The sequence below is a fragment of the Cololabis saira genome, chromosome 3 (genome assembly GCF_033807715.1).
Source record: "Cololabis saira isolate AMF1-May2022 chromosome 3, fColSai1.1, whole genome shotgun sequence".
In the NCBI taxonomy this organism is placed as follows: domain Eukaryota; kingdom Metazoa; phylum Chordata; class Actinopteri; order Beloniformes; family Belonidae; genus Cololabis; species Cololabis saira.
In genome coordinates, this window is record NC_084589.1 from 25,166,205 (window position 1) to 25,310,383 (window position 144,179).

Consider the following 144,179-nt stretch of genomic DNA (forward strand, 5'->3'; position numbering starts at 1 on the left):
CTTATCCTGTGAAGGACAGAGGCCTATTGATAAATTCAGAAAACTGTTTTTTATTGTTGTGTTTTTAAGTATTTGATGTAAACCCAGTGGATATTTAAAGCTTACAGAAGGCTGCATTTAACTGCTGCTATGTCATTCCTGCAGTATTTATGCAGGTGTTTTGGTCACTGCTATTATTTGTAATCAAACAAACAAATTATCTGTCCCCTTATGATAAAATTCACCATCCCCCCTGATTTTTTTTTTTACAACTCGAGTACTGGTTGTATGTATAATTTTATGGTACTATGGACCTCTTCTCGAGATGTGTCTCTAATAAAAGTGTGAATTGAATTGAATCTGAGCAGCAACAACGTCCAGTGGCCACTAGGTGGCAGCAATGTACCAAACGTCTGTCTTGACTGCTCGGAAAAATGAAAGTGGCAGAAAGAGGGGAAATGTAGATTGGGAGGGGCGTATTTTTATAACGCTATCATCACGACTTTATAGAGACATGACGCTCACAGAACAGACTTTGTAACTCGCACCTGTTGTCTCTTTAGTCTGGTGAGTTCACGCGTGTCGACCACAAAGCGTGCTTCTCTTTCTCTTCCCGCGTGTTTCCTCTCGCCTCAGACTGTCCCGCGTGGCGCACGCTAGTAAACCCGCATGTTTGTAACAAAGTCTCTCTGAAATTCCAGACACCGTCGGGGGCTGCGTGGTAACATGGCTCAGATCCTGCGAATGCAAGGCCTGGACGCGAAGGCGGGCACTGAAGACATCCGGACTTTCTTCGGGGGAGAGCGCATCCCCGACGGAGGGGTGTTCGTGGTCGGGGGGAGTCTCCGGGAGGCTTTCGTCGCCTTCAGCAGCGACGGAGATGCACAACTCGCCATGCGGAGAACCGGCTGTTCCCTCAAAGGGTCTAAAGTGAGCCTGCACACAAGCAGCATGGACGAGCTGGAGGACAGACTGCAGCCACTGTTAAAGGGGAAGAAGTCCTCTCGACTGAGTGTTAGGAAACCTCAGCCACATTCCCATGACAACGTCGCAGGGTTAAATGCAAGGCCTCGTGATGACAATCCTGCAAACCTCTCATCTTCTCCGGCGTGGCCACAAGATCCGGACACGGCGAATCTCCCTCAGTCTAACCCGCAGCACGGTTCCCCCCCTGATACTGGGAACTTGCAACATCTGGATTCCAGTTCTGCGTTCCTGCTGGGCATCTGCACCGTCCTGCAGGGTCTCAGCTCAACCAAAGCTGATGTTCCCAAGGCCGAGAGTGCAGCTGCCTTATCTGAGGTGATAACAGAACAAACCACAGAGTCAAGGCCAGGATATGCCAGGCTCTTTGGTCTGCCAGCCTCAACTACGAAAGAAGACATCAGCCGCCTTTTCAAAGGGCTGTCAGTGCAGGAAGTTATTGTAAATGTCAAGTTAGGAGTTAATTATGGCTGCCTTGTGAAGTTTTCAAAAAAGGAAGATGCACTCAATGCTCTTAGCTTCAATCAGCAGCCCCTGGGCTCAGGCCGCGTAGAGGTGCGTGCAGCTGATGAGAAAATGTGGATCGGTAGTCTCCAGGAATGTGAAGATGCATTCGATGTTGGAGTGAGACTGAAAGATAAGCAGCATGCTCTAAAGGAAGTTGCAAACCACAGAAGCGAGTTCAAGAGGCGACCCGTCAATCAGTTTTCATCCAAACCACCCAAAAGTCTAAAAACCAGTGATGACTCAAATACCTTGTTACCACCCACTACGGAGTATGTTGTCGCAGTCAGCAATCTACCAAAATCTATAACCAAGACTGAAATAAAAGAATTGTTTGGGTGTCCAAAAGTTCCACATACAAATGTACTCCATCTGCTCGACAGACACGGCAAAACGACAGACACGTCTTTTCTGATTTTCAATTGCACCGAGGACTTTGAGTATGCAATGAACCTTTCTGGCTGCCACGTGGGGTCTGGGGCCATTGTAGTCTCATCAATCACCAGGGAGATCATGAGAGAAATGATGGACAAAACAAATCCCAAACAGCCAAGGACTAGTCTGAGAGACCCAAGAAAACAACGCGAGAGACAAGCTGGGCCAGGAGAGACGTCACAGATACTACCAAGTAGGAACATGGACCAGGAAACTCAGACGTGCTTGTTTGTAAGAAACATTCCTGCAGATGTTAAGAAAAGTCAAATTAGGGGCTTGTTCTCTAATTACAAGGTGGAGATGGGTGATATTATTTTACTAAAGAACAGTGACGGGAATGGCACCGGCGAGGCTGTGGTCAAGTTTGAATCAGAAAAGCTTGCTGCTCTGGCCCATAGGATGCATGGTAAATACTTCCTGGGAGCAAAAGTGATTCTTACTCCCATTAACATGAAGCAGATGGATGATATTTTGGCAAATGTCTGAGGAAGGTTAACCCCAATTTGTAAGAACAGATAACTCCCTCTTTTAAATTTTACTTTTTGGTTGTAGTAATGGTTCAGAATCAGAGTTTAAGATGAGCATACGAGTCCGTTACATTGTTGGAGAAGGATGTTCTTGACTGTCAATGGTTTACATGCTGCATAAACTTAGGGCCAGCAAATCAGCCTCAACTATTGAATAGAGATGTTTCATAGCGCCAGTCCTAATTTTTTTTTTTTGACAGCTCAAACTGACTGGACAAAAGAAGGTAATGTGCTGTACATCTGAATTATGTGGGAGCAATCTTGTTCATGTATTACACGACCTGAAGGACACGTTTTAAAAAGAAAACACTTTTATTGCTGTTGACTTCAAAATTGAATGGATTTCACTGTTCACATGTTTTTCACAAGTTTTATTTGGCCTGGGAAATAAAAAACAAAGAAACAAAAAACAAAACAAAATCAACAATAACCTGTTAAACATGTCTGGACACAAAAAACTACCTGGTAGCAACACAGGAGAACTATGCATTAACATCCCCTCCACCAGACACCTGGACAAATATGAATGCTCTGTATGTGGGACACAGATGGTGCGATAAGGAGAAAGTTGATCTTGATCATCATTTGTAAAACCTCTGTGGACCGTCAGAGTACCTGGGTGGACCTGCGGATGAAGAAAAATGTATATATGTATGTGAAAGCAGACAAAAAAAACACAACCTAACTCCATACTACTTATATTTACAATAAATTTTTTCCTTCCTGAATTACAAAAAAAAAAGTTTTTTTTAAATTACACTTTATGCATTAAATTGATTTTTTTTCTAATTTGCCTTCCTTTTTTTTTTAAAAATATATTTTTATCCCCCGATTTTTCCCCTTTTTTTTTTTTTTCTTCTTCATCACCCAGTGCTCCTAAGTAACAGTCCTGGGCATTGCTCCCCTCTACAAACCCCGGGAGGGCCCTGCACAGAGCTCAGGTCTCCTCCTTAACCTGAGGAATGAGCAGGAGGGAGGAGGGAGCTTTTCACCAGACAGGGTGAGGATTCTCTGGCCGGACGTAGCGCGTGGAAGGATCACGTTATTCCGGCCGGATCCTCCCCATCTGGCGCCCCGGTTGGCCAGAGGGGGCATGTATAGCCCAGGACTGCTGCATGTTTTTGTGAGAGTAGCTCACATTAGCTACCCAAGGGAACACGGGGAGAACATGCAAACTCCACACAGAAAGATCCTTTCGCCAACCCCACCCAGGGTGTGGGTGCTGAAGTCATGGGGGGACTAATACGCACTTCAGCGCCCACAGCGTCCCCCTGGCGGGAATCGAACCCAGTACCTTCTTGCTGTGAGACGGCTGCACTACCAGCTGCGACACCGTGCCCCCCAAATTTGCCTTCCTTTGATTCACATATTCATTATTCCCAACATTGAATTTCACTTCTTTTTTACCTTTTTGTGAAAGACTGTTTAGAAAAGTTCATAAAGTTTATTATAGACTGTCATAAATAAATACAATTTTAAGTTTGACAAGAGTGCTTTTATACCTGAGAGACTCTGGAATCTGTCACTGCTGTTTCCCAGTCTTAGGTCTGGAGAAGGAAAATTTGGGGAACTCATTGGCAAACTGTTGAGACTTGGTCCCTTTGGATGAAAAGTAAATAAATATTAGACATGATAATCTGAACTCGCTCAAAATGTTGTTATCTGACAAATCAGATAGCCATGTTTTTTCTTTTAAAAATATTTCTTAACATTTCATTTTCCAAACATCTAATGATTTTGTCTCAAGCAAGATTTACTTGTAGTAGAATAAATTGAACAAGCTCCGTACCTTTGACACGCTCCTCAGTCTGTACTCCATCAACACATCTGTTAGTTTCTGTGTCACCTTCAGCACTAGTTGTGCATCATTCTCATTCTCAATCCGGAATGAATCCTAAAAAACATTTTCACAAAGTTTCAGTCTGTTGTCTTGATCAATTGACAAAAAGAAAAACACTAGATTTTGTTGATTTTTTAAGGAACTTGCTGCTAGAAACATACCAGGTATGTCAACAGTGTATTCGGCAATCTATTGGTGTCTGGAGCTTTTCCCATTAAGCCTGGTCTGTCCTGGGGTTTGTCTATGAAGCCGTCACCCATCTGGTTACTCCGGAACCCGTCAGGAAACATTTTTCTTGGGTCATCATTCATTGGTCCACTCCTTCCATAGCCAGCTCTACCACCAGCAAGTGGGCGACGACCCCTACCATCTGGGAAACGTCCTCTATTCATACCACGGTTAGGAAAATTGTCCCTTGCCTGGTATCCTCCAAAGTCAGGCGCTCCATATTCTCCTGGTGAAAAGTCAGGTGGACCTCTGTGAGGGGGAAACTCTCCTGGAAATCCTGGGCCAGGGAACCTGGGACCTGTGACATAAATGTGCATTACAATTAATAATGATAAGACACATTATTTATAGAAGCTTTAGAAAAAAAAAATCAATAGGTTTATTGAAGTATATGAGAGCAACAATAGGTTATGGAAGGTTAGGAGCAGGATTCTAAATCAATGCATACACGGACAACATGAGTTTAAGGATATGGGTTATTTATTGTGTGTGATATTCTGGGCCCTCATCTGTGTTCCTGTTGAAAGGAATACCACATGTCCTCAAGAAATTGCACAGAGGGATAAGGTAATGATTAAAAAGGGAAGGCCCCAAGACAAAGCCCTGGGGAACACCACAGTTGACAGGAGAAAATTACAATTGGAAATTCTTCAATTAAACAATCAGAGGGATATTAAGTAAATCAATACACAGAACTGTATTAACCAAAAGACGCAAGATGGTTGTGGGAGATGGATATAAAGCCAAAAGCTGTGATTAGTCAAAAGGGGATGAGTGTGGTCCAAGTCTGCTTTCATAAGAAGGCTGATTTTTAAATGGAGCTGTTGCTTTTCTGGAAAGTAAAAAAATAAATAAATAAAAATAAACTGTCTAAAACTGTTCGGGGGTTCTTGCTAGTACCATGATTGAGGACCAGGAAGCTACTAAATTCTAAATAGATACTGGAAGTTTACAATAGGCTTGAAGTTTTTAAAAGTTATGTGAACAATCTCCCGCCAGTATTGTAGATTGTGTCTACATGGTACAAGACACCTCACCAAAAGGAGGTCCTGGTGGTCCCATTGCTATATTCATTGGAGGCCCATGTCTGGGAGTAGCAGAACCTGTGGAAAGAGGAAGAGAAGTGAGCTAATATCAAATACTTAACTACTGTTTCCAATCATTAAGTTTGAAATTTTACAAATACAAAAAAAGTACATAAACTGATTAAAAACTACCCATTATACTACCAGTATGGCAGATGATAAAAGAAATGCAACATGACAGAAAATATATATTTGCCACAGTACTACAGACATGGATACATTTGTTTATAATTTTCCATGAAAAATAACTCATTTGTGAAAAAACAGTGAATTCATAATTGTGGTTGACATCTGTTCAGAAGGTAGTAATTTACATCCCTAGTTTGATTGACTGGACCATGTGCAAGAAGAACTTACGGAATCCCTTGAAAGCGGGCGCGTCAAAGGGCTCCTTCAGGATCACCTACAGGAGACAACAGGAATGCAAAAATGTTAAAACCACCATCATGAAGTGTCAAATAATAAACCCACTGCTAAATACATACACATACATACATACATACATACATACATACATATATATATATATATGTTTTTTTTCCATTTGTATTACCTTTGTACAGATAACTTTATTTATAATAGCTTTTCAAACAGTGACGAGGGAAAAAAAGATAAAAAAGTAAAACAGCAGAAAAAAAGGAGACACCTAAGCCCGTGGTAAGGACAGACAAGAGGTGAAGCGAGGAGTCAAAGCTGAAGTTCCATTCCTGTTTTGACAAAACCCAGACTGTCTGCACATTCAACAATATCAAACCTCAGCAAATGGGCCACAGAGGAGGCCCATAAAAGTGGGGACATGGCCCTGTACAAGCAGGCCAGAAACAGCCTAACAAAGGAGATCAAGGTAGCCAAGACGAGCTACAGCGAGAAAATGAAAAACAGTCACCAGGTCAGTGACCCCACATCAATCTGGAAAGGCCTGCCACACATCACCAACTTCCCCCCACTCCATAGAAAACCTTCTCCTCAGGTTTAAAGAGCTCCTTCACATCTCTCACCTACACAATAGGATGCATGCACCCCCGACTTGCTCCACTCCCCTTCCATCAGACCTCCTGCCTGCACTAAAGATAAGCAATGAGGATGTGTCTCCCATGTCTACCCGAGAGGCTCTGTTTAACTAAACCTTGAGACAAATTGCATTTTTTAGATAAGACACCGTTATTTTCCCTGGATGATGAACTTGTTTTTAGTGTGCAATGGGAAATGTAAATGCAAGGCATGTTATTACCTCCCAAGTGCCTAAAGCCGAGTTGAAGGGAAAGAAGACGACCCAGGAGGCATTATTGAGTGGTACTACGTAACATGACGGCCCACTGTCTGTTTAGTTTGGCCTTGCTGGCTTTACCGACATCAGAAAAACTGTCTGGATGCAGGAGATGGAGTGGTTGGTGGATAGATCCATGCTGGATTTGTGTAGCGACTTTCTAAAAATCACATTGCACAGATATGACCAGCAGTCTCCCTCTGCCCCTCCTGCTCTTGTGTTCATTGACGTCAAAAAAAAAAAAAAGTAAAATCTAATCACCTCTTTTTTACGCCTCCCAAGGTACACCAAAAGGCATAAAAAAGGAGTAACCGGTCGCGTGTGTGAGAATTAAACAATTTTCTGACCACAGTCTCTGTGGGTTTAGGTCCGAGTCCATGACTACACCCAGATTTCTTTATCATTCAGTCCCTGTCCTTTAAGTCAAATTCAAATCAGGCAAGTACTGTGTTTTTTCACTTTTTACTGGAATAGAATAGGGTATGATCAGTGTCCCAATCCTTAAGAACACTGACATTTGTAAATAAATAATAGAGAAGATTAATATCCCATGGTATTTTGTGTGAAGCATGGACATACTGTGGGTGAAATTTGTGATGCCTGTGATCATGTAGGCTAACTGTGACAAAAACTAAAACCCAACGCTCTTAAAGGGGTATGTTGAACTAAACTTGCTCTTAACCAGGTTTAGTTTAGATAGACAATTACCAAGGCAACAGACTGAGTATGAGTTACCTTGGTTTCTGAAACTGGCGCAGCTGAACCCTTTTGCTAAGGGTCAAGCAACCTCACACCTAAAACGGAAAACTCAGTTTCCCTGAGATCAGGTTCCAAATACTCAGAGGTCCCGCTTTCTGAAATGTACCTCTACTAAGAACCAGGCATTGTCTTTTTTCCATCATATTTTTCTATGTAAATCACTGGAATTTATAAGGAAACTTTTCTTTTTTCATGTCTCTTCTTGGTAATAATGAATACATCTCAACATAACTGCATTTTGATAAAAAGCTACTGGTGAGCTCTAGACGTCCAAATCTTTTTTTTATTCTGCTCTATGTTAATTCTAGCAATGAGTTTGTCATTCTCCTTTACGTTTAAACAAGGCTCTGTGTTTTTGCTTAGTTTATTTACCTTAATTTGTCCCCTTCCCTCCGTGCTCTCCACCTCAGCAGCAGCTGCTTTGACTGCCCTTCTGACAGCAGAGTCCTTGATTGCATCTTCTTCTTCACAGGTAACCTTGTCAGGGTGGACTTTTTTCTGTGTGACAGTTTGATATAAATATACAGTCATTTGTAATATTGTACTTTTTGCATTTGCATTGCAGACCTCAAAGCTGGCAGTACTCACCATGTATCTGAAGCCATGTTTCCAGCCTTTCACGTGATCAACCATGTCATGCTGCAAACGGGCCAGGGAACAGAGTTTGCACTGGTAGTGGGGCTGGACTGATTTACTGGGGCTGCGGTACTCCCACACATACTGAAGGCCTGAAAACATGTAATCCTTATTGATTATTTAGTTTACCATTTAATAGCTCAAGGGGAGACAGCTAAGAAGGTTTATTTGAGGAAAATGGCTCATCAGCTTACCAATTATACATTCTGTGATCCCCTTCAACAGTTTGGTGAGAGATGGCATGGTATGGATCGTAGTCCCTTTTGCAAATACTGGAAAAACACAACAGTTGTCAACGCAAAATAAAGGCTTTCCAGTCTGAGACTAATAAAATACAACTCCAGCAAACTTGGGGAAACTGGAGAAAAATCTGCAATCACAAATCGCATGAAAGAGGAAACTGTTGTTGAGGACATATGTACTGTTCGTGAGTAATAAATTAAAAAAAAAAAAAAAAATCTATATTAATATTGCCAGATCGTCCAACTCTTTATATACTCTTAAAGCCTGGGGGAAAGAACGGGAACAGCAGTTCTCAGTCCCTCATTTACGTGGGAATCAAGCTGTGGGACACAGCCTTGTGTGATGCACTGCCTCTCACCATGCCCAACCACAGAATAAACACTGTTGTTTTGCACCAATGAAGCAGTCCATGCACATACTCAGATGAACTGGTAATGCTTATATTGATTAAAAGGGGGCCCCACAATACAATTCCAGCCACGGAAACTTGGGCAACTCATTAAAAGGCAGAATAGACATAGAGTAGCATGCTGCAATTTTAAAACTATTCAGTTGTTCGGCACATGAAGAGCATTACAACGTCATGATGATGCCCTTGTTGATGTGCTACAATTGGAGAACTGATCAAGCTGTTTTATAAAAGTTCTCAAATAAATAAAATCTAAATAGGAAACTTGGCAGCAAAATGGAAAGTTTTTGCCAACCCATTTCCAGCATGATCTGACGGCACCACTACAGCACCCTGATCTCAGTTAGATCACTGGGTGGTGAACACGTCACCATATACGACATGAAGCAGGGAAGTGAAGGTCTCGAGCTTCAACTCTTAGTACTGGAAGTGGCACCATGTGTAAGAGGACTTACCTATTTCACCAGATTGCTGCGCCTGCTTTTTCTGTCATCAGAGGGGATAAACCCACAAGAAGGAGAGAGACACATACATAAATTAGTGACAGAATGACACTTAAGTAGAGGACTGAACTTCTTGTCCATGTCCACCCCACCATGCATGCCTAGAGCCGCTGTTATCATTCTCCATGACCCCGCATCAAGCAGTGACAGTCACAGGAATAAGTATACATGGGCTCTAAACCGTGTCATCTGGAAGTGGGTCTAAATTCTCAGAAAAAGGAAACAGTAGCACTTTCTGCAGCTGTTTTAGCAGCAATTTTAATAAGGGGGGGTGGGAATACATTTGTTACACCTTAAGGAATAACAAAGTTAAGTATGAATAATTGTATACTTTCACAACTTTAAAGAGCGCCAAGGTCAAAACCTCAATGCTCCTTAACCACTGTGGCTCAAGTTTTGTGTTTGGGGGCCATTTATCAAAGTTTCACAAATGAAACCGGAGAACCTCAATATGCATCATGTCAAACATGGATGGATATTAAGGGTATGTGTCCCCTAAGAAACTTCATGAGCCTTTTCTCTGGTTACATTCATAACACAGATAGGGACACTGAAGTGACGCAACAGTTACTTGGTGACTGGCAAGACCAGTCAACATGACATAATTCTTCCATCATATGAAAAACATTTTTCACATACTTTGCCTATGGTTTATTCCTTTTGAACTTGAAACAAAAAAGTAATGAAAGACGTCGGACAGTACTTTTGCTGTTTAATATTAGTTTGAATAAAATTATAAGTTTACAAAAGGAGTTTTGGTATGCCAACACTGATAATCAAGTAAAAGATTAAAAGTAAAGCAACAATGTGTGCGATGATATTTCCCAAATGATAAAATCCACAGTTCGAGGACAGAATTTTAAGTTCTCAAATTTATATATTTTGACCATTTCAGACTGAATGTATAAGTGTTAAAGTGTAAAGGCCCAGTTATGCTCGATGCAGAAGACGGATACGCAGACACACGGACCCTTTTGTCCGTCTCCTCTGTCATTTATGAGTGTAATTTGGTCTGTTTTGAGGGGCCTTGCAGATCCGTTGCTTGATGCAGCAAATGGAGCAGTACCACCAGAAACCACAGGGGCAGTGTTGAGCATATTGCTAACATGCAACCAGCAAAAGGAACAAACTAGAAAAGAAAAGGAAATTGCCATCCAAATCCTGCGATGTATTTAAAAGGTCCAACAGACCACTGCCATCCACTGCACTCCCTCTTATGTCCTTTACTAAGAGTGAACATTATCATGACACTGTCGTCATGTTAGCTGAAACTACTTCTTTGTCCTTTTCTTCTGGCATTTCAGGGTGGTTGCAAACTACTTTGTAGGGGTTCATCAACTGGTGTCTAAAACTGATGTCAAAATGCGGAAGTCTCTAAACTCAGCACTGCCCATCAGTGGATGAATTGACTTAATCAGGGCAACATAAAAGATGCATGGACGTATGAGTGCGGGGACGTACGACAAAAGTTGAAACGGACATGCTCATTTACGTGGAGCATAAATGGGCCTTCAGGGTTAGACCCAGTTATTATTCATGGATGAAGAATGCATGTTTAATACGCACTGGGCCGTGTAATAGCAAGCGTGTTATTGCCCCCCCCCCCCCCGTTAACTGAAGCCGAGTTGAGGAAAGAATAAGCCCACACTTAAAATACTATCACTTCATGTTTGGGTTCTGCTAGTATTCATAACATACCTGGCGCAACAGGAAATTAACTCTAAAATGAGCAGTTTTCCAACAGTACATGATGTACATTTACTGAAAGTGTTGACAGCTTACATGCCAAAAACTTGTAGAGAACAACGGTAATGCACTTGTTAATGTAGAGTACCAGATCTCTGTGCATGTGCTGCACAAACCTGCAGTTGCTATAACTGGCATAGAGAGCTGCTGGGTTGTACACAATGACTGAAAGAGATATTTCCTCTTGGTCAAGAGTAACAAAAATACATCACATATTGATATTTTTAAAAATTAAGAAAAAAATAAATATATTTACTTTGTTTCAACTTTTCAGTGCTGAAAGCCACTTCATTAACATCTAAGCTCACTGATGCTTGTTGTCATCAAAAGTGTAACCTAAAGACCCATTTAACAGGGCAAAAAATAAAAGACAAACATACAAAGTCCTCGTTACCAACCTGCCATAATTCTATGATGAAAACATTGCCAGTTTGAGCCCTGAGCTGTAATTCCTGTTCTTAAAAGCCTAGAAAAACTACTGGGGTTAGCCAATTGTAAGTCCCTATTGGAAGAACATGTACTCCAGTAAAGCAGACAACTGTTGAAAACACAAAAATAAATAAATAAATGTCAAATGTAACCCATATTAGTAAAACATCTGAACAAAATGTGAAATTGCCTCATGTACAGTATGTTTTTTAAAGCATATTTAAATTTGGAGATTAACATCTGTATTCACGTCATCAGCAATAATGCTAATCCACATTGCACTCCTGCATCATTACAAGTCTGTAACGATGTAAAGAACTGCTTTAATTCAAAACAAACTTCCACCAAGAGCCCTGCTAAGCATCAGGCCTATTCAGCTTTGAGGGTTGAGTTCATCATAAACAAGTCTTTATCAACAAATGTTCCAAAAGAGCTGACTGAATTTGCTGTCTCTTGAAGTACTGAGATTGCTTATACACTTATTCTCTACAATTACTGGGGACTTATGTCGATGCAGGAACACCAATGATCTGATGTCTCTGTAGGAAATAACAGACTACTTACATCATGTACAGTATGTGTATGGCAAGTTATGACCAAACACAAAACAGCTGCATTTAACAGACTAAACTGGATGTTTACTCCGTCAAAGCAACATTAAAGTTTATCTGTTCACTCAAAGCTGCATCTACTGGGTTGTGTTTGAACAGATATGGGACCACTATGATTAGGAAGAAAAATAGAGAACTAATGAGACTACTATTATATATACACAATTAATGTGATCTAAAGCAACCTTAAGGCACAGATACAGACAGCTAGTCTACTAATAAAAGACTTCTGCTACCTAGCTCACGAGCATTTCAGAGACCAACGAATGGTGGTATAAACTTTAAAACCTAAAATATCCAGCGGAAAATCATATTTCCTTCTTGAGAAGCTAACATTACACATGTATGGCAAGTGATAATTCACCCGTTCTGAGAAAAAAATTGTCAAGTGGTTGCAACACATCCAGCAGGAGATACTGACCTTTGATTTTTTCTTTTGTTTACCGGTAGTTGCATTCAAATTTGGTGTATTACAGATTGGTGGATCATCCTTTGGTGGGTTATCAGCTGATGGATCATCAACTGGTGGATCATCAACTGGTGGATCAACTTGAGGATCATCAACTGTTGGATCAACTTGCGGATCATCAACTGGTGGATCAACAACTTGCAGAGCATCAGCTGGTGGATCATACATTTGTGGACCATCAGCTGGTGGATCATCAACTGGTGGATAGTCAAGGGTCGGATCAAAATCCAGTTGATTATAATTTGCTTGATCACCAGTCACTGGTTCATCGGGTAGCGGGTCATTAAATGGTAGATCTTGAGTGTCTGAAGCCTGTGGCTCCATGTTCTCAGCTTCTCCGCTGTGAAAAAAAAGGCCGGGGGTTATAAGGAAAATACATAATACATAAACAATAATTACAATTAGTTATATGCGATGATTAACACCTTCTTGGTTCACTTGCGCTGCATTCCCCCCCCCCCATCTGGCCTGTGATTAGCTCAGGTTCGTAAGAATATTTACCAGCATTAAAAAAACAAAAACAAGGATAATATTGCAACGTAAACGTCACTTTCAGTAGGTTGGATTATTGCAATGGCATCTTTACAATCCTTAACAAGAAATCAATCAGTCAGCTGCAGCTGATCCAGAACGCTGCCACCAGAGTCCTTACAAACACCAGGAAACTGGACCGGTCATGAAATCACTACACTGGCTTCCAGTGAGTCAAAGGATAGGGTTTAAAATCTTACTGCTGGTCTACAAAGACCTGAATGGTCTTGGACCAAAATACATGGCTGATCTGTTAGTTCCTATGAAGACCCCTGAGGTTCATCTGGATCTGGTTTGTTGTGGTTCCCAAGAACCAGAACCAAGCAAGGTGAGGCAGCGTTCAGTTATTCTGCTCCTCACCGGTGGAACAAACTTCCTGTAGACCTGAGGTCTGCTCCAACTGTAGATCCTTTAAATCAGGCCTAAAAACATTACTGTTTACTGAAGCATACTCTTACATTAAATACTTACCTGCTGGACTCTACTGCCCTTACTTTTAAAAAACTTGTGCTTTTTATTATTTTACCACTTTTCTTATCATTTTATTTGTTATTTAAGCGTACTCTTAAATGAAATACTTTTTGAAAACCGTGTGAAGTAATGGATAAACTCTGAATGCAGGCATTGTGGCGTAGAATTGTCAAATTGGTTTGATTCACCACACGAATCGGCACAGATTACTTTGTAATACTGTATTTGACCCGGTCTTTGTACGTTTTGACTGTATAGAAATGTAATTATTGCCATTTTAAGAATGAGATGTGTACCTGCTGTACTCTACTGCCCTTACTTTTTAACAACTTGTGCTTTTTATTATTTTACCTCTTTCCTTATCATTGTATTTGTTATATATGTTTTAATTGTGTGTTGCCGCTTTTAATGTTGATGTAAAGCACTTTGAATTACCTTGTGTTGAATTGTGCTCTACAAATAAACTTGCCTTGCCTAATCAGCTGGTTAACACCTGGTTTTCTCCAGGACAGACCGGTGTTCTGCAAATCTTTGCTATCTGCCGAGAAATGCTACTTTGTGGTTCTGCGCATGCGCACAGTCGATTTTCAAAGTTTGCATAATTTCTTGCAGGATGTAAAATTGATAATATGGGATGTTGAGTATTTGATCCTTCAAAATACACTTACCCATGACATGAATGCATTACACTTTGTGAACATTATACAATAAAGAGAGTAAAACATAGTAAAATTGTAGCTCTACAAAAGGTAGAAACCCATTAGGGAGCATTTTTTTGGCTAAGTAGCAGAAATTGTCAGAACACCGGTGCGTGTTTCCGTCGGTTTCCGTCCACGCTGCTGGCGGGATGCTAACCACTCAAGTTTTAATTAATATTTACAAATATGTCCTTTTATAATTCAGATGATGGCGTAATTACTTTCATAACAATATTTAAAGGCTGTTTAGACGTTTATACGCTACATATACAGTACATCACACACAACACGGACGCGTTTATTCTCTCCAGCTGCAGGAACAGGGACAGGCCCGGATAAGCCTTTAACAGCACCGCTTCAAACGCGAGCAAGCTCACCAAACACGGATTTACATCATCTAAGAATGCATTTTAGTGTTTAAATCTTACCTCATGTGTGAATGAAAGGTGTTTCTTGGAGCAGAGTTAGCGGTGGTTGATGTTTCTCGGAAAGCGAAACAACCGACCGACAATATAAGCGGTGGTAGTAGCGCAATGATTTCGCCAGTTAAAAAAAAGACGATTTTATTTTAAATATATAGCTATTTTATCTCCAAAATAGACTGTATATCTATTTTTTTTTAATAACCATGTTTGAAATATTACATTTAATCACAGTTCTTTAATGGAAAATAATTAATATTTATAGGGCAATTGTATGGTCAACTATAAGGTGCGTTTATTTTGTATCAGCGCTTACACATGCGGAGAAGGAATTTAGAAATACCGTCTCATTTCTCTTCACTGTAGATTTTTATTATTCTTTTTTTGTCTTTCCAAGTCAGTTAATAAAGCATGTATAAATATGTAGTAAAACTACGCGGCCACTCAGTCATAGAGGTTGTTTTAATGTAAGCCCCGCAGCTGTGGAGCTGCACACACCAAACGAACAGCCTTCCTCAACATGTACACACTAAAGACTGAATTATGGTTCTGCGTTACATCGACGGCGTAGGTTGCGCGTCTCCGCGTACCCTACGCCCAGTACTCTAGTTGTAAAAAAATATCAGGGGGGATGGGGGATTTTATCATATGGGGACAGATAATTTGTGCTGATTACAAATAATATAATATATTACAAATAATAGCACTGACCAAAACACCTGCAGAAATACTGCAGGAATGACATAGCAGCAGTTAAATGCAGCCTTCTGTAAGCTTTAACTATCCACTAGGCTTACATCAAATACATCAAAACACAACAATTAAAAAACAGTTTTATGAACTTATCAATATGCCTCTGTCCTTCACAGGATAAGTAAAATGGATCACTGCAAAAACCCAAAATCTTAACAAGAATATTTGTCTTATTTCTAGTTAAAATGTCTCTTTTTAGTAAAAAAAAAAAAATCTCATTACACTTAAAACAAGACTCATCACTGGAAAAAACAACAATTTTCACCTGTTTCAAGTAGATTTTCACTTTAAATAAGTAGAAAAATCTGCATGTGGAACAAGATTTTATTGCTTGTAATGAGAAGATAAATCTTGTCCCATTGGCAGATTTTCCTACTTATTTCAAGTGAAAATTTACTTGAAACAGGTGAAAATTGTCAAATTTTTCTGGTGTTATTTTTCTGGTGATGACTCTAAATGTTGAAATAGCAGTAAAACCACATTCATTGATGAAATGACATAAGGGATGGAAAGGGGGGATGATTTTGACCGTTTTTATTTCAGGGGGGAGGATGCCATCTCCTCTCATCCCCCTCAACTCCAGTACTGGTTACGCCGTAGGCTCTGCGTTGGTTTAACGCGGAACCATAAATCAGCCTTAAGGACCCAATCTGCACAACCGAGACCAGCATTGGATCATATTTTTTTGTATGAACTGATAATAGTTATTCCGTTGAAAGTACAGAGTAGATGTTTGATGCAGTGTAAATCTCTGACGGGAGAAGTCGGACCTTTGTGGTAAGTGGATTTCACCAATTTCCCCTGGTAAATGAAAGAAACATCATTTCCATGCTTGATGTTGCGCATGGAGGAGGCGTTAGCCACATGCTAGCTATGGGGTGTAAACGTGCAGCTACTTTGATGCACTTCAACATGCCAAACATGAGTATTCAGAGCCGTACTTCAGCAGGATGCACAGCTCTGCAAAACTCTGGCTGTAATTAACTACTTGTTTTCTTTTTTAAAGCGTATTAACTAATCCAAACTCCTTATGTTTATGTCTGGGAACACAGACAACAGGCAAGTCTGCAAAGATGAAGAGCAAAAAGAAGAAGAGGCAGGATGATTTTCAAAAAGTCAAGCTAAAAGTTGGAAAGAAGAAACCCAAAGCTGATAACGCCACCAACACTAACTTTCGCTCAAGAGGGATTCATCTGCCAGAACAATTAAAAAAAGACTCAAGTGGCCCCACAACTCACAGACAGCTTGGTGTTAATGTAGGTTTAGTTAAGTCAAAGTCAAGTCCAGTCAAACAGTTTGAATTAAATGTATGAATATCTCATTTGGTTTCCATTCTCCCTTTTCTCGTCCCATAGGAGCTGCTGTCTCAGCTACACCATTACAACGCCAATGTGAAACACAGTGCCTTGTTGGGTTTGAAAGAGTTGCTGACCAGTAATCCCTCCCTGTTAGAGCAGCATCTTTCACGCTTGGTATCTGAAGTGGCTGCTGTTCTGACAGACAAGGATGGAAATGTTCGTGTTGCAGCTACACGTGCACTCAGGTTGTAGAAGCGGCTTAGACACTAAGGTAAAGCATACTAAATGTGGTTATGTTGGTGTTTCTAATGCATAATCTGAAACTATTCACAGGTTCATTGCACAGTCCGTGCCTGCAGAACGTGTGGCTCCGTTTTTTCCTCTCCTCAGCGCTCACTTGTCTTGTGCCATGACTCACATCGAAGCAAGCATCCAGGAGGATGCAATGAACGTCCTTGATGTGTTCCTGGAGCACTACCCATCTTTGCTAGCAGCACGGCCTGCAATACTCCTCACAAACTTTTTAGAGCTGATCTCTCACAGACAGAGTAAAACAGCAGCCAAAAAGACTCAGGATGCCAAGGGAAGAAGCTGGACACTGTCAATCAATCCTGACAGGACTGTGACGAGCCAGCAGTGGCGCCTCTCTGTTCTCCTAAGGTATAGATGGGAGGGAACGGGTCAAGTGTACAAAATCGAAATAATCATAATTTTGAAGGCTAACTTTGTTGTATGTTCCACATTTGTTTCAGGCTCGGGCGATTTCTGCAGGCGGTAGTTGAGGAAAGGCCAGTGGGGGAAAGTGATGTGTCTGTCCGAACTGAAGGAGTATTTGTTTCAAGTGGAGAAGGCCGTTTTACACCTCTGAGTGTCAGTTGGGAAGAGCTTGTTTCCAACAAAGTTGGGGTTAAAGTGTTTGAACACTCTGGAACCAAACCATCACCTCACTCCACATTTAGACTCAGGTGTGATACTGCAAATGTTTTAGAAAATTATAAGTAATGATGCTTTTACATGAGCACACTATGCTTTTTTTTTCCCAATATGTGTGTTTAATAATATTTATTTTATTCTTTCACCGAGTAGACCTGAGATGGACTCGGGGGCTAGTATGAGTGAGGGTCTGGACTCAGCTGAGACGGTTCAGAGCTTTGCAGCTACACTTGTACCTCTCCTGCTGGAAGTGTGGGTTGAAGCCAGTGCCAATGACTGCACGTGGAATAGCACAGAGGGTGCTCATCTGCTCACTCCAGAAACGATGTCAGTAATGTTCCAGGTTTTGTCTATACTGCAGCTGCTCAGAAAACTGGCCCCGCAGCAGGAGAACCAGGATGCACTGGTGAGATGAAGCATACACAAATGAAACACAGTTGCTTTCTTTTTCCCACTTTATTTAATAACGGAATTAAATAATTAAAAAGGAAAAAAGAATGATAACATTGTCATTGTTTAGGATGCATGGTTCCGTAAAGAATACCTTGGAAATTTTAAGCAGCACTTCATGAAAAACTTCCCCTATGGTTCCCGGGACACCGCCAAACATAAAAAGAAAGTTGATCTCAAAAGGTAAAAATATAACAAAATGAGTAATCTAACACTCTACCTTCAGTTTTAGTTTTTTGTCTCACTTTTTGACCCTGGTTTGTTTATGTCACATGTTAATTTAACATTTCTGCAGTCTGTTTCATTGCATAATGGTAACTGCTGAGAATTGATAGTATCAGTTAGACATGTTGTTTAATCGGGCTGGAAAAGACTGAAGATGGCGACACTAAGCATTTAAGATTTTAAAAGGTTTAAAAAGAAGAAGCCAGATTAAAAAGAAAATTAAATTTTAGTAATTTAGCTACAGCCCTACTTCAGAAGTCTTCATGTCTAGTAATCTGTTTCAGCTATGTCCCTTCCTTGATGGAGGTGCAAGACCGCACACAGTTTTGGCATATGTTTCACTTCCTTCATTGTTTTTATTTGACCAATTTTTTTTATTGAAAAATGCATACAAAATTACTCATCCATACATTTACATAATTTTCTCCCTTTTGCTTCCTTCCTGCAAAATGAGTACATAGGGACATACATTCACAAATGCAGTTGCTGGGAGGTAACAAAAGTAAAACCTTTGTATCCCTTCCCAATCTCCTCGCAGTGATTTCCTATGAACCTCCGCACCCAGATCTCGCCCCCACATGACAGATAAGATGAAAGAGCCAAGGTCGGCCATGGGGCACCTTTCCTTTTATTTAACTCGTGCTGCCTCCCCATACCAATAAACATGCATGAACGACCCTTGGACATTATTAAGTGAGCATGGATTCCAATCGGGAGATGTAGTGATCTTCATAGAGTAGCGCCCTCTGGGGGTGAGGTGCATCATATGACTATAAGCATGAAAATGTTTGGTCAAATTTTTGTATCACCATGGGCGCCTCCACGTTTAGATACTTATCTGATTGGTCAATGGTGGTCAGTATTTTGTAACATCCCAAATGCTTGATAATACTTTTTGAACCAGCTAATCTCTGTTCATGTTTGGAGGATTTTCACCCATTCTTCTGTGTCGCGGCTTTAGTCATATGAGATTCTCGGTACACCTGGCATAACCTGTTCTATCCACAGATAGAACAGACCTTTGGGTCAGCAGATAGTCAGAGCCATGGCCAGACTCTCAGCTTGTGCCTGTTGAGGTAGTTCTTTGTGGATTTTGCAGTTTCTTTAGAAAGACTTTGCACAATATTTTTACACACTGTATGCTGTTTGATATCAGAATTTGCATATATATATATTTATATATATAGAGAGAGATATTTTATTTTCCCCTGGCAATGAAATCTTTCTGCACTTTTTGTGACAATCATCAATCCACCTGCAAAAGTAACAGTTGTGGAGTTTTTAGGAATCCTGCACCCCTTTTTTCTAAACGTGCTTCTGTTTATTGCAACTAGAAAGATTAATTTAGTCTTAAGTCCACAGGGGTCATTTTCAAGATTTGAGGAAGAAGGTTTTGTAATATCCATCATCACGTTTTTTCTTTCCATTGATTGAGCGCCAACCATAGTCCCTAATAAACTGTTCAAGGTCTTAGTTTGTAAAAGTTACCTTCTAGTTCAAATCTGCTCGCACCCCCAGAACTTTGCTTTGTTATTCTTTCCCCCTTTTTTCATTCTGAGAGAAAGTGAAATAAAAATGTATGCAGTAATTCTTCTTGTAGACATGATTTTATCATCCTCTCATGTTAACTGCTGATAGTCAGGAATTAAGATCTGGTTACTTTTTCATGTAACTTTATATAAGAAAAAATACATCTGAAAATTGATTTTAAGTTAATTTACAGAGGCTGAAATTGAGTTGAGTCATAGAGATGCTGCTGGAAGTGGCTCTTTTTTATTATTATTTATTGTGACGTTTTGCACTTCAGGTTTCTTATTTCAATCTTTTACAAATTTAATCAATTTTTGTTTCACTTGGCTGAATGTTTAAGTTCTACTGACAAATACCTTAGGCCATCAAATACAACGAGATCCTCTGATTATTTCTGTTTCAGACTTTAGTAGCTACATTTTATTTATTTATTTTGTATTGCATTAGTCTTTATTCATCCAACAAGGGGAAAATATTCTCTGCTTTTAACCCATCTCTAGTTGGACTAGGAGCAGTGGGTTGCTATTATTACAGCCCCCGGGGAGGGTTAAGGGCAATCCGTTGACTTGAACCTACACAGGTTAATTGTAATGCACTTGAAGTTTAGAGAAAACCCAAAGCAACTCATTCATTCTTTATGCTTATGCAAATTTTCTGTGACAGGTGGCTGTTTGTATATGTGTCATGATATGAGGAATCTGAAATGAAAACATTTTCACATGCAAAGAATACCAGCTGAGTTTACTTTTATCTCTTTGTCCTCTCCTCAGGAGCAAGCAGAATGCTGCCATTCAAATTCTGACTGTCGAGCCTCTGGCCTTAAATATCACGCTTTGCCAGGTTATGGTGTCCCTGAGCGAGAAGCAGGGTCTCGGTCGAGAGGTGGATGGGGACTGGCTGACGCCACTGAGGACTTTTGTCCGTGACACCTTGAGCAGCGGGGTGAAGCTGAGCTATAGGCAGCTGCACATGCTGCTGGGTACGGTGTGGAAGATGGTGCTCACGCAGAGAAGCAAAGGTAAGAGGCATGAAATTGATGGTATTAGAATAGTTACTTGTTAATGTGTTGGGGCCCATCAATCTCACCTAAATTGTGTTGTTTTTCCCACACCAAAGCAGTTTCTATGTGTTTAAGAATATGTAATGCATATTATTCCACCTTTTTGACCTTAATGTGTAAGTAATGTGCAGCTCTGGGATAATCTTTACCCACTGCAACACTTCTAAAAAGAAACAAGTAAGAAAAAGTTCTGTTCTCAAAATAGATGAATTGGAGAGGCAGTATGTAAAGGTGGAGCACTTTTCCCCTCAAATATTGGCCCACCTGGATATAAGCAAACAAACAAGCACCTTATTGTCACAGGGGTTAGAGTTGAAGATGTCATCATCCACTTTAGTGTGCCCACTCTCATCTGAACACAGCAGGTCACACTGTGAGATTAATGTCCGTTGATTTTTGTAGAGCACCTAATAGGATTCAGCCTGCACTGCTGTGTGACAATCGTACAAAAAAAAAAACGGCAGGTGAATGCTTTCACAATACCTGGATTATTGACTCATTCACAACTAGACCATAGTTTGTGAGGCAGAAGGGAAGTTTCTTGGAACAAGTGCTCACTATATGCACCTCAGCCTGTGCAACTCAGTCCTGTCATCTGCAGAAATACTCCAATGACAGTAATTGTGGTACTTGGTGCCATTGGTGGACAGGAGACAGAATACAGAAAACTGCTTGACACCTTTTACCTTATTTTGTATGTGAATAAGACAAAAAAGAGGATTGTGGATTCTAGGAGTAGCAGGATTAAGCTCAACATGATTTCTATCCTGAGAGAAGTGGTGGAAGGGGTCAGAGGACTACAGATAGCTGGATGTTCACTTGGAAAGAGACCAGATTAGAGGTGCAACACTGATGCTGTCTACAAGAAAGGATGGGGTATGTTATATGGTTTGACAGGGATTAGGTCTATCAGTGTTTCTATCAAGTTGCGTGTTCTATAATCCTTTGGTGGAAAGTGTAGTTTTATTTGCATCTATCTCTAGTGATGGCAGCACGTGACTCAAAGAAACCAGACTACAATGAACAAGGCTGACTTGGTGCTTGGTAAGGGGGGCTATTAGAGCTGATTGTGCAATAAAGAAGGTTGTGTTAGTTGCAAAATGCAGTTGACAATGCTGCCCATCTCACAAACGGACTGTTTTTAGTCTTCAGGTTTGCTGCAGTCCAGTTCAGTAAAGAACATCGTTCCCAACCACAGCCAGAGCCTGAACATTTGTGTCCCCTCAAGGAAATTTAAAGGGAAAAAAAAAAATCCCATAAAGAAATCCTCTAAAAAATGATTTTGTGTAATTGTTGGGCCACAAACTGGTGTGTAGTCGCCATATGGTACTACAGTGATCATTTGAATCTTAAAAATGATTTCAAGGGGAATTTTTCAGTGTGCATTATCTTATATGTTATATCTGTATGTGTTTGTGCAGCAGTGACAGAAGAACTTTTGGCAGCGGTGTATATCTACTATAAGCAAAGGAACCTCCCTCTACAGACAAGATCTATGCTGCTTTCTTTCTACAGCAAACTCTACCTGCAGGAGCAAGGTCATGCACACATTGCCAGGTAACCTGAAGGTTATTCACGACATGCATTGTAGGTTCTTTAACCTCAGCATTTACAGTTATTGTGTGCAGTTAAATAGTTCAGTCATAACCATTGTGTAAAAAAACATGCACACCACTCTGTCACTTAGTTTGGGGTAGCCTGGGTTTGAATACATGTTATGCAGTTGTTAAGATTTGTAGATCATCAACTGTAAATCATGCTGCATTCACTGTACCTCACAAGTGTGAAGAATCTGATTTTTGCTTCACTATTAACTGCAAAGTTTCATAAGGATTTAAATGCTCTATTTGACTTAGATACGATAATCATGCTCTCCCAGTATTTTATTTTCATATCCATTGTAGAAAATCCAGTCCAACCTCTAACTGGCATTTTTCTCCACCATTTGGAAGTTGGAGATTCTGCTTTTCTGTATTTCATTAAATAGATTATACAACATTTCACACTAGTCACCTTTAAAAATAGAGTCACGTAAAAAAGAGAAATGACACTGCAACACGAATCCAACATGTAAATAAGGGAATATTCCTCTTGTGAGACGGGCTCAGTACTGTAATAATATTCAACAGGTGTTTGAATGCCTGGTACGTATAAGGACTGTTTGTGTATCATTCCCCCTGTCTGAAGGAGCAAGGTGCTGTGTCGCTGGCTGGCATCTCTTCCTGTACAGTTGTCCCAGCTGGGCCACCGAAACCCCACGCTTTCTGCACAGCTTATCATTTCCATCCAGGCTGCAGCTTCTCGAGGAAACAAAGACCTTCTCAACAGTCTGGAGACACATGCCTGCAGGCTCTATGGTGAGCACACACTTTTACACGAAAAAATTAGTGGTCATACAGGTTGGAGCTCTGTGTCTAAATGTTCTTCACTATCTAAACTTAACCAACGCATGCATACACGAGAATGTAAGTGAAAATAAATATAACATGTCCACTAGGAGGCAGTATAACTCAAGTTTTCTCCCTAATCTAAGACAAGTTGTAAAACAGCTACAACCAATGCTAGAAGTCTGTCCACATGCACAGCCCAGTGATGGTCAGATATTGAGGCTGGTGTGTGACACAGAGGGCCAGGAGGAGGGGTATTCTGACAGAAACTCCAGCAGAGCCAACAATTCACCATCACAAGACTCCTTTTGTCTGAGGGCTTCTGACATCAGCATGTGCGTCAGAGGCCGACAGAACACCACACACACACACTCACATTATCTACACCCTTCATGTAGTAGTTATATCTTTCTGGCCTCTTTTTAGTCTGTAGCTACAAAAATAGTCTGGTGATCTTGGTTTTATTCTAGTTTTTTCATGTTATAACCCCCCAGAGGGGTGTACTGCATTTCTTTCACTGTTCAATTACAGTGTGCATCTTTGTTTTGTGTGTGAAGATCCACAGGAAGGAGTTGTGGTGCTCTTACCAGCGGAGTCCCAGCAGCGAATGGTGCAGCTACTCTACTTCCTCCCTCAGATATCCCAGTCTCTTCTCTCTAATCTGAGCAGTTGCTGCACGGCTGGACGGATCTCTGCCAGCCTTGCTACCTCTCTGATCCGTATCATACGTTTTAGGTGAGCTTGAAAACTGTCTTTGCATAAGAGACCCCCCAACCACCCCCGTCCAACATGTTGGATGCCTTTGCTTTGGCACTCACGGTCTTGTCAAGCATTTGTGTCAGATACATGAAAAGCACTTTCACAGACCACCATGAGATGGCAGTATTGCACTTTCACAGATTGATATTGTTTAAACTGATCTCTTAACTTCTTGTTGATAGATACTGATGTGACTGCATGTTTGTTATTTATTTATTCATATATGTATGCAACTTACTGTTGGTAATAACAACAGGTTCTTGTCCCTAAGCACCTTTCCCTGTTGTAAAGTCCGACCTTTTTCCCATGTCAGTGGGCCAGTGTTATACAAATTTTGAGTGGAGGGAGTACTAGGTTCATATGGGATAGGATGTGTGCGTAATGGATTTGACACAAAGAGCTCTTTGGGAGGCTGGAATGCAGCATCGTCATGGAGTATTGAGGAGACGGTCTGCATGTGCCTCCCAGGCTTCATAAAACACCCTCTTATTCACACACATTTCCTGCTGTTACAGATCTATCTCCCTCAGGACAAGGAATCATTTTCATAACTGAATTTACGTGCGTTTTTGTTCCGAATATTGTGCTCTTACAAAACGGATCAGAAATAGTCCTACGAGATGTGATAATGCTCACTAAACTGTGAGACAGTGCAAATATGTCATATACAGAAAGATGTGGCTTTCCATGACAGAGTTTGGGTTAATTATTGTATAAAGCATTTGTCGTTGATGCTCTGCAGGTCTTCTCTGAGTGGCTGGTCGGGTGGGAGCCAGGAAGCAGCTCTGCAGGACGTGGACTACATCAGCTTCCTTTTCTCCACTCTCACAGGCTTCTCGTCTGAAAATCTGTCCATCCTGCAGGAGGACGAGAGTGTCCTTCCTCCCACTTCACTTTCACCCCTTTGCCTCTACCCCACCCTGCTGGACCAGTTCACTCACCACTGGGATGTTGTTGAGGTGCACACTGCATTTTACTGTCACCCCAACAGTTATAATCATGTAGCTGTCGTGATCGCCGCCACTCAAAAGTCAATTAGTTGAATTTAAAGTTTTCAGGTGAAAAGGGAAGAAGAGAAGATTTCATTTTGGAAATTGCAGAGTTGATATTCTGGACACAACCGTGATCTTTTAGTCCCCCCTGGTGTCTGTCTGTCCCTCATATAGAGCTCAGAGGGTGGAAGCTTTATCATGGCTCTCCTGCTGAGAGGGGAACCTTTATCGCGTTGCGCAGGTTGGAGATCCATGGTTATCGGGCATAGTGGATATGCACAAATGCTAATGAGAGCCTATGGCATGATGAGAGAGTGACATTTCTGGACAGAAATTACCGTTAACGTAACTATGACCTGGGGCAAATGTGTGTGAGCTAGTGGGGGCTTATAATCACAAATTCCGACCCTCAATTAAGGCCTCAGATCCTGCTTCTCTCATCTCCCTGTCCAAATCAATCACAGGCAAGTGGCGGGATGCAGGTGGGAGGGGGTCGCGTGGAGGTGGGGGGCGGTGGGCAGCATTAAGGAACGGACTGTGTCAGCTCCTGTTCGACTAATGAGACGGGATTGTTTTTAATGACTGAGAGAATGCCAACAGGTGCACCGCTCAGACACACCTCAATTTGATAAAAGGTAATGAGAAATTTGATTTGGATTTCAAGTTAATGAGGAAAAGCGGAGCCTTATTTTTCACCTTTTAAAAGTTGGTGGCATTGCAGCTTTTTAGTCCTGAACTGGGTCTCGCCTCCGTTGCAGCGAGAAGAAAATCATTCATTCAGACAGGAGGCAATAAAACATGGAGGATAAAAGCAGTCTAGACAATGATTTGTTTTTTAATTGTCTCTGAAATATCATCCCTAGAGTTTCATTTCCCCATTGCAATTCTTATTTTAAACATTGTTTAGGAGAGTTGAAGTTTTCTCTCTATCAGAAGTTATTACTCAACATTACACATCAGAAATAAAAAGCGTTGGAACGTGTGAACAAAAGACTTTCATTGTATTTGTTACTCCAGAAAAACTGTCATAGGAAAATTAAACACTGTAATGATTTGTGTGCCTTTTTTTCTTCTTTTCTTTACATATTTCCATGCATAGTTAATAATTCTTTTGTATGTGGTATTTGGAAATGTAATAATATAACTGTTTTATTCATTTATTTTTTTGCTTTAGGAGGTTTGCCACTGTCTGGAAACGGTGGGATCAAAGTCTCAGTGCTTTGATATCTTGCAAAATGGCATTTTCAAATACTTGGTAAGAATGTGTTTTCATTCTTCTCCTGAGCATGTTTTACATTGTCCATCTTAGGGTTGCATTCCTTCAACAGTTGTTGTTTATGCTTCTTTTTTTTTTCCCTCTTCTTCTATACCGGTGATATAATTGTGTTTGTCTCAGATCAAGTTGGAGGTGATTCCTGACAGCTTGGCAGCCGGCTTGCTGAGAGCGGTGTCCAGATTACTGGATCTGTCCGTCCTGCCCATTGAGCCTGTGCTGCGCTTCTTGTCTCAGTGCTGCCTCAGCCTGCTGGCGTTGTTCGTCACTCTGCAACAGGAGGCACCTGCTGAAACCAACCACAAAAGGTGCGTTTTACATGGTCATAGAGGGAATTTGTTGTTCACCACTTTCAAGACCTTTAACGGGTCTTGTCGTGATTACAGGGAGGCCATTTGGGGGGCTTGTGTCACAGCGCTGAGCAGCGTTCCTCGCCTGCTACGGATTGTTCTGCAGTCGATGCGTGTCGGAGATCTGAACGAGGAAGAGCTGCCGCAGCTTGGGCAGATCCTATCGATGCTCTTGCAACACACACCTATCCATAACCAGCTGGTGGCCAATGCTCCTCTGCTGCAGGAGATCATACAGTACCTCACGGTAATCACTGCATACACATTTCAGTGCTTCTGCAGAATATGGACAGAGATTAATATAGTCCCTCTTTTGATGCTCGTTACCTGACTGCCCTTTGCATGTGTGTTTCAGCGGTACCCCCGGGGTGCAGCCAGGGAGCAGTGGCTGACAGACTTGCTTTACTGTTACAGCGTCACCATGGCTCACAGCTCCTCTGCACATCGAGGAAGTATGGGCCTTCGAGACATGTACTAACAGACGCAACCAATAGACGAGTACAGGGTGTGTTGCTCAGTTCATCTTTCAGACATTTAGAATAACAAAAACACAAAAGGTCAGTAGGAACAAGTACATGCAGCAAAACTTTTATCATTATTATAAGTAACCACGAATACTCCTTGTTTATTTTTTTTCTGTCTCAAACTGCCTCTTTTTGGCAATTCTTCTTAGTCTATTTGTTCCGTCTTTGCCTTTTATTTGTGAATTGTTTTTGCTGAAAGTTGGCTCAGAGTTTACAGCGATATGAGTTAACTTTGGATCAAAGAAAAAAAAAAACGGAATAAAGACAAAATAAAGTAAAATCAGAGTGCACTTTGCTTTTTTTAAAGTTATTTTATTATTCTTTAATATGCAATTGACAAGAAACAATGAGGTATGTGTTTATAAAATTAGACTTTTTTTTTTTTTGCCAAATAAGATTGAAAAAGAGCTTAGTTCAGAAATACATATTTCTCTTGAGAGGGAACACACTCAAAGACTGATGTGTAGCAGGAATGTGTGTGTGCGTGTGTTGGTGGCTGCAGGTGGGCTATCTGTATGACCGGCTGTTGATAGACCGCCTCATTCTACACAACAGGAGGAAAGGTTATCTCAGTGTGTGTGCAAGAGCAATGGAGAACGCGGGACAAGGAGTGTGTATGCGTTCCTTCCACAATGGATGAAAGGTTATCTTTTACACATGCCATTTCTGTAGACTTAACCCCACCCTGTGAGGTCATGGTTCTGATGTCATACGACTTAATTTTAGAAAGCTTGGCACATCGAGCGAACATTGTGTGGAGTAATTCTATAGAGCTAACCTGCCAGCCAGCTGAGAAAACACCAAAGAACATGGTGTGTGTTTGTGTGTGTGTTCAATGTTTCCCTCGTCCCCGCATCCCCTGTCCTGCGCTGTGTGGTCTCAGGTGGTAGGAGAACTGCTTCGCCTGATTCGCTGCATCAGTCAGCTGCACGTAGTCTAGTCCACTCACTGGAAAACAAGATGATAAAATGAGCTTTAGGAGACTACAATTCATTAAATAAGTGTTTATGTGTGTGCGTATACTTACACTGGCTCTGGGTGCGTAGAGGGACGTCCAAAAACAGCTGGGATTGAGAGCCCTGAAATGATCGCCCTCGTCTGGCCATAGAGTTGCCTGATGGACAAAATATTTAAAATGTTTGAATTACACTTGAAATGAGATTCTCGGTCACATAACGTTCACAGCTTCGGAGCTGAGTTTGCTTTTATTGCGTAATGGTTTACTGCCAGTATAACAGGTTACTCTAACAAAGCACCACACCCATGTACACAGGTGTGTTCAAAATTGAGATGGAGGACAGGTGTCTCTGTCAAGGGCCCTATAGCTCAGTGGTTAGAGCACTGGTCTTGTAAACCAGGGGTCGCGAGTTCAAACCTCGCTGGGGCCTAATTATTGCTTTTATAATTTAATTTTCTCCAATAATTAGTTGTCACAAACTTCACAGAACAAAAAAAATTAACTGCTTATCATGGAATAAAAAAATAGATTAAAAACATTGAAGCAAAAGGCAGTTTGACAGATTTTAAGGTGTAAGCTTTATTATTCTTCTCCAAGACAATTGAACAAAGCTTGTGAGTTAAAGTTACACATCTTAATGCCTTCTTGGCAACCAGTGTCAGGTCTGGTTTTACAGAGTACGGTACTTTGTACCGTACTCTGTACGGCACTGCAGGGTCTAAACTGCAGAGCACAGCTATGCATTACTTTCAATCAAGTCAAAACCACAGTCCCTTCCATGTTTGATAATACAGATCAACGAGAAAGATGGCTTGAAAGGAGAAGTTTTTAGAAAGAAAAAAAGTAATAATAATGAGGAGAGCATTGTGACCTGCTCCACATTTGTGTGTCAAACGGCCCTCGACTATGTCGAAGAAACAAAAAGTAAAGACAGAGTGAGACAATAAGTCTCATGAACGTTGTAAGGCATGGCGTGGGGGTTTGTGTGTTCAGCTGATAGCCCGACGCAGTCGTCTGACATTCCCCTGACAGCTCTGAACTTTTCACAGTACCAGGACTGTCAGAGAGAAGGAGAGAGAGGAGGGCGAGGTGAGAAGGGGGAGGGAAAACTCCACGTCAGAAGGTAGGGTTTGACCAAGGAGTCATCTCAGTCCATCTGTGAGAGGAAGAGGCCACGTGCGCTCACATGTTTTGGTGCAGCGAGGGTTCTGCCTGTCCTCCCGTCATCACCTGGTGATGTGCTACTAAGGTCAAGGCTGTCTGTGCTGTTAAACCATGGCAGCGGTTCCACACAAAACCAAGTTGATACCGTCCTCATGTAAGACACTTTCACAGCTTCTTTTCCCACAGGATTAAGTAACTGATTATCCAGGTCTCTTGGCTTCTTCCTTAAGTCCTCAAATTCCAGACTCCCACAATTAAAATATCTGCTTCCAATGTTGGTTTGTTTATTCAACTCCTCAGCCATGCTTATTGTTTACTTAATACTTTCAGAATGAGGTTTTATGATTCCCCACAGAAACGGATCCTGTCTTGGATTACCAACAGAGTCACGTTTACTGCCGTTCACTTCTTCAGAGGTCAATTTAATTGAAGTTTTCTGTTTTTCCTCCTTTGGTGTGGGCTCAGGGAAGTCGTAATGTACACATAAGACTACTTTATCTGCAGCAGTCACAGTTTAGGTCTGAGAATTAAAATGAATGGAAGTCGAAAAGTAAACCCTGATTAATAACAGATTACATTATGATGGTTATTAACTATAGTGTTACTCTGAACCCTGCAATAACTCTTCTGGAAATAAATGAAAATCCACAATTTTTCACCATTCTATAATCAATAACAATAGCTATGTTGGCTATTGCATTTTTATGTTGCTTTTTTAAGTACGTTAAACAATTGTAGCCTCCATAAACAGCAGCAGTGTTAATACTGCAACCACACTTTTAAAGGGCTCGAACCAAACGCCTCTAGCAAAAGGAGGGTAACTTAACCTATGTCTATTAAATGGCAGCATAATTTGCTCCTTTAAGATCTCCGATAATGTCATTCTTATTTAGCTTTGCTGTAAACACAACACCTGAATCCTCCCGACCAGTAAACTGCCAAAACATCTGCTCTTAGGGGCCCTGAATAGCTCAGTGGGTTGAGCAGGCGCCATTTGTAGAGGCTGTAGTTCTCATGCTGGCAGCGCAGGTTCAAGTCCCAGCCTGTCGCATCTGCAATGTACTCTACACGTTTCTTGTCTACCTACTTTCTCAATAAAGGCCACTAGTACCACAAACACCTTTTAAAAAGATCTGACCTGCTGATGATCAATAATCAAGTGCATTTGATAAGCAGCACCAAGCTGATGTTTTTCACACTGCTGCTGCATTTTGACTTCCTTTGTTCGTATTCAATACATAAGGACACTGTAATATGCCATGAGTTGCATTTCCCTCATTAAGATTTTTTAAAAATTAAGCGTTTTAAAAATAAATACAGTGAGCTTTCAGACTTATTCACAGATTATTACAGTTTGGTCTGTCTTTCTATTCAGCAACAAATTGTTTTCATTTTTTCTTTTTGTGCTGATGCTGTTTTTGGAGGAATTGCCTGAAGGGCATCAGTCTATTTGTGTAAACTGGTAATCATTTCAAATCTCTGCCATTTGTTAAAAGTTTTCCTCACAGTAAAGAGATTTATTGAAGATAATCTGGATGTGCTTTTAAAAATCTAACCAGACTCACAAGAATCCGAAACCCGTCTTCTGAAGGCTTTGGGAAGTTTTTTAAAGCATTGCACGATGATGCCGAAATGACTTCAATGACAGAAATCTTATGATCCCAGATTTCAGAGGTTTAGCAAAGACAGACTCAGTGCGTCTCTCAATAAGAAGGTCTGAATAATAAGCATCCTAATCATAAACCTGCCACCTCATTTGGAGTCTCTGGTTTTACTGATTTGAAGGAGTCATGAATTTAGAGGTACAGTACACTTCTATGTGACCCACTAAACAAAAACCAGTCTGACCCGTGTTTTAATACTCTTACCATAGATGACTTTTAGCACCGAGCTTTTACTCTGTGCTAGTTTGGAGAGCTGAGATCTGTTTTCCATTTTCCTGTTCCTGTTATGAGCATAGGTTGATTCACTTGACTCCACCTTTTTGCGGTCCTTCATCTCGCTCCCTCTGCGTGCACAGAACCTGCAGACACGCATCCAAACACACACATAAAGTCTCCGCTCAATAAAAAAAAATCTCAGACAGTGTTCAAAGGCCTAAAAGCTGGCAAATTCTAACTTTAATGCTCACTAAGCGTAAACAAAGTAAAACAGTTTATTTACGGCATTTAATAGGCAGCATGTACATATAATTGTGAAGCTGCACAGGAACAGAGAGCCTCCTGCAGTGGACTGGCAGCCTCTAAGAGAAAACGCAGTGTGCGTAAGGGGGGGCAGAGAAGCGAAGTGAAGCTGCTGGTAGCTATTAGAGCAGCCTCGCTGAACTTTTAGCCTCTTGTTAAGTTAATATGAAAGTTCTAGATTATAGCTTTTGTGTCCCCTGCCTCCCTGTCTTGCCCCTCTCCCACGCTCTCCCCCCCACTGCTCCAGTGTTGATGGCATCCAGAATGAAAATGAGGGGTGTTACAGCAGGGATTGCATGTATGTGGGCGAGGACACATGTGGACTTGCGCCTGGGACCGCCAGTTTCCCACAGTAAAATAATCTTCAGCCACTGAGCTCCCTTCCAGGTCCACATTTATACAGTACATGCATATATTTTCCAAAACTCTTTACAGACTCACCTCTGCCAGGCTCGCTGGATGATGCGTGCAGCCTCATTTCTCCTCCTGACCTGCTCTTTGTCATGGTCCCTCTGCATGGATGTTGGCATTTTGGCATGTGGGCCAGACTGACTTTTCCTCGAGAGCCTTTTGTGATCTGATGATGAACTGGTTCTTAACGAAGCACGTGTTTGATCTTTGACAGTGGCCCTCTCTGAAGTCTGCTCCTTGTGGTGTCTGTGCTTTTGGGGATGAGCATGGGCATCAGTCTTGCCAGAGGTGGCGTGTACTCTCATGTGAAAGTCTCTCTTTTTCAGGGGGGTGCATGCTTTGGTATATGGTTCAGTGTGGTCCGTAATGGACACGGGTGTGGAAGGAGTCAATGTGTTTGAGGGGCATCTGTCCTTGACTTTGGGCGCTGTAGGAGGTGTGGGTTTTAGGCCGAGTGGCTCACTGTGGCCAGCAGGAGACAGAAGTTCCTTCAACCTGGTGGTCTGAGACACATCAGACATTGTGTAACTATCCGCATGAGAGTTGCAGGTCAGAACTTCAGGAACCTCATGATGTTCATCTGCAATCATCTTTCTCGAGGACTTGTTCTTCTGGGCTGGTGAGATGGAGATAAAAGTCCTTTCAATGTCTGCCTCATTTGATACAAATACTGTAATATTACATAATACATGATATATAAAATAGATCTGAATCAAGCATTTCTGCACTCGTACCTCTGTGTCTTTCCTCTTTTCTCTTTGCACGTTCAGCTTTGGATAATTTCTTTTTTTCCACCAACGCATCATTGATTGTAAGATCCTCTATAATGTTGTCTAAGGGGAGCTTTTCCTGCTCAGCTCTCACCAGTGAGATCTTTCGCTTCTCTGTGGTGGTCACAGAAACTTGCTGCACAGCTCCTCTCCTACGCTGTTCTTCTTCTCGCTTCCTAAACACAGACAAACAACATATGATGTGAAATGTATTGCCAGGAACACATGTCAGAAAAACGTGTGGGGATTAAAAGTGGACATTTTTCTGAATAGCACTGATTGTGACCAGTTCTATGCTTTGAAACATAATGGTAGGACCTGACATAATCAATGATAATATTCAACTTTTCATATATTTTAGTTGTACTCCTTCACTATAAGGAAGAAAACTTTAAAAGGAAAGTCCCAACTTTCTTTTTTTTTCTTAGATAATTAAAAAACTGACTGATTTGGTTACAACTCAGGTAAACAGTTCTGGTTGGATGTAGGGTCTCTGTACTATTCTCCCTGTGCATGAGTACTTCTTGTACGTTATCACAGTGTAACAGTCAGCCAAACTCAGGTATGACACTACACTTGAGCCAGGATTAGAGCGTCTTGCTCCCGTTATTTCCTTCCTTATATAGTGAAATACCACGAGTGAAACTGTAACAGAAAATAACACAAAACTCAGTTTCCTTTACAGTATATAAACAGTGTTGAATATACCTTTTAAAATATAAGACAAGAAGTGCGCACCAAAAATATCTATTAACATTAAGAATAGGCTAATAAACTATCATCGTTAGCATACGATGCGGTTACACGCTCGCATTCGCCCGTTACATTAACTTCTTGCATGACTTAAGAGTCAATAAACATATGTTCGTTGTCACACTAAACTTAATGTCATATATTCCTTAGTCATTCATATACTTATACACTTGATGAACTTACAGCCATTGATTTCTTGAGCATGAGAAGAGACGACAACAGTGTGACAGTCTTTTTAAATTGGCTGCTCCCGTTGCTACGGTAACGTAAAAACAACGGAGCCTCCGATCACACTTTAAAATAAAAGTGGTTGGGCTTCAAATAAAAGTCTAGTTCTCTTTAGAACTATGAGTGTGTGTCTTTTCTCTACCACAATATTACTGTAACACAAACAATTCAAACATGTCAAATATCATAAAACTATGAAAACAATTCTGAGGGCAGAACAGTCTCCATGGAAATTAATGGAATGGCAAAATTAGGCTTCGATTGTTTGAAGTGAGTAAAATATACAACTATCAAGACAGGATGGAGTTGGCAGAGTTCAAATAAAATTCATCGATGTTTGTGAGTTAGACTTTGAAGCACATTCAGCATTTGTTTAATAGATCTAAAGCTGGGCTATAATGTGCCTCCCAATCAAATGAAATGACTTTCCTGGAAGGTCCTTCCAAAAGCTTTCTTTTAAAATGCTTTAATTTCACATATACTTTGATGACTTTTCAGCGTCACTGTTGGAGCACGTACTTGTGTCCAAATTTGTGTCATCCTGGAGAAATCTGAGGTAGTTCCTCTTCATTAGCCCAACCACTTACTGCAATCTAGCAGAAAAACCCCCCATAGCATGATCCTACCACCACCATGCTTGTGTGGAGCCTGTTCTTGGGGTTAAATGTATCCCCCTTTTTGCATCACTTTTTTCCACAAGTGTGTTTCCCTCATTGTCTGCAAACCTAAGCAGAACGTAAAGGTATCAGTTCTGAAGCAAGGCCTTCTTTCTTGGATGGAAGCTTTTTGCTCCTTTTTTTTTTTTTTTAATTTTAAATGTGCTTGACTGTAAACCGTGTAAACCGTGAGTCGCTTCCTGTTCACAGCAGACATGAGTCTTAGCGGTTTGTGAGTTCAAACCAGTTCCCTTTCACACAAGGGTGACAGTTTTCTTCTTCTTTCTTGGTCAAACCAACAAACCTCTCATTCTCTAATCTCTCATTTAATGTTTCTCACTCTACAAATGTTTGAACTGATGATCTTAGAATGTTTTTTTCTCAAATATGCACTGATCTCCCTGAACTTTATCATCATTCCGTGTATTGATTAGTTCAATGACGGACATGGTATCACAGGGAAATCTCCAACTGCAGCCAGTTGGGATCACAAACAGGAAGTCAAAACATCTTGTCAAGCTGGGAAAAATGATATTTGAAAACAATTAGATATGTAGGAAAATACATGAGAATATACTACTTGAGGAATAAAAATTAGATCTTTTACTTTGATTAAAGCACTTATTTGCCACATATAGATTTGAATTAGCTTTGGTAATGTGACAAGATTTATTTCTAGTCAGGGTTGCAAAGTTTTGACCAAAATCCTAATTTGAAGACTGAAGAGTGAACTGCTGCATGAAGTCTTTTCCATTATATCGTAGCAATTCTTAATAGTGTTAAGGTGTGGACTCTGTGTTGCCTATCCATGTGTGGCGATGATGCTGCATGTTGCTGTAACCGCTTCACAATGATATAGTAAATCCTTGAATCGTCATCTTGAAATATGCCTGTACCATTAGACATGAACATTTATTATATATACCAGTAATTCGGTAAATTAAATTTTCAGATGGCCAAATTTTTTGGACACATAATAGGTCTGCTGAACCCAGACCTATAATACTGCCTTACAAAAGTGTGCACTGTACACAGTTGGAATGATTATGCATCACTCTGATTAGATTTCAGCAAAGAAGCTGTATAAGTGAACTACAATCACAATCATTCAAGATTTTTTCAAGACATTTTTCTTGGAAAATGGTGGTCCATCAATGTCCCTCCATTAATAATGTGTTTAATAGTTCTTAGCCCTGCTTCTTTTCTTCTCTCTTTTTGCTGAGAAACACTAATAATTTGACCCATCTGAAAATGAGTTACATCTTTTCCATGACCACAGGATATGTCACTAGACCTGGTTGTTTGAAAAATGAGAAGCTAGTTAGTGCACCAGTTACATTTAAATAACTTGTTGCCAAATTAAATATATTAATCACTGCAGTACTTTTCCAACGGAAGAATCCTGAGTATTTGTTAAATCCAATTGCCGTATTTTTCTTCAGGGGCCAGGCGGTTCCTCAACTCCACAAGAACGTTAAATACTAATATTTGCATAAAACGTCCTGCTTAAAATAGAAAAAAAGTCACATGGTCCTCACATGGCAAATTTACTTAACAAAGAAAAATACGGTGGGACTGATGAGTAAATGACAAATAAAGGACAAGCCAGAAGAAATGGACAGATGGAAGATGCATGTGTGTATAGATGACAGGAAATAAGACGGATATGGAGAGAGTGTGACTGTTTTCACATGGATGAGAAGAAGAAGACAAAGACTGATGGTGAAGAAAAAAAAGTGAACTGTTTCCTCACTGTGCTTACAAAAGGAATTACTGTTGATGTTGCAGGTGCAAAGACCGACTGGAATTCAGCTCTTGCAAAGCCTGATAACTGAAAAACTAAATATTGTAGTTTTAAAGTATTTTTAATGATGGTGTACTATTTATATTTGTGAGTTATACTTTCTTGATGTGCAGAATTTGTGAAGTGAGTGTATTACTTCAAGGTATCAATTGACTGCAGCGGCGATTTGGCATTTTGGGATGCCGGACTTTCATTTGGGATTTGGGTGAACCACATTCAGAAACATGTCATGCTAGTGTATGTAGCTGCAGACTCATCTCTTACTTGGCTGCATCCTTGCGCAGCTGCTCGTGCCGCATGAGGAGCTGCTTCCTCTCCCTGAAGGCCTTGCGGACGGTGTAGCCTTTGTAGACAGCCTGGATGGAGGCGGCAGCAATGTCTTGAATGGCAGCTATAGACAGAGCGCCATTCTCCAGCATGAACTGAGTGACCTCACTGTGTCCCCCCAGCAGAGCATAGTCCAGAGGGGTGTACCTGCAGAATACAAAGTGTGGTTGATAAATCTATTTTTCCTCTCTTCTGCTGCTTTCATGACCATTGCTCACCTCTCCTCTGTGTGCTCCATTTGATTAGGAAATGCATTGTAGCCCAGCAGTAGTTTCACAGCGTCCAGGTAGCCGTTGTTACAAGACCAGTGGAGAGCGGTCCGGCCCTGCGCTCCCATAAACAAAGACCACCATTCAAATCTTATTTGCCTCCAAAGACAACATGGACAAAGGAATATGTAATTCCAACCAAAGGCAAGCAGTTTTGTTAACCTCTTTGTCCTGTATATTCGGATCTGCGTTGTTTTCCATGAGAACAGCCATGCAGGTGATGTAACCCCCATACGCAGCACACTGGAGTGGAGTTCGTCCTGCATGATCCTGTCGACAGAACGATCAGTCATTAGTTTAGAGCAGTGGTTCCCAACCTTTTTTCCTTGGAGCCCGCCCTACTTGTGTCTAAGACCAGCCGGGCCCCCTGACCCGTACGTACTAGCACCAAAATAGTCTTTAATTGAAAAAATGAACATTAATTATGTTTTTTTGATACTTTTCTCTTTGGTTTACTATGTATACATGTGACTTTGTTTTTCTCCAATGTCCCCAATGTATAAAATACTCACAAAAGGACATAAAAGGACATAAAAATATTTCTGAAAAATGTCTCTTAATATGAGACCAACATTTTTTAACATTTTTCCTTTAACAACCTGTCGGAGTAGATTAAATGTTGAGTAATGATATAATAATAAGGAATGAAATCATTTCCTGTGTTTGTCAGTGTATAAAAAACACAAAAAATATTCAAGACATTCATAAATTATTCCTAACAATGTCTTTTGAATGACTCATTTGCAAATATAATTTTTACAACTACATAATTTCAAAGCAGACAAAGTTTCGCGCCCCCCCAGGGGGGGCCCGGACCCCAGGTTGGGAGACACTGGTTTAGAATACACTGTATCAATTGCTGCACTAATTGCTTTTTATTTTAGTTCTGGCAGTGACGTAAATCTTTTAACATTTGTTTGATATACTGTGAATGATGTAGGTCCAGGACAACCAAATATCATAAAGTTTTCACATTTCCTGCTACACTGCTGCTTTTTCTTCACTCAACAGTCCAAGACAACACCAACACAAAAATCTGAACCACTCTCTCACCGTTCTCCCACCATGAAATGCTCTAATGTTTACCTGAACATTTGGACTAATGGCATTCTCCATCAGTATCTGGCAGACCTCAGCGTTCCCTCCTAGAGCAGCCCAGTGTAAAGCAGTGTGACCATCCACATCCACCAGGTCAACATGAGCAGAACCTGCATTGAAATATTTCAGTTGATGGACACAACAAAACAATATTGAAAAAGAAAATATGGAAAATTAGTGTTTTTCTCATCAGTCGCTGAACATACACAGTGTAAATAATGCTTTCACTTATAGTGTGAGATAATCACACCCAACCTTTGATGAGGGTAAGTATGACATCTCTGTAACCCATCTCACAGGCGCGGAACAGCGGCGTATGCTTCATAACGTCCAGAGAGTCGACCATTGCTCCTTTCTCCAACAGCAACCTCACTGTGCTCACGTGCCCTGACAGGGAGGCCGCATGGAGCGCTGTTTAAACACACAACAGACAAGTACATGAGGTCCTGAATCAAACTGGATACACCCTCAGGACAATTTCTTGTCTCTTTCCTACCCTTTCTTTGTTCCTTTATACCCTTGACTGCAGCCCCTTTGAGAGCCGCGGTTAAAGCCTGGTCAATGGAGGGTTAAACAGGCAGATGTATTTAATGAGGAGCCATGCACTTAATCCTACTTACAGATACCCCACCTCCCCTTCTCGGTCCCCCTGACAGCACAGACGAGAGTCAAGTGCATGGAAGTGATCTGAGCACCAGTCAGTTCAACTGCCCCTCACACCATCTCATTAGCATGGCTCAATCCTTCCATGTTATTCATGTATAAACAATGAACGCCTGGTTGAGCAGAGACGATATCACCATGGAGATAATGTGTATAAACTGCCCTGAGGGTCAGAGTGTGGCAGTAAGTCATGAATGTTTGCGTGTATGAGAGTGAGCGCGTCAAAGGACAGTGGTCTGTTCAGCAGGCCGGGAACGATTCTGCTCACAACATCTCTTTCCTCTTTCCCCTCGGTCTCAGCAACTCCTTTGCAAGTTAAGAGGAAGTTCCCTGTGACAACATAATCTATATTCTGAAACAAGGGACAAGCTGCACATAAATAATAATGTTCACGGTGTGTGTGTGTGTGTTTAGGCACAAACCCAGAAAACAGGGTCACCATCCCATGAAAACACAAAGGGGTGAAGTGCAGTTTAGAGAAGCTTCAGTTTCGTCGTTCTCACCGGTGCCGCCATACTTGTCGGCCATGTTGATGTCAATGTGCGGGTTGAGGGCGAGCATGGTGCGGATTACGTCATCACTGCCCTTCCCAGACGCCCACATGAACGCCGTTCGGCCCTCCAGATCGGGTTCATCTTTCACAGATGGATGGGACAGAAACACACCGACTGTTTCCTTCACATGAAAAGACAAACAACTGTATTTTATTTACTACCGTAGGTTAAATTTGACATGATGAGCAAAGATACTTCCAAATGCTTCTGACAAAAAATTTAAAGTGGGACTTTACATTTACCCTGCCAGATCTACCATAAGATCTGGAAGATCTGCTTGATCTACCCACAGAAATAACCTTCTACAATGAATATTTAAAGAGTCTTAAGTCATGACTACTGCAACAATTCATTTCTCTTTTTATACTGAACCTATACAATCGTATAATGTTTTTATCTCTAAATTCTCCAACTAAACCCTTTCTTCAGTGATTGATAATAGTGTATTTGAATAAAGTACCACAAAAACCACTCACTGACTGTGTGTATAACTCACAGCGTTGTTGCTCTGAGCCCCGTAGTGCAGTGGTGTTGCTCCCTGGCTGTCTGAGGGAATCGTACCTGATGTGTTTCTCTCCAGCAGCAGGTGGACGATCTTGGCATGGCCTGGAAAATATTTACAGTAGGAGGACGTGCAGAGTGGCAGTCACTGTCAAAGCTTTAGGAGGCTAAGGCAGTTTATCAACCATACTGTTCTCAAAAGAAATTCCTCTAGTATTTTGTTTGTTTACTGTACTTCGTATGTGTGAAAAAAGTCTACAGACAGATATTGCATACATACAGTATAACTGAGTCAACCACAAAGTTACAGCACATTGTATTTGAATATTAGCGATATTACTACTAAAAACAGGATCTAGTTGTGGCAGATGGTAACCTCACTTGCCTGTGGCACTAGAGGATCACCACATTAGTAGGATTTATCCTCATGAATCATGGCTGTCTGCAGAGATTATCACAGTAATTCATCTGACAGTTGAGATATTTTGGTAGTGGATCAACTGACAGGCAGAGTCGGAGTGCCATGCTGCTGGCATGACGAAAAATAAAACAGAGCCGTGTTTTACAACTAACATCTGACTCAGAATAAAAAGACCTAAAGAGAAGGTTGCTGTTGGGGTAATGTCTGTAAGTCACATACAGCAGCTTGTGCGTGACTTACTGTCTACTGTAAGTCACTCGCTGGACGTGTCTTCACTCACCCAGCAGAGCTGCCCAGTGCAGCGGCGTTCTGAAGAGGTTATCATAGGCTGTCACGTTACAGCCCTCATACGATGTAAGCACCTCCACTACTGCCTCGTTACCATCGGCAACAGCAAAGTGCAGGGGCGTCCGACCCTCATAGTCCTGCCAGTTCAGAAGGGACTCAGTGGGTGCTGCTTCCTTCACACACGCACACGCACACACACACAGAAAAGAGATGAGGAATAAATGGTGAGGATGGCAGATGAGGACAAATGAACGTGAACGTGTGTGCGTGCACTTCAGCGTGTACCAGTATGCAGCGCACGGTCTGCGTGGCGCTGGCCTCCTGGCTGTGCGCTGCCCAGTGCAGAGGAATCTTTCCTTCGCTGTCTGGTATGCCTATGTTGGAATCATGCTTGATCAGGAGGCGTACGTGCTCTGGACGGTTATAAAATGCTGACCAGTGAAGAGCGGTTTGCTGTTGATAAAAAGATGAAAAGTCAGAGACAAATATAAATGAATGGAGCTAAGAAAAAAAAAAGAAACACAAAAATAAAGGGAGTTGTTGTATCCTCAGGGCTGAGGTTTCCACTTACGTTCAAAAAATTACTCCACTATGACATGTCCAGGAAATATAGAGGAACGTGCTGCACAAAGCTCATATTGATGATTCAATAGCAGGCGAAGATTTTAACCCAGATACTGACTCCATGACGGCTACTGAGCTATTCTAAGATTTGCTGAAACCACTGTCATCTGACCTGATGATGCATATTGGATTATTACAAAACTAACTACTGATGTCAGATACACATCAGCTCCAACAGACAAAGAGGACTGTGTATTTGTGGTTTTATCATTAGAACACAGGACAAAGCCATAGATTGTTACATCGCTTGCTGCTGTATGCGTGGGCCTCTGAGTTTATGTGTGTATGACTTAAAATTCCAGTTGCTTCCAGCAAACTATCTTAAGTCAGTCAGTTATCTCTTTGCAGGTTATTGGTTTGACGCCAAGACTGGCTGCATTCTGACTGACTCAAATTAAAAGCATTTGTGAAAATAAACAACTTTTGCGTGCGCGTCTGCGCTCCCAGCACCTTGTTCTTGTCTTGTGTGTCGACTTCTCCAGGTCCGATGTATTTGAGCAGCAGGGCGAGGGCTTTGGGAGAGGGGTGACGGGTGGCCAGGTGGAGTGGAGTCATTCCTTCTAAATCTTTCTGCAGCCAGTTGGCACCTTTGGACAGCAGCAGCTTGAGGAAACGTACATTCCCCTGTAACGCACAAGGAGGACAAACTGTGCCAATGAGTCTCAGATACATCAAAGTCTCCTTTACATTAGTCATGAACCAGAGGCAGTGTCACACACACTCCCACGTGCGTGGATCCACCAAGCTTTTAGTGGCGTCTGCTTCAATCCACTGGTCATTCATCTTCGTTCGCTCCACCTGCCTCACTCCTCCGTCCTTGTGATGAGCTGCTAAACAGTGAACAGCGGCCGTCTTCCTGCCTATCATCCCCTTCACATCATCATCATCCTCACTTCTGGCCTCTTTAACCAGAGGGCCCCTGGGTTATCTATTGTAAAAAAAAAAAGAGCTGACCCCCCCTCCAAAAAAAAAAAAAACTAACAAAAAATGGCAGTGTGTCCAAACAGGTAGGACGTGTGTTTTCTATATTTGCCATTCTGAGACCACAAAGCCAAAGTCTGACAGATCTATCGCGTGTGTGAGCATGCATCTCGAGGTTGAGAGGGAAAGTGTGTGTGTGTATGTGTTTGTGTCTGTGTGTGTTCTTGTCCTCTCTATTCTCAGTCCAATTAGATCAGTAATCCCTAGCCTCTCTTGCTGTCTCAGCCACTTATTGATCAGATGTCAGAGAGACAGGGCTTCCCATCACTGCACCTCTCAACACACACACACACACACTCACGCACACACTCTTACACACACCAAATAACCTATTACCACACATCTCTCCTCAATGATATTGTGATCCTTTATCAGGGCACTCCCCCAAAATAAGAAACAAATAAACAAGTGAGATGTTAACAGATATTATTAGTGCCACATCCCTCTGTCTTTCTGCTTGCATCCCTGTGGAGGTGGTGACATTTATGCCTCGTAAGAAGTAACGTCATGCCCCTGTTCTTCTGCTTTAGGAGTGGTAAGAAACACAACATACTCCTTGAAAAACAGGTTTTTTTTTTTATGTATTCGATTGTGTATAAAGGAAAATGATAGCCTGAAAACAAGTTTATAATGACTTAATGAATTGATATTTCCTCCCATAAGCCCTGGGGCCGTGACTACTGCCACTAGGGGGCACTGGCTTCCCACTGGAGCTTATGGATTGAACAGATCTGTCATTTGACCTTAATGAAATCAATCACAGGCTTCATGTTTAGAATTATTAATTCTTACAAATTAATTTTTCAAACATTATTACATAAAAAGGCTCACACATGATAGCCTTTTCTTTCATTTTTTTTAATTTGAAAATAATAGTAGTACCGGTAGTAGTTTTCTCAGTCTTGTACAGGTGTTGCTGATATGCAGTTTACCCGACCGGAGAAAAAAAACCCCAACAAATGTATATTTTCTGTGTGTCCTCCTGTAGATATAGCAGATTTGACAATAAAGTTCACTTTGACTTTTGTCAGCTTTACGTTTGTGTCTACGAGTGTATTCCTGCCTTTGCAAACGTACCTTCTGTGAGGCCAGGTGCAGAGCGGTTCTTTGGCTGTGGTCCGCCTTGTTGACCGAAGCACCGGCCTTTAACAGAATCTCTGCACAGTCCTGGCGATCGGCCAGCACGCAGTACATCAAAGGGGTGCGTCCAAACTGGTCCTCATGGTCCCTCAGCGAGGGCTCCGCTGCACATACATGTGGACATGCACACAAATCAAGCGCTGTCAGAAGGTTTGGATTAAACAATAATGGGGTCAATACTTCCTGGAGTTCTAGTTGAACACATCAGCAGATATCAGTATGTTATAAAATGTTTTGCACTTACCTAACTAAAGACATTTATTTGGAGAAGCTGGGAGTCTGAAGAAAATACAGTGCCTTATCTAGATCTCGTGTTTAATATCAGCAAGATACAGCATTTTAGTGTGCACTTAACCACTTTCCTCACTCTCAGCTCTTCCAAAATGTTATGTAGCTAAAACTTTTAATGAGGATATAATATAACATAGACGCTGACTGCTAGTGTGCAACTGACCTGTGATTAGTTTGCTGAGGGCACTTTTATCCCCGTTGACAGCTGCTGCATGAACCTGGGAGCCCAAAGAGACGGGAGCTTGGCTGGACGTTGCCGACGCCTCCAAAAATATAGAAATGAATAAAAGATAAAAGTTATCGTCTGGACCTAAAGCAACATACACATACTTGGCAAGTGGGTAATCTAATATTTCCTGTTCATTCAGTTTGCTTTAAGCTGAGCACACGACAAGCAATGAGTTTAGTAACAGTACTGAATTTTATGTTGGAAAAGAACAATATGAGTACAAATAGAAGTAGGAGTAGTAGTTTTAAATGCTCTCATCAAGAACAATTTGTTTAGCCTCAAGCTGACATGGTTGATAGATAACAGGCACAGAAGAGCACATAGTGATCAATTTTAAGCATGGATCCTGCAAACTGAGAAATAAAGGCACCAATAAAGATTCATATGCTTTGTTGCTCAACCTGCAGAGAACCTGTACCTTCAATTGTTTTAACCTTCTTTCCTGTACCTTTGAAATAAAAGATCTGCAGCCCTTGTGACTTAATGTGCCTGTATGCTCTGGTAAAATAAAGTAAAATAAAAAAAGATAATAAATTCCCAGACCAAAAAAAACAATATTTATTATATATAAATATGTATTTATTATATATAAAAAACATATATATAAATGCAGTAAAATGATGAGTTGTGCTGTCACAAGGTGAGAGTCACCAGTCACCAGTCCATCACTGGGCCGACACACAGGACAAGTTAACCACTAACTTCTCTAAACAGCCATGCTCACTCTCACTGTGAAAGGAAGCTGACGTCCCAGGAGAAAACCCATGTGGGCACAGGAAGAACATGAAGATGGGAATCAAACCAGGAACCTCGTTGCCTTTACGCTACAGTGTTAACCACCATAGCGGTGTGCAGGTCGTGCCAAATAATCATTAAAAAACATGTTAATGTAAGGGCACCAAAAATGCCAAACAACAAAACTGTTGAAATGCCAATTAAGAAAAATGGAGAGTAAGCATTTTACACTGATTAAATAAACAAACTCTTGCTATAATAATAAATACCCTGCCAGTTGAGTTGAATGGTTCAAGAAAATTTCAGAATAAGCTAAGAAGAAGTCATCTTCATCACATCTTAAATGTATTAAAGTTACATTTATATACCTTTAGTTGTAAGAGATGATTTTGTAAAGTAGCTTTAAAAAAAAAGACTGTAATTTTTTTCACAAGTAAAACTTTTTCAAATAATTTCTGGTGCTGTGGCCCAAATATCAAAAAGATACATTACAACAACTCCCTTTTCCACATGTTTTTACAGAATTTATAGCAGCTCATTTTAAGGGGTGCAGTTGGACCCTCCGTTTGACTCCTCCCCTTCTCTGTGGGGGGTGAAATTGCTCTTTCCAACAAGTTGTGTAGAGGGAAAAACTGATCATTCCTCTTTGCTCTGTGATGTCACGACGTCCTGGAAATCTGCATTGAGTTACATAGTTTAATACTTCACGTAGCCCCAACCAAAGGGACAGGGTTGTGTTATTTTTGAGTTTTCAGAAATATGTGCATTCAAGCACAAAGTAGAATACAAAAATTGGGATAACATAAAAAATAGAATAAAAGATAAAGAAAGAAAGCGCCTTGTTCTAAAATGTACCTTGATGCCTTTGTACACAGCAGGAACGCAGTTTTACACAGAATACAAAATGCAAGCTGCAACAAAATATGCAGTATGTGAGAAATACCTGCAGTGGTGTGTTATTTCCAGAAAAATGTATGGTGTACAATTAACCAGTTTACCCAGAATACTATATACCATAATGCAATGTGGCACTATCTGAAAGGCCAGTCACGATGGTCACATGGTGGACCTCTGGTTGAGCTGTAGCTTAGTCACTTTTATGGAGATATAATGTATACAAATGACAACTACCTGATGAGTATTCAGTACAGTTAACTGCACTGTTTGACAGTATGCAGTATACAGTTTCAAAAATGACCTGAGTCTCCAAAGTGCAAAGATTTGTAGAGGATCTTTACTGTTACACAAATGTCTGAGAGAAATCATTAAGATGTTTAAGACATGTTCATCAAAGAAAGATTAGATTAGAATTTGCATTTTCTTCTGCTACAGGGCATACCATCCTTAAACAAATGTGGAAGAATTTCAGTGCATAAAGCTCAAAAGCATAAGCTGGATATTCTCATGGCACTGCATCAATTAGATTAACGTATCAATATCTGGTATAACCACACGGGCAAGGGATTGCTGTGAGAAACATTTTTCAAGTAACTACACATGGCACTGTACTGAACTAAGGCTTCTGTTGTACTGTGCAGAACAGAAGCCTCATGTTGAACTTGTCCAGGGGTTCCACCACCATCCCTGAACTTAGAGGGATATGCCATGGACCATCATTGGAAATGTAAATTGTAGCCAGAGGAATCAGTATTCCACATCTTTTTTCTTTGAAAGAAAGGGATGCTTTGTGTTCCAGACCAAATATTTAAAAAGGACCGACCAGACTGTGGCACGGCTGAGGAAGAAGAGGGTACTGTTACTGGACTGGCTGTTGTCTGACTTGTCCCGTTGTTGCATTTTTTTCAAACCAAATATGCAACAATGACTCTCTAGTGTTGTACACATTGTGACATGTTCACAGGATGAATGGGGCAAAATAACATCTGACCATTGCCTTTCAGTGTTATGAGAATAAATAGCTAAACTAAAAACGTTTCAAGTTTATGTTGCAGAAATGGAAAAAAGGGCGTAAATTAATAAATTAAATAAAGCTGATGGAAACACATGAAAAAGATAATACCCAAAGTTTCTTTCTGTCTGCAAACAAATGGAATTGAGAATCACTGTTTCTTTCTTTTTTTAAATTATTTTCCATATCACCTAGATTTTTTCTAGTGTGGGATTCTATTTTTTTCATAATATGTCCCCTTTAAAATCAAGCAAATGTCCACAGTAACTATCTTAAGGACCGTTTCTGTGTCTTAAAACTTCCTATTTTTTGAAAACTGTACCTTTAGGGTTAATAAAAGTTAGTACAAAATAACCTTTACATATGCACAGAAAAATGAGACCCTGATTTATCTGTGTATTCAAAGTAGATAATAAACACCCAAAGCCCTGTAAGCAGTCAATCACGCAATAAAATAAATGTTTGGATGATATAATAAAGCAACTAATGTATGCTGACTGTAGGAAGAGTGCGCGTGTGTACGTGTACACACTTGTGTGTGTATGCTGTGTGTCTTCTCCTGCTGAGGGGGTTAAAGCTCTTCCTGGCCCCACTTAACCAGACCCCAGTGAAAGCTGGGTAATCTGCTGACAGGAAGCAGCTGGGGAAGGGGGTGGGACACTGTGTGCATATGTAAGAGGGGGGTCTCTCTTCATGTCTTATTCATGTCTCATTAATATTGCAGCGAGCCTTACTGTGTTAGTGTGTGTTTGTGCTGGTGTGTGTTGGGTTCGGCGATGTGGGACGAGCCCTGCGGGGCACAACACAGAAATCAATTATTGCCCATGAACACATAAACACTGGAGGCACAAACTCATGGCACAATCAGAGATTTCTCAGAAACATTTTTATCACCTGTCTCAGGGACAGATTCAGCTAAACACTCATGAAATTACCAAGTTATTATTGTATTTTCATATAATACAGGTGATTGAAAGTATTATTAAATTACATGAAGGTTGATTACTTAATTTACTGTTGCAAAAACTTTTAAAATTTTGGTCGTAGCAGTTGAGGCTTCCCATGTCACCTCATAAAAACTGGATCTGTACCCACTGTGTTCAGTGGGGCAATTGCCCATCATGCTAAGCTCTTTCTCACGCTCTGCCAAGCAGTGGCAGAAACTTTATATAGCTTAGTTATTGCTCCTGTTCCAAAATATGTGTTTAAAAGATGAACGGTGGGAGAGATGGTAGCCGCTGCACCTTAAAGGTGTGTGTGAGTGTGTCTGTCTCTTTACTTGGCACATCTGCCACTTCATGGGAAGTGGTTTTCCGTGAGAGGGAGAGTTTTTAAAGGCACTTTTCCAAAATTAACCACAAACTTCTCTAAACATCTCTAATTAACAATGATTACTCAGTCAGTAGTGCATATTGGCATGCAGGCACACATACACTCATGCAGTCTGGAAATACTAATATCAAACACGTGCAGAAATAGCGGGCGGCTGCATTTCAGAAAGAGCAAAATCGTGTTAGACAGAAAAACAAAGACAAGAGACAATCTGACATGGTGTCTCCTCTCATTCTGAACTTTTCTCTACTTTTGTTGAATTATTTCGATCCTTTTCTACATTTTTCAAGTCAACTTGAAAGCCCCAGCTGCGTCAACAATAAAACAAATTGATTATGAATAATCTTAGATGCAGGAAAGAAATTATAATTGGGCTACACCGGCATGAGAGGAACAAGTCAATATTTCAGTCTGTGACTGGGACATTCATAACGCAATGAGAAGGCAGTTATAGTTTCATGAGGACCTGAGTGTTTTGGAAACACCCACGGCGCATTCAAATTTAGCTAAAAAGGCTTTTGCGATACAGTGTCTGAACTCAAACAAAGGAGGATGTAAAAACAACAAGTTCCTGGTGAGAGGTTTGGAGTGGTCTCATTTAGCCATTCATATGTGTTCCTCAGGGAGCTCTCCACTTGTTAATATGAAGACAATAACTCAGAGTAAACCATTGATCACAGGCTGAGGTCCAGACCAAGTGATTGTGCATCTGTATGAGTATTGATTCATGCTGATGCTGACATTATTTAGTCTTTATTCATATTCTGCATCATATAACTGTAGCTATTTTAACAAAGAATCTTGACAATCCCATTAAACCTTTCAGCATCTCTACAGGAGTGCAGCACACACACACACACACACACACACACACACACACACACACACACACACACACACACACTCACACACTCTGCATCTGTGTATTTGTGTAGATGTGTGTGTACATGTTTGTGCAAAACACAAATGGCTCAACAGTTCTCTGGCTGACACTAAGGTGTCTGTATTTGTTGGCAACACAGGTATGACATGCTGGCTAATAGGAATGGGCGATATTTTACCGTTCACGATATACCGTCAAAAAAATTCCCCACGGTAAGAATTTGTCATCTCGCGATAAAAACGATAAATTCCCGTTGATGACGTTTTTGTGTAAAGCTGATTTATGGAAGGAAGGAAGGAAGGAAGGAAGGAAGGAAGGAAGGAAGGAAGGAAGGAAGGAAGGAAGGAAGGAAGGAAGGAAGGAAGGAAGGAAGGAAGGAAGGAAGGAAGAAATGAGCCTAAAAGAAAGAAAGAAATGAGCCTGAAAGAAAGAAAGAAAGAAAGAAAGAAAGAAAGAAAGAAAGAAAGAAAGAAAGAAAGAAAGAAAGAAAGAAAGAAAGAAAGAAAGAAAAAGAAATGAGCCTGAAAGAAAGAAAGAAAGAAATAAAGAAAGAAAGAAAGAAATGAGCCAGAAAGAAAGAAAGAAAAAGAAATGAGCCTGAAAGAAAGAAAGAAAGAAAGAAAGAAAGAAAGAAAGAAAGAAAGAAAGAAAGAAAGAAAGAAAGAAAGAAAGAAAGAAAGAAAGAAAGAAAGAAAGAAAGAAAGAAAGAAAGAAAGAAAGAAAGAAAGAAAGAAAGAAGTTTTGCAGTACAGGTGTACTAATTTAATAGTTTTTTTATTAATTCAATTTAATTGGTGTAGTTTGGTTAGTTTAGGTTTTTTTATCATCATTTTTATCGTTATCGGGATAAATGCCAGAAATGATCGTGATACATTTTTTAGTCCATACCGCCCATCCCTACTGGGTAAGCAGAGGGCAACCACGTCTGAGCTTGTGGCCTTTATGTCACTCATAGACACACAGTTATATATTTTATATAGTTCATACCATTACAAAAGAGTCTGATTAAAGTCTTGGCCAACATGGGGAAATGTTTCAAGTATAGAGCATGTTTCAGGTGTCTATACCACCTACATATGCCTCTGTGTGTCCAAGCATGAGCGTCTTTATACCTCAGATAAAAGATAGGGGCAGCAGGGATCACTTCCTGGGTTTTGATTGACAGGTAAAGAGGTAGGAAGAAAGATATCAGTCCTTGGGGATGCCCAATCTGCAAAGCCCTATTTTCTGGGGGACTACCCGGTTCCCCAAAGGCCAATGAACTGGCTCCCTCATTGGGGGCCGAGCCCCGGGGCGCAGGGGGGCCAATCAGCAGGAGGGGAGAAAGCTGAGTGACATATAGATCTGCTAATTTACATCATTACCACAATGCATCCTGACAAATGAGCCCCCAGGGCGCGAGCCAATCACCTGGGAGAGTAATGCAATTAGGCGGGACCACAGCTGTCAATCTCACAGTCATGGGGGTCAGGTAGTGATGCCTGTGGCTAAAACACCCCTGCCTGCTGCCTGTCTTTCACACACACCATCTATACCTACACATCTTAGCGGGGAGTGCACCGGTTAGCCATGCAGATTTGAAGTTCATGGATGAAAATGTGCGTGCACAAGCACATTAGGGGTCGGATCTCTATCTTCATCCTGAGGGTGACGGGTGGGTAGGAGTCAGAAAGGGAGATGGTGGGTGTGACTGCTTCAGGGACGCAAAGATTGGCTTGTGTCCTCAGAGAACTTACACCTGACTGCAAATGTGCACATATCTGCATACACCTGGGTGGGATTGTGTGTGTTTACTATTTCCCTAGCGTTGCAGCCCACTGAGGCCTAGTGTTGTTAAGCACAGACAATGAGCTCTGTGCAAAGACTGTGATTATATCAAGTAGTAGGTGAATTAACTATTGGGAACCAAAACTGGTATAAAATAGCTCTAACTGATATGTAAGCAGGGTTTAATCTCATTAGCTGTTGTGACATCATATTGGACCCCTGTGTTGAAATTGTTCTAGTCTGTAATTTTAATATCTTGAGTTTTTCTTGTGTGTGAATACGTGGGATCAATGCTGTTGTGACTGGCAGACTGTTGGTGGTTTTACTCTGAAAATCTGACCACACAAGTTCTGCAACATTGTGCAGATCGAGGCTCTGTCAGCTTGTCTGTGCAGCTCAGCCTCTTCTCCAGACACTTTTACAGTTTCAGAAGCTGTGTGGTTTGTGTCATCACATTATTTCACTAATGAGCTACCCTCAGGAGGGAGAGAGAAAGAGAGAGAAACACAGCAAGACAGGCAGACAAATAGAAATGAAGAAAAAGAGGAACGAAAAAGTGAAGAGAGCACCAGACGGGGGAAGGGAGACTGAGAGACCAGCTCGGGGACGTTTTCCTCTTCTCACCTCCATCCCCTCTTCTCCTACACCTCTAAGTCTAATTGGACTAAAACTGTGATCTAATTAAATGGCCAATTAAAGTGCAGAGAGCAATGTGCCCACCGGCGAATCAGAGTACAGGGACATAATCATCTGGAAAAACAAACAAAAAAATCAATGGGAGCAATGCAAAGTGGAAAAAGATGGATAAAACAGAGAAGGGAGGACAGGATGGACAGATTAAATCAGAATGCTGGCAGAGGTGTGGGCGTGTGCTGCATTTAGCTGCACTGTGATGACACCACGCATGATACGTTTCGACAAATCCACAAGGAGAAAAAAAACAAGATCTGATTTGAAATGCAAATCTGAATAAAGTTACCAAATTTCAAACCAGAAATGTTTGAAACCAGGAATTTTGAAAGAATGTAAGAAGTTGTTATATCTTTTGGTGGTCCTTATTAAGAAATACGTTTGGATTGTCAGTTCATTGAGTGTTGCGTGATTAGTGTTGCACTAGTTATAACCTACTCAAAAGGGGAGGTATCTTACACCAACACATTAAACAGGACATACTATGAAATCAAAATCATTTTTTTCTGTAAGAGCAAATATTTGGCACACCACAAGAAAGAAACAGGTGGACTGGAGTTGAGCTGTTCGTTCGATCCCTTAAAACCAGCTGCTATGAACAGAGCTGTAGTTGAAAATTAAGGTTTTTGACCCAAATATTAGAACCTAAAGACACTGGGTCAGCTTGTGAGAAAGAAAATACATGTACACAATATATACAAAAGAAAATTTGTATAAAGCACAATACAATCTGCGTCTTTTAACATTTAGTCAAATGCAACAAGCACAGTAGAGACAATTTAAGAAAAAAACAATTTTTCATACTTCAAACTGATATACAGGACTGTCTCAGAAAATTAGAATATTGTGATAAAGTCCTTTATTTTCTGTAATGAAAAAATGTCATACATTCTGGATTCATTACAAATCAACTGAAATATTGCAAGCCTTTTATTATTTTAATATTGCTGATTATGGCTTACAGTTTAAGATTAAGATTTCCAGAATATTCAAATTTTTTGAGATAGGATATTTGAGTTTTCTTAAGCTGTAAGCCATGATCAGCAATATTAAAATAAGAAAAGGCTTGAAATATTTCAGTTGATTTGTAATGAATCCAGAATGTATGACATTTTTGCATTACAGAAAATAAAGGACTTTATCACAATATTCTAATTTTCTGAGACAGTCCTGTATATCAATACAAGCACTCATAACCTAAAAATACTTTTTTTTTCTTCCTTCACCACTGATATTCAAAAAGAGAAAAATCTAGTTCACTCCATCTGTGAGTTACTCCCACACTGTGAACCCCCTGTTGACAGCTTTACCTAATAAAATATTAATGGTGAGATTCAATTCAACAATCCTTCTTAATCACCTTAACAATTAGGCTGTTGCTGCTTGGACAATTAACTTTGTTGCACATGGTCTCAATAGTCTCGACTCTTGAGAGTTAATTTAAAAAAAAACAAAAAGATGCTAAAATGGCAGACAAATGCAGAAGATAATGACAGAAAATAGAATCTCTGGGGAGTATACATCAATTAGATCAGTGTAGTTGCTCCTTGTGCAGACAGGTCTTACCATCTCAGTGCTGAGGGGAAGCAGCAGCAGATGTATCCCAGCTCAGAGCATCCTGGGTGGGTGTGACTGCAGGTCCAGATCCCCTGCCTGGCTGATCCTGGCTCCTGCCAGGGCAGAGAAAGAGGCTCACTCACACACTGCGACCAACCCACCTGTTCACACAAATAACTGCCAGTATAACAAGACTGTTCATTATTCAGGTAAATAATGTCAATTTGGCCGATTGCTTTTGTGTTAGTTTGTTTTGATGCTGCCCACTTGGACTAAGTGGCATCAATAATTTGCTTCAGTGATACCGTGTGGTTCTGAGTTGTTAACATAAGATAGGCATACTCTCTGAATGGCCACGAATTACAATGTCTCAAGGCTTTGGAGACTTTTAAGAATATTTGCAGAGATTTTTGGGGTAAAACACATACAGTATGTGCTTATTACTTTTACAACAGACTCTCCATATTTGTATGCATCGACTAAATAGTCATTAACAGTCAATCTTTCAACAACACTAGATTTTAATGAACATTTGTTCGAAGTATTACAAAAACTTAACCATAATGATGCAACTCCTCTGTGCTCAGAGAAATCTCTTATTTTTAATCGCATCATGGATCTAAAGGTTGACACATCAGTAGTTTGTCAATTTTCATTGCACAGTAACTCCGCATCAGTATCATTCATGCTATATTTACCCAAAGAGTCCCTTTTCTTTTAGATGAAAATTGTCAGAAAGTTTTTCCCGTTGGATCGAGGCTGTAAAATACTACAACTCCCGTTGCTGTTATAAAAAAAAGAAAAAGTAGAAAAAAAAGACATCGCCATGATTTGAGTTTTCACTGTAGTGTACGTTACCTGTTTTACGGCGACAGAAACTACACTACCCACAAAGCTCAGCGGTAAACCAGGAAGTGCGGCTCACGTTTCCGTGGTCACCGTGAGATCTGCTCGCCGTTTGTTTCCTGCAGCCTGAGTGGAGCGGCGTCGAGTCCGACTGGAAAGACAGAGCATCATCTCCTCCACAAAAACACCCCGTACAATGAAACTATTAGCAATATCTTTCTCTCTTGAGATCAGCTTCGTCACTGTTATTCTGCTGGTAAGCATCGTTGTCTCAGCGTTTACAGCTGTTCCAGTGTGAGCTAATGCTAGCCGGGGAGTTAGCTCTGAGCTAACTGATAAAGGTCTGGTCGCAGAAAAACATGCTTTTAAAGTGACACATGGCCGCGGATTATGTGTATATGCAACAGGATCAAAGAGCATGCGTTTTGTCCTCATTGCACACACCGATTCAAACACATAGTCAAGTTATTGAGCTGCTGGGTTTAACTTCGATTGTTATCGAGTAGCGTTACGTTTTTGTTAATAACTATCTATAAAGGAGGAAACAAAAGGCAATTGTGCTTTTTTTAAAGTTACAAATTGAAGTAAAAGTATTAAACTGTATGTAACTTATTGAGGTTACGTCCAGTTAGCAATCATCTCTTGACAGCAGTGAAATATTCACCAAGTAAGAACATTGTTGGGTAATCATTGTGGATATTTAACTCATTGGCTCATCAGTATTTTATTGGGTTTAGTATTTTTGGTAGTGAAAGTTAATGTTGGTTGATGCTCGCCGGTTGGAGAGTTCCTCTGTTGTGTCTCATTCTTATTGGCTGAGAACCCGGAACTAAACATCGCAGTTTGGCCCAAGTGAAAACTGTAATAAGCCGCACAACAAGCAGCGGCTCCAGCACGGTCTGACTGGTCTGACTCTATCTAACCACAGATAATGTGTCATCCTGCACCTGTTTGAATGCACAGGTGTCAGAACTAACAGAGAGGACGGCCTTGGTCCATTTGATCCTTAGTTAAGACACAACAAACAGTGGCACATCTTTTTGCTTGGCACTAAAACATAGTAAGTTAAGGCATAAAGCAGTAAGACTTTGTTCATTTTAGTTTCATAAATCATTGTAAATGTAATATGTTTGCATTTTCTACTTCTGTTTAAAGAAGGATTTAATATATGATATGATATTCCTGTATTAGTCCCACAGCGGGGAAATTCGCAGTGTACAGCAGCAAAGGGGATAGTGCAAAACAAGAGGCATCAATAGAAATAATACTAATATCAGAGTATGACACACTATAAACAGTACTGGTATATACAATAATAGTAATAATAAAAAATACTGGTATATAAAATGAGATACAGATTGATATTTACACAATTGCACGTTGCAGTGAATGATATTGCACATTATTTTCAAGTATGTACATTTATTGTCAGGTTGTTATGTATGTGGTCTACTGGGAGCAGTGCTGGTTGTGTAGTCTCACAGCTGCAGGGAGGAAGGACCTTCTGTAGCTCCTTCACACATTTAGGGTGAAGGAGCCTGTCGCTGAATCATAACCCCTTACTTGGTTAGAATATTAGAACATAAACATATGAGTCTCTAACGTCTAGTTTCAGCCTTAATTTAAAGGGAATGACAGTGATGCTCTGGTCTGTCTGATTGGCTGTATGACGGTTAAAAATGTGTGATCCTGTTTTGAGGCCGTGTTATCGGTGATGGGCATGGCGTCTTACATCCTGTTTGAAGAGGATTTTGAGTCATCACAGACCAAAACCAAATAAATAAAGTAGAAGCGTAATTTAAAAGCTGTTACCATTACAGAGAAGTTTTTGATCCTGTTGCATAGGGTGACTTCAGGGGCTGTGGTAGTAGGTGTTTATGGATCTAAAACACATTGGACTACAGTTGTAAACTATATGAAGAAAAAGAGAGGATGAGTGACAATGCATTACTGTTTGTCCTGACATTTGTGTTGAAATATTGCAATTTTAGAGAACTTGCTCAGGTTACAATGCTTTCTCAAACCTTTGTGTTTATACTCTGCAGTCGTTTCCCACAGTGATAGTATTTCTCTTATTTCACTGTATGGTGACTGTCATAACATGTAAAAAATCTAAATAAAAAACAAACAAACATTTTTTCTGCTCTCTAGTATTAACATATCTAAAGAAGCTGCAAATAGTGCTAGGATTAAGACATCCCCCATGGTTAAATCATTATTAAAACCAAATTCATGTTTTAGTGACCGAGCAAAGAAATGTTTACAAGAATGTATCTATCTGTTTACAAAACATAATGTTCCCCAGGCAGCAGCTAATGATGGCTATGTCAGTGAAATGTGAGGATGATGATAGCAAGTGTAATATGATATTTCAGCTAACATTTTATCGTGGAAAATATTTCTGTATTTAAAGCCATGCAGCAGCGGTATGTTAAGACAAACCTTTTTTTGTAGATTTTGATCATATGAAAAATTGAGATTTAGATAATGTGCCCTGCCCAAAGTTATTCTTAAATGACAATAAAATCAACACACCTCTCGACTACTGTAGGTTAAGTTGAAAAACTAACAGGGGAGCATTTGAGTTACTATGTTAGATATTCATGAGATGACCATTGAATATCTACACTTCAGCAGTATTATTACATGCATTCTTCTCTTGGACATTTAGACCATTACCATTGTGGTTTATCAATATATGTGCTTGTTTAAAAAATATAAAGGTTCAAGCTACCAAAAAGTACGCTGCTACTTTGCAGTGTCTTATCACATTTTGTTCATGTAAATGCCAGACGTTTGTAAAACTCCAGTCATAGTGATCTACGTGCTTTTATGAAAATCAGGTTACCTGGAAAGCAAGTGATGCTCTGTTGGTAAGGACAGGTCAGTGATATTGTCTGTCATACATTTAGCCGAGTACCAGGAGCAGTGGGAGAATACCAAGGATCAGACAGTGGAAAGATGACACACTTTCATTTTCCTGGAGCACTTGGGGAATTTAAGAAAAGTTTTGGATAAAATGATCCTTGCTGGTCCACTCAACTCAAGCATGCTCCACAGCACTGCATACACGCTGCACGCAGCTGTCGCTCCTTGTTATATTCATCATTGAAAGGATTATGTGAAGCAGTCAATTGGTGTGTTTGGGGCCCTAAGGCTCTATTTAAGGTTTATTCTGCTGGAGTTGATGGTCACCTGAGTTGAAGCTGTCGTAATATAAATCTGCATTTTCATTTTTTTTTTTTTTTTTTTTAAAGAAAAAGTATTAATTGCTAATCTGTCTGATTCCTGTGTGTCTGTAGGTGATGGGCCTCTCTACTCCAGGGCAAGCAGAAATCACCAGTCTGGACTCGGGCAACATTGATGATATCCTAAGTAAGACATAACACTTTTTTCCTTCGGAAGTTACCAGAGGGAACAGTTTGATGTTTGGTGAAATGTCATTAATATTAAAAAATGGAGTCCACTCTTACATCTGAGCATTAATATGAGGTCCACTCACTTAACTAAGAGGTGGAAATGGAAAAACTGAAAAAAAAATTAATTTGACTATAGGCAAATCAGTCTGTTTTGCATATTTCAGTAAAATAACTCCAGTTTTAATCCAGTTTCATTCCAGTTGCATTTAACTTGGTATGGTCAATTTATAATCTAATTAATTCCAATTCAATCCAATTAATTATAATTGTGCTTACAGCGGTCTGGCTATGGAAACCAAAAGATTGCATCAAATCTTCACTTCATTTCCCTTTCCCTTATTCTGACCCCTGGTCATAAGGTGATTGTGGAAAGGAAATACTCGCTTTTAATAGGAATACACTTCCAGCACCATCAGGCTTATGAAGGGTGACCACTTGCTTCGTCCGGTCAGGGGCTGACAGAACAGAGACTCCAACACATGAAAAGAGATTAGTCCAGGGATATGAGACAGAAATGACAAGTTAATGACAGCAGTAAAGGCATAGCTACACAAGGAGAGTGAGGAGTAGAGTCAGGAAAGAGTCTATTACATCACAGGAGGCCGCCATGCAGACGAGGTGTGTAGCGACACAACTGAAGGATTGGTTCAGTGTCACCAGCCCTAGTCATGACCTCCATTAGAAAGAATATTTTATATATATCAAATTATAAGGACCTGTTCAGGGTGGGATGCAGGGGTGTCTGCATGCTGAAGACAATCTTAGAGCTCCTTTCGAAAGAGAGGAGCCTCTTAATTAAAGGCTTTGCCTCTCTTTCTACTTTTGGAACGGTAGGAACCACAAGTAAGCTTGCAGTCTGAGAACAAGATGCTCGTTAAAAAACAATTTAATATCATAACCCCTTATTTGGTTAGATTATTTAAAGTTTAATTAGAACATAAACAGAGTCCCTAATGGCTAGATTCAGCCTTAATTTAAATGTTATGACAGTGATTGATAAAAGGCTCTGGTCCGTGCCTGACTGGCTGCGTGACTCCTTAAAAATGTGTGGTCCTCTTTTGAGGCCGCATTATCTGTGACGGACATAGCGTCTTACGTCCTGTTTGAATAGGATCTTGAGTCATCACAGACCAACCTCAAATAAATAAAGTGGAAGCATAATGTGGAACCTGGAGTTTGCCCTGTTGGGGATATATTTGTGAGGAGGAGAATTTTAAATTCTTCCCTGGATATTTAACATGCATTTACGATGTCAATTATGATAGAAAAACATAACACAAACATATTCATGTATTGAGGTTTAACTTTATTTCCTCTTTGTATGTTTTACTTGCAGATAATGCTGGGGTGGCATTAGTGAATTTTTATGCTGACTGGTAAGTGTCTTTTTCTTTCACTGCAATTGGACATCTATACATCAATTACCTACAAAGTGACTTCTGCTCTTAATTGAAATCCTTCCTGCACATATCACATGGCATCTTAAATTTAGATCGAATGCTTTCGGTTACAGAACGTATTCTTTGTTCATAATATTTACACTGTTATCATGCCATTGTTTTGCCAATTTTTTTTTAGGTGCCGATTCAGTCAGATGCTCCATCCGATTTTTGAAGAAGCATCAAATATAGTGAGGGAGGAGTTCCCCGATATTAAACAGGTGGTGTTTGCTCGCGTCGATTGTGACCAGCATTGTGAGTATAACAAACTTATCAGTATAGTTACATTTCATGTTGATAACTAAACAGAAATCTAACTTAAAAAAGTTCCTGTTGGAAGTCGTCATACAGTCATCATGGTTTCTTTGAATTGTTCTCTTTGATTACAGAATAGTTGTGTTGTTCTCTCAGATGTAAGTCGCTTTGGACAAAAGCGTCTGCTAAATGACAGTAGTAGTAGTAGTTGGGCAACATACATCTTTAGCAGAAGAAATAAGTTTGAGATCTATGTACGGTCAAAATCATGAATAAAAACAAAGAAGTGTGAACATAACATGTATACTGTTGTGTCATAAGTCCATTGCATGCTTAACCTGCTTAACCACATTCTTTTGAGAGACGCTACAGAAGCAGAGGCTTCATATTTTCGATGGAATTGAAGTCAGGACTTTGGAAAGTTAGAGGTTTTGTTTTAGCTTAATTGATTATTTCTCAGCTGGTTTAACTGTGTACTTAGAGGCATTGTCCTGTAGAAACTACTTGTTTAAAAACAAAGTTTTAACCATCTTGCTGAAAGACTGAGTGAATGAAGACAATTTAAAAGGTTTATTATTCCATTCTTGTTATCGTAGATGTGTCTGGTGCTATTTCAGACCCAGGTCTAGTACGAACCCGGTTTTATGCGTTTTTCTGACAGGAAAGTTCCATCTCTTAGCTGGATCCAGGGGTGTAATAGTAGCACTTGTTCGCTTGAGTCACTAGCCGATGGCAGGATTACGGTGAATGGCCTAAACCAGCCAAACTAAAACTGCATGACTGCACATGCTGTTTTGGGGGAGGTGCTTCTCTCCGGGAAGGCATCCTCATAAGAATATGGTGATGTAAAACCCACTGCTGTTCCCAGCAGCTTCCATTTCATGGCACATCTGTTCCCTGGTGGTTGCTGGGTTGTTTTTGGCCATCCAAACTGATTTCCTCTCAGCTGAGGTTGACGGCTTCCCAGACTATGGCAAACTTCAAATACCCCGTGTTTATGTTTAAATGTTTGAACTGATGGTCTTGGACTCTGCAGCGGTTGGTAAATGGCTCCCACAGACATTCATGACTTATAAAATGTCAGTGATAATCTTTCGTACGTCTCTGCTGAGCTCTTTAGATGTTTCTTTTTTTACCGTGTTGGCCAGCCTAGTGAGTCCTTTTTTGTTAACCTGGAGACTGCACCAGGTCCTGGATGAGTTGACTCCTTGGCAAAAAGAAAACACACGTAGAACTTTTAGTCATTTAGTATTTAAAAATAAAAGTTGCTGTATGTATTTTTTTTCTTAAAGAGGCATGTTCATTCTAACCCAAATAACAATTTCATAGCTATACCATTTGTTTTTTTACATTTTAAACTAGAGATATATGTTATTCATCTAACAAACAACTAATATCAGTACATTTGTGATAAAAAGTGTTTAAAAAAAGAAATTGTATGAATTTAGTATCCAAACTATTATATCCGTTAAAAAAATTGTATGAATTTAGTATCCAAACTATTATATCCGTTACAATTAGTATATGCTGTCGGATGACATGCCTTAACTTGATACCAGGTTTATTGTAGAGCATGAAATAAAATATGTGCACATGTATACCTTTACTGTATCTGATGCTTAAACACACACAAAGATGCCCGCCACACTAAAGCCCCAGCCTTCTGAGATAGAGCAAATTAAAGAGAATTATTGATGACCTGGAAACTGTTTGAAGACTAATGACAAAACTGCTGCTTCCTGTGAAGACTGGAGGCTTAGAGACGCCCCGCAGGGAGATTGACACCTGCCACACACACACACGCACACACACACACACACACACACACACACAATGACTGTGTGTAGAGAGAATATTTACTCTTGGCGGGGGGCTGCTTTCATGTGGGAGATCAGAGCTCAGAGCTGACTGAGGGCAGTTTTTTCAGACTAAGATTTAGCTGCCACCTCTGTCACAGCTCTGCTGCTCATCTAAGCATCCCCATGTGTTTTTACTCTACTTCTTGTTCTTCATCAATTGATTTGTCTCTCTTTGCTTAACTCCCCTGCTTCTGTGCGTAGCGGACATAGCTCAGCGCTACCGCATCACCAAATATCCAACGCTGAAGTTGTTCCGCAATGGGATGATGATGAAGAGGGAGTACAGGGGTCAGAGGTCGGTCACGGCAATCGCTGACTTCATTCGACAGCAGCAGGTCGATCCAGTGAAAGAGATGCACTCCATGGAGGAGGTCATTACGCTGGATGTAAGTGGCAGAGACACATATTCTGTCCAAGAACAAGCAAATGTGAACATCATTCAATAAAACTTGAGACTTGTTTCACTTTTTTATTCCACAGAGGAGTAAAAGAAATATCATTGGTTACTTTGAGAAGAAGGACTCTGATAACTATCACACGTATGAAAAAGTTGCTAACATCCTTCGAGATGACTGCACATTCTTAGCTTCTTTTGGGTGAGAACACAGTACCATATTATGCTTGTTAGTCATTGTTCCAGTACTTTCATTCTGTTTACATGCGTGCACTTGTCTTTTCCTGTTGCAGTGCTGCATCAGAGTCCGAGCGCTTTAGTGGAGACAACGTGATCTACAAACCTGCAGGGGAAAATATTCCTGACATGGTCTATCTCGGCTCCATCACCAACTTTGACCTGACGTATGCCTGGGCGCAGGACAAATGTGTGCCTCTTGTTAGAGAGATCACCTTTGAAAATGGAGAGGTTTGTTACCTGAACTTTTGTTTTGTTAATCATAGATGTATAAATATGCTTGTGTGGATCTGTAAACGGCTGCACCCAGAATCAGCTTGAAGGCTAGTGATGGAGTTGTTTGTATTCTTGCTGAACCACAAAAAGGCCAGAGTCCGTTTATCCTCATGTGATTTGGTTGTCGGTTTTCCAGGAGCTGACTGAAGAAGGACTTCCTTTCCTGATTTTATTCCACATAAAAGAAGACACAGAGAGCTTAGAGAAGTTCCAACATGAAGTAGCTCGCCAGCTCATCAGTGAAAAAGGTAGAAGTGCTAGTTTGTCACATTTTTTTTTTGTTTTTAATCCTTATTAGAGATGTTGCTTTGTGTGAGTCAGTTGTTGTGCAGAGGTGACATTCATGACGTTGGTGTTTCCTTCTCAGGTTCCATAAACTTCCTCCATGCGGACTGTGATAAGTTCAGACATCCTCTGCTCCATATTCAGAAAACTCCCGCTGACTGTCCCGTCATTGCCATAGACTCTTTCAGACACATGTACGTCTTCCCGGACTTCAAAGACCTCAAGTAAGTTCTCTGGGCATTTCAAACAATGTTAATATAACTGTGACATTTGTTACATCTTTAACCCACCACACTGCAACATTTCAAAAATACAGACTTGTTTTTTTTTTTTTTTAAAGGGGCCAAATATAAATCGAATATATTTGTAGTTGCTTTTGTAATTTTTAAATAAATCATTCTAGTTTCTAGTCAGTAAGACATGTTAAACATTCCTTTGAATATTTTTGAGGAATTATTGCCTTTTTTTCAATGAGCTACATGACATCATTCATCTATGTGTGTAATTGTTCATAATGAGAACTCTTGGTCATAAAATAAATTTTGTTAGACACACAGGCCACCATAATCCACTCTGCACTCAACAACAGAGAAATGTCACACCTCCTAAAATCTGCCTTTCATGAATGGGCCAGGACACTGGAGCTAATGTGACATGATTTGGCATGTGCAATAAGTGTTAAACTAATCCACTCTAATCTAATTTAATCTTATTTATTCTGCCCCCCACCACTCAGCACCCCTCCACAATCAGTCTCATCAGATAGACAGAAGCCCGGAGGACTGACTAGCCTTCCACAACCTAATTACATCACATACCCACTGCATGTAGCACACAGATTGTAATCACTTTAGGACAGGGTGTTTGTGTATGTATTTATATATATGTGTGTGTGTGTGAGTGTGTCATCTGGAAGAACATACTGTATATGTTCTGAAAGAGTTAATTCTGACCTGCTATGTAATTGCATATCTGCGCTTGTGTTGGAATTTTTGAATGATTGATGTTTCTTAATGTGTTAACTGCATTGTGATTGTTTCATGAACATGCAACACCTTATAAGTGCCACATACTCAGCAAAACAATTGTTTTTGTGGTTAAGAAAGCCTGCTAAATCCATCATGTTTGTACATAAATCTGCATGCGTATACATTAGTTTTTTTTTGTTCCCTTTAGCATTCCTGGTAAGCTGAGACAGTTTGTTTTGGATCTTCACTCCGGTAAGCTTCACAGAGAGTTCCATCACGGTCCTGATCCCACAGACACCACGCCTGGACAGGTCAGTCAGCAGCATCCTCACTCTGTGGACTCTCAGAAAGTCTTTTGTTATGTAAAACTTTAGATTGTCTTTAATGTATTGTATTTATTTATTTTTGTTCAGGAGGAGACAGGCAGGGAAGTAGCCAGCAACCCTCCAGAGAGCTCGTTCCAGAAGCTGGCACCCAGTGAGACTCGCTACACCATCCTCAGGGATCGTGATGAACTGTGACCTAAAGGGCCCACCAGTGATCCTGTGACTCAATGCCAGGCCCCAGGGTCGGGGACGGGGTTAGGGTTGGGACAGGCCAGCGGGACAGTACAGTAACACCCAACACCCTTACTGAAGATATCAAGATAGAGATAAGGAGAAAAATGAACAGGAAAATGATTTGAAAAGAAGAACAGCAGACAGAGGAGGAGAGTGCATCCAGTGACACAACCATGTCAGAATAACCTGTAACTTTTTTCCACATACTGTTTTTATTTTGCGTTAAGAGGAACTGGGATAAGGAAGAGAAAATGTGTTTGGGAAGAGGGATGGGGGCACTAGGACATCAAAAGAAGTTTACTTTTTTTTTTTTTTTTGGAGCTTGTAAATATATATGTGCTACATTGGAATCACAATGTTGGTCTAAATTAAATTCAGAGTTTTCTTTATTTAATTCATTTCCTTTTCATCGCCCTGCTTTTTGTTGGGAAAAACGAACAGAGCAGTCTCCTCATTCCAGTCGTAAGATTGTTATCTTTGGGTAGTTTAGTCTGTCTAGTAGAAGATGCTTGTTTCTTCTCACTGCCCTCATGGCTGCATCTCGATACAATCAACTTCAGTCTAATTTGTTATAAAAATAGGTATAACTACATGATTTTATTTCCATATCATCTCTGCACACACAAAATGAATAGAAAAACTCTTTGTAAAGAACAATGGAGCAGCAAGATTTCTAATTGAAGCTTGAGAAAGATATAGTTTCAGCTACTCCAGCCTTTTGAGATGCACCCCCTCTCTTCCAGGTTTCCATAGATGATGATGTATTTTTAAACTGCTTATAAACAAATTTTAGAACCTTCATTTTTTTTTTCTTTACAGTACTGTGCCACAGTGGATGTAATGAGTTTTGTTTTCTTTTTCCCCCATCACCAATTAATAGAAAACACCTAAAGCCCCTGGCTCTCAGATTACTAAATTCTGTTTCCTTTTAAAGCACAAAACAACACCTTTAACACAATCCCCTCCTTGAAGCCTGGTGGTGGCAGCATCATGCTGCGTGGATGCTTCCCTGCAACAGGCCCGAGACAAGTTTTCGTGGTAGATCAGGTTAAATACGTGCCGTTTAAATACTTAGACCTCGGGTCTGTTCAGGGTGCATTTTAAAGTTGATCTGAGATAGACTGTAGCCCCAGCTCTTATCCTCTGTGTGCATCAGCAGGGGATGCTGATTGATTTATATAAATACATCTGCATTTTGAAATATTTTATAATGCAAGGTCAGTCTGATTTGAGTTTTGAAATGAAAGAACCTTCTTCTGTTGTCTAATGACAAAGAAGGCGTGGTTCCAAATCACCATAAAACCCCAAGTTATGTATAAAATGTTTCTAAATGATGTACGTAAACATGATCAGAAATTTATGTTATCATTTTTGCTGTTATGTTTGTCATCATGTTGGGGGTGAGGGAAGAGACTGCAGCTCTCCCACTGTTTTACAAGACGAGAGGGGAAAACCCACTGGGTAAACGACGGAAGTTAAGTCTGCCACTTTACACGAGTTCTCTTTAAACTGCTTTTGTTTCTTTATATGTCTTTGGGGTTTTTGGTGCAGATCTTGATTCCTGAGAATCTGAAAGTGGAATCCTGACTCAGTTTGGGGGACCCACTTATTTTGTGCATCCCACCCTTCCACAGAGGTCAACAGATACTTGTGGCACGTCGGCCGTCATACAGAGCAATGGGAGGAGGGTGATGCCATTTCAAAAATCAGTCACCTCAGTGAAGAGCAAAAACAAACAAAAAAAAAAGTGAAAAGTACATTAAAAACCATTTTACAGATATATGATGCTTTGTGTGTTCAGTGTCTTGTAATCCTATTGCTATCAATTGTTCTTTTTATCCAATGAATGGTATTACTGTTGAAAAGAAACATTTATTTAGTAGCATTAATATAAATCTTGACATTGGCACTTTTACTGCAGGTTTTGCAGGATAATATAATTTTTTTTAAGTATTAAGGCAACATTACTTCATTTCCAACAGACCCTTATCCATTTACAGCATTTCTGCATAGATGAATACAAGACATAGCCATAATCTGAAAATACATACTTGCAAGTCTGCACATGCGTTTGGTCAGCAGTGGGATTCCACACAATGTTAGTTGTGATGAACTGGCTGATCAAATGCTTCAGCAGCACGGAGACGTGCCTACGGCATTGTCACTGCCCACACTAGAAGCTGTAGTGTTAACTGCTTTGTTCAAAGGAGTTGTATGTATAAATAACTTTAATATCCCAAAAGAGATACCTGAACAACACATCTGACTCTTAATTAAGGCTGTTACATAATTGTTTTACAGAGTGTTGGCCAACAGCAATGCTCAGCAACATTGGTTTACGTCAAGTCTTTGAGTTGTGCTTTTGTTTTATTTTTTGAGGTCAGTCCAAACAGGAAGCTCAATGACAAAGGACAGCTGTGTCATTTGCTTTTCTCTGGTTCATCTGCCGGCGGTGCTGTCAGTTGTTTCATCTTTACATCCACTTGAGCTCGGCGCTGTTTCTGGACCAGTTTGCCACCTGCAAAACCCAGGGCGCCTCCTCCCATAGCAGCAGCCACTCCTGCGGCTTTAAATCCCGCCAGCAGGCCCAGCGGACCCGCTAATACACCGCCCAGCAGCGCCCCAGCAACCGGCAACACCGCCAGCTTGTAACCCACCGCCTTGAGAGACAGAAAGAAGAGGCAGAAATTTAACGAGAACACACTTAAAGGCATTTGCACTTTATGGCTTCAAAACGTTTGCAATGGAGTTCACATGTGTCTATCCTTTCATGATCGTACATCAATCCACAGAAGGTGGAAGGGGGGGGGAAAGTGACACAAACAAGCCTGCATGTGTTAATGTAAACGGACGCTTCCATAGCTGCATCAAAGCATTTTCATTATCTTCATTTAGGAGAAATCAGAGAGATGTGGCCTGTTTGTTATTACAGCTGTTATCATCAGAGTAGAAGGTGCTCTTTGCTGATGACTGATTCTCTGGTCATCCTTAAATGCACACCTACACACATACACACACGGAGGGACAGTCTCTTGATTAACACTTCACCATTAAATTAATCTGGTTCAAAAGCCAGCACTGCTTGTCCCAAACCCCTATGGCAGTCGAGGGAATTTTAATTTCATCTGAGCTGACTTAAAAGGATCCTGCGTATGGAGGAAACGGGGTGTTGTGTGGCCCTGTTTGTGTGTGTATGTATAATGCTGTTTGACCTGATGACAGATTACAAGCTTTCAAACACGTTAAAACATCTAACACCCCTCTCATCTGCTTTATCTCGCCTCATGCCTTGATCTAATGTGCAGCCCACTACATCTACCAGCGACCTTACAGAGAGGGCAGTCTTTGTTTGACTTCCCATTTGTGTAAATTGAATTTAAATAAATCATTTGCAATTAATGTTTGATCACTAAGCATTAAACCCAAAATTGATTAAAAAAAAAGAAGATCCGTATGCACACATTTCAGAAATGAATATTTTCTTAACATTATTGAAAACCAACTACGTAGTTTTGGCTGCATTTGTTCAGATCTTTGTTCAGAAGAACTTTCCTGCTGCCATTTAAGGACAGTTTTTTTGATTGATACGCAGCATTGAATCACCAGCAAGGTTAAAAAAAAAGTTAAATAATTTGAAGACATCTGACACATAATGACAATGAAATAACCAACGGTAGAAATCATTTAGTGTGAATTTTTGCAATCTAACATTTGAAACAGATGTTTCTTAACATTAGGTCAAATATTCTTTATTTTTAAGTTGGGAAGGTCTAAGTTTCCTAAACAAAAAAGAATTTTGGTAACAGATAAAATTGATTCAGATATATCCAAGTGGCAGTCATGATAGGAACTTGAAGATTTTAAACCCCTTTGAAAGGAGTTTCTCACAGCTCGCTTTCTTCTCTTCTTTCTACGGAGGAAACACTGGTCAGTCGTTAATGAAGCAAAACACCCACAGCAGAAGTGCTGTTCAGTTAAATTCACAAGGGAGCATTTTAAATATTCAGGAATACTCCTTGGCATCTTCCCTAGCGTTCATCAGGTTTTCCAGTGAGTTCATTACTGCAACACCTTTTTAATGCAACTTTAAAGAAGAAACAGTTTTTTTTGCAGATCGTTCAGATTTACTTTTATCAGGTGATATCTGGCTAATGCACCGTTTAAGGCTTCTGCAAGCCATTTTTCTTGAGATGCATGAAGCAAGAGAGTCACGATGTCTTTGTGTGAGAAGATGCAACTCCTTGCTTCGTTTGTAATCAGATAACATTTTCCAAAATTATACTGCCTTTTTCCACTCAAAAGGGATTTTTTATATTCTCACATGGCAGAAGTTTGCTACTTTTGTCTCTATCACATCTATTTAGTTGTGCTGCAAACAACACTTTATGAAAATGACATCCAAAGAATGTGAAGGGACATCAGACTTATGCAGGTACATAAAATATCCCGATAATTGAGATTTAGATAAGAAAACAATGCATTGGGTTATAAATATAGCTACAAATAGCTACATTTGTTAATTTCTGCCCTTGTTTTTATAGTCTCAGTGATTGTCATTTCTTGATGTTTTGTGAGTCACTAATTCATGTCAACTGTACTTTGGTGACGGTTATAATCCATCCATCCTTCTCCCTTATTCCTAATTATGGTCACAGGGATCTGCTTGACACTGTTGCAGCTTTGAAAGGCAGGAATACACCCTGGACAGGTCAGTGTTTTATCACAGTAACCAAATATGTATCTGTACAAGTGCAGATGAACAAAATACTTTTTCATGATTTGGACTAAGTGTGCCAAGAAAATGCTTTGTCTCTTTTCCATTTTTTACTGCCCTGAAGTTGTTTCAATATTTCTTTCATTGCACTCAAACAGCTTCACAACCTTATGATATATTCCACCAAAATAAACATCAAATCAGACTACATCTCTCACATGAGATGAAATGCTTATACTGGCAGTTGTTGTGTTAAAATAAATAAAAACAAGTGATTCATTCAGCATATTACAGTTGAAGTGTTTGTATGTGAAGCTCAGTGACTCATCCTTTGCTTACAGTCCGAACAGCTCCTGAAATAAACTGATAGATAGTAATTTAAACCCCTTCCTCAGTGCAATGCACACATGAACAGGTAGACTTTCTTTTTCAGCGCTCTTATCCAACCTCTCTATCACTCCCTCCCCTCCACTCCCTTCTTCCCGTCTCCTCGCTCTCTATTTCCTTAATTGCAGCTTTCCTTCGAATTTGAACGGATCAATAGGGACAAACACTGTGGAATGGCTGGGAGGCAAAGTGCCATCGATCTCCCCATCTCCAAAACACCACACACACGCATCAGATTATCAGGACATAAACACACACACCCACACACACACATATATAGCCACACACACACCTTCCCCAGGCTCTTGGTCCCCTCCTCCACGTTGGCCGCGGCTGTGTTGACGTTGTCCTCTATGTTGTCAATCTTCTCCTGCTGGGACTGAAGCGAAGGGGTTAGACACACACATACACAAGCGTAATCACATGTTAACACACACTCATATGAAAGAATTCACTGACACACTGTATACACTCATGCATATCAACCACCTGTTGTGTACAAAGATCTTTTTCTTTTTTTTTCTTTAAGCATCCAAATTCTGCTCTATGGTACAAGTTGATATGGGAGAGGTGTGTGTGTGTGTGTGTGTGTGTGTGTGTGTGTGTGTGTGGAGGATATACTGTATGTAGGTACACTCTACACAGATTTCAGGGGGGGTGTTAGTCCTACTGAGTGTGTGTTTGTGTGTAAATGTGCAGTATTGTGTAGATCTCATGAAATATTCAGAGTGGCAGCTGTCTCTCTCCATGTGAAGGTTGGATGGACACAGTGACCAAACAACAAGCAGAGTGCTTTCCTTTTTCTCCTCTTCCTCCTCAAAACCATCTCTCTCTGACATGCTCAGCCGGGACCAAAGTTATTTTACAGATTTAAAATGGTCCTGTGCCTGTGTGTTTTCCCATCATTATGCCACAATCTGACAATTGTCCCTGTACAGTTATCACTTCATTCACGTTTTTTTATTCTATTTTTATCTTCTCTTTCATCTTCCATGTTATTCTTTACGACTTTAAAGTTGCAGTTGAGCTGAGGTACAGACATTACAGTCAAACAACACAGAGACCGATAACAATGGGACACAATCAAGTATTTATTTGTGTTATCAATTAGCTGATTGCTTTCAAGAAGGAGAATTTTGATCGGAAAGGCAGGAAAATAATGAAACATAATTTAGTCGTCAGGTATTTTTCAAGAGTTACAACAAAAATCAAAGAGGGAACTGAGAAAATGTGCAAATCTTCATCCTGGAGACAGTGAAACTAGGAAAGTTAGTTCCTAAAAGACTAAACACCTGGAGGAAATCACTTTAAAGTTAAGCTTAAAGAAGCTTTAGGCTCATCATACGCTGGATCATAAAGCAGAAAACTGTTACAGTCTAAATCTTAAATATTTTATAACATGGAAATAAAAACAAAACATTCTCTGGTACACTGTAATTGTATTCTTAACTTGGAAACAAAATCAACAAAATTAAGTGCCCATTCACTCACAACTGTGTTGGAAAATTGCACACCTACTGTCACCCAACATCTCCATCTAATAGTCAACAGGAAATTGTTCCTATTGTTACATTTGTTCACTTGTTAGATAATAAATTAATAAAGGACGTGTCAGTTTTAACTGTAGTGGAGAGCCCTAAAAGAGATGCCCCCCCCCAAAAAAAACAACAAAAAAACAGCGGCTAAGAACAGCAGCACACAAACATCGGAACGGCAGCTAAAGTGACGCATGTACTGACACAAAGACCGACACAACCACACACTCAGTCAGTATTTCCACTGTGGCTGAGCGCTGGAATATTGCTCCCCGAACAGCGTCTTACACCCTTGAGACACCACAACATGTCTATGCTCTTTCTACCCCCCTCTATACTTCTGTCTGCTTTTTTTTGCACCAACTACATCTTCATTCCCTCTTTCACTGATCATCTTTCCATCATACAGCCTCCCTGCTCCTCTCCCTCCATCCCTGAGGAAAGAGTGATAATCTGAACCGTCTGTTCTCCACCTGCTCTGTTGTGTCCCTCGTTTCCCTCCTCTCCCCCTGTGACAACCTGCTGTCCTCTCCCAAATCCTCCCTCCCTCTCTACCCTCATCTACTTCCCAATCTCTCTGTGGAGGCCCCAGGGGCCCCAGCAGTACTCCTGAGCTGACAATGTCTGATATAGTTCTTATTATTGTAGTCTCGCGAACATTAACCTTTAAAATACTTTGCAATATAGTTTTAAAAAGGGCTCTACATGTATTATTATTATTATTATTATTATTATTGCAATAAGTGTCATTTTGTCTCAGAGGGGGCTAATCAGGCAACACAAGCATAGTACTTACATACGTACATAGTGGCATAATACTTTTCCTGAAAATGCTGCAGGCAAGGGGACTCTGTAATACTGGTGTTGTAACACATCTGTTAAAATGCATACAGTGTGAAAATGTGAAAGTAGTAATTAGCAAATATTTTGTCTGCACTCACATGTACAAGCAGAGAGAACTCTGTCACCAAACCACACAGCTCCTTCAGGTCCTAGAGGGAAAAAAATATACATACATGTATTTTTCAGTTATTACATTTTGCTCATTACATAAACCTGCAGGTACATGTTGCCATGCCGTCAGTCAGCATGCAACTACAGCTCTGATTATTACAGAGCCAGGCTAGGAAGTTTTGTATACATTTAGTCCTGTGATTTCTTGCTTCTGTTTTTCTCTTAGATGTAAGTCGCTTTGGATAAAAGCGTCTGCTAAATGACAGTAATAGTAGTAGGAGTAGTATTTATCTATTCATTTTTGGCCTCTTATTTAGGACGGTGGGGCCATCGGTCTGAGCAGAGGTTCTAAGACGCTCTTTGACCTTTACTACCCCTCCAACTTTTCCGAGAGGACATACAGCCATTTTTTTTTTTTATTTAATTTACTTAGAGTTGATTGGTCATGCATATGTTGATCTCTGAACTTAAATATAAGGCGATTCCATAAAACTTTCATACTATAAATAAGTTGATAAAAGAACTCAAATGAGAAACTGAATGATGCAACATATAATATGACTGTTGAACTACATGTTTTGAAAGTGCTAATAACTCCTTCAGCCATGCATACCTCTTCCAGGTTATCCCAGGACTCAGCTGCACTCTGATCAGGAGGGATTTGTGGAAGGTATAGCTGAATTTGCTCGCTCAACACTTGCTCGTCTTCACCTACATCGTCAACGGCGTGGCAGTGTGTACTAGATGAAGAGCTGGATGACTGCGCGGCGGGTGGCGATACAGGAGTGGGATGAGGGTTGGAGTGCACAAGCAGAAAGTCTTGTGCAGCAACTGACGCTCTGTCCCTGACCGGCTTGACAAGTGCTTCTAGAGCTGCGGCGTCTTCAGCACGAACCCGGCTGCACAGCTTCTCCATCTCTCTGATGTTAGCTCTCAGCTGCTGCAGAAGGGCAGAGGACAAGTGGTTTTCTGTGAGAGAAAATCTATCATGACAATAACTGGAAATTTGGGGCTTTTATATGTCTAAAGAACTGAGATGCTTGATTAATGAGCACAATGTCAGGAAGGACTAGCAAACTTGTGGTTAAATGCAGGTGTCAAAAAGGAAAAATGTATATAATTGAAAATTTGCAGCCATTGCAACAAATCTAACCTAACTGCAGTTAAACAATTTAAACCAAAGTAAATTAAACCAAAAATGTGAGTAAACTATAAATGTAAATTAACAAATACTCACATATTATTTTTCCAGTTTCATTTAAAAAAAAAAAAAACAACTCCTTGTGATTCAGCCATTCATCCCAGTTAGAAAGAAATGTTCACGACAACTGATTCAGCCCTGTTTGGCGTTCCAGCAATGAAACGTTAATGAGAGCTTAATAAGGTTTAGATATGAAGCTGGGGACACAAGAAGTGCCCTGAGGGCGACATGAGGATTACATCCCAGCCATCGGGCTGCACGGTCCAGGTTTGAGGGGTCAACTTGCTGCCAATAATATATTTCACTAATTTCATACTTCCAGGGACTTGTCTATGAATGCAGAAAAATAAAGAATCACTAAAATTAAGTATGGAAATATTGATTTTGTATTATTAATATGGTTTAATAATTTAATTACTTAAAGGGATTGTGACATGAAAAACAAATTTTTCTTGATTTTTTTGTGTTTTGTTGGGTGTCTTGACATCAATTACACCCAAAAAACAACGAACTTTTAACATTCAGTGTATTGTGTGCTTTCTGGGATTTTCCGCATAACTGTGCAAAAACGGCGCATGTGGTTTGGTGGCGGATCGTTACGTAACGATCCGCTAAATCACCGCCCCCTCCACCCAGCTCCCTGCCTCCGCTCCTCTCCAGCGCACCATAAAGGCTGATTTATGGTTCCGCGTTACACCGACGCAGAGCTTACGGCGTAGGGTTACGCTGCGACGCGCACCATACGCTGAACCCTACGGCGTAGGCTCTGCGTCGATTTAACGCGGAACCATAAATGAGGCTTAACACGGAGCTGTTTAGAGCGTCTTTTGTTCTAATCACCGGAGGAAAACTGCTAAGAAGACCCGCGGCCACTGACTGGACTTAAGATAAGGGGACAGTGCTGCTTGCATGCCTTTATTTTTATGATTGTTTGCTGTGGTTCTCCCTGCTGCTCTTCCGTGCATGCTTCGCCTGTCGCTCCGACGCCGCTGTGAGCGTATGGCTGGAGGAGGAGGAGGTTTGGAGGAGGAGCGGAGCAATGATTGACAGGAAAGGGGGGAAAGGAAGCATTTTTCACGGCGCAAAAAAACACTGTAATAAAAAGCCAGGAAAAGAGTACTAAGAGTGAAGTTTTTCTTGTTACACTCTTTTAGACACATTTGAGGGATGTTGGCCAAGACTTTTAATAGTGTTAAAAGCATGTTAAAAATGATGTCACAATACCTTTAATCATTTAGGTAACTGATCTTTTAAATAATTTATTTTACATAATTACATTTTTCTTTTCTTTTTTTTTTACCTTTGTTAATTGTCAATTGCTGCTGCTTTTACCATCTCCACATTTTTTTTATTGTTTCTCTCCTGTGCGTTGAACCTGAGTGAAGTTTTCAAGGTGGTGAAGTCGACTGCTAGATTAGCTTTACTGCCTTGACGATGGCCAGGTAGCTAGAGCTTGCATGTCTTAGACAGTTAACAGTTTCATTTTTAAGAGTAGGACACGTAATAAGGAAATAGAAAAAACTAAATGGCGATGATCAACCCGCCCAACCAAAAACAACAGATACAATTGAAAAGGCAAAAGAATTGTGGGAAAGAAGGAGGAGAAATAGAACACAAAGAACAATAGAATACAAATAAATTAATTAAACCATGATTAAATAGTAAAAAAAAACAAAAACATTTAGTCTGTCATTAAAGTTTCTTTATATTTTTTGTTTGCAGATGTATATATATATATATATATATATATATATATATATATATATATATATATATATATATATATTCTTAGCACTAATAGGATGCCATACGTGCCATACCTGTATACTAACCATAACCATAATGCAGCTGAGACACACACAGGCAAACCAAACGCATAAAATAGTATAAAGGAACAGTAAAGACAGCGATCTTCTGCATCAAAGTTTGCTGTGGCTGATGTGGTGAAGGTAGCACAAGTGAGCATGCATCCATCTTTTTCTTGGGGGCTCTGGTACTTGTAAACTACCGGGAGTTCATGTCAATCATTACAGAAAGCCGGGTGGCAGACTGCACTCCCGCTTTATGAAGTTGACAGTTAAAGCTCCATAAACAGCTTTACATGAAAAGATGTACAGAGAAGCACAGACAAGAGCCCACGGATGTATATGATCTATAGGTCTGCATACCTTCCTACTGGTTTCTGTAAGGAACAAAAACACACACGCCCACATCTAAAGCTAAAACGACAAACCCCTACTCTGAATTAATGCCATGAAGACATGAGAAAGCACTCTATGTCTGCCCTTGGGGTTTGAGGGGTAATGGTGAGAGGATAGGTGTGCCTGTTTAGAGTTATTTCACCTTCAGAGACATGGTGGCTTCTAGGCAACAACATCCCTTGAGGCATTTCACACCAACCATGTGAACAAGCATGCAAGTACTAGACACACACACACACACACACACACACACACACACACACACACACACACACACACACACACACACACACACACACACACACACACACACACACACACACACACACACACACACACACACACACACACACACACACACACACACACACACACACACACACACCTGCGCGCGCACGCACGAGACAGTGCATTTGGGATTCAGCTAAGCTTTTTTCTCACTGATTTTTGTTTTGTATGCACGTATTAATTTACATATTTGTTTTCAAAAAAACGGCACACTTAAAATGTCAAATGCACAATACAATAATATTTTTTGAAATTGCTGAAACTGCAAGTGAGTTGGTTTTAAAAATAAATATTCAAATTGAAGTTGGAAAAGTTGGAAGAGTACCACTGTGATGCATTTTCTTCTTCTGTGTAATCATTTGGGAGAGCAGGAGGTCAGCTTGTATCTGAATGTCTAGATCTTGTGAGTTTTTTCGTCTTTGTAATGGTGTTTCTTCACCTAGTTATGTGTTTGTTTAGGTTTAGGCACAAATATAGGTGGTTAGAGTTAGGAATATACTGTATTTTGTTAAAGAGCCCATTCTTGTTTAAAAAACCCCTTGTTTGGACCTCGTATTAACATCCATGCTGAGTGATCTGATTACAAGTGGACAGCTCTAAGAACAACTGTTCACACCTGGTGTTAACATGCATCTCCAGTGGCAACTGGAGATGCATGTTAACTACTGTTTTATGATTTCCACCTGAAAAGGCTTGTGGCCTCTCAAAGGCAATGCAAAAAACTTCCGTCCTGTCTGTTGGATTTTTTTTCCCCTCCTTTATTTGACAGATGAGTTGTACACGTACGACACGGACGGCACATAGAAAAGCTCCCAAAACATGTAAGATGACAAAAGGCTTCAGACAGGGTGAACTGAAATGGAATATATTGGGGGGAAAAAAGAACAAAAATAACTATGGTAGCCAAATCCTAACAACACAGACCATCAGTCCAGCATGCTCTAGCTGTGTGTTGTTATGGCTTCCATTTGTTGTTTTTAAATTTAATATAATACTGTTGTTGTGTGAACAAGTGGCTGTTTTCAAAAACGTATAGGACTAGACAACTGCACTGATTTTGCCAAAATCTAGAACACATTATGCAGTATGCAAACAACTGTACAATTCGGACTATACAAGAGGTACCTGGATGGTTTGCTGCTCTCATTAAGGTTTATAGAGAGCAACATTGCACACTTCATCCCATAATGCAATGCATCACTACAGCCAGAGCCAAGTGGAGCAGTCACACAACCAGCTTTCATATGTGCTGCAGCAGAGTTGTTTTTACGTTCGTATACTACATACTAATGATGACAATTGGACCAGTATGGAGTACTACATTACATACAATATACAATACATTGTATGTGAACTACGTAGCGTACAGTTTCAAAACTGCCTATATTTACTTCCAGTACACAGAAGACGTCAGCTATGTTGGAAGCTCTTAAATATGGCCCAGGATGCACTGCATTTGCCAAAAGACCATGGCCTTATGCAGGCCAGACCACCTCCACATGTGCTTTGACTGATCGGATCTCAGTGCATCATTAAACGCATCCTGAATGCGTTAACACTTGTAGCGAAGGCTGTCCACTAGTGATTGGATCACTCAATATGGATGTTTACCAGCTGTAAACAGGGCCTTCATGTCTGCTCTCCTCCAAATGAATGAGTCTCCAAACGTTTTCACAGAAGCAGTGGTGGCCATGACACCTGAGGAGTGATTTCTTACCATGGAAAATGTGAAGAAGACATGGTCATTCACCGTAGTTGTCTTAAACCAATACTTTCAGCTATGGGTGTGTTATAGTTATGAAAAAGTCTTTGTTATATAGTTATATACTCAGTTATATAGTCATGATAAATCAATAAATAAAAGAACATTATTGTATTTCTTTATAACTACATCTCAATGCTTTCCTCAAATGAAAGAGGTGCTTAGCTGTCTAACAAGATTATTTAGTAGTTATCAAGTGAACTAATGGTTTAAGATGGTTATTTATGGCAGGAAATGACATCTACTGTCTTAATGTTGGTCTTTTAAGTTGGATATTTGCGTCATAGAAAGTCAAGTAAACCATCTCCATGACAGCTAAACAAATTCCATCTATTGATGGAGGTCACAAATTGTGGTTGAAAGCTTTGGATACAGCGAGTGGCTGGACTGTACTTATTTATTTATTTGTTAAGCTCTTGTTTGAATTTTCATTATTCTGTTGATGAATGACTATTATTTTAAATGAAAGAGAATTCAATTTACTCATTTTTGTATGACATGGTTTAACAGATGTCTGTTTATGTCAGAAATCAGTTTAAATCTGCACTAAAACACAAGACTGACAGTTATTTCATTCACTTAAACGCTGTCTGCACATAACTGGATAAAGACGCCTGTTGTGGCTCTTTGATCTCAAAACCAGGGGAAAAAAACATGATTGCTACAAAGCAGGAAATGTCAAGGTCCAGATTTAGGAGGTCACAAGGTCCAGACAATTCGAGACAATGTGTAAAGCGGTAACATGGACTTGAGTCTCATTATCTTGTAAACTATCTTCAGATTCACTGACGCCTAGGACTTTTTTGTTGTTGTTGTTGCTAAGTGTACAGAGTATAATATTGTACCTGAACGGTTCTGCTGGCATTAATATGCTCCTGGTGGAGGCGCTCCCATTGCTGGCTGTGTTGATACTGTGAACAATAAACTCAAGTTAGGACTTATTCATTTGAGATCTGGAAGTAATAGTTTAAATGTGATCCTATGTCCTGCCTGATTTCAGTTATCACCTTCAGAATGTTATTGTGGTGCTTATGCAGCCTCTCCAGGTCCGTGGGTAGAGCCACTTTAATAAACTTGTGGACCGGAGCCTCCAGGCGCCTCAGTGTCAGCTTGTTGCTTTCCTCTGCCATGTGTCCCGCTGGGCGCTCACAGCCAACACCTCTCTGTAACATAGACACTGCTCCCGCTCCGTTTTATCTCTCCGCGCCCACATGCACTGTAAATTCCAGCAAAGCGTGACTTTAATAAATAAGCAAATCAAATTAATAAACTCTATGACACATGCAAGCCTACCTACAAATTTAAAACTGCCTTCTCAATATACACACATTTGCCAAACATCCTTTATTGAAAAGAGTTAAAGTGGTGAAAAAGCTTCTCAAGCTTGGCAAATTCATCAATAAAAATGGAAAATATTATTTTTATTTTCTAGATTTTTAACATTATTTATATTGTATTTAACTATGTAAGAACTTTTAGATTCATATCTCACTATTTCCATAGATTTCCTAGAGTAACATATAATCAGTTTATTGTAAAATATTTATTCAATTACGTTTCAGCCCTCTATTAAAATTCTCGTAGCAGTTTATAATACACTTTGTGGAGACAACATGTATTCTTTTGGGTTAATTTTATTGTTGAACAAATACGTACAAATATTACCAAACATACCCATCAGCATGAAATCTCAACAAAGAAAACGTTAGTTTTGACTAATTGTTGGCAATTAGGTAACTAAATTATTATTATAATTAGCTATTTTTAGAGCAAGTAAATCATATAACGAGTTACAAAAGAGAACTCAGTAACATTTTTGGGCTTACAAAACAATTTAGTAAGTACTATGAGCCCTTCATTCATGAATCCTTTTTTTTCCTCTCTCTTTTTCCTGAATAGCCTTCTTAACTGTTGTTGGGGCGGCAGCCACAGTTTCCTAAATGGTTTTCAAAGGGGTGTATTGTTCATCTGCTCTGCCTGACTCGCTGTCGTATCGCCCCAAAACCTTTGAAACACACGTGTTCAGAAAATTCCTGGTTCAATATTAAGATTGTGCATCTTTCTCAGTTGTAGTGGGTGTTTCAGCCTACTTTACAACAACGATGTCTTTTGACACATTTTACTTTTGGATGCAGTTCTGGAACATGGTGACACTGGAAACTAACCAACAACCAGTGGCTTCATGTTACATTTTCCTTGTGTCATTATCAAAATTGTTCAATTAAAATAAATAAATAAATAAATCTGCAAGTTCTTTGTAGCCCTTCTGACCATTTAGGATAGGAAAGAAAAAAGACTGACTAAGTTATTAGGATGTTTCAAAAGTACTGCATCTATCTGAAGGATATTTGACGGTTCGGACATTTCATTGTTCGTTGCCTCCCTGGTTAGTGAGCATAATTATTTACACCTTAAGAATTATGAGTCTATTTTGGCCACTGCTTAACCTGCAATTATTAAATCCAGTATGCATTCAAGTGTATATGAGGTGGAGATGGAGATGTAAACAGAACTAATGAGATGCTCAGAATACGATCTTGGCTAAAGCTAGCGAAGATTATCATCATCCAGGTCATGATTATCCTTAAAACCTTGAATAGAAGGCAAATCAATTTCTTTTGAGTCTATAAGACATTTCATGCCTTCCAAAAAGCGTCTTCTGTTCTAACTGCTTTGTAGAGAATTTTAAAAAGAAGGGAAAACAACTTATGAAGGAAAAGACCCCCATAAGATATTTGCCTTTCAAAAAATGCAAGTTGTTCTGATCCCATGAGTCACGGAGTGAATCGTTGTGAAAGGGGAAGAGATTCAAAAGTGCTTTGCAAGTGTTGGATAGGAAACCTGACACAACGTCTTTTGTTTAATGTCTTTTTTCCATTTAACATAGATGGTCTCTTTCACTTCTCTCACAAACTGTCTTCTATGTCCAGAATCAATGTGTGCCTTACTCTTCTCAAGAGTCTCACTGACCTGATGACACAACTCTCCTGTGTTATGCCATGTGTTTGTGAACTTTTGCGAACTTTTCTCTTATATGAAGGTCTGTGCACTTTGCCTTCTGTTTGGATGTTTTGTTCTTATTGTGAACCAGTTACTGTTTGAGGATGCTGATAGGTTTAAAATACAGTAGGATTATTTTAAATGCTCCAGAGATGTCACATGAAATTGTGTAATTTTTGCTCGTGCTTTTATTTTCTTCTCTGTTTGATGCCATTGTATTTTTATTTTATTAATTAATTAATTTATTTATTTATTTTTAAAGATTTGTAGCTGATTTGACATAGGCTAAGTCTAGATCTCTGGAGGTTTGAAGCATTTTCTTAACGTATTAACGTTCCTTTCCACTTTCTCAGCTGTAGTAGTCTCACTCAATGGTTAAGACTTCTACCGATGAACATTTTTGAGTTACAGTGGGTGGTGTGACTAAAAATAAAGAAAAAAAAAAGATATTGCCTAACGTGTGTTGGTTTCTGGTGTACAGTGGTATTCAGACTTACATCCTCCTCAATTTGCACAGCAAAGTCTTAAAAAGCAGCTTGTCATTCTTCGCATCCTGATATTGCTGTGGTCTGAGTAGATTTGTTTGGTGAAGGCCTTTACTTCTACTTCATTAGGATTTTGACCCATGTGTCATCCACATTTCTGAACCAGTACACTAGTCTTGTTTAATGGATGCAAGTGTTTTGAGTGTGTTTATTTTCTCTGTATAGATAATGGCAACAATTAATGCCACTCGAGAACTCATGGCACATCCTTAGTTCCATCCGTAAAACCTGTCAATATTGTATTTGAAATACGTGGCGGGGGGACAGAGGTCCATTTTCCATTATGTAGCAGGAGTGTCTGAGACATTTGAGTAGGATCTTCCCCAAAGACAACACCATGGTGCACTTCAAACTTAATAAACACCTCAGATAGAGATGAGTTCACCCTTAGGAAAATAAACCCATAGAGAAAATGAGCAGCACTGCACATGCAGTCCAGAGCAGAAAAGAATACCTTTCAATAGGGGTTATTAAACAATGCATGGCACAGCACAGGAGAGCCACCACCTTAGGACGAGACTCAGAAGTCCACTCGGTTCTCAGGGATAAGGGGCTCTCTTTTGAGGATAGTAATCTCCACATTTTGGACAGAGTAAAATAAATGGTTTTAGAAAGCAGGGAAAGGAGCATCAGTATTAAATCGGAAAAGTTCAACATTCGGGGTGGTCTCCGGTTTCATCTATAAAATACTTACAACACAATCAGGAATATCCTCCCCAGACAGTTTCATAAACTTGTGCACCTTGATTAACATGACCAAAACATCTGACATGGCAAACCGTCCAGAGTGGACACATGACTTTACTGAACCGCAGGAGGGTTGCTGGTTTACAAGAGGCTGGACGGCCTCACAAGCATGTCTGGCCCATCAACAACCAGAGGTGGGTAGTAACGAGTTACATTTACTCCGTTACATTTACTTCAGTAAGTTTTGGGAAATGTTGTACTTTTAGGAATAGTTTTGAATCACTATACTTTTTACTTTTACTTGAGTAGATTTGTGAAGAAGAAACTGTACTCTTACTCCGCTACATTAGGCTACGTTGAGCTCGTTACTTTTCTTTTATCCCTTTTATCCGTGTACGCGTCGATCTCATGACATCACTGAGTGATTCTTTGGGAAAAAATTTTGTTTTGGGATGTTTTGTCACATTTACACAGACTCAAACACACACACAGAGTTTCTATGAGTTAATGGGCTTGTTCTAGTTCTGCCTGGTTAAAAAAGAAAAGTACAAAGGCTTGAAATTTTGTGCTACTTGTGCTTAATTTATTTTTTTATTCTGTTATTATTTTATTTATTTTATTATTTATTAAAATACTTGAATTCACTTTAAGATTATTTTAATTTAAGCTATTTTTTAGTAATTTTAATTTATTTTATTGATTTAATTTGCCTGAAGATGATTATTTTGTACTTTTGTCTGTTTGAATGGTTGTGTTAAAAATTAAATCAGACGTTACTCAACAGTTACTCAGTACTTGAATAGTTTTTTCACAAAGTACTTTTTTACTTTTACTCAAGTAATCATTTGGATGACTACTTTTTACTTCTACTTGAGTCATATTAGTCTGAAGTAACAGTACTTTTACTTGAGTACAATTTTTCGGCTACTCTACCCAGCTCTGATAATAACCCACTGGTCAAAGCTGAAGGAGCCTGTTGGCTGAGAGGTGAAGTAGTTACACCTTCTATTCCAGCCCTGTAAGGACATTATTGCCTAATAATTGTGCAAATGTTTTTTTTTTTTTTTTCGCTCATGATATGCCTGGTGTACAATCATTGGGGTTCAGGTTTGTTGTCATTGTTTGAACACATTAGAAAAGACGAGCATACAGGACTGTTTAGAAAATTTAAATATTGTGATAAAGTTCTTTATTTTCTGTAATGCAATTAAAAAAACTAAAATGTCATACATTCTGGATTCATTACAAATCAACTGAAATATTGCAAGCCTTTTATTATTTTAATATTGCTGATTATGGCTTACAGTTTAAGATTAAGATTCCCAGAATATTCAAATTTTTTGAGATAGGATATTTGAGTTTTCTTAAGCTGTAAGCCATGATCAGCAATATTCAAATAATAAAAGGCTTGCAACATTTCAGTTGATTTGTAATGAATCCAGAATGTATGACATTTTTGCATTACAGAAAATAAAGTGACTTTATCACTATATTCTAATTTTCTGAGACAGTCCTGTACCCATTTTATACCTGTTGTTTTAGCCCTTTGAATCTTCTAAAAGCCTGTTTTCCAAGAAACGAGAATACGTGGTTAGTTTCAAGATATTTTACACTTCATGACCTCTTATAAACTGTTTCGCTCTCGACGGTTCAGCAATGTCTCGTTATCAGAGTCTAACGACTCAACAGAAAGTGAAATTAGGGAAACTCTTTGAAGGCAAGTGGCAGTTTCGACAAGTAACGTTGAAAAACAAGAAACGATCAGCTACGTCAGGAAGCCAAACTTCTTCAGAAATCTTCCTGAACAGAAACATCAAGAAACAGCCAAGTTATTAAACAAATGTTGCTGCAATAACAAACTTTATAGGCAAAAGGCGACTCTTACCGGTGACAGCACCGCTCCACAATCTGATTACATTCGCTTAGGACCGATGTGAGCCTCCTTAATGATGATAAAATTAACATTTAGTCACATTTAATGATTTTGATAAGATTTTCTCTAATACATTAGTTGTTTGTAAACAACTGTCCTACCAGTGTATCCATGAATAGTTTCCGACGTAAAACACAACCCACAACACACACAGTTCCCACCAATATGTCCCGTGTTCCTGAAACAAGTTGGTGACATTTTCCAAAAATAATATTACAGTGTCAGTGTGTTTGTTTGTATTATGGGTGTTGAGAGAGAATCTTTAAAGCATCACAAGCTTTTTGAAATAAACCAGTTCCTTCTTCCTTGATGGTTATATGTGGAAGTCCATATCTGTCAACGTGTGTGATCATCAGGATGATTAGAAACTTTTCAATTAATAATTTAGAAAATAACAAATTACCATTCCAGAATTATGAAAATAATCCCAAAACGGCAATAAAAATTCAAAATAATTAGAAATAAGTGTATTTAAATGATAAGAACATTTCTTAGATTGTCACTCATTCATATCTGACCTGCACCTTGTAGAAATAGATATTTATTAAATAGATATTTATTAATCTGCACTGTACATACATATTTATATATATATATATATATATATATATATATATATATATATATATATATATATATATATATATATATATATATATATATATATATATATATATATATATATATATATATATATATATGTGTGTATATGTGTATATATGTGTATATGCTGTACATTGTGTTTATTTCACTGCATAAGCACTTCTGGTTAGATGCTAACTGCATTTCGTTTCCCTGCACTTTTGACATGTGCAATGACAATAAAGTTGAATCTAATATAGAAATTCTGAATTAATCTTAAGAGTGGAGAGAAAGAATAAGAATAAGAAAGAATAAAAGGAGCTCTAGGCTACCCACATAGATATGGATATAATCAATGACACCAACTGTACAACATGACAAGACATTAAGTGACCATAGGTGTTACTCATAACACTCACATTCATTGGACAAATTCAGACCAAATACCTTGATATTAATTCCTCTTCATTTCTGTTTTAACTTGCAAAGTACAAAATGGATTAAAATATTTACATCTTTTGATAGTCTGTCTGACTAAATGAAGATAGATAAACGTTTCAGTGACAATGCTTCGACCGTTTTGTGAGTAGAAAGAGTAAACTTTCATGACTAGTACAAATTCATATTTTTCAGATGAATGAGGAAGAGGAGTTGCTCCAAGCTGGTTATCACGGTGCTCCTAGTGGTCGTATTGATAAGTACAAATACACTTGATCAGTGCCATAAGTGATAAAAATGTGGCACATTTAAAAAATATGTCAAAAACTTTTATTACATTTAAACAGTTAGTTATTTAGAAAAGCCAAAACGTGTTGACATTGCTGCACAGGTTTTGACAATTTATGGTGTAGAGAACATGGAAAGTGACATTAGTGTGGTATTTATGTCTGTACTGTGTTTGACAGACGGACAAAGAGAGAAACTGGGGTTCCCCCCTCCTCTACTCTGAGCTCAGTTTGTGTGAGTGGGTCTATTGCATGTTTCCACTTATCTTTTTTCTGCACCTTTTACCTTTGACATTTAGGCCAACCCCCACACACACTCTTCCTCACCGGATGCTACAACAAGGGGCAACAGCAAAACAGCAGTCCCCAGCTGCTGCGGGATTTCCCCTGGTGCTGTACACAAGTTGTGTGTGTGTGTGTGTGTGTGTGTGTGTGTGTGTGTGTGTGTGTGTGTGTGTGTGTGTGTGTGTGTGTGTGTGTGTGTGTGTGTGTGTGTGTGTCCACTGTCCACTGTCAGGGGACTCCCAGAGTTGCTGACAGGGAGAAGCAAAACTGTTCAACGAAAGTAAAAAAATTAAGTCATCAAAAATGTTTGACCTTAAGCTTTCGCTCTTTCGTGTCTTGGGGTCACAAAACAAGTTCCCATCCTGAACATGAAATACTTACATTTTCATTCTACGTGTGTACGTATGTGTATCGTGACAACAAAGTTCTATTCTATTTGATGAAATCAAAGTGGAAACTTGGTTTAAGGTTCAAATACTGTTGTCATGGCTGTGTTCAGCAGAGAAAGGAAACCTGTCTCTCTGTGTGTGTGTGTGTGTGTGTGTGTGTGTGTGTGTGTGTGTGTGTGTGTGTGTGTGTGTGTGTGTGTGTGTGTGTGTGTGTGTGTGTGTGTGTGTGTGTGTGTGTGTGTGTATTCAGCTCAGGAGGACTCAGGTGTCATTCGTTTCAGTCTAATCCGGGAAGTTTGTCAGCAGGAGAGGAAGCCAGCAGGGAGCTCCACTCACGTCTTACCTCCTGAATCTTATTGTTTGTTATAACAGGTGTGATTAGTGCATTCTGACGCCTTTTTCACAGTACACACCCTAGCATGTCATTGTATTTAACACACAAGTGTTACTTACAACATTAACAATATCTCTGCCCTATGGAGGCGCTTCAACAACCTGTGACACTGTCATAATGTCATAATGAGACTCTGAATCCACAGCAGCCAAATGGACCATCAACGTTTTTTTATTTTGTTTATTTACACCCAGGCATATTCTTCGTGACGCATCCTCTTCCATGAAAAGGCCTTTTCCCACCACAGGCTGCTGCATGTACACCTACAGGTGCACTGATTTTCAGTCTGACAGTTTAGTAAATATCAGCAGCGCAAGTAAGTGATTTACAGGGAAGGTATCCATTGTGCATCTGCTGCTCTCTGTCAGACGATAATACTGAACCCTATTGAGATATGAAAAATTCAAATATTTAAAAGTCTTTTATTCATGTTGGATGTGATATTTATATTGTTGTAGAAACGATGTCATTGCCCTCTTAAAATAACAGCCTAAGTCATATTTTTCTCTAAATTTTCAGATTTTAAGAGGGAGAAGATATTATAGTGCACTTTTCTCTTTTCAAAGATATGAAGTTAATGTTTGGTTTGCTTTATTTATTTCATAACTTTTTGCTATATTTTATTGCATATAGCATTTCTTATAACCATCCCTTTTTCTAAGAGAAATATATCAACGTTTTTGGACAAGTATTATGGTGTACCTGAAAAACTAAAACCTTTTTATGGCTAAATCTTGATTTATTTTCTTTGGGGGTCATTTTATAATTCTGATTAGATCAGAACTTATACACTAACAGCCAGGAAAATATCTGCTTTGAATGTGTGTGTGCATAATTATTGTGTATGTTCTGACGGGAGCTTTAATTAAGACTCTGGGTATCTGCTACCTGTCAGCACGGATCGATCAACTAGAAGAGTGACAGTTCAATGTGCATATTTGTGCAGCCATGCAAAGTAAAGTGTGTGTTTTTATACATCTAGTTCTTTGCTTCATGTCATATTGTATGTGGGGTTCAGAAATGTCATTGCAATAGAATGACGATGAACACATGTTCATTTGCACTCCTACACATGCGCGTGCACACACACACACACACACACACACACACACACACACACACACACACACACACACACGCACACACACACCGTCCTGATACAGACAGGAGCAACCACACAAATCACCATATACCAGACAGTAACATGAGCTTTTGGATGTTACATACTGTACTCTTTTCAGTCCCAGATCAACTCACACATGGACGAACACAGAATGAGGTGTGGTAAGAAAAACATACTTATATTTTGCTTCTGGTATAAGCTGTTCTTTTCGTCAATAGAGAAGGATTTAATTTTCATGGTCTCGTGTGGGGTAACATCAAACACTTGACTGTTTCACAAGCACGGACACATGGAGCACTCTAACCTTTATTCTGATTCTTTTCTTTCTCTCACACTCATACAGATAGATCTGTTCACTATTTCACAGTTGTTATCAATCACCTGGCAGGTCGAGGGAGAGAGAGAATAGTGCTCTCAGTGTTGTGCAGGATGGCAAGTGAGTGATGGCAGTGACAGTATAGACGGCATGTGCTGTGAAATGTCACAGTGGCGATCGATGTTGTTTAACGAGGCTGGAGGCTGATCTGGAACCCATGCTAACATAATGCTGTCCTCTCCTCCCTCTTCCTCCCCCCTTCGCTCTTCTAATCCCCCTCTACTCTCTGTGAGAGCCTAAGGGTTCCTCAGGGGAGAGACGAGGCCTTTTACCTGTCAAGAGGCTTTTGTCTCTGACAACACACACACACACACATACACACATACACATATGTGTATATATATATATATATATTCTGTATATATACGTATATGTATATCTATATCTATATATATATATATATATATATATATATATATATATAACTGCTCAAATTTGGCTTCTGTTTCAAAAGCCATGAAACACTGATGTTTTGGTCATTTTAGTGATTTGTGTGAAGGAGTTGAGTTCATTTTAAACAAATCAAAACACAGGGGACAGGGGATCAGAATAATCAGAACTAGTTTATGATTTCAAAGTGCTGAACAGAAAATCCAGTGAACAAAAAGAAAAAGAAAAAAAATCAAACAGGAAACTAACCAAAGAGGGACATTGAAAAACAGCATTTTTTTTCTTTACTTGTTTCTCTTCAAAAAAGAAAAAAAATACACAACTCGTACCACAATATTTGAAAAAGCTAAAAACACTTCAAAATATTAGTTTTGTATATATTTATATATATATTTATATTTATATCTATATAATTTTTTTCATTTTAAAACTGCTGCAGTGAGGGTGTGAGTGGGTGGTGGAGGCCCAGGGAGATCCCCATAAAGTTGCAGTCTGAGACACAAACACAGGCTGAGCTGTTCTGAAATGCTATGGCAGCTCTCGACAGCTTATAACACACCATGCATATGATCCTGACTTCTCTAAGCATGTGCACAAAGACGGTGTCCTCCGCACTCTCACACAACCTCCAGAATAGAAATGTAAAGAAGGAAAAAAAAAAAAAAGAAAAAAGAAGCACAAATGTGGAATGTTTCACCCCCTGGACGTGCGTCTATCTGTCGAGCACCCTCCAACTCCCCACCATCCACCGGATGAGCAGGTCGGGTGTGTGTCTATGCTTCTAGCCCTTCTTGGGGTCTAAGTGCTTCAAAAGCCAATTTCTGTCAAAGTTCATTCCTCAGAGTCTTACTTGACCTACAATTTCAAAATGAGTTAATAATAATAATAAAAAAAAAAAAAATTTGAGCAAGTTCAAGTCTGGGTGACTCAGTCATCGACCGTTAGTGCACAGGGATCTCTTCTGCCGCTTAAAGCCAGACAGAAAATGTACCTCTTGTGTTTAGCTACTGACTGCACAGGAGAAGTCTTTGTATTAAAATAATTTAGAGTTTGAAATTAGACTGTTCCTCCTCCATCTCTTCCTTTAGTGGTGAGACAGCACTTATGAAATTGCACTTATTATTAAGAGCCCACCTCCACAGTCACTTCCATGTGTTTATGAAATATCTGCTTCCTGCTTTGACGTGTTTCTGCCTCTCTATTCTTCTGCTGTCTGGCATTTACGAAAAAAAACACTGCGGTGCTTGTTTCAGCGAGAGGTAACTTGTGTCTCTCTGTGACATCAACAGCTCAGAACATTCAGTCATGCTGACACCTCAATTTTCCTAAAAAAGAAGGTTCAGACAGATTTAGCCAGGCCAAAACATAGATAAACAGTACTCATAAACTCGTCTTTTTTTTTTTGCAGAATGAGCTGCCACCCAGATGGAGAAAAACAGTGAAGTCTTTTTTTCTGTTGTTCATCTCCACCTCGACATCCTCCCTCGTGTGAGAAAAACAGGAGGATCAAATAAAAAGTAGTAAAGCATTTAAGTAACTGTCTTTTATACAAGTGAAAAGCATTATGTTGGCTGTCCATTTGAGTGAAAGGCGTTTTTAGTATCGTCCTGCTGACTGAGAGCTTTGGATCGGCTCTCTCTGCTCCACATCAGTCAGAAAGGAGCGCGTTTCTCATCTGGATATGTGTGCATGCTCCTTGGGGAGGGGGAAGGCCTGAACAGGATATGAAATGGGTTTTTTCTCTCCGTCTTCAGCCTGAACTGTCAGTACGGCAGGGTGTCCAGGAACCTGTCGATCAACGGTGGAGGTGGTACCAGATCCTCCAACTTCAGATAAAAGATTCGCTGAAGGCCCTGGGTCCTCTGAGAACGGAGTTCTGCCCTTAAACTCAGAACCCGACTAAGAGGAGGCAAAGCCTTGGACGAGGAAGAGGAGGAAGGGCAGGAGCCCAGGTGGTCTCTGAGACAACAAATGACTTTATTTTGCAGTTCCTCGACCCGCTTTGAGTCCTTCAGACCTGGAACTTGTTCTGTAGATAGAAAGGAAAACAAACAAAGTGGTTTAAAGAATAATTCATTAAATAGCAAAAATTAAGTCAGTGGAAAACAAAGCGCACACACATATACATACATCAGAGCTCATTCAGCTGAAGAATATTAGCTACATCTTGTTTTATATTGAATTTCACCTCATTAGCCTGTATAGCTTATGTTCTTAACAGGCCTTAACCTGTCTCATTCACCACAGATCAATACACAGACTAACCCAATAAGCCCGCTGCAAGACGTCTATGGACACATACACTCAAACACCGTCCACGCACAATAAACACATCTGTATGTGCACATGCTGTATATACTTCAAATAAATGCACACAGACTCACAAATAGTCCCTGCAACTTAACAATTTAAGACACTAATAGAAACAAAACTGCTCAACAATTAGCTGATTATTTGGCCTTGTGAGCAGCTAAATTAAATTACAAATACACAAGTACACACACGCTGCTGCCCATAGCAACTCCAGTGGCACTCGTAGCAGGCTTAATGTGACACTAACTCATTCTGCAGAGAGCATGGTGTCCAGGCCACCCGCCCCCACCCTCGCTCACAAACAGATATGCACACACATATATATTCAAGTAGCTGATCCGTGCTGCAGGGAGGCTACCGCTAAGACCAGTCTCACTTTGAGGTATCCATTATCTGAACCTATTTATTGTTTGTTTATGGGACTCTTTTGTTTGTGGTGTTTGCTGCAACAGCGCCCCACCAGCCCTCCTTCCAATGCACCTTTCAGACCTCTCTCTCACACTTCTGCTTCCTTGTGTTTCTTCCTGCCCTCTCTACCCCTTCTTTTTCTATGTGCGTGAGCTCCTGGGGAGAGATCGATGACAGCCTTTCTGCACAGGCCACTCTGAAGTGGTCGATTGCCCGGTGGTTCTGGTGGCTCAGCCATGGCTGTGCGCTGTGTGCTTTGCCGAGGTGGCAGAGTGCCACTGAGAACGCCGCAGACGCCATTCCAGAGTCGTGCTCCACGGTGGACTGGTCGATCAGGCACAGAGTTAAGTGCTCCCCCGGAGAGCAAGGATGGGGTTGGAGGGCACAGAAAAGAAAAAAAGAGCTGGAGGAAGAGGAGGTGGCGGGGGCAGGGTGAGGTACGAAGCTGAATTCAGGGGGAGGGAGATTTTACCCACTGCACATTAATGCGCTGAGTCTGACTCCGGAGTAAAGATGTAAAGAATAAAATGTTGATACCCAAGTGCTGTGTTTCCTCCATCGCCTCAGGCCCCATCTCCAATGCATTTTACCAACAACTCAATTGTTGTCCTCTCTGTTGTTTCTCTTAAGTGTGTCCATGGAGAAAGCTTTCATTTTTCACCCATGAACACTGATTAGAGGGCCAGGTGTAAGGCAGGTGCAGCAGGTGCTTCTGGGTATCAGGTTCTTGTTTCAAGCAGAGATGCACGAATAACACGCGTGCACATGTGTGTCTTTGAGCTCCTGTGTGGCGTAAGTGGATGCATCCACCTGATCACTGTCACAATGAATCACCTACAAGCAACACTTCTAACAATTGGAATAAAGTAAAGTGTGTGTTTATAGCTGTGTATTTAAGTAAATCCCGTGGTGCATGAAAGAAAGGACAGCTATTTTTATTGACAGAATGTGGATCCTCTAGTTCTATTAGCTCCTGCAGGTGTTTTTTTTTTTTTTTGTCAGTTGTTACCTGTGAGCAGTACGAGGGCGGCCAGGCAGGCAAAGGCAGAGGCGTCCAGATTTAGGCTCTGGAGGTGGGTGGAGAAGTCCCGGATGGAGTCCAGCCACTCTCCGAACCCTCGAAGGCACTGGAACCTGTGCAGCACCGAGCCATTGCAGAACACCAGCTTATCCTCTGACAGCATGGACCTGAGGAAGGAGAGGGGGAGAGAGGGCAAAGGAGACGGGGGAGTTGTTAGCGCTCCATTCCAAAGAAACACTGTATTTTCCCTAATGTATTGTAAATATAGCTTGCGATACTGGGGCAAGGAAACAATTACAATAAAAACAATGAGAAAACCTGGCAGCATACAAACTCACACAAACATGGGACACACATCAAACACAGGCATGCAGCTGATTAGGGTTGTTTTTTTCCAAATTACTGCATTTTAAAACATTCCTGTGTTTCCTTGTGGCAGGGCGGGGTGAAGGGTTAGGGCAGAGGGCTGCTTTATGTGTGTATGTGAGAGAGAGTGTGTGTTTGCAGATAGGTAAACTATTATGGCTTTAATGTGCCCAGGCTGTGGTGTGCAGTGGAAACACAAAGCTTTAATGAGGAAATGAAAAGGCTTCTCAGATGTATTTAACCATCACTTACTCACGACACACAACATCCCACTTTTTTACCGTCCAGCGGAAAGGGAAGGGGAGCGAGCAATGAGGGATGCAGAGGGGAGTTAGTTCAAGAAGAAGGCAAAAGGGAGAGCCGAGAGCTGAGACAAGAGATGATGCAGGACAAAGAGAGACAGAGGAAAACAGATGACGGTGCAAGCAGAAAGGTACAGAAGAGGGGACTTGGGGAGAAGACGGGGAAGCCTTTAATTACACCCTTTGCAAACATTGGTTTAGGAGATACGAGGATACAATACTGTGCCATTTGTGTCTAATTATCTTTACTACAATTGAAAACAGATACCCCACCCACTGGCAGTCCAATACATGCGCAAAGATCCTTGCATATAATTCCCTAGTCAAACATGCATAAAAGAAGGATATTTTTCAACTCTTACATGTTATTAGGAACTAGACATTTATCTGTGGTTGCAAGGGACAGCATATGAACTTCACATGAAGTCATGAGGCATGACGATTCTGTTTTTTGTGTTACTGCATAAAGTGAAAGACGGGTCTGTTCTTTCACGGTAAACCTAACTAATTATTTAACACCATGAAATAACACATGATACAAATAAATGAAAGGCAGCTGAAAAAGCATGTAATTTTTAAAGTAAATGAGAGCCAGGGATTGGGACATGATGTATAACTCAGTTATTTCCCGCCACATATTACCAGTATAATATAATAAACTTGGTAACTTTATCCCCGCATACTGTGTCGTCTCTGCTAGGCTATGGTTTTAGTCTGATTGTACAATCATGAATCTACTTGATGTGAAAACTTTTTCATAAAGCATTTGAAATTGTCACCCCCCGTAAAAGCTGCAGAATTTCCATCAAGGTAGCCATGAAGTGAGTGTGCAGTCGTGATATATTTTTAAAAAATACATGTTTTTGGGTGTAGAAGAACTGTCTTGCATTTCCGAAGCATTGATAGACAGAATAAAAACTGAACAAATTTAATCTGTTATTAAAAATACAGTGAGGAAATATGAAATACATAAACATAAAACGAACTGCAGTCTCTATTTTTGTTTGCTGAAAAGTCTGCACTGTTGTAATGAAGTTAACATCCTTCTTATATATATATATACCCAACTGAATATTAATGTATTTCATAATACTACTTAACCCATCTTTGATTGAAGCACATGATCAAAACTACAGACTGCCTGGCAGACAAGCAACCAGGCAGATGCGAGTGCGCATACATAAACGCACAAACACGCACAAACACACACAAACACACAAGCACAGCTGGATGTCTGCCACACATTCCACTCACCCCTGACTACGCTGTCACCACGGTAATCAGCCAATAACCACAGAAACTGTTTGGTAACGGGATGCTTAGAGCAATGTCGGCCCAGAAGAGGGAAGTAAATTTACTCTCCTCACACGAGCACGAGCACACACACACAAACACACGCGCGCGCGCGCTTGCGTGGGGGTCTATAAGGCATCTTGGTTCAACACAGGGTCAAAGCAGGGCTGCGTCAGTGATGAGATGAGTGTGGACTGCATCCTTTGCTCTTACAGAAGATCCAGAAAGTACGACAATGCTGCGCTTGTGTGCATTTCCCCCCGTATGGCTGATGGGAACATGAGTTGTGTTTGTGTGAGTGTGTGTGTCCTTGATAGAGGAATCTATGAGTCCACCCTTTAGCGTGATTCAGAGCCCCCCCCCCCTGCTGGGACTGTGATGCCACCACCAATCCTCTACCCACCCTGCACCTGGACATACACTGGGAGGCGGAGAGAAAGTTTTACTTCGTCAGTGTGTGTGAGTAAGTGTGCGCGTCTGTCTGACTGTGTTGGTCTTCTGCCCTAGACGACGACGCGGACAAAAGGATGAGCTTGTCGTGCGATACCCCTCCTCCCCATAAATTTAACCAGCCACATGCCTTACAAGAGCACACCGGTAACCCGGGGTAATTCCAAAGCACAGATAGGCCAAGGCAGTCATAAAGGCACCGCAGGTATCCACGAGGGAGACACCCACATCCTCACACACACACGCACACACACACATATACTGCTGGATGCACAAAGTACACAACGTTTATTCTCTTTTCATTCCTGTCAGCTGAACTAAATATGTATTTCCTTCAATAAAAGCCCTTTTCAGTACTTCAGCTGACCAGCTTTTATGTGGCATTGATCCTGTCACTTCACAGTTTGCAATGTTAGCACAGTTTTATCCTGTGGAACACACACAGAGCTCTCCGTGCGTCAGATATCAGACGAGCGAAGCGGAACTTTGTGGGTGTAGCTGCTGTCATTGCTGCAGACTCCATTCATAATTTGGTTCATATGGCTATTACTCAGTTCCACTCCTCCTACTCTGGAAGTACACCAACACAGCAGCGCACAGTTTTGACTGCACATTTAATGTAACAGTAAGGATATTAAAACCCTCTCTCCCGTCCTTTGGGATGCCAAAGAAAACTAATTTGCGGAAAACTGAGATTCTCAAGAAGAAGTGATTTTAAAAAAACTTAAGAAGGAGGCATAAAAGCTGCAATCTGCACAAGTTTAAACTGGGAATGTTAAAAACAGCCTGTCTTTAATCTCCTTACCTGTGAGCCAGTCGCAGGACAAACAGCTCCAGGAAGGCAGAGTCTATGAGCAGGTTCTGATCATCACGCTGAAGTTCAGAGAAGCCGGGCAGGTGGTCGGCCCAGCACCGCGTGGAATCCATCGAGATGGTGAGCAGCCTGTAGAAGAGCTGGATGTGCTCTGCGTCTGAGGTGGCAGATGGAGGGTCAGCGGCACTAAACTGTACCAAACAAATAGAGGAGGGATATAAGAGACATTTAAAAATGAAACACATGTTGTAATATTTCACAACAGACAAATGCATTTCTCAAACTGAAATGAAGTGTAAGTGGGGGTGGAGTTACCTGGCTGTAATCAAGGTCTCGTGGTGTGCAGTGGGAATAAGCCCTGAGCAGAGCGGAGAGCAGGCTGAGGGGTGGGGAGGGTGGAGATGCCTCTGACTGCAGGGGGCTTTTTGGTTTTGAGGGCAGACGGCCTCGGCGCCCCTTCAGGCTATCAGTACGAACCACTGTGAAGCAGAGAAAGACAGACCATAAGCCTGGATGAGGATGAGCTTTTGCTCTTAATTGTGGTAATATCAACACTGCAAGCGCAATGGCATTCTGCTCTCCAACACATTACATCTCCACAAGCGCTCTCCATCATCAAACACAGGAGGGTTCAAACCAGCAGATGGCAGTGGAGCTGCTCTCCGGCCACATGCACTAATGTGACAGGAATACATATGTGTGCTACAGATTTGTTTTGCATGTATGTGCTGTGTGAATGTGGGTGGGGTATTACAGGATGTGTGAAACAGGTGAGAAACCTCAGGGAAACAATGGCAGGATGAGTGTTACTCTGAGGTACACACCAGCAAAGCATCTCTGCTGCAGCCAGTCAGCATATCAGACATGACACAAATGGAAGGATGAAAGAGTGATAATCTGTTCTTTTGATGGTCAGTTTGACTCTGTGTGTCTTTTACATGACTGTGGATTAGTTTTAATGCAGTGTCTCCCACTTTCCTCCTTCACCGGACAGAAGACAGGTTAGTGCATGGATGCGTGTGGTGCTACCCAGAGGTGGACAGAGTACTCGACCCCAGTACAAATACTACTGGTCAAAATTTACTCTGTTACAAGTAAAAGTAGCTCAGTCAAAATATTACTCGAGTAAGAAAGTACTTGCTTTTAAAGTTACTTAAGTATCCAAAAGTAAATGCTTTTAAATTTACTTTAAGTAAAAGTAAGAGTAAGAATAAGAGTAAATTTCTTATTTTCCACATCAGTAAATTACTATATTTTTTCTAAATTAATTGTTGCGGCTCTGTCTTGACAAACGCAGGCTACTTTGGCGGTATCGTTTTGAGGAGGCTTGACGTATTTCCGCTTTACGTACATCCCAGTGGAGAGCGGGCACTGTGATAGGTCTCCTCCTTTGACAAAAACAGCTTGTGTCCAATAGGATTTTAGGGAAGAAGAAAAAAGAGCAGACCTGAAAGTAACGAGTACTTTTCAGCCTTCCTAGAAATGTACTCGAGTAAAAGTAAAAATATTTGTCTTGGAAATGTATTCAAGTAAGAGTAATACGTACCAAAGAAATCTAATAGGCTACTCAAGTAAAGTACAAATCCTCTGGATATGTACTTAAGTACAGTACTCAAGTAAATTTACTCCGTTACTGTCCACCACTGGTGCTACCAAACTCCAAGTCATGAATGACTGACTAAACAGTGCTGGCAGGGACAGATCTGATGGTGTGGGGGGGTTGGGTCTCTTACCTTCCTTCACCATGCCCACACTCAGACACTTCTGAAAGCGGCAGTACTGGCAGCGGTTGCGTCTCCTCTTGTCCACGGGACAGTTCTTGCTGGCCAGACACACATACTTGGCGTTTTTCTGCACCGTGCGCTGCGGAGAAAAGAAACATACCGATAATCAGCCTCCAAACACCATCGACACCTAATATTTGATTTGTTTAATTCAATTTTCCCCCTGTCAAAGAGGGAAAGCAGAAGCTCGCAGGTCAGATTTTAATTACGCGCTGAAAGGCTACGGTGACATCAGTATAATTAGATAAAATTAATTTCCCAACAAGCCTCGCCTGCAGGAGGGACAATTTTATTAGCGCCGGAGCTGACAATGGGGATGGAGCGTGGCGTGCCGAGCCGGGTCCCGCGGGACGGGGGTGGGAGGCTGGGTGGGGGGCCGGGGGGGGTCTGGGGGGCCGTAAGAGCTGCTGATCAGATTGTTTGTGAAGCTGCGGGTCAGCTCCGGCTCCTCCGGGGCCTCCGCATCGCGCCTCTCTCAATGGGCCCCGCGGGAGCGGTTTTCTCCTCGGCTGGCTCGCTGCGATTATTACTGACCTTATTAAAATGAAATCAGAAACGGGCCGCGTGGGGGCCCGGCGAGCTCACCGCGTGGACGAAAAGACAATGAAAAACTGAAATGACGGTGGGTGCCTGTGTGAGCCCAAGCGCACGTCTCAAGCCTGAATTATGGTTCCGCGTTAAATCGACGCAGAACCTACGCCGTAGGGTACGCCGTAGGCTCTGCGTTGGTGTAACGCGGAACCATAAATCAGCCTTCAGTCCCGTTGGTCGGACAGGACGTTGCGCAAAGTGCAGTGTGAGCTGATCTGCAGGACAAGTGTTGAACCTTATTGACTTTTGCCTCATTTAGTAGCTATTAGCCTATAGTGAAATGTGAGAATGAACGATTAGTCAATTAATTGACTGTTTTAATAAAGAAACTACACAACTATTTTAGTTATGTAGTAAGTTGCCTCCAGGGACATCTTTACAGCGTCACAATTGTCCAAAACACCAGAGCGCACCTCATTTCTCATTTTTTCACACAATTATATGTCCTTCGTTTTTATGCTGGGCCTCACACAGCTTTAAACTTCAATTGTATTTCAAATATGTGAGAACTGGTCTCACTTAATGCTTTTAAATCGCTCCTGACAGATCTTGAGATGTCCAATTCTGCCTGCAAATGCTATGAGTAATGTCAACAGTGTTTTGTTTTGTTATGTGTCGTGTCATATGTCATGTTACTGTGTTGCTGCCTGTCTTGGCCAGGACCCTCTTGTAAAAGAGATTTTTAATCTCAACGAGTTTTTCTTTCGGTGAAATAAAGGTTAAATAAAAAAATAAATAAAAAAAATGTGCGCATCGTTCATTTGTTTTGACAAAATCTACCCAATGGCAAACCGATAGACTTTAATTTATCATCAATTAAAACAATACCCTAAACACTGTTGCCCACTATGTCCACTAGCAATTCCTCCTCCAGCAAGCGTTTTCAGGATTACATTTTACCCTCGACACACACATTCATACACACACACGCGCACACACAAGCAGACTCTCAAGGTGAAAATAATTACAATTACCGCCATTCGCTAACTGTTTTATAACAATTTATAAGCTGTCCAGCTGTGACTCCAGCAGTCCACTCAGACAGTACCAGAACAAACTCTAAACTAAACGAACGCAACGCACGGAAAGTGCCGCGGTCTTCCCTTTTTCTTTTACACCCCTAAAACACATCAAAAACAGATAAATCCAATTAGAAACCCCTCTCGCCACACATGCCCGTGCCCCCGGGAGACCAATAACACACCAATTATTCTATATGCTCCAACGACACTGCGGAACTGACGCGTAATAGGCGCCGGTGCCGGATGAGAGTGGTTGCCATGGCAGCGCTGATCGCTGTGAACGTCTCCCTCTCATCGCCTCGATGGCCAGTGACCCGTGCGTGCGAGGATAAGTTAGTTAGGGCCATTAATGTGGTCGAGGGAGAGTAGCATCCGTGTAGTGAGAGTCGGAGCAGCAAATGCGTGCATGTGGGGCTGAATGACGCATGAAGCCTCCACATGCCAGCAGGTATTTACACCTTTGCAGCTCCGCCGCATGGTCAGCACAACGTTTGAGAGCACTTGTGCGATCTCTGATGTAAATCTCCACCAGGAAAGCAAATTAATATTCCGTAGTCCCATGCCAGTCCTGTGATCTGGCTCCAAGAAGCTCCAAGAAGCTTAGTTAGATTTACGGGAGAAAGTGGCGTATAAGCTTAGTTAAGTGTGGTGGTTGATTGAGGACAAATGTTTCCTCTTCGGTGACCCCATGAATTAATTTATAAGATAGCTGCTTCCAAGAAAAGCCAAAGTTTTCATTGATCAATTAAGGTTGAGATAAATTAAGCTCTCGTGAGGGAGCGCTGGTCTGTCGCCACTATTGTGTGCGTGTGTGTGTGTGTGTGTGTGCGTGTGTGTGTGTGTGTGTGTGTGTGTGTGTGTGTGTGTGTGTGTGTGTGTGTGTGTGTGTGTGTGTGTGTGTGTGTGTGTGTGTGTGTGTGTGTGGTGTGTAGTGGGGCGGGGGGGGGGGGGGGTATTGGTCCCAGCAGAGTTCCTATAGAGCCAACAACCCTGATTGTCACTGCACTGCATAAATGTGCTGGTGTAAACACAAAAATACACACATCAAGTCTTATCTGTACTATTACCAGACTGTTTTTCCTTCTGCTGTAGATTCTGTCCTAGAGCTCATGTGTGGATGCAAATGATTTTATCAAATGTAGTTAATTGAGTCTCACCTGCACTGTGATATCCTCACAATTATTCCCAATTTAACTAAAATCCATTTAAAATTTGCTTTTAATTTGACACTGAAATTTTGTGACCTGTAAAATCTGTGCAGGCACAAACATAATTTGGCTGAATGGAGTTCAGTTAAAAGTTGAGGACCAGGATTGAGGAATGAGTTAAGTGCACTAAAATCATTTTCACAAATGAGCACACACGCTAACTGAGGCACACATGCTGTGGGTGTTGTGGGGGCTGGATGCAGGCATGCAGGGGCAGATTCGTCACATGTTTGGCTTAAATTAAAGGCCTTTAGGGACTTTTTGCCCCCTTCACCCTAAATCTCATTTCATCTTCTGCTTCAGTCCCATCTTTCTGTCCCTATAAAGATGATGGTTTGATTTGAAGTGAAAAACAATGTGAGCTACTTCCGCTGTCTTAATTGTTATCCTTTAAAGGGCTAAGCCATTCACATATACAAATATAACCTACCTCTGTGCTTGTTATCAACTTAAATTTCTCATTTATACATTTTAAGATATATCCAGCTTGCTTTGCAGTTGCCAGGTCAAATGTGTTTTACAAGCAATGGAAAACAAAAATTGTGCGCAGTGAACTGAGTGGACCTGTATTTCTGGTAAAAGCACAGCAAAAGGAGTTCACTGGTTTGATGAGTGTTTGCATAAACACAGATAATTTTAATGTTCCTTTTGTTTCCAGCATAATGTATTATAAAAAGAGCTGAGGTAAGTTCTAATTTTAAAAATTCAAATTCTGATAGAGCCAGGTCATTAATGGAAACCAGTGAATAGCACACATTATTCAGTCAAAAAAAATAAAAACAGGAAACACTACTTGGTTAAGAGGTAAAATGAATTCCCAGGGAAATGTGCTTTAAATTGAATTAATGAAACAACTACAATTCAAAACAAACCTGCACTATGGTTTTAATGTGTAATAAGTATTCATTGATAATTAAATATAATCTGGAAAGTACCTTCATGGGACAGTAAAGCCATCACCATAATGGAGGTAATGTGCTTGAGATTACATGAAAAATAACTGGTGTGTAAATGGGTTTGGTTTCTGCTGCTGCATCCTGGATTATCCGTGAAACAGAAAACAGAAAAAAACAGAAAAATCTGTACATGTATGTTTTTCTATACATGTGGTTGCATGCATATGTTATGTGTGCACAGTTGCATCTGCAGTGTCTGTAGAGGAAACATAGTGAGGCTTGACAGGCTTTGTGGCTGCTGAGTGCTGCAGCAATCAGACAGCCTGCAGCCTGCTGCCACCAGACGCTGCTTTCATTAATTATTAAATAAAAACAAATTGTGAAACTAATTGAAACGAAGGATAATTCATTTCCACCGACCAGAGGCATTATTCAATTACCTCTGTGTGTGCACCCTTTGTCTTTCTGTCACTTAATTTTAATTCTCTTGTCTCAAGCAACCAATAGAAAGCTCAACAAGTGTGCTGGAAAATGTTATAATTCAAAAACTGCGTGCATAGAAATGACTTCACTGTCGTTTAATGTGGGTTCACCGTAACTTCAAGTGCTGTACCACTAAGCTTCATATATACATACAGCTGTATAATTTCTTGCACGTGTCAGAAAATCCTCTTTGAAAGTTTCTCGTATTTTATGACTTGCATAAGGAAAACCAAAAATAAGTGTGACTAAAAACTGGCTCTTACTGATGTCAAACAATCTGTTCTGTGTGTTAGCGCATGTGCGGCAGCACGGGATGTGAGCCGTCAAGTTGAGACGTATTGGACTGATTCATTTGATGAGCCAAATTTCAGCCTGACTCATATCGTCCCCAGCATCATGTCAGTGAATTGTGGTCAATATCGTGGCCACTGATTCTGACTCCAACCATACAAAAGGGACACTTTGATTTCAAGAAAGGAACTCTTTTCCACTGCACTTTATGTCTGAGTGGCTGAGCAGCAAAGTGTGGTTGCCTGAGGAAGAATATATGTTTTTATCATCCTGGCACTCCCACGTAACACAATCGTGCAGGCAGTGCACAAATTTTGCCCACTTGGTTGCTGGGAGAGACGACCCTTGTGGGTGTGTCATGCTTTCACTTTGACACTGAAAATCATTTAGAGAAAAAAGGTGGAGAGTGGAAGAAAATCAGTTTGCAAAGAGAGGCTGGGTTAATAATGTGAGAGTGTCTGTCTTTGGTTGCCAAAGAGGTACAAAAAAAAACAGTGGATATTTAAAGTAGTGAAAGCAAAAATGACTCTTAGCTATAGTCTTGAAGAGTTTTTACCTTGAAGAAACCCTTGCAGCCCTCACAGGTGCGTACGCCGTAGTGCTGGCAGGCTGCGTTGTCCCCACACACAGCACAGGTGCCCTCTCCTTGGTTGCCACGATGGGGTGGTGAGGGCAAGCTATCCCCTAGTAGAGGGCCGCAGGGCCCAAGAGCCAGAGAGCGAAAGGCGAGGCTGCTGCCCCCAGGCCCTCGGGGCAGCTGGTACATGGGCTGTTCCAGGGGTGGGCCGTGAGGGTGGGACACCGATGATGATGAGGAGGAGGAAGAAGAAGAGGTTCGAACCAGTCCTCCCAGGCTCTCATAGCCGCCGACGCTGCCACCACTGTGGGGTGGCGAGTGCTGGTAGAAATGTGGAAAGCGAGGGGACTTGAGGGGGCCCGTGTCTAGGCCAGAGCCCAGAGAATGAGGGTGGGACGGAGGAGCCAGGGGGTGGTCCTCCCACAGGAAGGAGGTGCCAGGTTGTGGCGGCAGAGAAGGGGTGGTGGGAGTGGAAGGGGGAGACTGTTTAAAGTACATGCTGGAGGAGGACATGGCCTCCAGTGGTGGGGCAGTTGGGTAGCTCTCCTCCTCCTTTTTGATGGTGGGTCTGTGTGGGGGCATCTGGTAAAGGCAGGAGGACTTGGGCTCATAGCTCCCCTCCACGAAGACGTTGAAGCTTGGGAGGGAGGTGGTGGCAGCAGCAGAGATCTCACCCCCACCCAGGTCCAGCTTGGTGTAGTCAGGGGTCATGAGGTCAGAGCTGTAGCTGTCACCCTGGTAACTGAAGGACTGGCCAGAGTAAGCTGAGCCTGGAGGGGCGGGCCCGTACTGAGCCTGCACACAGGGCATGTCTGGCGAGGAAAAACAGTATATGTTAGAGCGGCATGGCACATCGCACCACAGGTGTTTCATGCAAAAAGTACTTTTATGTTGTTAATAGAATACAGTGATCGTCTACGGCAACAATGACCCAGGGAATAAAATGTAAAGCAAAATTGATTGAACGTTAATTGTAAAAGAGGAGCAGCATTGTATATAAAACGTATAAAGGAAGGACTAAAGGAAAAAAGGCAGAGTCTAAAGTAGGCACATGCACACAAAATGTATTACTAGACAGGGCGTACACTTGAACAGTGACTAAACAGGTCTGCACAGCTCTATTGGAACAGGCAGTTTTTTTCTTCAGTTCTTAAGGTGTAAAAGACGCACAGCTTTTATCTCAATGTGCATTTTGGTGAATTAAAGCTTAGAATAAATCTTTCCATGTATTGCCATTTAGTCAATTTCCTGCTTTAACACTTGCATTTCCATTGCAAGAATAGCAGAACTATTAAGCGCGCACACACACACACACACACACACACACACACACACACACACACACACACACACACACACACACACACACACACACACACACACACACACACACACACACACACACACACACACACCATCATCAAACATAGCTGATTACCCAGAGTTAGTTTGGTTAGGGATGCTGGAGTTGATAGAGCAGGATTATGGTGTGTGGGTGGGTTTACTGGTTAATCAGATGGCAAAGCAGATGATATAACACTAAATAATAATGGAACCCCATAGTGGTGTTGGATGTTTGCTGCACAACCTCCATACGCATGTATACACAAACACACAGCCATACAGGCACACAGTAAAAGCAGACAGAAACATAGACACAGATATTCCTTCTAACTGCTCCAGACGCCAGTCCCCCCCCCCCCCCTCCTCTTCCTCTGATTTAATTGTGTCACAGTCAAAGCAACAGGCAACCACCTCTTTTAACTGCGCGCACCAGCCTGCACGGTCCTGTCTTATCAAATCTCTGACGTAACACGCATTTACGTGTATTTGAGCGTGCACACGCAGTGTGTGCGAACTGATCGGTCAGAGGTGTCGTCGTAACCAGCCAGGTTTTTGTGGTGTTTGCTCGGCTCTCCTGAGCAGGGAAGTGTCAACACAGCGCTGCGCCCATTGACGCTCAGCGCGCCGCGCTCTGCCGTAATCAACCCCGATCACCGCACGTCATGTTTGTCTAGTCAAATACGAGACGCTTCGGTCCTGATGGTGTTACAGCACTCACCAAAAAGGAAAAAAATAGGAATAAAAATACCAGCATCCATGCGGACTCTCGTTGGCTCAGTCAGGGAATTAAAGCCAATTTGCTTTATTTTCAGCTTCAATTCAATTTCAGCCAAATAAAAGTCTCATAACTTGATAAAACCCCCTGTTTCTTCTCATCAAAAGGCGACTAACTTATACAAACAGGGTTAGTCTATAATAGGACAATTTGAAAATTGCTTGGAACTTTACCTTTGCGGTCAAATATGCCTGATAAACTGCACAAATGGGACTAATGGCACGAGCAGACAGAGTGACGCATGCAGGTGGCTCCAAGATAGACATGTACGGCTTTCTCCATTTTGCTGGATTCAAAATAATGTCTTTTTAAAATCTCAATTAAATAACACTTGAGGGCCGGTACACGTGGAGCCAAGAAAAAACGATTAATTAAGTTTGAAAAAACATGATTTACATCCATCTACAAAGCTGTATCTTTTTATTAGCCTTTTTTTAATCTCCTTTGGCATGTTATCAAGTCTGCTAGAATTAAAAGATGTAAAACCGAAATAGATGTACTTTTTGCGATTATGGTAATTAAAGTGCATAATCCCATAATTAATAATAAAAAAGGAGATCCTAAAGATTATTATTCTCTCGGGTACCGAGAATTTTTTTTTTTTTGACTTTCACATAACAACTCAGCCACAGCACATTCAGACATACTATGTCACAAGGGCCAACTTTTTTTTTTTTATTGAGGATATGAGTCAAGCTTTAGGCCTACGTGTGCCTGACGTCATCAAGTTTTTTTTTCCTCTTGCAGGGTACGAGTGACCAGCTCCTCAACCCACGTGGAAAAACGGGCGTCATGGGGGGTTTTATGTGTCTTACCTAAATACTACTTCAACTGACTAAGCAACAGAGATAAGAAAAAATAAATAAAAAAACAAACACGACAAAACTGTGACTAGAAGAGAGTGCTGGTGTGAACTCTGTGGGTCTGTCTTGTGTCAGTAGGTCAAACCCTAGATCAGGGAATATTATTGTGCAAGCTTTCAAGTCTCTTGCACCTGTCATGTCAACATGGATAGCATGACAGCTTGTAATGCAAATAGTATTTATACTATATTTTGACATGTCTTGGTATAGGAAGTCATATAAAAACAAAAGAGGAGTGTTAAGATGAAATAATTTTTCTGATTTTCTTTTATCTGAAAAATCTGGATTTTTTCGTTACATTCATGTATGCACTCACATGTTCATGCTAGTCAGGTTATCAGCATGCACCTATGTGTGCTTAATCTGTTTATGACATACATCATTCTAAAAAAACCTGTAAAACGACTTCAGTCAACTCCTACCATTTGACTTTTAATTGGGGCTCTGACTAGGCAGCACTGAAAGACATACATGCCAATGTTACATGTTTGTATCCTCTCTCACACAACAGTACAAATGGAGTTTAATCACTGGCAGGGTTTTTCTAATCTCACTGAAGACTCCAACACCACCATCGGGACTGCCTTAATTACACTTGCATGCAAGCATACATGTGTGTGTATATGAATGTGTGTGTATGAGCAAGAGGACAGACAACCCAAGCAGCAGAGTCAGACATAGGTGGTGCAGCTTAGCGAGGTGAAGGGAAACAGTCTCTAACCTCGAGGTGTGCATTTCAACTGGACAAACTGCAGCTGTTCCAATAACTGAGTGCGCTTGCTCATTGTCAGAATGCCATAGATCTAACAAATGAAAACATGAGGTTGTAGACATAAATAAGTAACATTTTTGCTTCTTTTTATGGTCAGTAAATCATGAAACAAATTTGTTTGAATTCACAGGCCTCTCACACAATAGGCAGTCCTATATATGCACATACAAATATGAAGAAAACAAAACAAAAAACCACAAAGCAAATAGACACAGTTACAACGCAGATGAACTGATGGTATTAATTAACAAGCAGACCTTTGTTTGAGTGCTTTGTTACCTCTAAATATTATAGGACAGACATGAAACTGTGTGGGAAACCGGTGGATTATTCAACTGCATATTAAAATGTCTATTGACATATACTCTAAATACTAAAATAACACAAATATATAACTATAAAAAAATCTTTCTTCTGTTTTGCCAAGGTTGAGTGATTAGAGGCATCAGTGTCTCTGACACGTGATTAACCTGCAGTTCGAGGGTTGAAGTGCACAGGTTTCATAAATGTCTTATCGTAATGATTGAAATGTCAACTCCAGCCCCAGACACCAAAACACCTACACACACACACACACACACACACACACACACACACACACACACACACACACACACACACACACACACACACACACACACACACACACACACACACACACACACACACACCGCACCACACCGCCGCTGTAAAACTATCTTATTTTCTCAGCTGGGTTGAGAAATTTTATGTGAGATCTGATTTAAATCTTAACTTGAAATCTGACTTTATACCTAAATAGAATAGGAAATATGTCACTGCAGTACTGACATTTGAAAGAAAGAAAGACAGAGAAAAAAAGAAGAAGAAAAAGAAAAAGAAGGAAAGGTTGTTTTGGTGTACCTGGTGAAAGAGCTTCGCGCTGAATGGTGCTGGGTGTCCGGGGTCCGGGGGTGTCGTGGCTGCGGCCGGGACAGTGCTGCTGGAGCGGGCAGGGCTCGGCGGGCTGCTCACAGGAAGGGTCCGGTCGCCGGGGCTCCGAGCTCTGCTGGGCGCGCTCTTCCGAACCTGCGCATCGGTGGGAGACGCAGTTAAAAGCATTGATGCGGCCGCGGCTGGATGAATGAAAGGTGAGCACTGTCCCCTCCAAGCAGCGAGGACGAGCACCCAGACAAGATGAAAGGTAGGCTGAGGGATGTTTTCCTATTTTTTCCTATTTTTCTGTCTTTTTCTGTCTTTACCTCACCTCCACAAACTTTGTTTATATCAACTTCCAAGTGAACAACAATCTTGAAGTAAAAAAAAAAAACTGACAAAAACAAGGTAGCCTAACTTAAACACAAGACAACTGGATACGAGGCAGTTTTAGTCAGAAATAAACCATAATTAAAAAAAATAATAAAAAATCTAACCCGACGGTTCAAGTCAGTAAATCAGATGAAGAGCGCAGAAAGAAATGAAAACTGATGCGTGCGTCTAAAAAGAAATTACCACACAGATTTATGCAAATGCAGATACATAAGTAGAAAATTCAAACATTTAGATCAAACGTGGCCAGTTTTTAGATTAAATGGGACACTGGATCCTTGCTACAAAGAAAATATCAAGAACCACAACTAAAGGCTGTGGGCTCATTTCACAACTCACTCTTACGTGGGCGATAGGTTTCATTGTAACACAAAAAATAAGCCCCATTATTATCATAATTTGAATGTTAGTCTCCAAAAGATAGATTCACCGAGGCAAAAAAAGAGAAAAAAAGCGAAAGTTCTACACACCTACAAAAGTGAGAACTCTTATCAAAGGAGCATATGACAGCGCGCCCGGACCATCGATTTTCGTGCCTCTAATCGCCACCGCATTGGTCTGCTCAAGGTTCATCCAGAGGGAGAGACAGATCTAGAAAATACTGGAGTCGGACATGAAACCGAACCAGCGGGCTTCTGTGCGCCGTGCGCCTCCAGATCTGTCGACTGCAAGGAGCGCATTGTGGCTGGTGGATTTCAAGGCCCAGAGCGCCCCCTTTCTGTCACACACTTCCTTATATCCATGCTCTCTCTCCCCTCTCTCTCTCTGCCACACAGACACTCACAGAGCCACGGCTCAGTGGCGAGACCACTTAGACTCCCACCGTGTATCTTAAGCGCAGCCTGTGATCAAGTTTCGTAAGTGTCACCTGCAACCTTTTCTTGTGCCCCACCTTTGCGCCAAAAGATCAACTTCCTGGACAACCAGTTTTCAATGAACTCTGAAGTAACAGGGTCACTTAGGGAAACACAGGAGCGCGGTGCGCTCTTTTGCTGGTCTTTTCGTCCGAATATAGTTTTTATACACATCAAATCCGCCTCGGTGTCTCAAAATAGGCACAAAATAAACTAAAGCAACAAAGCAAGAATAAGCCAAAAAAAAACCCAAGTTGTATAATATTAATTTGATTAGGGTTGATTCGGAACAATTAAGTCATTATTCAATCCTTTGCTGTGAGGCAAAAAACATTTATGCCCAAAAAGGAGGCTAGTAAGAACAAGAATAAGACTGCTATTCAGTAATACGGTCTAATCTACATCTATTCTTGCATAACTTCTCATGTAAAGAGTGAACTCGTGCGTAAATACGCTGTTATCACAACTTTTCTAAAAATGATGAATAAACCCCATTCACTAAAAAGTATACATAAATATTAAAGTGAACCATTCAGTCCGGGTTTCCCACTAAATGCGCAAAACGAATCCCTTCTCGTGTTGCTCCCATGCAGGCCGGGCCGGCCGGAGGGTTCTGGCCCTGCGCGCTCCGGTAACCAGGAGAACGGCGTGAGAGCTGCAAAACACGCGCCCCGGAGCGCCGGTAGGCCCCGGTAGCCCCTCACAGTAATAACCCGGACAGCGCGAGGCTTCCAGCAAACACAGGCAGAGAAAAGAGAGAACATAAAGGAGAGACCTGGGAAATATATGAGCACTGTAAATCAGCTCTGAGAGGGAGACTGTCAGAGGTGCCTGTCCGCGTGCGTAAAGCTGAGAGTGTGAGAAAAAAAAGCGGGTAAAATAAGTGAGTTACCAAGCACCTCAACTTGTTTGTTTCATATCATCCAGCATTTTCTAGGTAGATCTTAGAGAGCCCATCTTGTATCGTTATGTGTCTTCAGGGTGCACATTTCATATGGGCTACAGAAATTTGACGTGGTTTTGGTTGAGTGTCTCTTTCCTGGGGGAGTGGGAGGAGAGGTCGTGTCCCCAAGGAGTCAAGAGGCGGTTTAACTGTGGCGACTGACCATATTAATTCAATTAAAGTCTTTAAACATGAATCAGGACTGCCTAAAAGAAACTATGAATCTTTCTGAGGAGGACAGATCCCAACAAGCATAACACTGATTTAATATTTACTGAAACATGAAATATAAACTCAAAAACTTAAGCACAGAACTATCTAAAAAAAATAAACCCACACCCACCATGCTGTAAAATAAATAAATAAATAAATAACTATATATATTTAAAAAAATCTTCCATCAACGACACAGACATGTCATCAAGCCACATCAAAAGGCTCTGAAAAAAGTGATGGAAATGAAATCAAAGCGATGTGACTCCAGCCCCCTGATCCTGTTTGAATGAAGGTTAGACTATTCTACACTCAGACCATTTGTGCGTCTGACTCCAGTCCTCATTGTGAGTGAGAGGCATCTCATTTCCATGACAACCAGAAAGGATATGATACATTCCCAGCGCAAATTAAGTCTGGATTCAGCTTCATTTGGAAACAGCACATGCAGATCCTAAATGAGCATTTATGTGCGTATACTGAAGTTTACATGTCAACAGGTTACACATAAAAAGTTGAACGCAGCGGACGGAGGATATGGAGGTGTACATTCAACATGACACGTGGTTTGGTTATTGTGAATACACACATCTGAGAGCTTTGTGTTTCTATCAGTCTGGTAATCTAACAGCATATACGTTACAGCGATCCATTCATTCACACTTTACTTACTGGTTTTCTGTAGCGGTTCCGTCTTTACATATGGTAATAACCTCGCATGAAGTATCCCCTTTCCATCCAAAATATTCAGAGTTGAAAAAATGATAAAAAAGAAAATATTAAAAAATGCTTTTAGTAATACCGAGAAGGCACACAAGCATTAGAGGCAAAAGAAGAAAAAAAGAAAAAAGTTTCGCGATCTTCCTCTTACTTTTTCTAATGAACAAAAAGTAGAAAATTAAATAATAGTAAAAAAAAAATAAAAATGAAAAAAAGATCAAACTCCCGGGTATGAGGAGTGTATCTGCGTCCGTCCCCGTGAGCTGATAGTGTCAGTGCTGACGGTGCTTTGTAAAGTGTGTGCAGTTGTAACGCGGGTTTGTTTATGTGCGCCGTCTGAGGGGAGAAAGTCAAATAGTGCATTTATGTGTCCGCTGCCTCCACACAGACGGCTGGTATGTGCTACGTCAATGTGACGCCATGGGAGAGGTGACGTCACTCCGAGTAGAGCTCCCTCTCTCCGTACAGTACGAGACACATAAGCCCCAGCGCGTGTGCCAGAGCGGGGAGAGCAGCCACAGGGACGGCGGGCTTGGTCTGATGGTTGCCAGGCAAGAAGCTGAGGGGGATCCGTCAGGAGAGCAGGGAACACAGGACCCAGATCTCATTCTGCGTTTAGTTTAGCAGTGTCAACAGCAACATTAGGCATGGCAAGTTTATTTATGTAGCACAATTCAACACAAGGTGATTCAAAGTGCCTTACATCGACATTAAAAGCGGCAAGACATAATTAGACCGTAAATAACAAATAAAATGAAATAAAATTATGAGAAAAGAAGGTAAAATAATAAAAAGCACAATAAGTTGCTGAAAACTAAGGGCAGTAGAGTACCCCAGGTACACATCTCATTCGCGGTTTTCAGAAAGTATTTAATTTAAGAGTACGCTTAAATAACAAATAAATGAAATAAAATTATAAGAAAAGAGGTAAAATAATAAAAAGCACAAGTTGTTAAAAGTAAGGGCAGTAGAGTACAGCAGGTAAGTATTTAATTTAGGAGTACGCTTCAGTAAACAGTAATGTTTTTAGGCCTGATTTAAAGGAGCTGACAGTTGGAGCAGACCTCAGGTCTACAGGAAGTTTGTTCCACCGGTGAGGAGCAGAATAACTGAACGCTGCCTCACCTTGCTTGGTTCTGGTTCTTGGGAAACACAACAAACCAGATCCAGATGAACCTCAGGGGTCTGGGAGCTTCATAGGAACTAACAAATCCAGCAGGTATTTTGGTCCAAGACCATTCAGGTCTTTGTAGACCAGCAGTAAGATTTTAAACTCTATCCTTTGACTCACTGGAAGCCAGTGTAGTGATTTCATGACCGGTGTAATGTGGTCCAGTTTCCTGGTGTTTGTAAGGACTCTGGCGGCTCTGGCATTAGGTTATTTAACGACAACTATGATTTATGCTTGATGCAACTTTTGCAAAATACACACCTACTTAAAAAACAACGGTAGTCAATAAAGGTCAATCTGTGATGGAAGAAGTATTGAGATCATGGATATAAAACGCAGGGCCTGGGGTGAAGATGTGCAAAAGCCCCCACACCCACAGTGGAACAGGAAAACCGGACTGAAAGAGGCACAACACAACCAGAAACCATTCAAGAACAATTTGAGTTTTTTTTTTCTTTGGGTATCTCCTGTATACGTTACAGATTATTATCATAATTACTTTGCAGTTATTTCAGTTCTCTGCACCAAGTCTGGACTATTCAGCTTCACTTTATTGCCTTTGCCATTTCTCATTTTACAGTTCTTCGTTTCTGCATATCTTTAGCAATTTTTTTTTTGTAAACACACAATATGTTTTCTTGGACATTATCGGGTGCCCTTGACTCTTTTTCACATAATCTCTCATAATGTATCCCTAATTCAGATGATGTTTTTAGTATATCTACAGATGTGTCTGTAAACATTCAATGCACAAAGCACAGACTGAAATTTGACCTGGGAATCTGTTTGCAATGTTACAGCAGAGCCCCGGAGCAAGAACCGTGCTGCCTCAGCCTTACAATTGTCTGCTATAAAGTCTGTGTAATGTAAATGTGTCATAGCATGTGTTGAATAGATTTTCGACAACACTCCCCTTCATGCTTCCTGAGACACAAGAGCCTCCGTGTGAACATTTTAAGAGCAACTCTGAACCTTAGGGGCATTTTAAACCCCTGCCATATTATTTTGTCATTCCGTAGATCATAGAACAACACCTTCAAGGCTCATTTTACACTTCTTTCCCATAAGAAACCATACATCAGCACAGACATACAACAATTGCTCCATTGGTTGCATCTTAAACTGCTGCGCAGGGATTTAAATGATTCTGTTCTTTGTTTTCACCCTTTTCCAACACAAATCAACATATTCAAATACACTAATCTTCCAAAATCAGATTGCAACCTGATTATGCCAAAAACAGGTATTTTAAGAAAATTCCTGAAGTAAGGGATATTCCAACAATAGAAAATAGGATTATCTCAGCCTTTTAGTAGAAACAATGACGTTTAAGGCCCAGAATAACACTGGCATTTCAAAATTGGCATTTTTGTAGTTCAAACATGTTGTTATTAAAATTCTCATGGCTTCAGTTCATATAAACACTAAGAGGTCCATGCTTTGTAAAAAGTGTAATACCTCAAAATAAAGAATGTACAAAGTGGGTAAGTAAATAAGCTGCTGTGATGAATCTGAATAAAGTAAACTTTGAATGGCATACAGGGACAAGCTATGCTATATATGCTATATATACATACATACATACATATATATATATATATATATATATATATATATATATATATATATATATATATATATATATATATATATATATATATATATTATATATATGGTGTGTGTGTGTGTGTGTGTGTGTGTGTGTGTGTGTGTGTGTGTGTGTGTGTGTGTGTGTGTGTGTGTAATAATTAGCCTTCCAAAGGGGATATCATATGATATACATATTGATTTAATTAAAACTAACCACTTAACCCAAGAAGACTTTTTTCTTTAAAGCTTGAGTTAGTTACTTAGTAAAAAAAAAGCTTTTTAGTTCATAAACTCAAATACAGTTCTATTGTTTTACCTCTATAGGACTGAAACTAAAACAGTTCTATTCTTTTAGTTCCAGTGCTATAGTAAGCTCTGACAAGTTTGATTTCATTTTCAAAATGCATGAACATAAAATGTGGTCAAATTAAAATTCTGATCAATCACTTAAAAGTAAAAGCAGAGATTCAGAGAACACCCCACCGGCGTGCACAACAACCTCAAAATTAAAAAGCGCCTCCGGAGACTGGGAACAGCGATGCACGGCCGCCAATCACGGGGCGCGTCTTTTCCTGTCAGCGTCCTTATTCTAACCAATGATGAGAAGCGGCGGGCGGGGAGAGCCTTGACGCACTGAGGCTCGTGATTGACGCAAGCTTTGTTTCTAATTTTAGCAGCTGGCAGTCCGAGGCAGGGTGAGATAGCAGAGCCTATTCATTGTGCCGGGGCGGGCCCGACAATTTTAGCGGTGCGATTGTGATCCAGCCAAGCCAAATATAGTCGTAGACAGGTATTTTTAGCCATTAAGCGTGTCACCCTTTTCATTAGGCAAAAGTGCGGTATAGGATACAGTTTGAAATGAGCCACTGGTCCGAAATCGGCGCACTGAGTGTTAAGGTGGTCAGCTGGGTGTTTTGGCCCCCTGTCAGCTGAGAGGGAAAGCTCTCACTACAGCAGGAAAACGGGAGGAAAACAGCGTAGATCCGAAAATAAAGTAGTCACCAGGTCGTGTAATAGACCCTCTCTCCGCAGGTTTGTGAACGTGATGGCTTGTGTAGTGTCAGGTTGCGCCGCCGCTTCTGCAAACTTGAGGCGTCTCAGCCGAGGACTCAGCCCCGCTGCTGCAGATCTGCTGAGCAGCTGGAGCGACGTCTTCCTCAAACACATCCCTGAAAGAGGCAAAGAACACCTGTTGTAGGACATTTTTGAGAAACTTTTATTGGAGTATTTTGAACGAATGAATGAATGAATTAAGTTTATTCAGTCATTGCAACACAAAACAACATCAAAAATTGTACACAGCATTAACTTTTCATACAAAACCAAAAAAATGTGTTGAACAATAACTGAAAAGGCATAGGCAGAAGCAAAATGCTTATAAAAGCCTATCCTATAGTACCAACTTTCTTTTTTTGGCTACCAACCTCCAGAAAACCAAAAAGAGAATAGAAAAGCAAAGAAACAACAAAAGGCAAAGAAACAATAGAAAAGCAAAGAAACATTAACAGATGGTCAATTGCACTTATAAGCTTCAAAAATAGCTTTACAAACCATTTTCTTAAATACAACAAAAGAATGACATGTTTTTAAATTTATGTTGGCATCATTCCAGAATTTAACTCCAACGATGGAGACACATCTCCTTTTCATACCTTTTTTAGCCATTTGTACTGTGAAATTACAGACACCTCTAAGATTGTCCATTTAATGCAGCCTAATCAAGATTAAGTTTTTCACATAATGAAATGTCCTTGTCCACATTTCCTTGTTTTAATAAACTTGATGCAAAATATTACACTAAATGAAATATCAAAGAGGAAAAAAAAACAATCTTATTTGACATTTCTTCCAGTTGGGTATGGCAAGGTATGGCAGCCGCCACACCTTGGCTTCAAGGGTTAAATGTAAATGTTTGTTTTTTCAAATACATTTATGTAATTACTCTGTGTCTCTTTGTATTGATTATTCTATTACTTAATACATATAGAATAACTACAAATGCAAATCAGAACAACATGATCGATTTCACTAGTTATTATACACTGCAAAAACTCAAAAGTAAAAAAAAATCTCATTACATTTAAGACAAGACACAAAAACAACCATTTTCACCTGTTTCAAGTAGATTTTCACTTAAAATAAGTGGAAAAATCTGCCAGTGGAACAAGATTGTTTTGCTTGTAATGAGAAGATAAATCTTGTCCCACTGGCAGATTTTTCTACTTATTTCAAGTGAAAATGTACTTGAAACAGGTGAAAATGGTCAAATAACAAGTTATTTTTCTGGTGATGACTCTTGTTTTAAGTGTAATGAGATTTTTTGACTAAAAATGAGATGTTTTAACTAGAAATAAGACAAATATTCCTGGTAAGATTTTGAGTTTTTGCAGTGAGCGAGACTGCATTTGAAAAAGTTCCAATTTTCTTGACCACACAGATAAGCTACATAGCAGACTTCTGTGATGAGTATTTGCTGGACGTGTTGATTGATACTCTAGTTAAGTTCTGTGACTCGTAACCTTGCCATACCTTAGCTTCCACTGAATTGACGCCACTGATTTCTTCAGCCCCCTGTTTTTTAGTGTCCCTTTGCATAAATTTATATATGTAGAAGTTTAAGTTTCAAAGCACCCACACGTCTGTAGTTTAATACTCTTGAGTTACTTTATTACTTAGTGAAGTTTCATGCAGGATTTTTACTTGCAATGAATCTGCATATTGGCGGTTTTACTTATGTAAAGCATATGGATATCTCTGGTACACCTTAAAACGATAAGAAAGCCACACATTTGCTTATGCTCTGTGCATGCCCACCAAAACACTCTCTGACCCAGATTCTCCCACCTTCACACTGTAACAGTGTTTGCAGTTCGCAGTAAAATGAGCAGGAGATCCAACGTCCCTGGTAATTGCCAAGTTTGTTTGTAGCGCAGTCAGAGTGTGATATGATTAGTATATTTGTAAACACCAGTTATTGCCATTGTGCCACAATTAGCTGCCGGGCGTGCAGATCACATGCTCCATGGCATCAGACCTCCAAAGGTTCATTCAGTTGCAATTTGTTTTAAGACACGTCCTCCTTTAATTCAAATTGGCATTTTAGTTGAGAGCAGTTTGCAGTATGTTTCTGCCATTTGATGGTCACTATGTTTCATGACAAATATTGAACCTGTAATCAGTCCATCCCCTTATCCTCTCAGTGTTCAGATGTGACTGCCCTCTGTTTGTCACGTCCCGTACTATCATTAAAATCTTCACTAAATTAATAGTTGACCTACTTCCGTCGGCATGGCTCTTAGAGCAGAACATATCCTATAGGCATAGATCACAAGATCGTCTGCATGTCCTGTGTTCCTTTTTCTTCTTCATTTTAAAGTTATGCCTGGGTCATCAAGGGCATGGTGTTATAAATGAGTCACTTATTAAAAGAAAAAAAGTGGGGGCCTGGGGTGATGTGGGGTGTTGTTCATCTAAGCTACTTCTGCTATTGCATGCAGGTTTCTTTTTTGTTTTCTGTCATGATCTCTAAGTAGGTTTTACAAATATAGTCTCTACACATGTGGTCAAATTTGTTTTTACACTTCCATTAAAGAAAGAAAAAAAAACAGTAAGCAAAAGGACATGATGTTAACAAAAGTAATATTAGATTATTTACAAACCACTGCCTTTGATTCGTGGTTCCACAGAATCATAAAAAGAAAAGAAATTGACCTGGACAAAAATAACAGGATGGGATTCCCAACTTAATATCTTGTTGCACAATCTTTTGAGGAAATCCCTGCAATCCAGTGATTTGTGTAATTTGAGAGACTTTTGCACTTATAGACAGGTAGGAAGGCAGAAATCTCAAGGCTGTCAAGTCATTTGACCCACTGCTCATGAGCAAACTGCTCCAGCTGTCTCAGGTTTGAAGGGTCTTCTTCTCCGGACTGCATGATTCAGCTCTTTCCACAGATAGGATTTATATCAGGGTTAATAGAAGGACACTTCAGAATAGTCCAATGTTTTAATGTTCACCATTCTTGGGTGTTTTTAGTTTTGGGTCATTATTCTGTTGGAGGATTCCTGACCTATGACTGAGACCAAGATTCAAGATACCCTGTGTCAAACGCAGCAAAGCAGCTCCAGAACATAACTGGGCCTCCTCCATGTTTCACATTAAGTACAAGGTTCTTTTCTTTGAATGCTTCATCTTTACGTCTGTTAACATAAAGCTGATATGACTTCCTCAAGAGCTCCAGTTTTGTCACATCTGTCCTCAGTCATTCTCCCAGAAACGTTTTGGCTTGCAACCATGCATCATGACAAATTCCAATTTTTCATAATTTGCTTTTAGTGTCTTTTTTAGTGACTTTTCACCTTTTAAATAGTCAGACTGACTGACTGTGTGATTAAAGACACCCGTGATGCTGATTTCAGGACACTCTTTTGTTTAATACATCATTGTGCTCAAATTTCTTTCAATCTTTTCATGGGGTATCGGATCATTTGTCCAGGCCAGTTTCATTCATCTGGTTTTTTAAGTAATTCTGTTGAACCACAGTTCAAAAGCAATGCTTGATTTTCATTGCATACTAATCACATAAGTATTATCTATTATTACTTTTGTCAGTTTCAAGTTATTTCAGTGACTACTGTGTATAGGGAAGGCGACCAACGCATTTGTCCACGTCTGTTCACTCTTATAACTTTGTAAACAGATCATTTTTTTTACAGAAGCCTTTATGACACGTCAGTCTCAAAATGTCTCGGTTGTAGTGTCCCAGTGTGTATTTGTGTATTTACACCTGGTATTTCCAGCATCCTCTGGCTCCTTGGTGTGTCAGCTGCCTTGGCTGTGACCTCTCCATGGTGACGTGTAATCCAGATTAACCTGCTCTCTTATTCTGCCTGCTATGGAAGTGATTACAGATTAGGACTACGTCCTTTTATTAGAACTGGATGTGTGGATAATTAATTGCGTCCACCAGTGTCGCGTGTCAGGTGACTCACCCACGCATTCACTTGCACTCACAAAAACAGCCTCTTATTTGGTGATTTTGCAGTACGTTGCACTGATTAACGTTAATTCCCTAAATACTCATTATATGCCAAATCAAAGCTAATGCACGCTTATCCTCATGCTTAACTCTAGCGAAATCCAAAGTTGTGAACCTAAAATTGACTTGTTTACTTAAAAGTGGACCAGCTTTTGTTCCCAAATTAGCCACAAAACGTGACTGCTGAGCTGAACACACGTTTGTTGTTGAAGTGCGGAACAATACAAAAAAGGAAACATAAACCCGTGTAACACAAGCTGCCTCAGAGGAAAACCTTGTACCCTTCTACAAGACTGGGTTTCTAACTCAGTGGCAACAACATTGATTTAAAAACACTCACTTTATTCTCTCATTTCTGGCTTTTGTTGTGATTAGATCAGAATTATAAATTTCTGTTGAAGCGAAGTGGACAAGGTGAGCAGTTATTGACAGGTTAAAAATTCAATATAGCACATTTTGCTCTTAACTTTGTCACTTTTATCCTTTTGTCTGCATCTGTGCGCTCACTCACTGCCAGTCATGCTGTGCTCTTCTTATTTAGCTACACACTTATATTAAATTAGGATTTGGTTTTAGAAAAAAATTAAAGCCAATTCATTCATTTTACTGCCAGGAAAATTATGTTTTACAAATCTGATTAAGAACTGCCTTGGTTCTTCTTCTTTTTGCCTTCATATCTTGTTGTCCTCCAATAAAGAGTCAAGACTGACAGTTTGAGTGTCAGTGTTTGGGGCTTGACAGAGCTGTGAGATTAACAACACAGGAAGTTAGGTCTTTTGTATAGGAAGTGCACTGGAGGCTCTGCCCGTAGCAGTTGTTGCATATACAGAAGACTCGCTGCTCAGGATTCGCATACACAACGCAAGTGGTGCACATATTGCAGCAAGATACACTGAAGTCTTCTTTTCTCATTACAAACCAGAAGTTAAAAAAAAAAGAAAAAAAAGTGGTTGTATCAGTTTGAATGAGCTCTCTATGTTTGTGGCCAAAGCAGCAGAACTCAGTGCTCTGGTGACACTGGAGAAAGAGGAAGGACAGAAACAGTGGAAGTCTTTTATCTCCTTGTCACCAAATCTGCTCCAACTGTACGTCAGAGTGCAGGCGAGGAGTGGGAGGGGGACTCGTGCGGGGGAGAGGATTGCTGGCGCAATGGCAGAGTGCTCAATGGTGGTATTCTTCCTTTTCTGTGGGCACGCACACACACAGAGCTACACCAGGGGATTCCCCCAAGCGTAATACAACCCATCACTACCTTATCACACCAGTGCCCAAAGACAGGCGAGACGAGTTTAAAGAAAAAAGGGTACTCTATGTCACTAAAGTACTCTTTTAGCCCAGTCTAGTGTTTATTTTCTTAGTTTAAAAAAAAAATGCTTTAATCAGAGTTTTTTTAGTCTTAATGTGTTTATATATATGCAAATCTATATATCTCGCGTTAAGCAGTGAAACTTGCACGAGTTATTCACATGCTGTACCGCATTGTTGAAGTCAGGCAAGCAGATTTTGAGGGATGAGTGCAGAGCTTTCAGTAGAGCTTTTGCAGTTTTGCCGTCAGGTCGCTATTACCCTCTGTTCATATTTGTAGCATGAGGGAAAGTAGAGTTGGAGGCTTGTTCTGACAGTTGCAGGGGGTTCAAAGAGTCCACATGAGCCGCAGTGGGATTATCTCTTCACATCAGCTCTGAAATCTCTCCTCGAGCAGTCACACAGTAACATCTTTAAGTACAATCTTCAAGAAATCATACATTCAACCCATTATACTGTATTATGCCCAAGTTCACAGTTGTGAGCGGCTGCGTGTGATCAGACCAGTTATGTGTCGGACAGGAACCAACATGCTGCAACACAGACTGTATATTGTATTTCAGTGACCAGCTATTTTCCTCGATGCTGCATTTGGCTTTAAGCCAGTCTTAACAGGATTTACACACTTTACAATTCACAATTATTTTATGGTATTACTGTGTCAACTGCAGAAACAACAACCAGACATTTGAGGTTGCAGCTGCTTATCAGTAAATAGGCAGCTAATAACTCTGACAGCTGAAAGTTTGTTTAGAGCTCTATATGCTCAGAGATGAGACAGAGTCATTTATTTTGTCAGTCTGCATTTACAGGGACCTGTTAAAGTTTTGTTAACCCCTCCTCTACTTTCTGTTGTGAACAGTGTGCTGAAAACCTCCAAAGGGTCGTGGGGGGCATTGTCCCGCGTGGCCCGGCACTCCCCGCCTCACGCCTTATTATTATTATTAGTATTATTGTTAGTATTATTATTATGTATAGTATATCTTATTATTAGTATAGGTATCGGATAGGTGAATGGATGAATGAATGGGATGCCTGGGTCTGGGGCCCTCCGTTGTCGGGCCTGCGCGGGTGTCGCCCTGTTGGGGGGTTCCCTCTCTCCGGGCCTGTCTCCGGTCCCCCCCGCTGCCTCCGCGGCGGGGGGCCCCTCTGGTCTTGGAGGGCCACTTTCGTGGGGGCGGGTGCACCTGCCCGCGTCGGCGGCCGGGGCGGCTCTGTCTCTCCGGGCAGGCTGGCCCCCTGCCGGGTGGGGGTCGTTCGCCTGAAGGGTGAGGGCCTCCTGGCCGCGTGTCCGGCCCGGACCGGGTGGCCGGGGATTGCCTGGGTCGCGGTCCGCCGCCGCGGGATCCCTGGCTGCTTCTTCCCGCGCCCTCGGCCGCCGCCGGGGGGGGGGGGCTCGCAGGCGGTGGGTTGCCTCCCTCCTACTTCTCCCCTCTGTGGGGTTGCTGGTGGCCTGGGTTCCGGGTTCTTCCGTGTCGGCCTCTGGTCTCGCGGGTGGCGGGGTTGCTCCCCCCCCTCCCCCACTATAGATACACTTCAGGTAGAGCTTTGTTTGGTTTATTACACACACACACACACACACACACACACACACACACACACACACACACACACACACACACACACACACACACACACATATAGCCACTCAGTCACATACATATACACACACATACACATAGCCACAAAGACATGTACACACACACGTACGCATACACATATACACACACACACACACACACACACACACACACACACACACACACACACACACACACACACACACACACACACACACACACATGATCATATACATACACGCGTACACACACATAGACATACACACTGGCTTGTTCACCTGCATGCTGGCTCTGTAGTTTTTGGGGTTAGGTAGCGGTAGCGGTAGCTTAGCTCAGACTGCGATCAGATCTCAAGATTTGGGTCGATTGCTGTTCGTGTTTTGGTTGGCTCCGTGCCAGTTTCGTGTTTTGTTTGTGGTTTTTTGTTGCAGATTTCCAGTGCTTGACGTGTGTCTCCGTGTGTTCCTGCTTCCTGGATTGGCAGTGGATGTCGTCACGCCCCCCCCCCCCCCCGCCCCCCAAAAAAATTTAAAAATTTAAAAATTTTAAAAAAATCACTGGGTTTGTAGGTGTATGCATATGTATGCGTATATATATGTATATATATTAAATATATATTATTACATATTAAACATTGCTACGAGTTGTACTGTTGATTTCAGATTTCAGCAGATTTCTTTTTGAAGATGATGGTTCACCACTAACCTTCCAGGGTTGAGAATGCATCGCACAATTCTTCACCCAGTTTTAGTAGTTTCAGCCGTCTCCTTTTGTTGTTCTTTCCTTCATGCTGACCTTTTGAAACAAAATCACACTTTTTTTCCATGATTTCCATAACTTTTTTTTTCTTTGTCTGTTTCGCAAATGTAGTATAGGCTATTTACATTAGTTTAAATAGCTCAAATATCCAATACAGCAAGTCTTGCATGCTTGTACAAAAAGATTACAAATATAGTAAATGATTCACCCTTTCATTTGCACCTAATATTCACAACATCACCCGGACTGCATTCTTCCACCTCCGCAACATCTCCAGACTGCGTCCAGCACTGTCCCGGTCCAGCACTGAAATCCTGGTCCACTCTTTCGTCACATCCCGTATTGATTACTGCAACGCCCTCCTCACTGGCCTCCCAACCAAACTCACGACAGATTGCAACTCATTCAGAACTCGGCCGCCCGGATCATTACCCACACCAAGTCATCTGACCACATCACCCCTCTTCTTATCCAACTCCACTGGCTCCCAGTCCACTACCGCATCATCTACAAAAACCTCCTCCTCACCTACAAAGCCCTTCACCACCTAGCTCCCACTTACCTCTGTGACTGACATGAATACACTCTCTCCCGCACCCTCCGCTCAACCTCGGCTGGACTTCTCAACTTTCCCACTTCACGCCTCAGCACCATGGATGCCCGAGCCTTCAGTTGCTCAGCACCCAGACTCTGGAACTCCCTCCCCCCACACATAAAACAGACAGAATGCATCACAACATTCAAAACTCACCTGTTCAAACTTGCTTACTCACTCTAACCGGCCAGTGTGCACTACACTACACCAGTTTGTTTTATTTATTGGTCAATGTACTTTTTTATGCTGTCGGTTGCTATTGTATTTTAACTTCTAAAATGTGTGTTTTTAACTGTATCTCTTGTAAAGTGACCTTGAAAGGCGCCTGTAAATAAAATTAATTATTATTATTATTATTCATTCACTTGAGCATGAAGGCTGTGACCTAATGTAGAAGAGAAATAAAAAGGCTCCAAAAACTAACAACTAGTAAAAGTCTTTGTATATTTACGTAATTATATATTGCAGCTGCAACCCACTGCTTAGAAATGATAATATTGTGGGGTTATGCTGATGCACCATATGACGAGTTGCAGCCCTTGCACTGGTTCCCATGTAGATAATAGTGTACAAGTGTTTTGCAGCAACCAGCATGAGGATCGTGAAATAGGCAAAGTGTGCAACTTCACATCCTGCTTATACTCACAGGGCAGATCTACAACAGATATCTGTAGTTTTCAACTGAAAGTCTCTCAAAAATATACATTTGTTTTCCCTGTTGTTCCTTTTCTTTGCAGAGTGATGAGTCCAATAATATGTTCAAGATCAGATTTTTATTTTGCTGGGACTCAAACCTGAGCTGCCTGCACAAGTGCAGTAAATGGTGCCCACTCAACCCACTGAGCTATCCAGAACTCCACAGTACATTTATATTCAAGATAAGAATTCACAAGCCCCCCCCACCCCACCGAAAATAATACCAGCCAGCTTCTCCTGATCAGTAATCGTGCACATGACAATCAGAAGCTTAGCAGCAGTCCTGTCATCCAGCAGAGGGTATGCCCATGCCATCAGGGAAACTGTGTAACTTTTGTCAAAATTAAATGTAAAACTAATCTACCAGTAGTGAATTGAAGTGTGTGGGCGGGATTTGTAAGATAGCGTGTGGAAATAGGTGAATAGTGGGTGTATGAGTCACTTTAGTGTAGGCAGTTGTTTAAAGGCCAATTTCTTGAAGACTGTAGAAACAGGAACACAAACTCGTGTGTGTGTGTGTGTGTGTGTGTGTGTGTGTGTGTGTGTGTGTGTGTGTGTGTGTGTGTGTGTGTGTGTGTGTGTGTGTGTGTGTGTGTGTGTGTGTGTGTGTGTGTGTGTGTGTGTGTGTGTGTGTGTGTGTGTGTGTGTGTGTGTGTGTGTGTGTGTGTGTGTGTCAGTATGTGTGCAATGCAGTTTGGTCATTAGGTTTCAAACATGGCAGGACTTCCCTTCTCAGACTGTTTACATCAGATATCAGATAAGCAAACAGGCAGAATCCCCGATGGTTGAGATCTCGTTGGTTTCTACAGGACCATTCAAAACAGTTTACCGCAGTTATAATATAAATATAAACAGACTGTGCTCAAGCCGATATTATGTTAAAGTTGGTGAATCCCAACAGCATTCATATGTGTGTGGTTTAGGAAAGTTCTTGGTGCTTGTGTGAGAAACAGCTGCCCTTTAGTTTCTCCTTCATTGAGACTTGTGCAATCTGGTTGTATTACCTGCACACCTTAATTTAGTTTCATTTAAGATCATTCAAATGTCACTCGGTCCAGGAATTCTCTTGGCAGTTGTAGTCATGCTGGTAGTATAATAGACTGATGACATTTTCATGGCTGAGTCATTGTGTTTGATTACCTTCAAATATTCACTTGAGCAGAATGTGTGTTTGCACGTGCATATTCTACAAATTTCTTCTTCTCAAGGTATGGGCTGAAAACATGTAATCTGCGTTTAACCCTTGGCTTTTAGTCCGACTGGTGTCACTCTGGGACACACACTTGACCACATGGGTTCATGCAAGGGCAAACACATACAACATAGACGAACAAGTGGTTGCATTTCTCCATGAGTCACAGTCGTGGGCAGTGGTGGAAAGTTTCCTTGTTTGGGCTATTCCCCAAGGCTGACACTTTTGATGCTCTTATGAAGAATTTGATCTGTTTTGGCTTCAAAATTAGCTCATAGTAGACTGTTGCTTCAGCTTGTTCGGGAGCCTAAGATAATCAGCATGATCATTAAATAATTAATGAAATCTGTGTCTATTCAAACTGACACAACACAGGAAGTGAAAATATTGTGCAAATAAAAAAATAAAAAATTAAATTACAAGTGTCAGCTTCTTTTACCCTTGAGGATTTATTAGAATTTTTTTTGTCAAAAAAGTTTCTATCTAAAGATTTTATCTTTATGTGTAGTTTAATTTAGCCAAATACTGTAATAGTCAGCACTTGAAGTCGATCAAAACATTCAATCAAAGTTGTCCTAAGATAAGACTGTATATTGTTTAATTCTGGTATTACATTTAAGTGTGTTTTTGATCCATTTGAATTGCTGGTAAAAAATTGTAGGTTATATTATATGTTTAACCATCATATTTTTTTTTTCTGCACAAGACAAATACTGTTAAATGGGGAAAAGTTAGTGTTTTTTTACGTGATTTAATTTTCAGTGAAATATAGTTAGCTTTTCTGCGTTTTTTTGATGAAGCAGTTGTTTTCAGCATTTAAACTGTGTTAAATATTGAAGTCCCTTTCCTACAGTTATTAAATCCCAGTGATTCAGCGATGGAGTGTCCTGAGTCAGAGGCTTCTCCAGATCTGCTGCAGCACAGACCACTACAGGAGATTCCTGCCTGTAGCACAAAAACTCCACAGTGACTAATTAATAAAGTACTTTTGATTTTTTTTTCTTTTTTGAAAAATGTATCTGTTCTTCAACATTACTTGTCAAAAGTTTTGCAATGGGGAAGTAAAAAGAAAAACAACTTGTGGGCTTTATATGACTCAACAGCACTTTTCTTAGAACTTGCTGACCTGGCATTGCCATGCAATGGCAAATTCAAATTTTGGGATAATTTAGCCCTATTCTTTTGAAAGAGTAATTCTCAGAAAGGGGAAGGTGCTGATAGAAATATCAAAATTGCAATGTATTCACTTTATATTGCATTAAAATATTACAGAAATATAGCAGTCATGGATAATAACAGTAATAATAATAGTATGTGATGTTTTACCTGAAAACATTACTGGAAGCTTTTGGTTCAATTTAAGCAGCTCCCAGTAGGTGAATTCAGGCTGCAGCCAAGCCCCTTCCACCTGAAAACTCAACCACACGGATGCAGGGGCCGCAAAGAGAAGTGAAAAATAACGATAAACTCACGGGTTGATGAGTGTCCTCACTTAGTTAAGTAGCAAGATCCAGCTGTTTTTAGTCAAAACTGCAAAGCAATTATCAAAAAAACAACAAAAAAGAAAAGAACACCACAGAGCCATGTTGTCTTTAGTATTTTTTTTAATAGGACACTTATGTACTTTTACCGCTCTCTGCATTGAATACATTTGGGTAAAACATGAAAGCCTGAATCTGATTTCATATCATCACAGCCTTAAACAGAACAGGCCAAGTCGGCCAATTGAGCAACAAGAGTCAACAAGAGTTTTTCTTCTTCTTTTCTGCTGTCTTCTCCACCAAGCTTCTCCTTTCATGGGTGTCTCACATTGCATGCAAACTAGCGGTCAAGTCCCACTCAACATATAAAACATCTCATGGACATATTAAAGAGGCAAAAAACTTATCAGAGAAGGACTTTATGCTAATATGTCAATGTTACGCTAATATAGGACATCAATAACTGAAACTGTCAGCACTCAATATTTACAATCATTTTAATATTCAACATTGTTCTGTCTTGCTGCCATGCAAATTTAAAATTATGACAGTTTTGGTTTTCATGTTGGACAATTTATAAAAATTCTATTTTATTTTTAAAGCAAATCCATTTAATTGATAATTATCATCAAACAGATAAACCCCCAAATAATTTGGTAACAGTCACATATGCTTTCGTTGGGAAGTAAAAATGAATTTTGCCATTTTCCTGATTTCCTAGTGGAGCAAGGAAACTTCTCCAAATAACCCCAAAGGAATTTCCTTAGCTGTTTTTGCTTAAGCTTTTTTTTTCTTCCAGGAACTTGGCTAAAATTAGGTGGCTGGAGGAACATTTTAAAACTAAATCCAGTCTATCCATTTGAAAAATATTTGGCACAATTATGTTCCACTCAGATTATGGGAGACAAATGTCTTTTGTGTATAGGTAAACATGTCACTCTTTACTTGACACTAAATATGCATTATGCAAAAATGTTTCACAGTGATACCAAACAACACAAGAGGAAAATTCTGTTCTGCAATATGTTGCTTTGCAAGAGAGGTGGGATTTTAAGCTTTTATCCTGTAAACCTTTTACATTTGCAAAAAATGTAAATGCACAGTCTCAAGAAATAAATGATGACCCGTTTAAGACACGTCTTTATCAAGTGTAACTTCCAGTAAACACTCCTCCTTACAGTGTATGAATTATTTTCTTGAATCAACCATGGGGAGTGTCTGTTGTTAATGGAACACGATCTCTTTAAGCCGTATGCGCACCGGGCATGTGCAGCTTAGAAAGAAGGAACGGCAAATTGTAATTTTTGGGAAACAGACTTGCCCAATCATGCCTTTGCCTGTGGCGGTCTGTGATCACACACATGTTAATGGGTACGTTGAGGCTTGCTTGGACATGTTAAATACTTTTTTAAAGGTGACTCAATGAGTGAAGGTATTTGTCAAAACTCTAGCTCCTCTTAAAATTCTCAATTATATTTCATATTTTAACATGTTACCTTAAACTAAGACTATTTATGCATGTTAGCATTAATTGCAAATAGCTACACAATTTATTATTATTATTATTATTATTATTATTATTATTATTATTATTATTATTATTATTATTATTTATAACCCGATAATGCTGGATGTATAATATTTGATAAATGGATTTCTGAGACCTCTGTAACATCCTGATAATTAAAAAAAAATGACATTCAAATAAAGAAAAATACATAAAATTCCCCCAATCCATTCATAATAATAATAAAAAATATTATTTTGAAATTGTTAAATACAAAATTGGAGGTGTTTCTGATTTCAATATATAATAAATCCTTAAAATATATGGATTTAAAAAAATATTTTTTTTCATATGTCAGGCATTAAAGGGTTAGATACATTTCAATTGTATTTCCCTACCTCTCTATTGTTTTATTATGTGCATGGAAGACAAGTCTGCATTTGAAATCAAAATTGAAGGAGATAGATTAAAATAGGATTATATTTAATAGAACACAATTAGAGACCAATAATTTAGCATTTTCCCTTTGCACTTTGTGATGTCAATCACTGTTAGGTTAAAAAAACATAACAAACAAAATAACTATTTTGCATTCAGTAAATGGGAATCTTCTTTTAAAAAGTCCCTTCAGAAGTGACTTGTTTCTGGAGAAAATGTTTGATGTTATCTTTCTCCAATGTGATCAAAACGTGGCAATGACCTGATGTCCTTTTCTGACTTGGAGGGTAAAATCAAACTCTTATGAAGTTGATGCAACCAGTCTGTTATTGTATGAGATGACTCATTCACTGCAAGTCACGTTTCACTTAGCATCTTTATAAAAGTTGACCTTTTATGATTCACTGGATCTCAATTCTGACATTGACATTTACTGTCCTCATGATCGATACCTAGTATTTAACAGTTGCATGTGTGCGGGAATACATGCGTGTATATTTATTGTTGCGTGGGCACCAACTTGAGGTAATCCCAGAACCCGCATTGTGGCCTTCCCAGAAGTCCTTGAAGTGCATAGTGAGAGACACTCCCAGTCATTTCCATATGAAAGATTTCCTCCAGTGAATGACGAGTATGAGGATTTCCCTCCTGACGTTCATTGAACCACATAGCTGAGGATCTAGTATTTACGCATGCCGCTCCCCATGACTGGAAGTGCTGCCTTGATGCGTGGGAGTGCAGTGCCCAAAAGTCCTGACACAACTCTTTGCTGATGTAAGATGTTGATAGAGAATCACACAGCGTCATTTATTATTATCAGGAATGTTCGAAATCTAACATGCCTCCCCCTTTTTTCTCTTATCATAAGTTCATCCAACTTTCAGTAACAACAAAGTAAAATTTCTGTATAAATAATAAAATATCCTTGTATTATATGAGAACAACTACTGCTCTACAGATGCATGAAGATGACCTCATAACGGAGCACCAACTGTGCTGGAGGTTTCTGAGGTTTATAGTCATGCCCAGACTAAAAAACAAAAATTGTGAAACTGTGCAAACATGCCACATAAAGTAAAACAAGTGAATATGATTTGATGGTCTCTTGGTGATAGAAAAAGGCAAATGTACTCCACTGATTAAATTAGATTTTCTTCTCACATCGTTTTGTACAGATGTTTTCAAAATGATATGCACCTTTGAGGAAAAACTGCTTGTGAACACATATAAGTAAGACATAAAAATGGCAACATCATGCTCATTTAACGCCATCTAATTAAATCTTTTAGTACATATAAAGTATCTTTAGGATGTACAACTCCACTGCCCTTATGTCACAGGGGTGGTTCAAGTCCCCAATTAAATAACTTTCGAGGGTGAGCAGCGCTTAGTAACCCACAACAAAAAGCAGGAGTGCAGCAACAGACATTTATTGCTCCAAGACGGTTATAAAATCAGGGGTGGGGGAGTCACTAAAAATAGAACTGTTTCTAAAATGGCCAATCCATAAAAGGTTAAAAAAGGTTAAAGATGAACAGTCTTAGTCTTTCTGGGCTCACTGTCCTCCAGTGCCCTCTCAGTGCCCCCTCCCTGTTGGCCCACGCCAACAGGGATCCCCGGTCCGAGTCCGCCGGGGGCTCCCCAACCATCTGGGCCCCCATGGGCCTCTGTACGTCAGTCCATCCACTCTTGTTCATCAGCTCTCGTCCCTCATGGGCCTCTGTCCGTCCGTTCAATCTCCCAGCTTGAATATATAAGGGGAAGGAAACCCTCCCCTCGTTCACCATTGGTCTAGGGGGGCCAGCCTGCAGTGGTTTATTGGCCACTGCAGCTGTCTGTCAGGATTCAGTTGCTGCTTGATTGTGTTCAGCTGTGTCTAATCAACTCAAACAAAAAGGTGTCAACTCAAGCATGTCAACTCAAAACACAGAAAAGATAACATTTCAAACAGTAACTAACAAAACAAAAACATGCAAATAAAATGGTTAACACAATTCCAAAACAATAAACAAACAATTAGACACAGCCTGGCACTCAGCATGACATCCCCCCACAGTTTATCGTTGGCAGTCCCTGTCAACAATCCCCATGTCCACCAACAGCAGCCTCCAGCGGTTCCTTATCCCAGCAGCTGCAGCCAGCTCTCCGCAGCGTCCAGCAGCCCCACCAGTAGCCTCCGGTGGTCTCGTGCTGCAGCCAGCTCTCCGCAGCCCCACCAGTAGCCTCCGGTGGTCTCGTGCCGCAGCCAGCTCTCAGTAGCATCCATCAGCCCCACCAGTAGCCTCTGGTGGTCTCGTGCCACAGCCAGCTCTCAGCAGCATCCAAAAGCCCCACCAGTAGCCTCCGGTGGTCTCGTGCTGCAGCTAGCTCTCAGCAGCATCCATCAGCCCCACCAGTAGCCTCCGGTGGTCTCGTGCTGCAGCCAGCTCTCAGCAGCATCCATCAGCCCCACCAGTAGCCTCCGATGGTCTCGTGCTGCAGCCAGCTCTCAGCAGCATCCATCAGCCCCACCAGTAGCCTCCGATGGTCTCGTGCTGCAGCCAGCTCTCAGCAGCATCCATCAGCCCCACCAGTAGCCTCCGGTGGTCTCGTGCTGCAGCTAGCTCTCGGCAGCATCCATCAGCCCCACCAGTAGCCTCTGATGGTCTCGTGCTGCAGCCAGCTCTCAGCAGCATCCATCAGCCCCACCAGTAGCCTCCGGTGGTCTCTCTTGCTGCATATGGGCAAAGGTCGCATCACTGTTACGACGGGCAAAACATCCTCAGGGCTTGGGGCAGAGGGCCTTCTTTAAGGCCCAGCAAAAAACGGGCACCAGGATAAATTATCATTTTAAAACTTTGTGGGTACCCAGCACTGCTCACGAACTCGAATCCTGCCAACAACGCCAAATGTCACAGGGGTGGTTCAAGTCCCCAATTAAATAACTTTCGAGGGTGAGCAGCGCTTAGTAACCCACAACAAAAAGCAGGAGTGCAGCAACAGACATTTATTGCTCCAAGACGGTTATAAAATCAGGGGTGGGGGAGTCACTAAAAATAGAACTGTTTCTAAAATGGCCAATCCATAAAAGGTTAAAAAAGGTTAAAGATGAACAGTCTTAGTCTTTCTGGGCTCACTGTCCTCCAGTGCCCTCTCAGTGCCCCCTCCCTGTTGGCCCACGCCAACAGGGATCCCCGGTCCGAGTCCGCCGGGGGCTCCCCAACCATCTGGGCCCCCATGGGCCTCTGTACGTCAGTCCATCCACTCTTGTTCATCAGCTCTCGTCCCTCATGGGCCTCTGTCCGTCCGTTCAATCTCCCAGCTTGAATATATAAGGGGAAGGAAACCCTCCCCTCGTTCACCATTGGTCTAGGGGGGCCAGCCTGCAGTGGTTTATTGGCCACTGCAGCTGTCTGTCAGGATTCAGTTGCTGCTTGATTGTGTTCAGCTGTGTCTAATCAACTCAAACAAAAAGGTGTCAACTCAAGCATGTCAACTCAAAACACAGAAAAGATAACATTTCAAACAGTAACTAACAAAACAAAAACATGCAAATAAAATGGTTAACACAATTCCAAAACAATAAACAAACAATTAGACACAGCCTGGCACTCAGCATGACACTTACATTTGAGACAATATTTTGCTCTAAATACTTTATGTGAAATTCACTGAAACCAAGCAGCTCTTTTGAGGAAACGTTGAACACTGCAGTGGTGCTACTTTGAGCTGTTCCTTGTCCATCACCAGTGCGTCCATGTGACTGCAAACTTTATTTGATTATGATTCGACAATAATGAACCTGTGCTTATAGGAGGAGTGGAAATTAGAGCAGTTTTTGCTATGTCACTGGGGCAGAGGAGACAGTACTCATCTCGTTCCTCTCTGTTGAATAATCTTCTTACTCACCGGATGTGATTCACCTAACTAACTTGTTAGAAAAAGGGCTCTGTTGTCTAAATGTTTGCTTTATGCTGTTGTGCAATGTTTGTAAAGTTGTGCACTTGTGAGATAAATAATCTCATTTGAGTTTCTGCCTGTTCATCTGTCCTAATTTAGCATGTGCACAGACAGTCCTCTGTGTGCAAAAATAGTAATGGGATCATTTTATTTCAGTGCAGAGCATTTACAGTTATCAGTTTAACTGTTATTACAGAAAAGGCTGTTAACATGGCCAATTTGTGTTCAATGTCCCTCAGTTTTCTGGGGACATTAAACAAAAACAAAAAAGAAAAAAAGAAATGTGACACTACGTTTGTCTTCCAGCCTGGTTGTAGGGTTAAATCATTCAGATTTTCTAGCGTTGCTGGGATTTTATTCTGTTCAATATATCAATATGTCAAATACAATGTCCATTTTTGAACCTCCCCACGAATGACATTTAGGTCCATCAAAGAATTTGCCAGTTTTTCACCCTGGTTGAGTTTTTTCTCAATAACCTGAAATTAAAAAAGAAACCCAACAACATCCCACTTTCTACATAATCTTCTCGAACATCAAAAGCACTATTTCTGCTCCTATTCAAGACCTTTAATTCAGAACAAACTGAGTTCACTGAGTTCAGTTTTGAGCTATGCTGACTTGATGTCAATCTGACATGTACATGTATACATCACTGCAGTTGAGTCACCAAACTCTGAGTCCACATCCACTTCTAAGTTCACGTCTTTAAAGAAAAACATGAGTCAAGTCCACATCAACAGGCTGCAGTGGCAGCTCTGCACGGTTACAGTGGGCTAGCAGTCATTGGAAAAATTACAACAAATGTGCGTTTTAACTCTAGTTAAAACGCGGTCAGCAGGCCCAGCTGTGACATTTTCTCCTGGCATTTTAACCCCATTAGTTTGTTCCTAAACATAATGCACGTAAGGCATGAACTGATGGCACGTGGGACGTGCATCTTGCATAAAATTTATATTGAACTATTATTACTTTATCACATTTAGATATAATCCTAACATATTATGGCATTACAATAAAATAAAATAAAATAAATACATAAAACAAAAATGTTGTGATTTCTTAAAGAGAATGTTGGCATGACCCCAGAAAGATCCTCAAAGGTTGATCAAAACCAACCTCTCAAAGCAGTTAGTTCAAATGGGGATGAATGCACCTGGCCTGTAATCATTCAGACTGGAGAATGCTAGGTAATAGGAACAATGGTAACTGCTTTCAGACATGCAGGAATAGCTGACTGGACCACTGGCAGATTAGAAATGTGAATACTCCAGTCAGTTGTCTGGCACAGGTCTGCAGCAGCTACCACAAATACCATCAGGACTAGCAGCTTTCCCTGGATTCATTCGTTGTGGTGTGTAGTGAAGTGTGAGGGTTGCTAATGGGGGAAGGAGTGGTATCTCCAAATCACCCTGTGCGTATCTCAGAAATACCAATCATTTGGCTCTATTTTACAGCAAGCCAATGAGAATTGGTTGATGAACATGTGCAAAAATACAGGAACATTTTTACTGAAACGAATGAAAGAATTTGAAAGTGACACAAAAATGATCTTTCTTCTGCATAATGTATGCATGCAGACTCGTAGTAATCAAGTCCACAACTCTACTATTGTCCAGAAAGTCCACAATGTTTTAGTCTGCTTTTTCTGTGTATTTACATGTGCTACAGAGGTAGTGTGGCTGCCAGACCAGACCTGGGTCAACGGCAGATAATAACCTCAGTTGAAACCTCCTCTTTAGGCTCCCTCCCACGCTCTGCTGTTCCACCTTTTTGCTGTTTGTTCTTATCATGTTGTCTTGATGTCACCGGTAAAGTCTCCTTTCTCTCGATTGCCCTCTCTATAAACTCACCGCTCACTCCTTCCCTTGCTCTCTCTTTCCCTCCTCTGTTCCTTTGCTCCATTAGGAGGGGGAGTTCCGCTCTAGCTTCTATCCAGGAACAGGCTTCCGCAGTGGAAACACTGCTACATATTACTGCTCTGCTTCTGTTCCATACCAAGACGGGGAGGTGGAGCTGGGCTTAGATGTTTATATTCTTAGAACCTACTAGCCAAAAAAGCCATTGAAGTAAGATCGCTTGTGTGCTTATTTTAAGCTAATGTTAAGTGACACAGGTCTGACTTTTTCTCCTTTCTTAGTTAAAAAAATGATCTATGGAATTATCCACCCATCCTCAAAAAACTTTTAACATCGAAGATGTTCACAAAGCACTCTCTTCAACTTCTTTCTCGTTTGTTAGCTTATTGCATGTACTAGATTTCCCTCTGTCATAGTCTAGAAAATGTCACACAAGTGTCGATATCTGGCTGTTGAAGCAGAGGTCTGTATCTCTCTGTATCTTCTTATTCTATTCTCCCCCTGAAAGACAGCTGGTATAATGAACCATTTATCAGCCTTAGTGGCTAGACAAAAGACATAAGGAGGGAACTACTCGTGCACACACATGCATACACAATAAGGAAAACCGGCAAGAGTCAGAGAAGACAGAAATAGAAACAGACTACATGAGGTAACCAGAGTGGCGTAAGCGCTACCATTACCTCAACAATGATCGTGACCAGTAGCCTTTATTGTATCTGTTTGTGTGTGTAGCTGTGTGTTAAAAGCCAATAATGTGCACCCCCCCCCTCCCATAACATAAAGTATGCCTGGGACAATTCTTAGCACCTCTTTTCCTTTTTGTATTTCTTTTTTTTTTTTGGCGTGTGTATCTGGAATGCTAACACCGTTTTGTGTGTGTCTGTGACAATTTGGCAGCCCTCCTGGCCACAGCTGTGGAAATGCTCCCCTACTCCACAGAGTGGGGACAATGGTGGACACGCTGATGGATGGATGCATAAATGAAATGGCTGGGTGGAGGAGAGAAAAATACTGACAGAGGCACTCACAGCGAGACAGAGGAAAAATGAGAGGAGAAAAGTTACCTCAGACTTATGTAATGTAATCAGTCTTATGTAAGTCACATCTCATTTGTAATCAATTCGCTTCAAGGTTCGACTCGATGTGACGGACTTCTGTCAGATCACCGTCACATGGAACAGTGTACCTCACACTTACTGTTCACTTTCTATGTAGTGTCTTATCTTTCCTCAGACAATCAGCACACTTCTTTAGTCTAGATAAAGATAGATACAATTCATTTAATCTATGTCCACTGTTTGCTCAGTTCCATCAGGTTAAAGCTTTAACATATGCTGGCCAGTCTGTGGATAGACCGGTACAAACTTTTGTTAAAGATATTCAGTGCACTCAGTCAGAATTTCCACTTGAGTTTGATGATTCACAGACTGGGCAGTGGTGATTAATACTGTCTCACGGCAAAAGGGTTGCGTGTTTGGGCTCAGGTCTTTCTGTGTAGAGTTTGCATGTTCTTCCTGTGCCTGCTCGGCTTTCATTTGTGAACTCCAACTTCCTCTCATATTCCAAAGACAAGCGTGTTACATTGAATGATAATTCTACATTTACTTTAGGTGTAAATTTGAGTATGTTTGGTCTTTTATCCCATTAGCTGTTGCATTTCCTAGTGCGTACACTGGCTCTTTTACTGACAACTATGCTGTCAGATTCATAGCAAATGTACCAACACATACTGTATGCATTTGTGCAGACGTTATTACTGCTCCTTTTTGGAGCGCTCAATGTTATAGCTTCTCCTTCACTGAATAACACACCTTCAGTTAAGAAAGAATTTCAACAAGGAGAGGGATACTATCTGGACAACCAGGAGGAAAAGTGCTCAAACTTTAAGATGCATTGTAAGTTGACACCATTGAATGTCATCCAGGCTAGTTAATGTCAACTTCCAGAATTACTTTTGAAGGGATTGAAAATCATTAAGAAAATAAGCATTGCCCTGATGGAAAAAACAAAGTATAACAATGCTAATGAACAACGGAACTATGTAACTGCTGCTAACTGCAGTATATTCAGAAAAAAACTGAATGTGCTGTGGTTTTCTGGAGCTTTTGGAGGATTATTATGGAACTTTTTTCAAAAGTTTGAGAAGAAGTTAACCTAATTTACAGCATCATTGTGACACGTGGAAAAAACTTGCATAGTACTTCACAATAAAAGTTTACATTTGTCGATTAAAGCTATAAGTGTTCTCGACCTAGCGCCTGCTGGTTATTGGTGGCACTGAATGTGCACATTGGCCCCATTTCTCAGATCTGGTGGGTGGGTCCATGATTTTCTCAGTCTATGGATTAAATCTAGTGATTTAGTTCAGTTTAAAGGGGACCTATTATGGCATCTAATACCTATTTTAAACAGGCCATGAATGTCTTAAAAACAAGCTTTTGATTGTTTTTGCTAAATAAATTAGAAATTCAGCCTCTGAGCCATGTCTTTATCTTCCCAGTCTCTAACCTCATTATCTATGCGGGATTCTGAGTGGGCGGGGCTATGATAATGAGGCTCTGTGCTGATTGGCTGCCTGAATGATGCGATACACCGCTACGGAAAAATGGCGGAAGCTCCGGCCGGCGGAGTTAGTTGTGGGCGTGGTTTCACGCATCGGAGGCCAAACTATGTAAATCGCAAATTTCGTTATGTAACGACGGGAGCAGAATCTGAATCTGTAGAAGCCACATGACACTGGATGGCTCATCCGTGCGGCTGTACAGACACTGCAGAATTTGGTTGCTTTCCTCCTTCTCTGAGTTGGGAGACCACTTTATACATGTTAAAGCAAGAAAAAACATAAAAAAAAACATTTCATAATAGGTCCCCTTTAACTATACTGAGATCAGTAGCGGAACACATCAGAGCCGGGCCGGGGTGCGGAGCATATGACCGGGCCCTTTGCAGCCTGGAGCCTGGAGCCTGGAGCCCGGGGATGAATCGCTGCTAACAACGTCAGGTTCATCTCCCACAGGAGGAGGATTAGGGTGAATAAAAAATGCGTCTAGCTTTGGCAATTTGGCTTTTTCTTGCTCCTTTTTTTCTTTTTCTTTGCATTTTATCACTCCACTTTTGTGTTTATAACTCCCGCTCATGTTTAGGCTGTAGGATTACTGTGCTCTGTTGACAAGTGATCGATGATGTATGATGTTGATAGACGGCTGTTGATGACGAACGATTTTACCCAAAATACATTTGGAGATTCAATTGCAATTTTTGTTTTAATGTTAACTGTGAGTTTGAAAATCTCAGCACAAAATATTAATGCTTTATACCTAATATGAACCAAGTGGTGCCGCAAAAAAAATAAATCTCGTGGGCGGGGCCTGCTGCCTCAGGGGCGGGCCCCATTGGGCCCCGGGCTGGGGAGTACTAACCGCCCCCCCCAGCCTCCCCTGAAGCCCCGCCCCTGACTGTGATCACTTTTCACAATGACAAACATGGCTGTGTCGGATAAAAAAAATGGCAGCAAGCAGCTGAGGCAAAATGGAAGAAATTTGATATGAAATTACGCCTGAATACCCTGAGTTATATGACACAAGTTTGGATTTGTTCTGAAACACAGAGGTTGAGACCCAAGTGTGTTTGTGAGCTTTGTTTTAATTATGATGTAACCCTTTGTTGGTTAATTGTGTTATATTTGAAAGTGAAAAAGTGACAGTGTAAGTTGAAAGTGGATGCTTTTTTCAATACTTAAAATTCTTTATTTCAGTTTAGTTTGTGGCAAATCACATGCCCTTAGAATGTATTTAATTAGTCTGTGAATTAGTTTAAATACCTTATTCTGTTTAATGAAGCAGATAATTTTGAACATTACAGCGTAGTTGTCAATATACCGTAGGTTAATCATATATTAGTGTTTCACTGTAGAGTATTCCAGCGTACAGAGGAGCTTTTTCTTGTGTATCAGAGGGACTGCCCTTACTTTGCATTATGGGAAGCCCCTTTTAGAGCTGTGTCACGGTAGTAATTTGCATGGTGTGTGCATGTTGCAATAATCTTTTTATTTGTAACAACCTGATTTACTTTATTGCAACAATATACCAGTAGACAAGTAACTGCCACGGTGTCTTGTTTCTCTTAGTTTCCCATTGTATATCAGACAGGAATTAAAGGAATCTTAAGAGACAGCGTGCGTGTGTCTGTATGTGTGTGCGTGTGTCTTTTAGATGTAGTGGAAACTGTGTCATGGAATGTCTGGGAAGGATTCCCTCTTTCTCCCGGTGGAGCAGACCATTTACACACAACTATCTGTGTTTAACGTGAACATGGAGCACAACAGGCTTGGAAGCACGTCTGTATCTGAAAGTCATTGCTGAGATCATGTGCGGTTTGTACTCATAGTACTACTAAATATAATTCATTTTTATTCACATGAGGATGTGATACCAAATTACTAAAACGTTAACTACGTCTGTCTGTCAGGTCTGTTCGTCCTTCTCTGGTTCTCTATCTGACTTCTGGGTTCCTTGCTCTCACTTTCTCCAAAGTTTTCTTTTCCTTCTCTTTTCATCTTCTTCCCCTTTAACTGGAGCTCTGTGCTGACCGTGTGACTGTCTCCCACACTGACCACACCAACGGTGCCTATCTTACACAGGCCCAGTTCTGACCTTAACTGTTGCAGGCACACTCGCAGATACGTGCACTTACTCCTACACACACACGCACATGTAGCCTCACACTGTGGTGTGGCTGGTTATTACAAGACAGCGGTTCCTGCTTAGCTGTCTTGTCATCCATGATGTCAGAGCTTTGTTGTGTGTGACTGACTGACGTTGGAGTGCGTCTTGCATGTGGGTGACATTGTGTAGGAGCCTTTTGCTCTCTGTGCCACAGAGAGTCATGGACAAAGTGGTCAACTGTTCTGTGACCTCAGAGACAAACCAACAAAAGAATGACATGTGAGGCAAGCCGGCAGACAGGTGACATGTTTATAAAGTCTCTTTAAGATAAAAGCAAAAAAATATGGGAGCTTGATTCTTTTACTATTTAACTACCCTAATGAATATCATTGCAAACATCTGATTGGGACAGTTTGCTTAAAAAGAGTCAAATTGTGCTTGACTTTTAAAAACATTTATTAACCTTTATTAAAATTATTAAGTTATTCCTCTGGTTTTAACCCATCACTAGTTAGACTATGAGCAGTGGGCTGCCAGAGGTCACCGGCTCCCAGGGAGCAGTTAGTAACCACGAGGCTACTGTACCTCCTCAGATCCCAGACAGACTAATGTTAGGATCAGAGTTTTCTGGAGGGATCGTCCCTTCCAGGACTCCTTTATTCTTTTTGCACTCTGACGATAGTTCCTCATGGCATTGGGTGCATGTTTGGGATCATTTTTTGTGCCACAGAATATAATATTGGGGATAGCCAGACTCCTCCCTGATTATTACACGATGGAAAAATATCTGCTTGTAATTCTCAGCACTGAGGACACTAATACTAGTCACCGAATTTCCAACTCCACTTGCAGAAATGCAGCCCCAAACTTTGCAAGGAACCGTCAACATGCTTCACCGGTGCCTGCTGTCACTTATTATACTGCTCTGCAGCCCTTTTGGCGAACATACTGACTTCTGTCGCAGCCAAATATTTCCAAATTTGACTCATCGGTGCAGAGCACCCCAGATCCTCTGCTTTCCTGCATGTGAATCTCATGCCCTTGTTTCTGTGTTAGTGGTTTAGCTTTTCAGCTCATTTATTTTCTCCCATGAAGACCACTTCTGGTCAGATTTCTCTAGATAGTAGATGGGTGCACCTGGGTCATTCTGGTTTCTGCTAGTTCTTGGCAGATGGTATTGGACATCTTCCAATTTTGAAGGGAGTTGAGGATAACGTGTTTTCTTGCCAGATTACTGAGTCTATGGTCACAACTTACTTTTCCTGTCTTTTGTTGCCTAATTCCCAGCTAATTTTTTAAAATAAACTTTCTTGTCATTAAAAAAAGGGTCAACATGACTTAAAACATTTAATAACATTTTCTATGTTCTTATTTTAAGGGTTTTTAAAAAAAGTATTGTATGATGATTTTAAAAGATACATTTATGAGTTTAGGGTCATTTTTTGATGTGCAGGTATTCATCTATACGTCAGGGTAACTCACCCCGGTAATTACAAAGTTGATCTGATGCAACAAAAACAAAACAAAACAACTAAAAACAATTGATAACCCACATTCCAACAACAATAACATTGGAGACATTATGACCAACAACAAAATACAACAAAGTACAAGTCCAAATCCAGTTTACAGTGTAAAACAAAAACAGCATGCAAGGATTTGCAAATCTCATAAAGTCATGTTTTATTCACAATAGGTCATAAAAAAGCATCAAACATTGGTTAGTGAAAATCCTGGGACTTGGGCAACAAAGGACTGAAAAAAGTAAGAGACATTTAAAAGAAATACCTGGTGGAGCATCTCAAAAACTACCTAGGTTATTTGGCAAAAGGTCAGTGACATGTCTGGATATAAATAGAACATCTTAGAGGGGGAGAGTTTCTATGAGGTAAAAGTAGGCAGAGGCACAAATATGTGTGAAAAATGGCATCCACAAACAGTTAAACAGTTTCAGAATAATATTTCTCAGTGTAAAATTGTGCAGACATTGAATACTCCATCCCGTTCTGAACATATCATCAGAAGATTCTGAGAATCTGGAGAAACCTCTCGAGATCTATATGGCACAAAGTTGAAAATCAATACTGGATGTCAATGATCTTCAGGCCCTCAGGAAACATTGCATAAAAAACAGGCATGATTCTGAAGTGGAAACCATTGCTTAGAAACACTTCTTGAAATCACTAAGAACACAGTTTAACCTCCACAGATGTAGGTTAAATCTCTATCAAACAAAGCTACACAATATGTGAAAATGATTAAGAAATGCTGCCAACTGGGTCGAAGGTCATTTAAAATGGACTGATGCAAAGTGGGAAAACATTCATGTGGTGAGATAAATGGAAACTTTCTAATTTCTTTGAAACCATTGACACCATGTCGGACAGATGTTAGAACAGAGGAAGCATCTGGGTTGTTAGTCTTCATTTCAGGAGTCTGCATCTATCAAGATATGGGGGTGTATTGCTGTCTATAGAATGGGAAGCTGGCAGATCTGGAAAGGAAACGTAAGTGCTGAAAGGTATGAACAAGTTTAAGAGCAACATATGCCTGAATCTAGATTATATATTTCACAGGGAAGAACTTGTTGCATCTGTCAGCAAGACGAATCTTAACTGCATTTTGCATTGCAACAGAAGGGTTCAGGTGCTGGATGGACCTGCCTGCAGTCCAGACCTTTCACCAGCTGAAAACATTTAGTGTACCACGAAACAAAAGACCCAGGTGTTGAGCAGCGAGCATCCATGTCAGACAAGAATAAGACAACATTCCTTTCCCACTACTCCAGCAACTGGTCACCTCAGTTCAAAGACGTGAACTTGTTAAAATGCCAGACAGTGGTAAATATCACCTAGTTCCAACTGTTCTGAGAGACGTCTCTGCTATCAAAGTCAAACTTACTGAAGATGGTCTGTTTGAACATTTGAAATAAAACATGGGTTAATTAGATTTATAAATCATTATATTCTGTTTTCGTTTATAGTTTATGCAGTGTCCCTACATATTTGGAAATTAGATCACAGAAAGTACATACAGCAAGCAAAGTGAATCTTATCAAATGAAAATAATGCATTTCTCTTGTGCAATAATTAGGATTCACCTTGTTTTCAAGACTAGTAGCCAGACCACTTGTGGAAATTTAAATAACAGACACACTGGAATTAATACCTCATTAAATTTTGGTCTTAAACTTTGGTCCATAATCTATAATCGTGGAAATTAAGATGTTGAGTTTTTATTCAAATAATTCAGTTTTGATCTGAGCATAATTATTAGTATAGAGACTATTGGTAAAAAAAAAAAAAAAAAGACAATTGTGTGCCAGATTATTTAACAAATATTCATCAACACTTGAAGCAAATTCTGCTTGTGTGTGCCTAGTCATGGTCACCATGGAGAAGTCCTACAAAAAAAGAAAAAAAGATTGTCATGACAACTCCAGCCATCGACCACCATGTTGTAAGCCAAAACACGTAACTGTCTCCTACGCATCAACACTGTTCACACATGCAATCATCCACACTCTGGCACACACACACACACACACACTCACACAGCATAGACGCCCACAAACACAAAGACGTATATGACAGATTTAAACCTGAGTGTCAAAACTGAGTTACTTGTTTATGAGATCAAATTAGGAACTTGTTTATCCCGTCCAGATGGATGGAAGAAATGAAATGTCATGAAAAATCTGCTCATTTTAGGTCTCCCATTTTTCTTGGTCAGGATCATGAAAAAGAGGAGAAAAAAAACACCACAACTTTGTTATCCAAACATAAAACATTGTTTTTGAAAAAGAAGTAATAGGCATGAGTGTGCAGGCCTTGGGGAGGTCAGCACCAGCTCTCCCTAATCACGCCTAAACACATGCAGCCTGCGCCCTACGCATGCACTCCTTGATGGTTGAAACAGAAGCATCCTCCTTATCCATTTCTGTTTCTGACCCATTTTCCTGCATACACTGCAGACACTGGCAACCAGCGCTGCCACTCGCTTCTCCGTGTTTCCACTGGGGTGGAAAATTCTGGTGGAATGGGGGAAAATAGGGCGAGTGGGAAGAGAGGGAGCTGCAGAAGATGAGCTTCAGGGGGAGAGGACAATATCAGGGTGAGTGAGTTTGTCCATTAACCCCCCCAGAGGTGCGCCTTAGGGAGGGCTTGGGGATTTGCCCTTGTACTTGGGCTAAGTGTGTGTTTTTACAAAAGGCCTTAGTTATGTGTTGGTGAAAAGGTTGGAGTTCTGAAAAAATGCAGTTCTGGATGAAAAACATCCCTTCTTTCCTTCTCTCTCATGTCTCCAGTTCCCAGAACATCAGAATACCCTTCTGATTTACCTTTACTTTCTTCGGTTATGGGAGTTTTGATGTTTTAATCGCTTGTTTAATCCTGTTGCCACATCTTTTGGTGCCAGAGTGAAATCAATACTGTGTTTTAAAGTTTGAACGCCTTGTAAGCATCAAGCTTTTGATTTATGTCAGTGAAAAGCTTGGCTCAGAGCCAGAAAATACATTTTAGGGCTGTATTGAAGGTTTGAACGATCCTCCCAATGTTGCATGAACGGATTCCCCACCTTTCAAGCATCCGTGCATTTATTGAGGCAGCCGGTTCCTTATAGAGGACATTCAGCTGCCTTCATTCACTTGACAGCGTTGCGGTACAGAGTAACGCAACTCCAAACTGGAAGAGTTTGGAAAATTCCTTGTTTGTTGATGCATTCAAAGTGCTTGTGGGGGATCTCTGGAGAAATGCTAAACAACAGCGTTTACAGTGCAAGAAACTACAGTATCAGTGTTATGTCATGATGTTCAAATATATTTCCTGATTCCTCTGGTTTTGATTTTTGGCCCCTTGAAATGAAAACTTTGTTGTTTTCCTCTGAAACTGAACCCCAAGATTTGCTCCAGTCTTTACTTGCTAAAAGGATATAAAGCCAGTTATTTCTAGCAAACAGCACGAATCAAAGGGAATGAATGTAAGCGCTGAAGACATAATAGGATATGATTTGGATCTCTCATAGTGTGGGAATGGTTTCTTCTTATTTCTTTACAGTAAATGGACCAACCCTTTCTGTGAAAAATATGACCTGTGGTAACACCATCACAGTTGTGTTTCACGATGCCGATACTCACAAAGTCCTGTGGGTCTGAGGTTTTCACTGTGAGACCAGGGTTGCTGGTCAATGGGCCATCTTTCTCTCTGTGAACGTTCTGGCAACACAGCCAGCGCGTTTGTGGTCCACTGATCAAGGTAGTGACAACACCACCCACCCACAGTCTCACTTGCTGGTTTCGTCCCATTACCATGTGATGTAAATGGAAGTGAAAACACCCACTCTGCTCTTACTGCCATGACAATCATATGACATCAGTATTGCAATGACACAGTGTTTTTATCACCTGGACAGTTCTGCGTGGTATTTCAGAGGACGGGGTGTTGATGCTTATCTTATACTTTGTGTGTGTCTGTGTAAGTTTTCAGTAGTAGTTAAGTAAAAGTACTACACAGACCTGACCTGTGATTTAAAAGAAAAAGGGTTTTACACTTTGTTCTCTCCAATCATCAAATTTCATTGTTCCACCACATGATTGAAGATAAAAGGATGCTTGCTGGTCTCTACAAAAAGAATGGTACCTGCAACTATCAGTAAAAAAGAAAAAAAGTTAAAACACACATTGCATCAACTCCATCACTGGAAGACAGTGTGGGTGTTTGTGGCAAGGAAGTGTGCACTTTCACTGTGTCCCATTGTGTGTTGTATGTGGGTGTATGTGTGTACATGTCTGTTTTTTTATGTGTGTGTGTTTTAATCCTGGAAAGTGAAGTGAGATGGACACTTCCGCTCTTTTCTAAAAATAGGCTGCAGTTTTCATCACTTCCTCTTTCTGATACATTGCACATGCACAAACACACATGCAAGTAACCTAACAACGTTTGGCAATTTCCTTATCTGGCATTATGTGGCAAGCATGTTGTACGTGTGCTTTGTGTGTGTGTGTGTGTGTGTGTGTGTGTGAGTGGAAAGTTCTTTGGTGTAATGGCACAACGTGTGGGCTGGGAAACAGCTGGCAACTGTAGTTAACACACATGGGTGCGTTAAGTGCTGCGTTATGAGGGTTACTGCGCACTATACATCCATCACTGATCAGTGATCAGTGATCAGCTCGTTCTGCATGCGTATAGATCTGCGTGTGAGCGTTTGTGTGCGACTTACAGAGAAACAGTGAGAGTTGGAAAGCGGTGCCTTACCACGTGACGTAGGTTTCTGGTGTTTTCCAAAGAGAGGAAGTGGAACCAGCAGTGACGAGGATGTGATGTCATCGCCAGGCGTTCTTTTCTCACTGTGGCCCCATGTCTCCCACTACTCTTTTGTCACTTTTCATTTGTCTGTCTTTATTTCCATCTCTCTTTTTATTTGTCTCTATGTGTCTGTATCTCTCCCTGTCTTTATCTATTGCTTCCCCTCCTGTTACACTGCAGAGGAGTAGGCGTTTGTTGGCTGATTTCTTTTCTTTCTATTTTTTTTAATTTTTTTATGAATGAGCTGCGTTGTTTACTCTCTGACAAAGCTATTTCTGTCAGCTCTGATGATGAGCACATACAGTGTGACCACACCAACTTCCTCTGCTTTAACCCTCCATGCTATGATTGGCTAAGGCTCTCCTCTCAATGGCAACGGTTTTGAGGTTGTTGCGAATGTGTGTGTGTTTGTGAGTGCATGCATATATTCACGTGGGCCAAAGCGTTGAGGGGTCTCTGCGGGCTTTTTTTTTCAGATATAACTGATAAAAACATCCTGTTTCCAAGAGAGAAACAGTCTTTTTTTTTCCAAATGATGTCACCACAGCCCACGCTATAAAGGACAAATTTATATTTCAAAGTGTGACTGCAGTAGTCTTGCAGCTGTCAGGAAAATTATGTCTTTGCAATAGGAAGAAACACATCTCTTGATTAAAATGAGTAAACTTACATGAACAATCATTGGTTTAGACTCAAGTTTTTTGGTCTTTTACCAATTTTCACATTTTTCTCCCTTATTAAAAAAAGGTTTTAATTAATTTCGATACTCTATTTTTCCAAATAGAAATGTGAGATTTATTGCAATAAAACAAAGCCTATTACTTCAATTTAAAACAGAGTTGTCTGCAGTTTGCACAGTATCACATCATGGTAATGTAATATTCGCATGACTTTTACTTTCTGCTGGCTTAAACCAATTTTTATGGCCAAACTAAGATCCATTCATCAGGAGCCTCCCTGCTCTCCAAACGTAAGATATTCATTTGATTTTTTTCATAAGATAAGAATAAGAAACAAAACTTGCAATAATTTATGCAAGTTTTTAGTTATTTGTTTGTTTTCAGGAAAAGCTATAGTACAAATACAGTGTGCATGCTCATGCATTGACTAGAAGCTTATATAGTATAGTATATAGCTTATAATCCCCAATCTACCAAATTTACTGACTATGTATACAAATTGAGGTTGCGAAATGGGACTATTGTTACTCTGGATGACATAACTAGAAAATAGTTGTATTCCTGTATGTAACGTGCTAATAACAGGTGAACTGTGTATCCGTGCATGAATGTGGATGTGTATAGTGGTCTATGTGGGGAGATATTTGATTGATGTGTGAATATGTGGGGCCTGCACAGTGGGGTATTCAAGTTACACAGGTCATGTCAGAGTGTTTAGGGGTCATGATGACTTCAAATAGATGCTGTGTTTAAAGTGACCAATGAAATGTGATTTTTTTTTTCTTCTTTTGTTACTATCTTTCTTGAACCCCTCAGGAGGTTATGTTCTTCCATAGCTTGGTCAGTTTTCAATTTAATGGTTTTATGAGGATGCTGTGGAAGATCTGTCATAACAAGAAACATACAAACACAAACAAACCCATTATAACACGTGTGTGTACGTCACACAATCAGTTTCTAAATGTTCTGACTGCAGAAATAACAGCAATGTAATCTTTGATAAAATACATATCTAATTGTGCTGTGAATTTCAAAGCAAATAAAAAAAACAAAGTATTAGAAACATAAAGCAACCACTGAAGATATTTTTTTGTCCTTGTGTTTCCAGAGAAATTTAGCAAAGATGAATATGATCGTTGGCTCTGTGGTCTCTGTAAATTGTTCAGGGAAACTGTTTCTTTTCAAACTTCCAGCAACAAAACTAATATATTGCCAAAAGGGTGTTGCTGCGTTGTAAATGTACTTAGTGCAGGTTTAAAAAAAAATTGATGGAAAAATGTCCTC

General features: G+C 40.6%; 7 protein-coding genes and 1 non-coding gene across 12 annotated transcripts; 4 read left to right on the forward strand and 4 right to left on the reverse strand.

The window, feature by feature from the left end:
• Nucleotides 1-486: 486 nt before the first annotated feature.
• Nucleotides 487-4,227, forward strand: rbm12ba (RNA binding motif protein 12Ba). The gene is made up of 2 exons (XM_061716776.1): nt 487-546; nt 681-4,227. Exon 2 carries the CDS (start codon nt 706-708, stop codon nt 2,386-2,388), a length of 1,683 nt encoding a protein of 560 aa, XP_061572760.1. The 5' UTR covers nt 487-546; nt 681-705; the 3' UTR covers nt 2,389-4,227.
• Nucleotides 2,786-14,885, reverse strand: si:ch211-197h24.6 (uncharacterized). Its single transcript, XM_061716777.1, has 12 exons — nt 14,783-14,885; nt 12,607-12,994; nt 9,352-9,382; nt 8,439-8,516; nt 8,197-8,336; nt 7,981-8,106; nt 5,940-5,985; nt 5,535-5,600; nt 4,431-4,795; nt 4,219-4,323; nt 3,932-4,028; nt 2,786-3,054 (listed from the first exon to the last, which is right to left on the reverse strand). Exons 1-12 carry the CDS (start codon nt 14,785-14,787, stop codon nt 3,011-3,013), a joined length of 1,491 nt encoding a protein of 496 aa, XP_061572761.1. The 5' UTR covers nt 14,788-14,885; the 3' UTR covers nt 2,786-3,010.
• Nucleotides 14,886-16,170: 1,285 nt separating this feature from the next.
• tex10 (testis expressed 10) lies at nt 16,171-27,590 on the forward strand. 2 transcript variants are annotated; one of them, XM_061718363.1, is made up of 16 exons: nt 16,171-16,306; nt 16,582-16,785; nt 16,885-17,072; nt 17,161-17,487; nt 17,580-17,792; nt 17,914-18,166; nt 18,281-18,393; nt 20,736-20,983; nt 22,447-22,582; nt 23,213-23,382; nt 23,970-24,147; nt 24,914-25,130; nt 26,338-26,418; nt 26,560-26,744; nt 26,823-27,033; nt 27,142-27,590. In XM_061718363.1, exons 2-16 carry the CDS (start codon nt 16,603-16,605, stop codon nt 27,262-27,264), a joined length of 2,826 nt encoding a protein of 941 aa, XP_061574347.1. In that variant the 5' UTR covers nt 16,171-16,306; nt 16,582-16,602; the 3' UTR covers nt 27,265-27,590. The 2 variants fall into 2 exon arrangements, with proteins under 2 accessions (XP_061574347.1, XP_061574348.1); XM_061718364.1 differs by having other exon boundaries at nt 16,180-16,333.
• Nucleotides 27,591-27,635: 45 nt separating this feature from the next.
• invs (inversin) lies at nt 27,636-53,276 on the reverse strand. The gene is made up of 19 exons (XM_061718366.1): nt 53,195-53,276; nt 52,506-52,609; nt 43,558-43,657; nt 43,041-43,207; nt 41,433-41,606; nt 40,644-40,811; nt 40,351-40,531; nt 39,645-39,754; nt 39,098-39,269; nt 38,187-38,342; nt 37,920-38,041; nt 36,996-37,103; nt 36,783-36,889; nt 36,502-36,711; nt 32,761-32,972; nt 32,057-32,642; nt 31,301-31,455; nt 28,338-28,424; nt 27,636-28,258 (listed from the first exon to the last, which is right to left on the reverse strand). Exons 2-19 carry the CDS (start codon nt 52,506-52,508, stop codon nt 28,143-28,145), a joined length of 2,934 nt encoding a protein of 977 aa, XP_061574350.1. The 5' UTR covers nt 52,509-52,609; nt 53,195-53,276; the 3' UTR covers nt 27,636-28,142.
• trnat-ugu (transfer RNA threonine (anticodon UGU)) lies at nt 28,626-28,698 on the forward strand. Its single transcript has one exon. It is a non-coding gene; the product is annotated as a tRNA-Thr (tRNA).
• Nucleotides 53,277-53,441: 165 nt separating the features above from the next.
• Nucleotides 53,442-63,984, forward strand: erp44 (endoplasmic reticulum protein 44). The gene is made up of 11 exons (XM_061716766.1): nt 53,442-53,598; nt 56,645-56,717; nt 58,098-58,137; nt 58,340-58,455; nt 60,516-60,700; nt 60,795-60,910; nt 61,002-61,176; nt 61,358-61,469; nt 61,589-61,730; nt 62,683-62,785; nt 62,888-63,984. The coding sequence occupies exons 1-11, from the start codon at nt 53,539-53,541 to the stop codon at nt 62,993-62,995; spliced, it is 1,230 nt and encodes a 409-aa protein (XP_061572750.1). The 5' UTR covers nt 53,442-53,538; the 3' UTR covers nt 62,996-63,984.
• Nucleotides 63,985-64,890: 906 nt separating this feature from the next.
• On the reverse strand, nt 64,891-82,405 carry stx17 (syntaxin 17). 2 transcript variants are annotated; one of them, XM_061716768.1, is made up of 8 exons: nt 82,343-82,405; nt 82,194-82,250; nt 77,084-77,292; nt 76,922-76,987; nt 71,238-71,564; nt 70,612-70,662; nt 68,428-68,514; nt 64,891-65,694 (listed from the first exon to the last, which is right to left on the reverse strand). In XM_061716768.1, the coding sequence occupies exons 3-8, from the start codon at nt 77,246-77,248 to the stop codon at nt 65,455-65,457; spliced, it is 936 nt and encodes a 311-aa protein (XP_061572752.1). In that variant the 5' UTR covers nt 77,249-77,292; nt 82,194-82,250; nt 82,343-82,405; the 3' UTR covers nt 64,891-65,454. The 2 variants fall into 2 exon arrangements, with proteins under 2 accessions (XP_061572752.1, XP_061572751.1); XM_061716767.1 differs by lacking the exon at nt 82,343-82,405 and having other exon boundaries at nt 82,194-82,333.
• A 4,233-nt stretch (nt 82,406-86,638) lies between these two features.
• On the reverse strand, nt 86,639-108,194 carry nr4a3 (nuclear receptor subfamily 4, group A, member 3). Of its 3 annotated transcripts, none has more exons than XM_061716771.1 (8): nt 104,961-105,122; nt 104,028-104,109; nt 100,304-101,136; nt 95,206-95,335; nt 93,788-93,951; nt 93,464-93,663; nt 90,236-90,414; nt 86,639-88,534 (listed from the first exon to the last, which is right to left on the reverse strand). In XM_061716771.1, exons 2-8 carry the CDS (start codon nt 104,089-104,091, stop codon nt 88,269-88,271), a joined length of 1,836 nt encoding a protein of 611 aa, XP_061572755.1. In that variant the 5' UTR covers nt 104,092-104,109; nt 104,961-105,122; the 3' UTR covers nt 86,639-88,268. The 3 variants fall into 3 exon arrangements, with proteins under 3 accessions (XP_061572755.1, XP_061572754.1, XP_061572753.1); XM_061716770.1 differs by lacking the exon at nt 104,028-104,109 and adding an exon at nt 108,048-108,194 and having other exon boundaries at nt 86,640-88,534; nt 104,961-105,125; XM_061716769.1 differs by lacking the exon at nt 104,028-104,109 and adding an exon at nt 105,836-105,977 and having other exon boundaries at nt 86,640-88,534; nt 104,961-105,125.
• Between the last annotated feature and the right edge of the window lie 35,985 nt (nt 108,195-144,179).

Coding starts and splice junctions, on each gene's coding strand:
- invs (XM_061718366.1), bottom strand. Junction 36,712..36,782: donor ATGGAGCACACAGAGGAGAG/GTGAGCAATGGT, acceptor TGTATTCTGCAG/GTACACCCCTCTGGACTATG. Junction 32,973..36,501: donor CTGCGCAAGGATGCAGCCAA/GTAAGAGATGAG, acceptor GTCTGTGTTTAG/GAAGCGAGAAGAAGAACAGC.
- stx17 (XM_061716768.1), bottom strand. CDS start 77,248: ATGTTACAGAGAGGTGTTGGCTGTGAGCGCCCAGCGGGACACATGGCA. Junction 76,988..77,083: donor ACCACAATAACATTCTGAAG/GTGATAACTGAA, acceptor TATTGTTCACAG/TATCAACACAGCCAGCAATG. Junction 71,565..76,921: donor ATGCCAGCAGAACCGTTCAG/GTACAATATTAT, acceptor GCCCTTCTGCAG/CAGCTGAGAGCTAACATCAG.
- rbm12ba (XM_061716776.1), top strand. CDS start 706: ATGGCTCAGATCCTGCGAATGCAAGGCCTGGACGCGAAGGCGGGCACT.
- nr4a3 (XM_061716769.1), bottom strand. CDS start 105,938: ATGAACCTTGAGCAGACCAATGCGGTGGCGATTAGAGGCACGAAAATC. Junction 105,126..105,835: donor AAGAGTTCTCACTTTTGTAG/GTGTGTAGAACT, acceptor ACCGATGCGCAG/GTTCGGAAGAGCGCGCCCAG. Junction 90,415..93,463: donor GTCCTGCGACTGGCTCACAG/GTAAGGAGATTA, acceptor CTCCTTCCTCAG/GTCCATGCTGTCAGAGGATA.
- erp44 (XM_061716766.1), top strand. CDS start 53,539: ATGAAACTATTAGCAATATCTTTCTCTCTTGAGATCAGCTTCGTCACT. Junction 58,138..58,339: donor GTGAATTTTTATGCTGACTG/GTAAGTGTCTTT, acceptor ATTTTTTTTTAG/GTGCCGATTCAGTCAGATGC. Junction 60,911..61,001: donor ACATTCTTAGCTTCTTTTGG/GTGAGAACACAG, acceptor TTCCTGTTGCAG/TGCTGCATCAGAGTCCGAGC.
- tex10 (XM_061718363.1), top strand. CDS start 16,603: ATGAAGAGCAAAAAGAAGAAGAGGCAGGATGATTTTCAAAAAGTCAAG. Junction 17,073..17,160: donor GCAGCTACACGTGCACTCAG/GTTGTAGAAGCG, acceptor AACTATTCACAG/GTTCATTGCACAGTCCGTGC. Junction 23,383..23,969: donor ACATGCCTGCAGGCTCTATG/GTGAGCACACAC, acceptor TTGTGTGTGAAG/ATCCACAGGAAGGAGTTGTG.
- si:ch211-197h24.6 (XM_061716777.1), bottom strand. Junction 8,107..8,196: donor AACATGGCTTCAGATACATG/GTGAGTACTGCC, acceptor ACTGTCACACAG/AAAAAAGTCCACCCTGACAA. Junction 5,986..7,980: donor AGGGAAGGGGACAAATTAAG/GTAAATAAACTA, acceptor TGTCTCCTGTAG/GTGATCCTGAAGGAGCCCTT.